We start from the raw sequence: 144179 nt of genomic DNA on the forward strand, positions 1-144179 counted from the left end.
ATCCACATGTCATTGTTGCTGCGCATACACAGTAAAGCCTGTGTTACGGAGTGTCAAAGTAGCTCTCTGCAACTCCTTATGGAAACGAATGACTAAATATCAGAAGTGCATCTCGCACTTGGCTGAAGTTGGAAAATGGTCATATGATGTCCTTTGCTCATGTGTAGCTATCTTTGTCTTGAGCAATAAATTTTTAAAAGCATTGCTAAGGATTCGATCATAGCTAAATATTCGTGACAAACAAGACTAGAAATATGATTGCTGTCCGTTTCATATGAAAATTTTCAGTTGCACTTTTTGGTTCCTACCTAACCACACAATCAAAAATCGCGACGTGTTTCGATAAATAGGTCAAATATTTCTGACAAGAAGAAATGTAAATATCGTAGCTGGTTGTTTCACTCACGCAGTTTCATCTTTCGTTTTTTAACCAGAAAATCGCGACATATGGCGAATAAACAGCAAAGTAGTCGTAACAAGAACGTCTATAAACAGGGTTGGCCCTTGTTTTACTCGCAGTAATTTAAGCTGTGCTCTTGTGTTCCTGTGTTACATGATATCACAAAATGGGTGGAACTCATTACTGAGAGAAAACGCTGTTACACATAAATAATATCGAATATTGCAAATCTTATTTATGTTACATGAATGAGAAAGGCCCAGAATGTGTTGAAAACGTGAAGATGAAAAAGAGACATATAACCATGTATCTAGCTTCAACATACTTCATTCAACTTTAGAATACCACATCTCTAACCATGTGACCACAGCGAAAACATATCCTTGATAGCGCTTTAAAAGCGTTCATTGAATATGTTATTAGGACTTCTATAGCAAATGTGTCATTAACTGACACTGAATTACAACAAGTTGCATGTAGAGTGATAACTCTTCATTGCGCCATTGCCTTAAAACGGTATACTGTCATAACATGCGCATTATAACACGGAAATAACCGAAATGTGATGGATCCAATATGGCGGCTCAAAGGAGACGAACGTGACAACTTTCTGACTTCAGCTGAGTGCGAGTCACACTTAGATTTTTGGAGGCTTCCAGCACTGATACTAATAGTTGAAACAAGGAGGCTAGTATAACCACCTTAGATGGCAACTTTGGAGGAAGAGCTATGAGTGGTCGACTTGGTTGTGGTGACAGACCTGTAGCGTAGCCTGATGTGTAGGTTAGGTTGGTTGGTAATAATTTCGTTGTGACTTGGTGACTCCAATGAATGTGGATGCCAATGAAACATTGTAGCACTAGTTTGGCCTGTAACACAACCTAATGCTTGCGGTCGCCCCATAGTTAATCGACGATTTCTGCTGCACTCCAGATGTACTGTCCTCATTTTAGTTGCTCGTAACTTGTACAATACTCATAGAGATTCTTACTCTAGGGGGCTGTGGGGGAGTGTCCCCAGGCCAATAACACATCTGGTTGCGTTGACGTTTTGGCCTGGAAATGCGGCATCATGTGACAAGATGCTGTACAACATATATACCTGGGTGCAGTGACAGATGAACTGCTGACGTGGAACTTTATGCTTGACTGGAATATGATTATACATTTGTAGCTATAAAATTCGTGTACTCTTCCTCATTTTGATCCCTAAGTTGTCTATACGCGCTATACAAATTAACGGGTATACTAAAATGGCTGACTGTTACCAAAGGTAAAAATATGGTGCTAATTACATTTCAGTTGTGCTGATGGACTTTCGTCTGACGGAAAGAAAGCGTGCATTGCTATTTTTGTAACATACAGATGTGATCCCTTGGTAGGAGACGACTCTAGATTAAAGAGTAATCAACAATTGTAACATACGTCGTCAAACTATCATTGTGGATTAAACGTTGAGATATGTATTAGGCCCCTCACACTCTAGCGATTTGGTCGCGCGACTTGTCTGCTAGGAGGAGCTGCGTCCGTCCTTTAACACGCAGTTCCCATAAGGCCTTTCACACTGGCGATTTGGCCGCACACCTGTTGTGAGCCCGCCGGTCCCCGCGACTAGTCGTGGCAATTCAGCCACATTTGACCCTTTCACATGCGGCGGTCTGCCTAGCTGGGGAGAGGGTAAACAGCTGACACCTCACCTTGCCAGTGTGATTGTTGACTTGCGTGTGGTTGTGCTACTTTTGCTACAAAAATGACTTTCGACGTGGAACTTTTCATCATTGAAGTAGAACATCGCCCTGTAAATTGGGATTCAAGAAACAAGAATTACAGTAATAAGATCGAAAAATGCTTGGGAGGAGATATGTAAGAAATTTGTCCCTGACTTCGAAAATAAAACAGTATTGGAGAAAAACGAATTTGGTGTGTATTATTCTGTTTATTTCTCATTAGAATACATCTTATATTTTTGGGAACATTTTGGGTAAACGACACTCTTTTCTTCTTACAATTTTTATAAGAAACAGTCTACAGTGCAAACTTGTTTGAGTTTTCATAAGCAGTAACAGCACCTGCTCCGCTCCACGCCAACTGTGGTATTGCCTGAAGATGATCCACCTATGGATTGAAACTAGTTGCTAATAAATTCAAAAGTTTGTGCTCTAGATTATTTTTTTTATAAAAATTAGAATACACTTTATATCTTGCTCATTTGCCAAGTAAGACCACCTTCACTGCTGACAAAATAATCAACAAATTTGTCTTGTACACTCGCAGCATAGTGGCTTCTTACAGGCGTGGTGCTCTGTAGGTCGTCCAACCCAATTATTTCTAAAATTTCATCCAGTTTGAACCCATCTCTTTTTCGAACGAAGTTTTGCAGAACGCAACATGCTTTAATTATTACTGCACAGAAGTCCTCATTCACATTTAAAGGGCGATGAAACTTTCGCCACTTGTTGGATAGGATTTCAAAAGTGCACTCAATGTAACATCGATAACCTGTAATTATAAACCTTTCTTTTCTCTGTCAAATTTTTTCCACTGTACAGACGTTGCATGTTTTCTTCAAGTGCAAATGCTTCATCCCCAACAAAGCTTTGTAAAGCTCAATGTTTTTGTAAATTTTCGAGTCCCCACTTTTGCCATATGAACCTACATCTATGAATGTAAAGTAATAATCAGCATCACAAACTGCTAGTACCACTATTGAGAAAAAGTATTTGTAATTATGGTATATAGAGCCACTGTGTTCAGGTTTAACATTTCTTACATGGTTTCCATCAACTGCACCAACAGTTCAGAAAAATCAGAATACACTTTAAATTTTTCTGCTATATTAATCCAACCTTCTTCGGATGCAGGTGGTAGCATATGCTTTGTAGATTATCCCATATCTCCTGACAAGTGTCTCACACGATTTTTGGTATAGTTAAAATGCCACATTTGAAGGAATAATGTAGCTCTGTACATGTACAGCCTGTATCAAGGTACCTGAAATCAGAGAGTTTTGTTTTTTTGCAGCAACACAGTTACAGAAGAAGTGGAAGAACATTCGTGACTGTTCACAAGAGAACTCAACAAGTGAAAACCCTCAAAAAGTGGTTCTCCTGCAGAAACCCATAAAAAATATGTATATTTCGATATGCTTAATTTCCTGTCACCTGTAACTGCCACTAAACCACCAGAGTTAGAAGAACCTGATGCACATACTGATGAGGCAAATAATTCTGATGTACAGGATAGAGCTGCCTTCAATTCCCATAAGAGACAAAAGATGACAGACGAGAGGAAATTATTTCTGGCACTTGCAACAAACATCAAGAAAAAAAACGCATCAATGGCCGAAGCAGATGACCCTGACAAACATTTTCTACAAATCATTATAACATGATTTAAAATTTGTGCCACAACATTTGAAAATGGACGCTAAATTTGAAATAATGTCAGTTTTGAGGAAGTGCAGCAGGTCTTACAGTTCACTAGACAACTATAATTTTCAGTTCACTTCACAAATACCAATTCCTGTACACTCAAATTCACCCATAACTGCACCTGCATCTAATCCAAGCCCATGTACATCAAATCGTGATGCCACACTTTCAACTGTGTTATCTGTTTCATCAGTGGTCACTGATTTATTTTCTGGGTAGCGAAATATTACAGTTTTGGCTTACTGTATTTTAATACTACACATTGGAGCAAATTACTGTTAAACCTACTTTAAAAATAAAGGTATATGTAAAATAAGCATTTTATTTGCCTTAAAGTAATCATTAGTCTTTCCTCTGGTGAAATACTGTTCCTCATTTATCTATTTTGCTTTGCGAGATTTGGCCTCAGCATAGCACATAGTTCATCAAAAGATGTCACAGACATTCTGAAATAGTTCATGAATTGTGCAGGATTTTCTCTTAATTCGTAATAAATTGTGAAAAAATGTCTGTGTCTCTCTCGGGTATTCAGTAGAGGATGCATCCAGTATTTTCTTTGACGTCGGCGGCGTCTGTATTTCCATTTCAACAACAGAGCGGAAAGCACCACTTCCTCGACAGAATCCATTTCTGAACTGGTTGGCACAAGCGCACAGACAGCTCCCACCACAGAGCTGCTGCCGCGCGGTTGAGCCGCGTGCCTGGCGATTCAGTCGCACGGTTCAGCAGCGCGATATTCGCGCATTGCAGCGATTGAATCGCGCGGCTGAATTGCGGCGACGAAATCGCCAGTGTGAAAGCAGCTTTCTGGTATTGAAGCTTTTCCCGCAAAATTAATAGAAGACTGTACCATACGCTACTGTAGGGTCATGTCTGTGTACATCACGTCTTCCTGATAATGACTCGCCCAACTTTTGTTTGCTTTTGCAATAAGACATTTATTAGGATAATGGTCACACATTTAATGTTGTAAATCACTAAAAAGCTGGTCTATATGATTCAGTCATGTATTCAATAATCCTTAGTTAGAAATACTGTTAGTGTCCAGTATAATTTCCACAGAGACTAATACAAAGCAGAAAATTTTAACAGAAGAAAGTGTAGCATGTAAGCAACTGTTTTTCACCTACGACGGTTCCTAATTTGCGAAGGATGAAACCACTTTTAATAGTTTGCTTTATGCCTGATGAGTGTGTGCTTACTAAGTCAGTTTGAGATCTAGGTCTATACTAGACGTCTGACTGAGCATAATTATTAATTCAGTCACTGAGTTTGCGATAGAATATGTAAATAGCACCAGCTTTAATATCATTTAAAATATGGGTGTCATATTAAGAAAACAATTAATAATATCTATTATGCCTCCTTCCTTTCCCACCTTAAATACGGTACGGGGTCATATTCTGGAGTAATTTGGCAGCAGCTAAGCGAGTTTTTAGAATACAGAAAAAGGTGTTTTGATTCATAGAGGATGTGGACCTAGGAACTCTTGTAAGTCTCTACGAACTGAAGTATTACACCTCTACCATGTATTTACACTATGGAGACAAGTTTTTTTAAATTAACCTAATGGACGACGAATATCACACTACTTAAACAGTGACAATCACCACCGCAGTAATTTCCTAAGAGCTAGCCACTGAAACACCGAATAACTATTGGAACCAACATCATTTCGAACCTGCTTCTGGTGTTCATCTCTTTAATACCGTAAACTATATAAAAAAGTAAATTTCAGCAGCAAATATACAACAACAAAAATAACAAAGTAAACAAGTGATATGGGAGCGGATAACCACAGCATACGTCTTAGCAACTAATGTACTTCAATGTAGGTAGAATACCTCTATGTGTACTTCGGAACACGAGCGGCCACGTGTTCTCTGTAGCGAGGTGGATAATGTCACGTGATGTCAATATCCGATAAGAAACGTCAACGCAGTGAGACCGAGACACTCCCACAGCTCAACGATGCTACGTTTTTTTAAAGATACAAAGATACTATAGTATGAATAGTCACTTGTTTCTTCGGCGCGATGGGAATTAAATGAATTGGGGTTACATGTATTGTGATTTTTTTTTAATTGTGTATATATTTGATTGTTCATCGACATGGCAGAAGATTCTTTCAAACTTGATTTGAAGCAGGTGAAACTTGACTTGCAGAAGGCAGTTGTAGAATGTTCGCTGAGAGGATTAATGCACAGCACCAAGTGGTGGGAATTGTCGAACTTGAGTTATTAAACATGTTCATATGCTTAAAGTTGGCGGTATGTAATTTTGTAACGTGTTATTTTGTAGGCTGGCAGAGCTTAATTATGCATTGATAGATGTAAACGTAGACTTGCAGGAATCTGTATCGTTCAAAGAGCAACCGGTCTCCAGTGAGGGGGATATTTATATGCTGGCTAAGAGTTACTTTGATTTAAAAGAGTATGACAGGTGAGTTTATTTGGACTGTAGTACATATAGAGAAACTATTATGGGCTTTCTCGTGTTAAATGGGTATATCGGTTCACATTGCGCGAAAACTATTTGTGCTAGTAGTATTGAGAAGTATGTCTCCCACCACCCCCATGTGAAGCAAGCAAAAGTACACCATTTGTTTTATTTTGCTAGTACTGATGGGTTTATTTGTGATTAAAAGTTTTCAATTGTGCTTTTTAACATTCAAGAAGCCAGTCATAACCCTTGTACATAGAACCACAATCAAACAAATTTTAATTCATTTCATAGCAATATACATGTTTATTTTGGATTGCCAAATAAGTTTCTGTACTATGAATATATGCTGTCAAAATGTATACATTGTGGTACCTATACATCATTGGTACTTTCCAGTTCTTTATTGCCTTTCTGAAGTACAGGTTACGAAGTCTTCAACAAAAATTGGTACTGGGCAAGAAATGAGCTTTGTTAGTTTTGGCAATGATCAACAGAGATTAATTAAGCATTAGACAACTCCTAGTCTAAGCAAATGTATTAAGGCTAAAAAGTTCTGCAATGGGTATACATTTAGATAAGTGTTTACTTGTTCAGATTGGTTCTAACTTGGTCTGTGTACATTATACAAGCTTTTGCTCTGTCTATGTGAACTGTAGCAGTAAGATTTTTTGACTCTTGAAGTGAGTACTTGAAATCTTGCTTTACAAATATGTGTAGGGCTTCAGTGTACGTTAGTGAGGCACTCACATTGTAACTCAGAAGCTACCAAGTGGGAATTTCAACATGCAGACTGTTCTAGTAGTGGAAATTTTATCCTTACCTAGCACAAACCCATGTCAGGGAAAAGCTTGCAATTGATACACACTTTCATATAAAAGGTTCAGTGAATGTCCATTCAGTGACAATTCACAACCCTGTAGCTTATAATCTTGTAAATAAAAGAACTATATTTTACATCCCACACTTAAAGGATGCACAGTTGACAATTTTGTGTAACTGCAGAATGCTAAGCAAACTTTAATATGCATTATCTGTTACGGCATTTCACTGAAACACAAGAAACTGTCACGTTTGGAAATAAGATTACATCCTCTATATTTATGAAGTTTTCGGATAATTTGTTAGAAATATGTAAGATAGTTTGGATGCACAGGGCTCAGTAGATTGTTTTCTTATAGTTAGGGGTATTCATTAAACTTTATGGTCATTAGGCATTTTTTCCCAAGCAAGAGTCCTCTTGCATATGCATCAAAAGTTATGTTACTTGACAAGTGTCTTGCTTATCTCCCATGATAAATATGGAAATGGCTGTGCCAACCTTTTGGAAATATTGTAATCTAGACAGGAACTATATTTTAAAATGTTTGTTCTTTTTGATGAAATCTTCTACCAGGTTCCATGAATGTTTTAAATTTTTCATGTAAACATAAGCCATAAACATAAATCTCAGTAGTACATGTGACTTTTTTACGGGGGTTATTTCATGTCAAATCACCCATGTCATGTCGCCCACCATCTCAGATTCTCATGAAACTTTGTATATTTGCTTGTACTTAGAACATAAGAACTCCTGGAGATTCTTTTTGGTCTCAGACTAAAACTTTTTTATACTGGATTTTCAATATAGTGATGTTCTGATTATTTGGCTGTACGAGAATGTCCATGCAGAGTGGTACTTACCTGCAGAAATACTGTAACTTAGGTGTATAAGAGGCTTTTGATTTGGAATTTTCTTCTGAAGTTAAGAGAGGCATAGAGTTAACAATAAAGCATTTATTTAAGCTGTAAAGTTAGAGAGAGAATTTAAAAAAAATGTAGGCCACTCGTTTTCTAGAAAAATTACAAACACTTGTAAAACACTTATGTGACATTTCTCCAACCTACTGGGAACCTAGTTTTGGTCTTAATTAATTCCCAAGGTTAGGTTAGGTTCTAATAAAATAGTAATATTAATGGGTTTTCTGTGAATGGTCACAAAGAAATTAAAAAAAAAAAAAAAAAATTTCACTGTGATGAAAAACGAAGGCAACGGTCTTGCCGCAGTGGTTACATCGGTTCCCGTGAGATCACCGAAGTTAAGCGCTGTCGGGCGTGGTCAGCGCGTGGATGGGAGACCATCAAGGCTGCCATGCGCTGTTGCCCTTTTTTCGGGTGCAGTCGGCCTCGTGATGCCAATTGAGGAGCTACTCGACTGAATAGTAGTGGCTTCGGTCAAGAATACCATCATAACGACCGGGAGAGCGGTGTGCTGACCCCACGCCCCTCCTTTCTGCATCCTTTCCTGAGGATGAAACGGCGGTCGGATGGTCCCGGTAGGCCACTCGTGGCCTGAAGACGGAGTGTGATGAAAAACGAGGCTTTCCAAGTAAGTTCATCTTGGCCTGACACTAACTGCTTCAGATTTTCATGTCCTTTTTTTTCGTGGTAATAACCATATATTTCATATAGTGTTTGAAAGAAAATGTGGTAAAGTTTTAAAAAATCTTACACTGTGTGGAGCTTCCCATTTGGATTGCATTACTGTGGAGGAGGAGGAGGAGGGGGGGGGTGCAGTATAGCTAATTTTCTACCAGTCACCATTTTATCCTTCCAAATATCAAAAATGAATGAAACTTAATGGGAAAAAATATTTAATAACTCTGCTTCACATCTGGAAATATAGAAAATCAACTTAAATTGTTATTGCCCAAACAATATTTTGTTAAATATTAAAAATACTTTTAGACAGTGCTGTTATTAGACCAGTTTCTTTCATTGAAACTCAAATATGGTGTGATAAAAAAAAGGGGGGGCATGGGTGTGGACAGGTACAGGCTTTTCATTTATACAGGGTGTTACAAAAATGTATGACCAAACTTTCAGGAAACATTCCTCACACACAAAGAAACAAAATATGTTATGTGGACATGTGTCCGGAAACTTTCCATGTTAGAGCTCATTTTATTACTTCTCTTCAGATCACATTAATCATGGAATGGAAACACACAGCAACAGAACGTACCAGCATGACTTCAAACACTTTGTTACAGGAAATGTTCAAAATGTCCTCCGTTAGCGAGGATACATGCATCCACCCTCCGTCGCATGGAATCCCTGATGCACTGATGCAGCCCTGGAGAATGGCGTATTGTATCACAGCCTTGCACAATACGAGCACGAAGAGTCTTTACATTTGGTACCGGGGTTGCGTAGACAAGAGCTTTCAAATGCCCCCCTAAATGAAAGTCAAGAGGGTTGAAGTCAGGAGAGTGTGGAGGCCATGGAATTGGTCCGCCTCTACCAATCCATCGGTCACCGAATCTGTTGTTGAGAAGCGTACGAACACTTTGACTGAAATGTGCAGGAGCTCCATCGTGCATGAACCACATTTTGTATTGTACTTGTAAAGGAACATGTTCTAGCAGCACTGGTAGAGTATCCCGTATAAAATCATGATAATGTGCTCCATTGAGCGTAGGTAGAACAACATGGGGCCCAATCAAGAAGTCACCAACAATGACTGCCCAAACGTTCACAGAAAATCTGTGTTGATGATGTGATTGCACAATTGCGTGTGGATTCTCGTCAGACCACACATGTTGATTGTGAAAATTTACAATTTGATCACATTGGAATGAAGCCTCATCCGTAAAGAGAACATTTGTACTGAAATGAGGATTGACACATTGTTGGATGAACCATTTGCAGAAGTGTACCGGTGGAGACCAATCAGCTGCTGATAGTGCCTGCACACGCTGTACATGGTACGGAAACAACTGGTTCCCCCGTAGCACTCTCCATACAGTGACGTGGTCAATGTTACATTGTACAGCAGCAACTTCTCTGACGCTGACATTAGGGTTATCGTCAACTGCACGACGAATTGCCTCGTCCATTGCAGGCGTCCTCGTCGTTCTAGGTCTTCCCCAGTCGCGAGTCATAGGATGGAATGTTCCGTGCTCCCTAAGACCCCGATCAATTGCTTCGAACGTCTTCCTGTCGGGACACCTTCGTTCTGGAAATCTGTCTCGATACAAACGTACCGCGCCACGGCTATTGCCCCGTGCTAATCTATACATCAAATGGGCATCTGCCAACTCCGCATTTGTAAACATTGCACTGACTGCAAAACCACGTTCGTGATGAACACTAACCTGTTGATGCTACATACTGATGTGCTTGATGCTAGTACTGTAGAGCAATGAGTCGCATGTCGACACAAGCACCGAAGTCGACATTACCTTCCTTCAATTGGGCCAACTGACGGTGAATCGAGGAAGTACAGTATGTACTGACGAAACTAAAATGATCTCTAACATGGAAATTAAGCGTTTCCGGACACATGTCCACATAACATCTTTTCTTTATTTGTGTGTGAGGAATGTTTCCTGGAAGTTTGGCCGTACCTTTTTGTAACACCCTGTATATTGAAGTATTTGTAAAATTGTTCAGAAGATCTTTTAAAGCACATTATTTAGTCTACGAAGCTTTAGTACATGTCTCATGTCTTGTTAAAATAATAAAGTACAGAGACAGAAGTTATAATTTTAACTGATATATTTTAGTTACTAATATTAACTTTATTTAGGGGTATAAATGAACATATTTAAATGCCAGTTATTCTACACAGACAAATGTTTAACCCTCGAACAGGTGCGCCATTTTTCATAACACGAGCGGGTGCGCACTTTGCACACATGTGTAGAATAGATTCATCTATGTTGCCAAGATGAGTCATGTATGATCAAAATCACAGTTTAATCTTAGTTTATTTAAACAACAAGAAAATAAACGTAGATCATATGAGATACACCACTGTTTTATTAAACAATAATGAAATAAATTTTCAGTAAAACACCCTGTTCCCAAGGACAGGTATTACAGAGACAGTAATGACCCACTCAAAGCATTAAGCAGTGCAGTGGCATCAAATCCCATCCAGCTGCTTATTCAATCACTAATTATCTCAATGTGGCATTAGGCTGCTAGCTCATAATCAGGGTGTTTTTTTTTTCTCCCTGCCTAGCTCACTTTGTATTTTATATTACTGCTGCTCACTTGGACGTATGATAGCACAAATTATCACTGTGTTATCTGAAGCAATAATGAAGGAATAGGTATAGGTCTGTAGTTGTGTAACAAAAATTAAACCATGCAAAATCATTTTATTTTTTGTTGGCGCACTTTATGCACAGGTACCTGCTCGAGGGTTAAAATGTAAATGTTCAGCAGTGAAGATCTTTGGAGTTCCCAAGTGAGTTTTAAGTGGATCTATTTTGAATCTACTGTGAGAAATTAGATTCTGTTAATTTCATATTGTTTTTATTAAAGTAATGCATTCTTCTTAATGTTCTTGACTCTGGTACACTAACAGTACATAAAATGTTTTTCAAAGGCACAAAACAAGACTTCCTTCTCAGGCCAAAAGAATGATACTCATGGTGCAGGTAGATGGAGAAAAAGTAGTTCAGCCTGTCCTTCATCACACATTCTCGACGAAGGCAAAGTACCACGTGTATCATATACAGCTGCCACAAAAGAATTTTGTTGGGGATAGCTACATGTCCATTGCGGGGCATTTTCATTGAAGGAAGAAATCATGGAAGGCTTTTCAGAACAAGTTGCTTTTCTAATTAATCACAGGAAAGCGATTTGTAATTGTGAAAATTCCTGGTGCCACTTATTGTGCGGGTTGTCAAAAATTGGAAAAAACATTAGTGAGTATTAGCCTTGCAGAAATTGCAAACACCATATACAGCTATTTGTACATCATCATCTAGTTGAAGACTAGCTTTTCCTCAAAACAAGTTTTACAGTTTCTCCCAATTCACCACACACAGATTAGCTGTGGCTAGTAACAAAAAAGGAATGATCAGTGTCAGTGGAAAAATCCTTGTTGTGTTCACAAAATTTTTTAAAGCCTTTTCTAGTGAAATAATGAGATTACTTGACTTGTGGGCAGTGTTCAGCCAATCCCTTAACCATTTCGCCCATTGTGATCCATATCATAACTTATAAAGCAGTGGTTTGCTATTGTCGATTCATTTTCCTCATTTATCGCATGAACACGAAAAGAATGGGTTGTACAACTGCTTCTTGTCCAGTGTTAACACTGGCTTTCATTCTTAATTATAAAACTGTAGTTTTCAGTAAAGTCCATTAACAGAATTGCTTTTGCCAAGATTAGATTGTCTTTCAAATTTTTCAGGGCCCTTGCCTGATGCTAAAATATAATAGTGTGGTTTAAGTGCCTGTAATTTTGTTACCAGTAGATCAGTGTATTCATCAACAGTTGCAGATTGCTTTACCAATACTGTCCAATGACCTGTGGTAATCCACTGGCTGTACTCAATTTCACCATCAGCATCTTTGTAAGAGAATTTTTCTTTCAAGAAATCTAACAATTTATCGTCACTGGGACCATTGCGCAGTGATTAAGCATGCAGTCATAGTTTCTGGGTCACATACAATAAATTTTATAAGTTCTTTGTGCGTTTCTTGAATGTGTTCCGCATCGAAAAGCAGTTTTATGTTTTGGTGGATACCACAGACACACACTGAATGAATGCCTGCACCACCAACTAAAATACGCCACTTTAATCTTGGTGAACAAAATTTAGAAAAACCTTCTCCCATTTAAAACATTAATATAGTTCCCTTATGTGGCAGAGGATGAGTCTCTTTTGCATATACACATTTTTCTGTAGCTGACTTTATTCCTGGTAACATTAGAGTATACTCATCATTTTGGTAAAAATTGGTGACAGACTTTGACTTCATTAGTGATCATTTGACCTCTTTTTGGAATAAGAATTGATAAAATATCTGTTTCTGTTTTCTGTTTCTTGCCTGTAAAACTACATCTACATACATACTCCGCAATCCACCATATGGTGTATTGCGGAGGGTACGTCGTACCACAACTAGCATCTTCTCTCCCTGTTCCACTCCCAAACAGAACGAGGGAAAAATGACTGCCTATATGCCTCTGTACGAGCCCTAATCTCTCTTATCTTATCTTTGCGGTCTTTCCGCGAAATGTAAGTTGGCGGCAGTAAAATTGTACTGCAGTCAGCCTCAAATGCTGGTTCTCCAAATTTCCTCAGTAGCGATTCACGAAAAGAACGCCTCCTTTCCTCTAGAGACTCCCACCCGAGTTCCTGAAGCATATCTGTAACACTCGCGTGATGATCAAACCTACCAGTAACAAATCTAGCAGCCCGCCTCTGAATTGCTTCTATGTCCTCCCTCAATCCGACCTTATAGGGATCCCAAACGCTCGAGCAGTACTCAAGAATAGGTCATATTAGTGTTTTATAAGCGGTCTCATTTACAGATGAACCACATCTTTCCAAAATTCTACCAATGAACCAAAGACGACTGTCCGCCTTCCCCACAACTGCCATTACATGCTTGTCCCACTTCATATTGCTCTGCAATGTTACGCCCAAATATTTAATCGACGTGACTGTGTCAAGCGATACACTACTAATGGAATATTCAAACATTACAGGATTCTTTTTCCTATTCATCTGCATTAATTACATTTATCTATATTTAGAGTTAGCTGCCATTCTTTACACCAATCACAAATCCTGTCCAAGTCATCTTGTATCCTCCTACAGTCACTCAACGATGACACCTTCCCGTACACCACAGCATTATCAGCAAACAGCTGCACATTGCTATCCACCCTATCCAAAAGATTATTTATGTAGATAGAAAACAACAGCGGACCTACCACACTTCCCTGGGACATTCCAGAGGATACCCTCACCTCCGATGAACACTCCCCATCGAGTACAACGTACTGGGTTCTATTACTTAACAAATCATACTCACTAACACTAAATTCTGTCATTATTTTTTTTTTCTTTTGACCTTTTTCTTTCATTAACAATATCATGGTATAAGAATCTTTGACTTCTTAATGATTTCATGCTACATTTCATTCTCACTAACCTTAATGTGTCATATGAAGCTTTGCTGTGATTTGGAATTGAATGAAGTTTTAAGGAGAGCACCCCAAATCATCTAAAGTTTTATGTGTGTCCTTGATACTTTGACTTTCTAACGCTGACTCATGAAGTGTCACCTCTGGGTCACTGGCATCACTGTCATTTCCACCACCAATTTCAGTTTTTTATTTACAAATCTTAAGACATGTTGTGCGAAGTCTTTTGCGTGGTTTCTGATTGATTCTTGCAGACTTAATGATTTAGACAAATCAAAAACTTATCGATCTTGTGGATTTTCCAATTCTGTGCCTGTGTATTTTGAAAGGATCACAAGGAGTTCTATGATGGCTTTCAAAAACCTTTAAGTAATAGTAACTGTTTTTTCCACATAATAGTTCTTTCTTGATCATCTGGAAAGTTTATATTGGACCGTAACACTGTCAAACCTTGTTGGTCTTCATTCAAGTCTGAACATTTTGGGAGAGTTTTTACTGATGTTTAGGTAACCAAATGACATGGTGTTGTGAGTAATTTTCCAACACTACATGAATTCACATTTTCCATTGTAAGTACCTGCGCACTACTTCAGTTTAAAACACACTACAATACTAACAGAATGATAAATGGCTGCACTACAAGTAAATGTGACCAGTCTCATGGAAGGACAAAGAGCAACTGCGGCAAAATGGACTGGTTGCATGTCACTGATGTTCAGCAATACAGACAGTGATAGTTGCACTGTTTTCATTTATGTACAGGTTTCAAACAAGCTAATACAAACAAACAGAACACTTTATTACTGTGAGCTGGTGGTTAGCTGGACAGATAAATGCAATATATTGTATTCTTTCAAAAATCAATTCATAAAATGAAATAACTTTTGCACACTTAAGATTAATTTGTCTGCCTAGAATACTTGATATTTAAATATGCTAATTTGAGACTCCTTCACCTGAGGCAGTGGGTGCCAGACCTGGCTGAACTTACTTGGAATGACTAGTTTTTCATCACAGTAAAAAGTTTTTTTATTTTCGATTTATTTTTGTGGCCATTTGCAGGAAACTCATTAATATTTTTATTTTATTAGAAAGCTTACAGTCTTAGGATTTTTTAAGACCCGTACTTCAATCTCAGCAGGTTGGAGAAATATCATTTAAGTGTTTCTCAACATGCGTGTTATTTTTCCAGAAATTGGGAAGTGACGTAAATAAATTATTTTGTAGTTTTCTTTGTAACTTCACTGATCAAATAAATGCATTCTTGTTAACCTTATGCCTCTCTTAACTTACGCCTATGGAAGAGAGAAAAAAAAAGCCAAATCAACAGCTTCCTGTACACCTAAGTTACGAGTATTTCTATAGATAAGTACCACATTGCATGGGCATTCTTGTAGAGACAAATTATCAGAACATCGCTATAATGAAAATTCAACATAAAAACGTTTTAGTCTGAGACCAAAAATAATTTCCAGAAGTTCTTATAAATGTAAGCAAATAGACAAAGTTTCATGAAAATCTGAGATGCATGATTTGACATGGAGTGGCACCACAATAAATATCATATATGATATTTTCAGGTTCAGGCCGTACCTGTACATCAGTATTTCTTCAAAAAGTCAACAATAATTATTGATTTTTTAAAATTTTGTGTGGTGGTCACCAAGTGTGCCCCATCCGTTCTCCCCTCCCTCACCCATCCTCGATGGTAGTAGGAATTACTAAAGGTTCATTGGTATTACCGAGAGTGTGCAAAAAGATATTTGTGAGTTCTGGAAATTTGAAATTTTGTGTTACAAATTTTTGTACGGCTTCAGTGTTTATCAGTACATCTTCAACAATTGTTGTTAATGAGTAGATGATAATTAACAAGTTCTTAATTTTTTTAGGGTGGATGATAAACTAACACCCTCTTTGCGAATATACATTATTGGAAATGAGTTGGTATTACAAGGGTTGTGACAAAAGATTTGCAAGACTATGATCGCATACCACTATGGCAAATTGAGCACAGTGCAGTGCAGTTTGGCCTCCAGTGGGGGGAAATTTTATGTTGTCACTGTAATCTGTGATTGCTGTTCTCATGTCAGTATACTGCAGGACTCTTTTTGAATTTCCCAGTTCTGTTTGTTTCCATCTGGCGGATATGAGAAAATGAGCCTCACAGAGCTCTTATGTTTATCCATACTATCGGCATAGTCCATATTAACAAGCAGTCTAAAAAAAACTCTTAACTTCATAGTCTTAGATGTTATTGAATTTAACATATGCAAAAATTTAGGATGGAGTAAGAAACCCGTATTTTTTGTTTTGTCAAAAAAACTTACTGGCTACCAATGATGACATTTACGGCACCATTTTGTGCATGCAATTTGTGGGAAAAACTTTAAAACATGCTATCTCTGGAACAGTTCCATGTAATTTGTTGTCTTTTTATTTGAAAGATAATGTCTTGCTCTTCATAAACTAGGGCGGCATGCACACCACCTCCTCAAAAAATTCTTCACCCTGTTCATGCCCTACTCCCGGCTTGGGCTACCACTATTCACCACCTCCACAGCAGCCTCCAGACCTCCCCCACATTTCTCCATAGCTGACAAACCCTGTCTCGCAGTCCTACTACATTTGCCCCACCCTCAAAATCTCTCACCTACCACTGTTCCTGCTTTGGAGAAATGTTTTTGCCATCAACCCTATCAATCAGATTCAACCAAAGACCAATGCTGAAACCTGCGTGACTCAGTTCACTCCTCAATCCAACTGTGACCTAACCCCACTGCCCCCAGACCCCCTGTTGTTAACTTTCCAGAATTTCTTAACCTTGATCATTGCATCACCATCATTCCCCGAATCTCTCAACATTAAAGCTAACTTTACAGCTGCAGAAAGAACCAGAATGCACTACCTAAAAACTGATCCCGACCTTGTAATCCTATCTGCTGACAAGGGCACCACCACTGTCATTGTGAAACTCAAGAATTATCTGGAGGATTCTGCCAGCTGTCTGATTCATCCACCTAAAAACCGTGCCGCAGTGACCCCACTCAAAAAATCCAGCAGGGTCTCCGGTCTCTCCTCAGATCCTTAGGCCCATCCCAGAACCTCTTCCCGGAGACCATCTCTCTCTCTCACTCCTACCCTTCCCCACATTCTACCTTCTATGTCTTTCCTAAAGTCCATAAGCCCAACCACCCAGGACATCCCATTGCAGCCAATTACTGTGGCCCCACTGAGATAATCTCTGCGCTTGTTGATCAACACCTTCAGCCTATTACCCACATCCTACCCTCCTACATAAAACATACCAAACATTTCCTCCACTGACTCTCCATATGTCCCTGTTCCTTTACCACAGGTTGCCTTGCTTGTCATTATTGATGCCACCTCCCTTTACACACCATACCTAATGCCCATGGCCTTACCACTGTTGAACACTACCTTTCCCAATGCCCAATGGATTCCAAATTGACAACCCCCTTCCTAGTCTCCATAATGAGCTGTATCATAATCCACAGTTACTTCTCCTTTGAAGGTATACCTACAAACAAATCTGTAGTATGGCAATGGGCACCCGCATGCAAACATCCTATGCCAACTTATTCATGTGCCATCTAGAGGAATGCCTTCTCACCACCCAGAATCCTAAACCTCTCGGCTGGTTCAGATTCGTTGATGACATCTACGAGATTGGGATCCAGGGGGAGGACACCCTATTCACATTCCTCCAGAACCTCGACACCTTCTTCCCCATTTGCGTCACATGGTCCTCCTCAACCCAGCAACCCATCCTCCTTGTTGTTGACCTCCACCTCAAATATTTCTGTATCAGCACCTCTTCCATATCAAAACCTATCAACACTTCAACAGCTGCCACCCATTCCATACCAAGAAGTCCCTTCCATACTGCCTGGCCTGTTGTGACAGTGCCGCGACATTTAACAGTGCCGCCACGACAGTACGCGCAAACGGCGATAGAGGCGCTCCGCAACTCGGCTGAGCGCGGGAGCGCCACATAGCTACGAACGGCATCGGCTGCATGTCACGGCACGGCAGTTGAATGAGAGATACCGAGTTGTTATCATGTAACGAGCTATTGTTTCTAAGTGAGTGTGTTTGAATATCCACGCAATTATTGGTGATTAAGGGTTATAACACTTTTTGGCGACGAGGTTGGATATTTTCACTGCGTTGTGGATTTGTGTGTTCGTGATGGGGCAGACATGGAACAGCTTATGCAAGCGCTCATTGAACAACAAACACAGCTGACGGCTGCTATTCAGGCGCTGTCGATGTCGGTTACTCATCGTCTGTCTTCCTCCTCTCCGCCTCCATTCCCTCCTTACGACGAGGCCGCTGAGGATTGGGAGGATTATGAGAAGCGTTTGCGGCAACACTTCTTGACTTTTGGCGTTGTCGACGCTCCTATGTATAAGTCGTTATTTCTATCTTGGATTTCCCCACGGATCTATCAGCTGCTATCTCAGTTAGCCCCTCTGCGGGAACCTGCCTCTCTGTCCTTCCAAGAAATGTGTGACTTATTGTCTAACTATTACCGAAAAAACACCCACGTTGTTGCCGCCCGCATGGCACTGTCACAACATAGCCACCCATGGCTGTCGCATCTGTATTGACGAGCAGGCCCTCTCAAAATATACCAAGGGTCTCACTGAGGCCATCAGACCATAATTACCCTCCCAGCCTTTTACAAAAACAGGTGCCCCCTATGCCGTCTCTCTCCAATCGCCCATCCACAGAGGAGCATTCCTCTCATGACTCATTACCACCCAGGACTGGGGCAGCTGAACCGCATTCTCTGCCAGGGTTTCAGCTACCTCTTGTTGTGCCCTGAAGTGAATGTCTAACCCACTATCCTTCCCACCCCTCCCACAGTGGTCTGCTGCCCACTGAACCTACAAAATTTCCTCATCAATCCCTACACAACCCCTTCTCCTAACCCCTAACCCCCTTGCCTCATGACTCATAGCCCTGTGACAGATCTAGCGAAAGACCTGTCCCATACATCCTTCCACCACCACCTACTCCAGTCCGGTCACAAACATCACCTATCCCATCAAAGGCAGCAGGACTACCTGCGAAAGCAGTCATGTGATCTTAAAGTTAAGTTTCAACCATTGAGCTTCATTCTATGTGGGCATCGCAACCAACACGCTATGGCCAAGAAACAGCTAGACCATCCAGTGTCTGAGGATGCCATGACGGGTTCTTTATTTCAATGACTTTTTCACAGATTGTGCCATCTGTATCCTTCCCACCAATATCAGCTATTCTGAATTCTGTATGTGGGAACTCTCCCTGCAATATATCCTATGTTCCTGTAACCCTACTGGCTTCAACCTTTGTTAGTCATTGGCGTTTACCCACCTATCCCCTTTCCTGTTCCCATTCCAGCACTGCACCGCCTTCTATTCCACCAGCACACCCACAATATCTTTACTTCTCTCGTTTTTTGCTGCCTCCCACTGTCCATCTAACCTCTCGTCTGCACCTAACTGTCCTACCTTCTCCCCATCTCATCCCTGTATGCTCCCACAAGCGTCACTTCACTGTTCCCCATCCCCATCCTTACCTGGTATCCCTTCCTGCTGCGACTTCATCCTTACTTCCACCACCCACATTGCTTCTTCCATCAGGTGCTGCTGCTCACAGTCTGGTCTTGGCAGCAAGAGACGGTGGTTTTGTGTGTGAGCAGCATTTGCACATGTGTGTGCTCGTGTGTTTTTTAATTCTGATGAAGGCCTTCTTGGCCGAAAGCCTAGCTGTTAGACAGGCTTTCTGTTGCACCTGCGACTCGGCATCTCCGCTATAAAGTGAATAGCCACTATCCTTTTCATAATATTGTGTTTAAACTTGTGTATCTCAAAAATATGCAGTTTCAATGATACAGTGCAGTAAAGATTTCATGAAGACGTGTCGTTTGCAGTATGGTTTGTTGTGCTGCAGCGGCAGGAAGTCGGATATCAGTACACAAAAATTTTACCAAGAGGGATATTTGTGGCATGTGCGTATGACTGTGACTACTGGAGTACAGAGATGATAGACTTCAGTTGCCAATTAAATGAAATATTTGTGAAATTTATGCTACTGTATGGACTGGCTACTTGATACAGGTTCCCAACGCAAGACAGCATCACCACCACCAGTGCTCACTTCCGGTTTGCAGCGTTTTAAAGATTATGAGTGCTCCAGTGCCTATGGTTCAACAAGAAGGCATCACTCAATTCAAAGGAACATATAGGTGCAGTTAAACGGATTTTTAGTTCAGTTTTAGCTTCATTCCAGTTCTAAGCAGACTGCAAAGTAGTAGTATCCTTTGGAGCCTGTAACTTTTTGGGACACTCGCATATGTTTTGGAATCAGTTAATATGTTTGAATAATGTTCCTCTTACTCACCTTTCAGAATAAATAACTCTCTTTATCAAATAAAACTAGATTTTGATTTCATGTGATCGGTAGTTATATTGAAGAAGAAGAAGAAGAAGAAGAAGAAGAAGAGGGACACAACCAAATACCTTGAACTGTTTCAGGAGTGTTTCAAAATTTTTCCCAATATTCACGTGTGTGAAATGGTACTCGAGTCGTCACCTTTGGTGGCTTGTACATTGCGCAAGAATTTTTAAAAAATAATAAATAAATAAAAATGTGGGTGCCTTACTTACTCCTAAACAGTAACGTGTTAAATTCAGTAACATTTAAGACTATGAAGGCAACTCTACTGCCTGAACTGGTGTTGATTATGCCTATAGATATGTAGTATTTTGTCAGGGGGTGAAGTTGAAATATAGTTTATTCATTTACAACTTGAGGTGTAACTGCCTAACATGGGTATTGGACAGACTTGTGGAAACTGCTTACTTTTTGTAGAATTATCTTTCTTGTTTACTGCTATGGTTGATTGTCTTTGCAACCATTGGACATTAGTTAGTTTGCCCTCAATTTCGTATGTGGAGAATGGATGTGTAACAAGCATCTTATTTAATATTCAGTTTTGGAACTTAAAAGCTTTTCCTCCTTTCACTGTTAATATTGATTCTTTTTATCTAAAAACATTTGAAAAATCTTACAAAGAAAACGCCTGACAAATTCATGATACTTTTTTCTGTTTTTGTCCAATATGTAGAATTTTATGCTATTTAATATGATACTTCTTGTGTGTTTGGTCACACTATCTGAATAATAATTTACCACTCTAGGATATTAAGGGTTTGCATTTATTTCTGCCCTTGTCTCCTGAACAACTGGAAATTCCTTCCTATATTCTTCTTTAGCTAATCTGTTTATGTACAGTACTTGGAAATGATGCAATTTACTAGTTAAAAATGAAACTCATTGGTGATAAGATATGTGATGGGCTTACAATTAAAGTGAGGTAAGGGTGGAAGTACGGCAACATACAGGTCGTGTTGACTGTTATGCTGTTTTGATAACAATCATAAGCTTTTTTTATGTGGGATCTTTCTCTGAGTCATGGTGCAAATTGTGTTCAGCTTTTTGTGTGTGTTTCATCACTACGAATTAATAATTGGAACTATCAAGTTTGGGAGAAGGATTGGAAGATACACTGAGTGAGGTTCACATATTAAAATACTTCTTCACTGAAATTAATGTAGACAGTGGTGTAAGATAATGTCAGTAAGAGTTAATCCTCTTACCTTTATCGTAGAGTGTGTACATGATATGCATCAAAGTACTTGTCAGAGACTTGTCAAACATAAGTTTTCTGAAGTTACCTCATATTTAGTTTTTATAATGATTGGGGCATTAAATATGGTCCAAATGTAGGCATGATGCTGTGCTACAAATCAGTCTGTTACCACTTTTGGCATTCACATTTGTTGCCTTCGCCAACTGTCAACAAAGTTCACCTTCCGGCCAAACCTAGAACTTGGGTTATGTTACAGGTTCTATGCTACAGATGTCCTTATCAGGTACTGTCAACTTTCTAGTAATGGTGAAGCACTGCTTGTGGATTAACAGTTCAGAAATCACAAGTGCAAACATTCTTCCTGTCACAAAGGAAAGGGGGGAGAGGGGAGTGTTACCGTTCCTAATGAGAGCATCATAATAAAAATATTTTTACATTCATTAGATAAGATTAGTATTGTTAAAGAACAATTACAATATAAAGTGAAATAATGTTCTTCCATCTCACAGATGTGCGTATTTCTCAAATTGGTGCCAAGATCCAAAAACAAGGTTTTTGCACCTATACTCTCGCTATCTGGCAGGAGAAAAGAAGAAACTTGATGATATGAGAGACAGTTTCACTGTTGATCCCAGCCAGAATCAAAATCTTCTTGAACTCGCTGCAGATTTGAAGAAGGATTATCTGAATAGAACCTTAGACGGTTATGGATTGTACCTGTATGGAATAGTTCTGAAGCGACTAGAACTGCTGAAAGAGGCGCTAGACATACTAGTTGAAGCAATTCATAAGGAGCCTTTACACTGGGGAGCATGGTTGGAACTTTCATCATTAATCACCGATAGGAACAAGGTATGGAACATTTTGTGTTTCTAAATTGATTTTTGTATGTTTTATGGAAATGAGTCAGCAGTTGTATGCATGTCTAAAACTGTTTGCTTGAGTGTGGTTTCAGTTGCCTGAGACTGCAGTCGTGTGTGTGTGTGTGTGTGTGTGTGTGTGGTGTTGTGTTGTTGTTGTTGTTGTTTTTGTTGTTGTTAACGAAGACCTTAATGGCTGAAAGCTGAATTTGTGTCAGCATTTTTGCTGTGCATATATGCGACTCAGCATCTCCACTATATGGCGAGTAGCAACTTTCCTTTTCATAACATTGTTACTCTTTGCTTGAGAGATTTTTTTTTCTAAGAATATATAGCAGAAACATTAATACTACAGACATAATTGTAAATATTGTTGTAAGATACATACATTAAACACTTCAGACTATATACATTAAACACTTAAAAACAATTGTAAATAAAAAGTAGAGTACTGAGGAACAGCACGTGTGCATCTGTCAGTACGGGCATGGCTAACAATGACAAGCACAAGAGGGGACTTAGGGGATGTATACAATTATTGATCTGTATACGACCACCCCTTTCTCTGCACATGCACTTCTCTGAACAAGAGTTGACTTTTTCTTCCCTGCAGTATCTCAGGGCGTATATGCCCCTGGACGATTGGGAAGTCACGGAAAAACCCGGGAATTCTTTCATCCAGGAAAAACACAGGAATTTTTCATTGTTTTGTTTGTGAGTTAAATTTCTGTAATTTTGAGCAGTAAGAACTGATACTCCAACAAAAAATTTTACTTTAGCCCACTACAGCAGCAATAAAACGTAAATGAGAGAATAACACCAAAATAAAACTTTAGTTGCAAAGAAAATGCACCATTTGCAACAACAAAGCACGGTGCACACACCAGTATCTGCCAACAACCAAATGTGTCAAAGGCTTTGGGACAAAGACTGTGCAATACTTCCTAACAACATACTGTTTTCAATGAGCATGACATCAGAACTGTTAACATTTCTTATAAGTCAGGGGAAAATATTATGAATGGTGATTTGAGAAGCATTACTTTCACAGTAAATTTCCTTTTATGCAAGATGATATATGTTGTGTGTTAGAATGTGCAATAACGAGATGGATGCTGGAGCATTCGTTCTGGCTTTCAAAGACGAGACATTCCCAGAGACAGTAAAAATAGTGGTCTAATGGTGTGACATAAAACCATATGCACCATCTTCTGTTAGCTATTTTAAATGTGTACACTGTGTTCACACGTTGTCAAGCTGTATGAATGACCTAATCTGTGAAGACTGTGATTAATTACTGTACGATAGTACCCTGTGTGAAAAACTACTGATCTGTGCCAACTGACAGGAGAGGTATTCTCCTTACTCACAGGCTTGCCAAAAAAAAGACAAGATTATGAAAGCTATGACATTTTAATATAATTTAAGGCTCAAGAGAAATACGAATTCTGTACAAATGATGATAAATTTTGTGCAAATACTAAACAAGATACCATCAACTGCAAAAAAGGGCTCACTACACAACTTGCCATCCAGTTGGGGGGGGGGGGGGGGAAGGGTGTTCTCCACACCAAGGCACACCACAGAGATTGTCACCCTGTGCCCTGACAAGAAAGGACTCTAGTGCAGAGAGCTGTGTCAAACCAGTCTTTGGACAGAATACGACAACAACAACATTGTGCGATATGTCTGTCACTTTAGAAAGACTCAGATTTCAGGCCTACTGTCTAATAAAAAAAATGAGTGTAAGGAAAGATTTGTAACCAGTATTGAATCCCACACTTCATCCTTACAAATATGTGAAAGTTAAACTGCATTTATTAACACTAGTCATCCTGTAAGATGTCCAGGATATATCAGAATGCAGCCATTCAATCTGATGCCGCTAGTGTTGGTGAACAACTAACAATGCACTTTGCCCCAGCCTGGGCATCTGGAAGCTACCCTCCCACATTCCATATCCCTAAAATAAGAGTTTGATTATGAATCCTCAAAATGACCTAAAACACAAATGGGCATTCTGCAATGTCTTGGCACAATGTCACGATACAGCCCCAGGTCCGAATCACGTACAGTACCCGATGCTGCGTTAACCCCTCAAGCGTGACGCTGCCCTCCACCCGACTGCACCTGCAGCGTGACATCTGTTGTGCACGTCTGTGAGTGCTGTGTTCCTCCCATACTGCAAATGCTATATCTAATGCAGTAATGGAAATAAAATTCTGCAAAAATTTAAGGTGAACACTTAAAGCTATAAGGATGAAATAGACAAAATCACTTTAGGCACAAAAAGTTTAATCATGTTATAAAATTAATTGTTTACAAGGTTTTTTGAGAGTGATAAAGTTCAAAGCATGGCACAATACATAATGCTGGGTTTGCAGGGCAGGTTTTGCATCTATACGATGTCTCTCTTCTTTGCTGTTTTGTTGCACACAGCACAGGTCTCCTTAGGCCCACTCTTCCATTTTTTGTTGCTAGATTTTCTTCTGGGAAGTGTCTACCAGTAAGTCGGTGACAGTCACTGACATCAGGTCTTCCTTGCTTCTGTTCAATGGCACTTTGGTGGTAATTAGTTATGAGCTCATCTATGAGCTTCACTCTAAATTCTAAATGGTCCCTCTTATTTCCATTCTGACAATAAAATTTGTAAGCATTTAAAACAGCCACATTCAACAAATGCTTAAAGTTTTTTGTACCAAACCTTGCTTAAGGAACGATTCCAGTAACTGGTCTTTAAAGTCCACTCCCTCCATGTTCTGGTTGTAGTCAGAAACACTGAGTGGGTATCTGGGTCACCTGCACCTTTTACTCTTCTTTGCACATCTACTGTTGATGCACCATGCTTTGTTGTTAGCATTGTAACTTCCCTTTTATCCTTCCATTTCCGAGCCACCAATTTCCCCCTTTTGTGCACCGATGATCTGTCCTTTCTGTAACTTCCTATTTACAATATGTGACAGTCATTTCCTAGAAGTTTTAATTTTTCCTGCTGCATTAGTATTCCTGTCCACAAGTCTTTGGAACAAGTCAGAACTGGAATTGAAATTGTCCATATACACACACCTACCTACATCTAGCAAATTTTCACACAAATTTAACACCACCTTTGTTGACTATAGATCATCATCTTTTGTTATTTGACAATTAAGGTCAGTATATCTTCCAGTGTACAAAATAAAGTTCCATAAATATCCATTTTTGTCACACAGTTCTAAAAATCTCATCCCAAAGTGTGCTACTTTCAAAGGTATGTACTGCTTCCAAGAGTGTCTCCCTTTTCACAGCAATAAGGATTCGTCAACGCTTTTGTTACATCCTGGCTCAGAAGATCTCTGAAATCTTGCGTTCAAGTGCTTTATTACAGGCATAATTTTATAAAGGGTTTTACTGCCATGTACATTTTGGTGTTCCGTGTTGTCCGCAAAATGTAGAAATCTTGTCCGGAGATGAAATCTTTCTTCACTCATAACATCAGGGAAGAAGGGCGTTTCTAGCATGTTCCTTCTGGTAAAATACATTTTAGCTGATCTTTTACACACAATCCCCATCAGTAAAAATAGAGCTATCTATTATTTCATTGTCAAAGAACAATTCAAAATAAGCTAATTGCCCTGCATTACCACGAATTCGGAGTTTCAGCCTACCTTCACCAATACTCTATGTAAATGCAGTAGGAGCAGAAATAGGGTCACATTCCTTCCAGTCAGGCAAGACTGCATACTGCACAGTAGATTCATCATCTGACGAATCATCAGAAGACAATGAAAACTCGTCTTCCTCAATATCACTCTCCATCAAAGTTGCAAAACTCCATCTTCCATCAGCTCAGCCATTACGCACAACCTAAGGAGAATCGTCAAGCACACAAAGACAAAAACATTCGCAACCCACATGAATCACAAATGCTGACTCCCGAACTCCATCAACATGAAGCTAAGGAACATATGGCACTGCTATCTAGTGGCCGTCATTCAAATTGCATTGGCCAGGAGGATAAACGAATGCAAAAAGCGCGGACAGCATATGACATCGCACATGCTGGACAAGCAGTCGGCGGTGGATGGCATATGTTGTCACACACGCTTGAGGGGTTAATTACCCCACTTGAACACAAACATAATGCTCTTGACCTCAGTGATGTGGGTGAATTTCCCTCAAGTGGAATGAAAATGTAATTTGTCCCAATAAGGAAAGACCCTCCTGAGATGGACACCTATCATTCTTTTTACTTGATAAATGTTTTATGCGAGTGAATTGGATGAATGATAAACAAATAACTTAATTGGATTCTCAAGACTAGAAGAATTCTGTCCAAATTCCATTGTGGCCGTCAGGAGGACCAGCCTATAAACAGCCACCTAATTTGTCTGTAATTCGTTATCAGAATGGCATTTGCTTGCCACCAACACATCGTTACCTAATGTTATATTGTTTGTGCTCTGTAAGAGTGGAGCTTTAGTGGTGTCCTTGATTTTATCTGGAATTTTTATCTCATATTGCCATTCATGTCCAAGTGTGTGTTTCCCACAGTCTTCCTCATATGCAGGAAAACTGTCTCACTTGGCTTTTGCCAAAAGGTATAAATGGACATCTAGAGATTGTGGAGTCTACAGTCTAACCTTCACCGTATGTAGATAATTTCTGCATCTGCTACATATCTTGAAATGTAAGTATCGCAGAATGCCAACTAAAAGAAAGGCATATCTTGGGCCGTCATCCATGACTTTCATTTCACTACTGCCAGAACACGTGGAATGCAGTTCTGCAGTCACAAATTGTCCATCTTTAATAGCATACGGTAGTAGAAACATATTACTAGGTTGGTACATAAGTTTGCAGTGTTTTTGTTTTGTATGTCAATTTTCCTGTTGCTTCGGTTTAGGTATTGATATTTTTCATTTGTAGTTCACTGTTGTATTTGAGTTTACACATTGTCACGTTGTCTTTTGGAAGCAGTGATTGGAGTTGTGGACACTAGAAAATGGAGTGCAAAGTGCAGAAATCGCAACATTTCAGATATATTCTTCTGTTTGAGTTCAGTGGAAGGGTGACAGCAGCAGAGGCAACCAGTAACATTTGCATCATGCCTGGGGATAATGCCATTGGACAGAGCATGGTGAGAAAATGGTTTTCTCATTTTAAGGAGGATCATTCTAACATTTTGGCTCTACACATTCAGGAAGACTTCCAGGGTTTGAAGGGTGATGAAGTGTGATCATTCCACCATTGTGCGACATTTGCATTCAGTGGGGAAGGTTCAAAAATTGGGTATATTGGTACCACATGCTCTAAACCAAAATCACAACAATCAACAGATGGCCATATATGCATCTCTGCTTGCTCGTTATCAATTGGCTAGTGAACAACACTGACCGTTCCTATACTATACCATTACTGGTGACAAGAAGTGGTGTCTTTATGCTAACATAAGGAGCAGGCAGCTGCCTATACAAAGATCTGTGTGCATCCATAAAAGAAATTCTATGCATCCAGGGGAACAGCAAATTGCTTCCCTGAGGTGTAACCATATCTGCTGACATATATCAACAATAGAGATGTCTTGCAGACCCAATCAAAGGACGACGACCAATAAGAATGTGTGAAGTGATGCTACTCAACAATAACGCCTGCCTGCATTCTGCTAGACTGACAGACACTATACAGAAGTTGAGTAGGGAAGTCATTCCATACCTACGTTATTCACCGAATCTTGCACCCTCAGATTTTCACATCCGCTCTGTATCAATCTATCTTCCAGGAATTTCTTTTCTGGATGAAAATGCACTCCAAACATGGCTCGAACAGTTCTTTGCCTCGAAACCATGTGGTTTCTACAGTTATGGGATCGAAAAGCTACCCCAGCGTTGGCAGATAGTTGTAAATCGTGAGTAGGAATATATTATTGGTGACTAAAGTCTCTGTTACCTGTGTATGTTGTGTTTATTATACTTATGAAGAAACTCTGAGCTTGTACTTCAACCTCATTTGTTGTTGGACTAGTTTCTGATGTTAAGCTAACATGACTTTTCATATGTGCCTGCTGAAACAGAAGTGTCAGACAAAATTTTGTACTACAAGCTGCCGTAGCAACTCTTCTTGGAGGCCTAATTACTCCACTCTGCAACTTAATAAAGTTGTCATAGTATCGCACTTGGTCTACAGTTACCTGGCCTATGGATCTGCGGGCCCTTCGGTGCTATGCCTTTTAGATCCAGAACATCACTGTGGGATCAGACTCTCAACTGATGCCTTTCAGAAGAACCCTGCAGATGCCTGTCCTCTGTCTAAAGGCTGTCATCCAAATTCTCCCTGTTATCTTCCTGGCCAAAAGAATACGACCACCACAAAAATTACCTCAGTATAGTGTCCTGATATTAGCCAGTCTACAATCCATGGTCTCTGAACTACACGCAGTTTTCTGAATCTCCTCTCGTGAGAAATCTCATGAACACCCCCTTGAATGGTCCCTTGCCCTCATTGCCATCTAGATCTATCATCCAGGATTTGTCTATTCTATCACAACTGTTGGGTTCAATGGTGAACGAATTCCAAAGTTCTGAAATGAATTTACACAGATGGATTTGTGTTGGTGGGCAAATGGGCCGTACCTTCATACGTATGAGAGGCAGCGAACAACACTTCTTGCCACAGGAATGTTTCTTTAGTGGTGATCTGTTAGCCATTAAGCCATGACTCTGAGCAGCTTACTAGCCATAACTCACTGCTACCACAAATATACACTGGAACTGTCATTCGAGAACTTCTCGATGAATTCCAAATCACCAGTTGGCTGATCCTACTACCCTAGAACACTAGTCACGTTGGAATTCTGTGAAATGTACATTTGGCCAAAGAGGCTATAAAAAAAAATGCCCTAGAATTAAAAAGTACTGGGCAAAGATATATGGAGAATTATCCTCCCAACTACTTCTTGCATCATGGAATTGGGAGGGTATGATGCAGTTGCCAATAACACACTGTACACCGTAAGTATATGCCTGGCTACCACAGGGCCCCAGCCTTTGCAGCATTATTTGTTTTCTGTGCTGCAGGCTTCCACTTCCTCTATACCATTCCCTCTCTGCCTCTTCATCAGATGGTTACCTTGGTGCAGATGCTGCTGCTTGGACCCAGTTTATGATTTGGAACTAGAGTTTCCAGTTCCAGCATTGTGTACAATGTTTGATTAAATAAATACATGGTCCCTGTTGTTGAATTTGATGTGCCACCAATTTTCAAATTTCTCCAGAAGTGCAGACCATGCAGGGAAGGTCACCCAATGCCATGTATGCTCCAGCACTGTGCCTTTGTGTCTTCATTTTCACCCTTCCCTTTAATAAGGTGGTACACCCAGAGCACAGAACAGTATCCATCCTGTTATGGGGAAGGGGGGGGGGGGGCGGTCGTGAAGAACCTGCTTGGTGGTAGCCCCTTGATGATGGAGGGATCACACTGTTGGTACCTGAACTGAAAACTCCCCATGTGTGCCAAGGAGTATGTGCCAGTCATGACTGAGGCACAGGGACTCGGAGCAATGGATTACTGGCCAGATAGCTGTTGCTGAGGCTGGGTGGCGCCCACAAGGAGAGCCCACATTTGGAGGGGATGACACCATGGCTGGTGGCCATATGACTCTTATCAGCATCTATGGAAGGAAAGTTCCCCCAGTGGGCTTACCACCCTTTGGTGAGTTTGTGCTTGGTTACCACGGGGCATCAGCCTTTGTAGCACCTTTTCCCTTCCATGCTGCATGTCTGTCCTTGTGTTATTCGTTTTTCCCCTCCCTTGGGGAACATGTATGGGATATTTTTGGGATGTGTTCTTAATTTTCAGTAGCCTGACAGCAGAACAATACCTCAATTGTTTTTCCCTTCTTTCTTCATTCTCCATCTCTTATTCTTCCTCTGCTGTGGTGTCTAAGGTTCCTCTTTGTTTTTCGTCCCTGTGAGCTCCTGAAGGCTGGCACATGTGACTGACATGTAAAAGGTGACTGAGTAAGGTGTAACTCCCAACTCCAGGCCAACAGGTAGGGTTTGCAGGTACCCCATGGTACAGGCCTGGACCAGGGAGGGGTGATTGCTTGAGCTGTTATCTTGACCTGATGCCAGAACAGTCATGTAAGGTGGGTGAGCCCCTATCTGAGGTGCCCCCCCCCCTCCCCCTCCCAGTGGGAATGAGCCCACCATTGGAGATGGTGGCAATCACGAGAAATTTTCTCGCAGTGTACCATCACCATCTCGGTCTACATCTATGAAACGCAAATGGAATGAGACTGAAGATTCCAAGACTCACCCAGCTGCACCTCGTTTCCTTGTGATATCACGTACTGGATGAGGTCAGTCTTTTGCTGTGGTTAATCCATTTATTATTCAGAAAAGTGCTGATGCAGTTGTCAACCCTGTAAAATCCTACTCTCATTTGAGCAATGGAACTTTGCTTTTGAAGACTAATTGTGGTTCTCAAGCACAACTATTGCTTGCAGCTTCATTCCTCCACAGGTATCCTGTTGGTGTTGTGGCCCGTCAAACACTGAATTCTTTGTGGGGTCCTAGGCTACTTGATAGTTTGACTGAGTGGAAATCCAAAACTACCGCTCTCATCAGGGCATCACTGCAGTCCATGGGTAAGCCCAGCCAAATGCATTACATGGTAGGGATGCTCAGGAGAGTGCTTGTCCACCTCCCTGTCCCCACTGTATCAGTTGCAGCGGCGACTATGCAGCCTCATCCTGAGAATGTCCCATGTATCTTGATAAATGGGCCGTCCAGGAGATCCAGGTGAAGAAAAAGTGCCCTACGCTGTTTTTTTTTTTTTTTTTTTGGCTAGGCGGAAACCCTCCATTTTAAAATCTGTCACTTACAGTACCATTCTCGCTACACCTTGCTCCAAGAAGGTCACAGCCATGGAGACTTGTGAACTCAAATTGAGCATCATGGTTGTAAAATGGCCCAGTGTCATGGTTGCATCCCCATTTTCTCCTCCAGCCGTGCAACAGGCCATCAAAGTTTCACCTCCGGCAGGAAAATTACATGCTACACAACTGGCAGACTGGAAAGAACAGAAGGAATACTCCCACAAAGACTTTATATCCCCCCGGCCAACCAAAACCTGAATCTTCCTATGCCAACTACAAAGGCTCAAAAAAACTGAACAAAGGCAAACAGTCTTCTCCTTTGTGGACTCGGAGATATTCTTCCATGTTGTTACCATGTTGTATCCTCACCTGGCAATCACAGTTTTGCCAGAGCGCACTGCCAACCGTTTCTCTGCCCTGGAATCTGCTGGCCAACCCAGTGCAAGGACCTCTTCCATGGATTGACCCAGTACCACACTAGATTGAAACTCTTTCAGTATTAGTATTAAAGATCTGCTGGAGGTGTGATCCCATTAAGTGTTGAATCCTCTTAGAAAAGCTTGTAGGGACATGTCTGCTCAGGTGCCTTATTATCTTGAGCCTGGTGTAAGATGTGCATTAGTTCTTCAAGGTTGAAGGCCTTAGAAAGTCTGGGGTTTGCATTCTCCATCTTCTTTATATGATCAGGGATACAAGTGAGTCATGTTGGAATTTGTATAGCAAGGGCAACTGCAAGTTTTACAGGCATTCAAAGTAGTCACCAGCGTTATGTATAACCCGTTGCCAGTGATGTGGAAGTTGTAGAATATTCTTAGCAGTGCCTGTTCTGTTGATAATTCAAATGGAGCACTCTGTTGCCTGATGAATCTCTGTAACAGTTCTGAAGTAAATCCCGTGAAGTGCTTCCTTCAATTTAGGATTCAAGCTGAAGTCACAAGGACTGAACCTCATGAAGTAAAGTGAGTCGTATAGCACTTCCCAGACCTTCATGTAGAGCAAGCATGAGAACTTCCTGGACAATGTGATTACTGGGTATGGGTCATGGGTCTTTCACTAGGATGACTCCTGGGTCTTTCACTATGATCCAGAGTTGAAGAGGCAGAGTATGGATGGTACAAAACGTCATTGCCGTGCCTGAAGGTGGCTCGCATGAGCAAGTCCCGGATGAAGTCTATGCGCGTTGGTTTTTTAATGCAAATGGGTTAGTGCACCACGAGTTCGTATCCCCTGACCAGACCGTCAGTGCTGTTTTATGTGGCAGTGCTCCAGAGACTGAATCATAAGGTCACCTGCATCTGAAAGGAGACTGATACCATGTGTATTGTCATGGCCTTCTGGACCTGTATTGGTGTGTCAATGGTGCTGCAGCTGCCCTATGGTCCTGACTTGGTCCCAGTGGGCTTTTTTTAGTTTCTTCTGCTGAGAAGGATCATTAAAGGAAAGCATCTAGAGTCTGTGGACAATGTGCAAGCTACTTAGATGGCTTCCATGAAGAGAATCCCGATTGAGGAGGTCCAGAAAGCTTATGATGCATGGAAATGCCACTGGTAAGTGTATTGATGCAGAAGGGTCATACTGTGAAGAATTTTGTTTTTAAACCTATCCAAGCAATAAATTAAAAAAATACATTGCTTTCCAGACAAAACCTTTAGATGAAGACTGACTGTAATGGCTACAATGGTGCCAAACATCCACAAACTAGTTTGTGAGTAATTTGTTGTAATCTTGCACAATAAAGTCTGACTGTGATAGAAAGATGAACATTTTCTTGATCCTCAGCATAAAGACGTTTCCTTCAAAAACAAACAAGAAAACTGCTGCATCATTCATAGTTACAGACCTTGGAAATGCAGTTGATATTGTCAATTACAAAACATTCAGAATTCCCTCGCTGTCACAATAGTTAGTATAGACTTCTTAGTGGTTGACATGGTAGCCAGGTTGCAAAGTAACCATTTAATGCAAGTTTCGTTTTGAATCCCACTTGGACAAATTTGTGTTATTGCATTTATCTGAAGAGGAAAAAAATTGACAGCAGAAATAGCTATTGGTCTTGATCGGATAATTTCGTCCCTCAAAATGGAATAGCATGTGAATCCTTTACCATTTAATATCCTGTCCAAAGGTATCCGATGTCAAAGAACATCGGTATTGTGTCAGGAAGGGTATCTATGAGGCAGGTAATAAATCTCATATTGTATACCAACCACCTCCTCCCAGCCATCTATGGGGATCTTCCAAGGGCATCATGGATTCTGGGTGCGTGGACAGGTGTGTATTCTTGTGTGCTCAGTTTTGGTGTCTTTCCATGTATTTTCAGGATGAGGTGAGATGAGAAATGTAATTGGGTTCTGCAGAAGCCTCCTGCTCTATTTCTGAGACTTATATTGGAGACTGAGCTTGCTGGAAACATAGTAATGCTTCAGCATATCATTGTCACATTGAGAGAAAATAATATTACTTGTAAAATATGTATACTTCACAACATAAAGTTGACCATGTATCCTGTGTAGCACTCAGTCCATAGGAACACATACGGTCCCAAATTGTCATGGTAACACAATCACTGTGAGATGTCTCACAGATATATTTGGATATGAAACTGACTCATTGCAGTTTATAAATAGGGTGAAGCACCTGACTTTTACATCTCAAATAACGATTGACTCATTTTGATATTTGTAATAACTTTTCAGTTAATCACTGGCCAGGTTTCATGGAACAGATAGACACATTTTCACAACTTCATTAGTCACCTAGATACAGGTATAAAATTGTGTATTTTTAAACAGGGCAATTTTTTGCTTTATGATATGAGGTCTGTATGTGATAGATTCGGTGATATAACACTTTTGTAGGTCTGACTGGACATTACAGAGTAAAAATGCCTCGAGTATGGTGATTTTTGTGCTGTTGTTGCAGTTATTTCAGTGGTGCACCACTCAGAAACTTGCACCACTCTGCACAAAAATTAGCACCACCAAGGCAAGTGCTACATGATGGTTATGCTGCTCTCGATGGAGTGGAGTAAATTTCGACATTGTGCACCATTCAGACTGTCGCAACAATAGCAGAATTTTTCCATGTAACTATTTGTTACACCTACAAAAGAGTTTTCGCTGGGTTTGTCTCGTACGGATCTGCTGTTCTTTTGCAGAAAGGCCCATTTAAAAAATACAAAATTTATGACTGTGTCTAAATGGTTATTGATCTACAGATCTGTTTTGATTTTTGTTTTATGAACCCCTGATTACTATTCACTCCTGTGAGAAGAGGTTAGAAACAACTTTCACAAGTCACAGATTTATTAGACGTTTAAAAGTAAACTACCTCATCCCATACTCATACTATACCATCATTCACTGAGGTAAATTCAGATTCATCAGGAAACATTACATTCTGCCAGTCAGGATTGATATTGTCCTCAGCAAACACTAGTCTCTAGTTAGTGACCTTCACAAAGCTTCTCCATGATGCTGTCAGTTTGCTTTGTAAACCAGGCTCGTGAAGCCATAAGATACTACTATTCTGCATTTTGTGAAGCATACAGATTTTACGTTTATGTGCATTTAAAACAAGTTCCCAGTCTTTGCACCACATGGAAATCTTATGAAGATCTGGTGGATATTTATACAGCTTTTTTGAGTACTTCATTATTGATAAAATCATCTGTAAAAAGTCCTTTAATATTTTCTGCTATGTGTCAATATAAAAAACGAACAGCAAGGGTCCATTAGACTTCCATGGTGCATGCCTGAAGTTACTTCTACTACTGTTCATGACTATCCATTCAAGATAAGATGCTCAGAATAAAGTCTAGGATTCTATAACAGACTGATATCATTGAGAGTGGATGGCAGTTTCTCGGGTTGTTTCTTATACTTCCTCTGAAAGGTGTGATCTGCCCTTTGTAGCGATTTCAGTATCTCTACCACTCATCTCTGCAATGGTGTGAGAATTAGACTGGAGCAAGGAGAGAGGGAAGAAGGGCTGAAGAGAGATGTTAGGCAATGGAACTTTGACAGCTGTTTATATGTATGACCAAGGAAATAACTTCAATTTATTATTAAATACTTTGAGGTGCTTGCAACATCTCAGAAGTGATAGTTCAGTATATACACCTTCATTTGATTTTACCGAGCAGGTTGGTGACGTGGTTCTTTACAATAGAATGTAGCTGGTTTGCTACCCCAAGCCAATCTTACGCTTCATCTCATTTTCAATTGGATGTAAAACTATGATCATTCTTTTTCTGATTCTGTACTACTTTGTTTCCCTTCTCCTCTCTCTCCTGCAAAGCAACAGTTCTGTCATATTTGTTACTTATTTCTCTTTTCTCAGTTTTAGGAATTGGAACAATATGAGCATCTGAAACAAAAAATTTCTCTTATTCACTAATTGGAATTGCACAAGACTGTTATTTAGTTTCTGCTTGTTTTGATAGATAACTATGTAGATGGAGTCAGTATTTATGTTGAAATTTCTTTTCTTGATCTTCCCATTTTTAGGTCAGATTCTCTGTAGAATGTGTATTTACTGGCAATTATTATTAATGTAAAAATAATTTTGGTTTCAGTTTATTTTGCTGTATAAATTAGCTTTTGTATTGAAATGACATTCTGAATTACAGTTGGACTCCCTTGTGCTACCAAGCCACTGGATCAAACATTTTTTTCTTGGACACACCTACTTAGATCAACAGCTTAATGATGAAGCACTTAAGATCTATAGTGTTCTGCGAACTAATGGATTTGAGAACTGCAATTACATCTTAGCACAGACAGCAATTGCACATCACAATAGGAGAGGTAAATGAAAAATCTCTTAATTTTGTGTGTGTGGCATGAAGTGAGTGCGCACTCTCGCCTGCATACTCAGTCATACATGCAGATTGCTAATACCTTCCATTTCATGCTAAGGAATATATTTGTCATGTGGTTTTGTTTTATGTGGTGAATTTTGCTTCAGAAGAATGTTCAGTTTGACTTTTCATGTCTCTTCTTATGTGTTGTTGGCATCCTGTTACCGCCAGGAAGTAAATGTACACCAGAGCAAACATTTTTGTGAATTTTGTATTAGTGGTATGTGGGATGTGTCAGTATAATATTTTGCACCTGCATGGTTCCAGTAGTCTCTTCGGAAGGAAAGGATTACTATGATCGGAAGAGATATATATTCCAACAATGTTTCCTTCCCGGCTATGGCGTGGGAGGAACATGGGGCAAAGAGACGAGAGATTTACTCTCCACAATACATAGCTTGCTCTACGACAAATGAGGATTTCTCTTTGGCTACAGCTGTTATTCTTTATTGTACACATTGAGGACAGGTTTTGGGGAAGTAGCAGCAATTTTGAAAAGGAAAAGTGGTTCAGTTCTGATTAAAATGGCATCCACTGCACAGCTGCAGGTTCTGCGCACCTGTGACAAACTGGGTTACATTCCTGTAATGGTCACCCCCACCCCCATCATCATCCTCAATGTAGTACAGGGTATCTTCTACCACTGCAGCCTTTCTCAGACCAATGACGAGTTACATGCTGAAACTTCCTGGCAGATTAAAACTGTGTGCTGGACCAAGACTCGAACTCGGGACCTTTGCCTTTCGCGGGAAAGTGCTTTGATAGAGCACTTGCCCATGAAAGGCAAAGGTCCTGAGTTCGAGTCTCGGTCCGGCACACAGTTTTAATCTGCCAGGAAGTTTCGTATCAGTGCACACTCCACTGCAGAGTGAAAATCTTATTCTGGAGTTACATGCTAATTTGAAGCAACAGGCTGTACATTTTGTCCATCATGTTAAGCAGGGACCAGAGGCCAATACGGTTGATACTGGGGCCTTCATCTTGGATGCTGATGATGACTCATTGCCTGAAAAGGTCAAGGTGGTGATGTATCAGTGTGATGTGAGACCCCCTCCCATGTGGTGCTTCAGATGCGCAAGATTCGTGTACACGTTGTAATGCCAGCCCTGTCTGTTGGAATTGTGGATGTCAGTTGCACAAGAAGCTCATTGTGACGCTCCCTGTGTCTATCAGCTGCAGGAAGCACCATTCTCCCTTTCTACCAGACGATACCATCTCCGAAAGAGAAAAGGAAATACAAGATTCTTGACTGACTGGCATATCAGGAGGGCAACAAAAAATGATTGAATCCTGTACATATGATGATGTTTGCTACAAATACAATGATGTCATCCTCTCTAGTGATGCTTCTTGAATGCACCTGCTACCTTGGTGTTTGCTCCCCTTCTTGCACCTCTGTCCTACTGCCTCCCCCCCCCCCCCCCCCCCCACACACACACACACACACACACACACACACACACACACACTGTGAATGTTGATTCTCCATCCACCAGGGACATTGATCTGCAGCCAAGAAGCAACACCCTCTTCCAGCATCTCTCACCAGGAAAGGGACTCTCAGGACGCTCCCCTTCCATGATTATGTTGATGTGCAACCAGATACCAGCCAGTGGATGGAGGAGCCACAAGTTGCCGATTGTAGGGTGTCGCATTCCTCCTCTGTCCCAGAAACTAGGGCAGACAGGCCTCGTGAACGTCAAAATAATCCAAGGAGAAAAGGGACAAAAAGATGTCTCCCAAGGTGAAGGAGGTTCCAGTGGTCCTCATGCCACCAGACTTCACATGTGGTGACTCTCTACCTTAGGTGGTGTACCTGATGAAGTATCTTCACTAGCAGAATAGAAATGTGGAAAACACTAGCCCAAAAACAATTTATACGACTCACCAAAACGAAACAATAACGCAATCTCCAGAAGAACCAAAGACCCAGTCTCAACTGCAGATCGTCACAAATATAAAATAACAAATAATACTAGAAAAGACATGACTTTTCCTGGGGAGAGATCACAATAAAACAATTCTACAACGTCAAGATGTCCGTCAACTATACCAGGTCCATCTGCAAGAGATATGCCTGCTAGAAGAGGCGTCTGGCCATGGCTGCCGGGGTGACAGCTCTGTATACTTCCAAGCAGTGCATCAAACTGCCCTTGCCGGCAGTGCGCTGCGCTATAAAGCCCGTATCAAAGTAGTTCCTGGGCTAGCTGCGACCTCTGGTGAAGCTGTTCTGCAGGCTACACGAATGGGTAGCGGTCCCTAGCGGCCTTTGGTGGAGACCTGGTGTTGTGTTGCATTGTGTTGTGGCCACCGGTAAATATTTGTGGTGACAGAAACATGGTACTTAGGGAAAGCAGGGAAGGCGTGGACGGGGCGTAATCAGTTACCATTGGTTGCACAGAAACCACAAACACTTTTATTTTTAAAAAACAAAACTCTCATTAACATCATTTTTAAAAGATTTTACTACACTGGCAGCTGAACACCTTATTAGAAGAATTGCAAGTTATTGTTGGCTGCAGGCCACAAGCAATGTTACACACAATAAACGGCTGAAGGCCTGATTAAGAAGGTTCAAAATTATTCGTGGGCTTGAGGCCAGAAGCAATTTCAAAAATACACAATGGCTGAAGGCCTGTATTACCAATAAGGTGAACAATTACACGTTAAAAATACCAAAAACCCTTTTAACAGTCTTAATAACTGTAACAAGTTATAGTGACAGCTGAAGGCCTTATCAAGACAAAACTGAAACTATTTGTCGGCTGAATGCCGCAAGCAATGTTACAAACAATTAACGGCTGAAGGCCTGAATTACAAGTGAGGAAGGCAGTTACACATTAACAAATACTAAGATATTTTCTTCTTAACAATCAGCATGGTGACAAGCTATAGTAACGACTGAAGGCCTGATTAAGAAAAAATTGCAAATTATTGATCAGCTGAAGGCCACAAACAATGTTACAAACAATTTACAGCTGAAGGCCTGATTACGAAAGGATTCCAAATTATTGGGAGCTGAAGGCCACAAGCAATTTTCAGAATACTCAACGGCTGAAGGTGTGAATTACAAGTAAGGAAGGCAGTTGCATGTTAAAATACTAAAACCTTTTTAAAACAATCTTAATAAACAGTAACAGGCTATAGTGATGGCTGCAGGCCTTATTAAGAGAAAATTGAAAATAATTTGTCGGCTGAAGGCCACAAGCAGTGTTACAAACAATTAATGGCTAAAGGCTGGAATTACAAGCGGGGAAGGCAATAACATTTTAAAACTTTAGGGTAAATTTTAAACAATTATGACGACTTGTCCAAATAAGACGGAGTGATACAAAGACAGTGCTCCCTGAATCGACCTGAGGAAGGTGACTACGGCTGTGTAAGCGGTGAGACAGGCAGCCAAGAGTTGTACTCACGAAACGAGATGGCAACTCACATTAGGGGTAGTTTAAGCGCTGACTGACCGACTAACCAATTTGCCCAACGTCCGATCACCGGTACAACAATGGAATATTTTTAGGCAAGGGCGAAGAGACGGACAGCACTACATGTTCAGAAACACACCCAAGGCCGAAGGAAACACGAACCAATGTAGACCTCCGAAAAATCATAAGCACAGTGCAATTCAACAGGCTGTCGAACTACATGCCGTGTCGGACAGCACCAGCATGATGAGGAAAGGTACACTGCCGGAAAAGTACGCTAACTTCCAGGGCAGGTAACTGGGGCAATAGCGGCCACAAGGCAGAAAATACTGCTGGTTGCACTTCACTAATAAGAATAATACAAAATCCAAACTAAAATCAAGGCGTAGGAGCGGCTAATAGCTTCCGCCAACCTGACAGACTTCACTTGTTGCGGTTGGTCTCACCGACCCTGGGAGCAGCAACACGCAAACAACAGCGAGAACTCAAACGGTGGAGGTTTCAGTACTGGACACAGTTCACTCAACTTCAGACGTCCTGGGTTTGGTTGTCGGCTACAGCCCCTCGGTCCGACAGTGCCTGCACGCAGCCATCAGTCCCGGCAGACCTCTTCGCTGCTCCGTCCAAAGCCGAACTGATGTCCATTCTCCACTTTCCAAATCCAGTATGCAGACAACATTAAGATAACTGCTCATTCAAAACCACAAGATACACACGGATCTGGGAAAACAATTCCACCACCAACTCACAATACTAAAACCAGTCACTGTGAAACAACACAGATGAATTATAAATCGGCACAAACACAGATAAGCCAGAAGCGGTCAGAAAACCACATGCACTTCATCCGCTGCGATGACCGACCGAACGACCAACAAACAGTCGTCCCCACTCAAGTCGGGCACGGGAAAGATCCCAGTATAATTCATCAACTGTCAACAGCTTATTGCCATGAGGTCACTTGGTGGACACACACGCAAGTGAAAGCTGCACTACTTGAATATCATGGTCCATTCAACTGAAACTCGCTGAATCCGGTCCTTGATGTGGTCTTGCACTCTTGCGACCACATCCTTCCATCGGACAGTGCATGCGTCGCCAGCGGTTGGGCAAGTACTGGCTGTCCAGAGCTCACTGCTGCTCCATCCTACCTCACTGCTGCTCCGACCCAACTCACTAGCAGGACACACGACGACCCGGAAATACTAGAGGCTGCTCCAAAGATGGTACCACAGTATGCGCTATCGATAAGCGCTGCTGCTGCCACTCACGGGCAGAGAAGGTGAGCAAATGTAGTTTTGCCAGTGAACACACTAAGAAAACGTGACGCAACTATCGCTATTACAAGATGCCAAGCTATGAACGGCATCAACGTGACCCGCACACAGCTCAGTGCCAACACAGATGACATAGGTCTTCCTAGTGAATATACGCCCTGTGATGCAGGCATCCTGTGTTGGTTGGACATGAAGTGGGATGATGATGCAGTAGGTGCTATGATGTCTGAAGTGGCCGGCCAGAACAGACATGCCCCCTCTGGGGTGAGTGGAACACTCATGTCGACATTGGGCCCCAAGGCCATCAGTTACAGGATACCGGGAGCAGTTGCAGGCACGGGATCCATCTCTATGGGCATAGGGACCTCTGACAGCGTGTCCGCCTGGTGTGTGACTGGCGACAATGGCAGAGACGGCGGTCGGGTGGGGGGAGAGGAGCACAGTCATCCCCGAGGGCTGACAGCCATGGAGACTGCAGAGGAGCCGGCTGCAGATTACACCTTGGGCGAAGCTGGTTGGTGTCCTTCCTGCTCACCGTACCGTTGTCAAGGGTGACTGCCAGCATAGCACAACTGAAGAGCGATGAGGCCCTGACGGGGACCCTTCCGAGATGATTCCGGGTGAAAACCATCGTCCACACCGCATCCTGCAAAGTAAAATGAGGCCTTGCCGAACGCGGAGGAGTTGGGCGGGGAGAAGATGGAAACAGGAGTAACAAAAAGGACCGATTAGGGTGGCTGTGAAGTTTTTCAGTTGGGGATGACCCATCTTGTACAGTGGACTGGTAGGAGGAAAGAAAGATGGTAAGGGTGTTGTCCAGGGAGTGTTGGGGACACAATTTCGACATCTGGACTTTGAATGTACAGACAAACCATTTGGCTTATCCGTTAGGTGCAGGATGAATTGGAGCAGTATGAATCAACTGGGTGCCCAGGGTGGTGCAGGAGGTGGTAAATCCAGCAGATGTAAATTGAGGGCCATTGTCGGTCACCAATGTCTCTGGAAGATGCAGGAAAGAACTTGGGTGGTATGGGCGGATGTCGTGATGGACGTGCAGGAGACATAAGGGAACCCAGTGCCTGTGTCCACAAGAATAATCCAGGAGGGGCTGAGGAACGGGCCCGTGAAATCCAAGTGCAAGTGGGACCAAGAAGAAGCATGAGGCCACAGGAACAAGGGTCTAAGGGGTGCCGACTGGTGCTGTTGACAAGAGGGACATGCCGCCACCACCATGCGGGTGATGGCAGCATCCATCCCCCTCCAGAGGACATGCTGGTGGGCAACGTGCAGGTGCTCCAAAGCCCACTGATGGAGGGAGGGCAGCAGCGCAACCCGCCACCTTCCTCCCTCAGAAACAAGTGGAGGAGACTCATTTATATCCATCTCCTCTCAGAATCGTGAGTGCTACAATACTGCCTTTACCATATGGGAACGTGACAAGCTCTCACCTCATCCTGATCTGCTGCCCCAGGGACGGACAACGTTTACATTCAGATGTTGCAGCATCTTACTTTTGCAGGCAAGCACTTTCTTCTTCATACATACAATCACATTTGAGCAGATGACACGTTTACGCTAGCATGAAGTTACTATCATACCCATACCTAAGCCTTGTAAGGACAAACACCTTCCTTCTAGCTACCAACCCATTTCTCTCACCAGCTGTGTTTGCAAGGTGATGGAATGTATGATCTATCGCCAGCTGGTATGGTGGTAGAGTCTCGCAGTCTACTTATCACTTCACAACGTGGATTTCGTGTGCGCCATTCTGCAGTTGACCATTTTGTCACTGTGTCAACCCATATTATGGTCAGTATCCTGCGGAAATTGAGGGCCATTGTCGGTCACAAACGTCTCCGTAAGGTGCGGGAAAGAACTTGCATGGGACTGTGACTGTGTTTTATGATTTGAAGAAAGCTTGTGACACCTGCTGTAGGACTGGTATCCTCTATACTCTATACACGTGGGGCTTCCAAGGCTGCCTGCCCCATTTCCTTTAGGAATTTTTTAAAAACGGAGTTTTCAGGGACCGTGTGGGTTTGGCCTTGACGGACCCGTTTATCCAGGGTGCCTCGAGGTCCGTCATGAGTGTAGGCATTGACCCTAATATAGACTGTCTCCGAGCAGGCATCTTTTTCTCCCTTTTTGTCAATGATTTTGTGATCTGTTGCATTTCTCCACGGACTTTTCTCTCTGAGTGACGTATTCAGTGATCTCTCAATAGTCTTGACTTGTGGGGCATTGACAACCACTTTTAGCTTTCCTCTGACAGAACCATTCCTATGAATTTCTGGTGGGTCAGTGGATTTTTTTCACCTTCTTTACATGTTGGGCCTGTTGCTATTCTGTTCAGTGAAACTATGAAATTCCTGGGGCTCATGCCTGATTAAAAACTTCCTTGGTCCTCCCACATGTCCTATCTGGCTGCATGCTGTACCCGGTCCCTCATTGTCATGTGTGTCCTAAGCGGCATTTCCTGGGGAGCAGATTATACCACCCTCCTCTGTTTGTACCAATCCTTTGTCCATTCAAAACTAGACTATAGGTTTTTCATACATGCATCTGCACATCCATCCATCTTACACCATCTTAACACAATCCACATTGTGCAATACATTTGGCCGCTGTTGCCTTTTACACTAGGATGGTTGAGAATCTGTACGGCGAAGCTGCCGAACTACTTCTGTCATATCGGCATGATGTCCTCCTTAGTGGATATGCGTGCCATTTGTATGCCATACCTGCCCACTTGTTGTATGCCTCCTTTTTTTGATGATTCTTGTGACCTCCAGTATGAGGTGCGCCATTCTTCTGTTACCTCCCGGAATTTGCTTTTGGCTACTTCTCTGGCAGCTTAACTTAATACTACCTGCCATGTTCCAGAATGGTGTGGACCCTTCACTGCCTTAGCTTCGTGTGGTGGCCCATGTTGATCTTGGACTTCATTCGCTTCCCAGGGGCACTACTCCAGATTTGATCTATCACTGCAAGTTTTTTGACCTTCACACACAACTTAGCGATACCACTTTCGTGTACACTAATGGCTGTAAGACCGACCATGATGTCGAGTGTGCCTTCCATCATGGCATCGACCAAATTCAACATGTTTATGTTTGATTTTCACAGCAGAGCTCCTCACCCTCTATCAGGACACCCAGTACATCCGGCGACAAAGGCTTTTTGATTGTGTTGTATGCTCCGATTGTTTCAGTGCCCTTCAGAGCCTCTGTGTGCTGTACACAGAACGTCTTCTAGTGTGACAGGTCCAAGAAAGCTTCCACTTCCTTGCTGTTGAGGGAGCCAATGTTATGTTCATGTGGGTTTCTGATCAAGTCAGTCTGATAAGAAATGAGGCTGCTGATGCTACTGCCAAGGCTGCAGTCCTTCTAACTCAGCCTGCTATCTCTTCCATTCCTTTGGGTGAGCTCTGTTGCTGTCTGTTGGCAGGCGGTGTCACTTTGGCGTCACCACTGCTCTTCTCTTCACGGGAACAAAGTTGGGGGAATTAAACCTCTCCCAGAGGTGTGGCTGACCTCCTCTCGGCACTCTTGCTGTGACATGATCATTTTACCTAGGTTGCGTATTGTGCCCTGTCTTTTTGGCTATAGCCGTTTAAGTGGTGATCCTCCACTACTTTGTGCTCATTGTCATCAACCTTTGGTGGTTTGCCATTTCCCAACCAAATGCCTTTTCTTTAACCACTTGTGTTCCAGTGTATGTTTGCCATCTGAGTTATCAGCCGTTTCAGTGAATGATGCACAGGATGTCTACTGAGTTTTACTTTTTATCCATCTTAGTGATATGGCAAAGGACATTTAATCTCCAGTGTGTCTACAATGTATTTTGTGGATCTAAGGTTATGACATGGGCACTTATGACCTCGGTTGTTTTTGCGGCTGAGAGAGAGAGAGAGAGAGAGAGCACAAACATGTCCCACTCAATATGCCTTTGGAGGGTGTGGCTGTCCATGTGAGCACTTCTCTGGATTTTACTATCTGGTCTGTAATGTGTATCTCCCTCTTGATGGTGAAATGTTTCAGAAGGCATTGTCTGCACTGATTTCTCAACTCCCTGACCCTTCCTCATGTTGGGTGACTTCAGTGCTCACAACCCTTCGTGGGGTGGAACTAGGACCATTGGCTGCAGTGGCACTATTGAAACTTTGCTCACAGAGCTTGATCTTTGTCTCTTGAATAAAAGTTTCCCCACCCACCTCAATGTGGTATCCAAACCAGATATGGAACTTGATTTTTCTGTTGCAGCCCTGGTCTTCTCCCCTCCATCTATTGGAGAGTCAGTGACAACCTGTGTGACAGTGATCATTTGTCAATCATCCTGATCCTTCCTTAACATCACTTGCCTGGGTCTCCACCCAGATGGCCTCTCAACAATGCTACCTTGAATGCTTTTTGCCTCTGCCATCACCCTTAGCACCTCATCAGGTGACGGTAACAGTATTGCTGTCCAGAGCACAACCTCACTCGTTCTGTTGGCAGCAGATTTTGTGATCACCATTGGAAGATAGTACCTTGGAGGGCTTCAGAAATCACCATATACCTCCAGGGGGCTTACCTTCTTTGAAGGGTTTGTGCTTGGCTGCACAGGGACCCAGCCTTTGCAGCATGTTTCCCCTTCCGTGCTGCATGTCTGTCCTCTTGATTTCTTTTCCCTCTCTCTTGGAGAACATGTCTGGGATGTTTTTGGAAATGTGTTCTGTGTATTCAGTAGCCAATACCAGAACAGTCTCTCCAATGTTTTTTGTTCCTTTTTTTCCTTTCTTCTTATCCGTTCTTCTATCCTTCCTCCGCTTTGACTTTTGAGGCTCCTTGCTTTCCTCTTCCTTCCTGTGTGCACCGGGAGGCCAGCCCACACAGCTGATGTGCAATAGGCAACTGGGTAATGCATAATGCCCAGTCCTGTGTTTACAGGTAGGGTTCACACCTACCACCTGGCACAGGCCAGGCCCAGGGAGGGGTGATTGTCTGAGCTGCAATCTTCCCAAATTGCTACCGCCTCTGTCAGGTGTTTGGGAGGTGTGACCTGAGGTGTGAACAATCCCCTAAGGCAGATGGGCTTGCTTCTGAGGAAGAATCCCAAGTTGGAAGTAGTGTGCCACTGTGGATGCTGGCAATCGTGGGGGATTTTCTCACAGTGAGCCAATCGTCAACTTCACAGTCAACGTCTACCAAACTTAAACGGAATGAGGCTAATGCTCCTCCACAGCTATCCAGTTCATGTTGAGGCCCATCAAACGCTGAATTCTTCCTGTGGTGTTATTTCACTGGGCTGCTTGATGGTCTGACGGAGGCAGAAATCCAAATGTACCTCTGATCAGGGTGTCATTGCAGTCCACTGGGTGATGAATAAGGTAGATGCATCCTTAGCGCCCACATGCACTCTTTCTCCCACTTTTGATAGTGTGGGGCTTCCATCAAAGATCAAAGCAAGCTATGAAATTGACAGTCCGACCGTACGTTCAGAACCCGACGCTTGCCAGTTGTTGGCTAATCAGAAAATCGGAAACCCTGCATTCTATTGTCTGGCACTTACAGTACTGTTCTTGCCACATCTTGTTCCATGAAGGACATGGCCTTGCAGACATGTGACCTCAAATTCAGCACTGCAGTTGTGAAATCGCCCAATGTCATGGTGACATCCCTGTCTTCTTCTCCAGCTGTGCAACAAGCCCCCAAACTATCGCCTCACAGATTGAATACACCTGCTACACAACTACCAGACCCGAAAGGACAGAAGAAATACTCCCGCGAAGACTTCCTATGTCCCTCCAGCCAACAAATATCTTAGGTTTCCTCTGTCAACCAGAAAGGCTCCAAGAAATCAAACAAAGGCAAACAGTCTTCTCCTTCGCCGACTCAGAGATCCTCTTCGACAGTGTCATCATGCAATACCCTTGCTTGGCTGATCTCCTTGTCACTGGTGCACGCCACCAACAGTTTTTCTGCCTTGGACTCCACAGAGTAACAGAGGGAGAATGCCGACACCTCTGCAGATCTCTTGGAGCAGGATCATCCAGCCTCTGCGCCCTGTAAGAGTGAGTCTTTGAAGGCTAGCGCTCAGCAGCTGCCGAGGTGACACTCCTTCATTTTTTCCCTCCACCCCTTTCCTTATTATGACTCTGCTCCAGTGGAGCGTTAAATGGCCTTCAATCCCACAAAGATGGCTGCTATTAAAATTGCAGCATCCACTTGTTCTCTGCCTCCAGAAAACAAAATTGTGTCCTCATGACCGCTTTGAGCTCTCAAATTTCTTCCCAATCTGCTTTGACATTTGCCCCAAGGACAGCATCTCATCTCAGGAGTGAGTCCATGCTGCTGCTCATCCAGGATGACTTTCATAGTCAACCATCTCCCTGACTACCTGGTTTCAGGCTGTTGCAGTCCACATTTTTCTTCCTCGCTTTACCTTTGTCCTTTGTACTGTTTACACCCCTCCATCATTGTGTCACCAGGGCAGACTTCCTCCAGCATATTGGGGAACTCCCTCATCCCTTTCTGCTGCTCTGTGACTTTAATGCTCACCATCCCCTTTGGAGCTCATCCAGAACGTGTCAGAGAGGTCCCCTCTTGGCTGGCCTTCTCAATCACCTCAACGTCATCTGTCTTAACATGGGAACACCCACATTCCTTTCAGACTGAACGCACACCAGTTCCCATTTGGTCGTCTCCTTCTGCACTGCCCAGCTTGCCGATCATCTTGAGTGGTCAGTTCTCTCTAACACATACTCGAGTGACCATTTCCTGTGTGCTATCCGATGGCTGACTCCTGACCCACCAAAGTGCACATCCAACAGTGGACAGAGGTGTGCTGCTACGCAATTTGCATGCGTAAACATGCTCTCCATATTTTTAACCATCATCCTACAATGGCCAACAGTATTAATTACTAACAGTTGCTTGCATGGTGTTATGTTCTTCGGGATAGCATAAAAGTTAGCTGGATATAATTTACTAGTTCTTTTCACAGTTCCACACCATTTTCAGTCATGTTGGCCAACCTATCATGGCTGTCTGGGACCAAGGTCCATACTCAAATTTCCATCCTGACTGTAGAATATGAGGTCTTAGGAACCCTACTGCTATCTTCAACACCTTGGGCCACCATTTTGCAGAGATGTAGAGCTCCTGCCTCCATCAGAAATGAGTGGAGGCGGATCGGACGATACCCTTCTCGTCTCAGAATCATGAGTGTTACAATGCTGCCTTTACTATTAGGGAGCTAAATCATGCTCCCACTTCATCTCGATCCTCCGCCCAAGGGCCGGACAATGTTCACATTCAGAATCTTTCTCCTGAGGGCAAGCACTTTCCCCATCATACTTACAATCACATCTGGACAGGAGGGATGTTTCCCAGACGCTGGCGTGAAGCCACTGTCATATTGGTACCTAAGCCAAGCAAAGACAAATGCCTTCCTTCTAGTTAACGCCCCATTTCTCTCACCAGCTACTTTTGCAAGGTGGTGGAATGTATGATTCCTGCCCGGCTGTTATGATGGGTTGAGTCTCGCAATTTACTAACCACTGCACAGTGTGGATTTTGAGTACCCCATTCTGCAGTTGACCATGTCGTCACTTTGTCAACCCATGTCATGAACAGTTTTCTGCAGAAATCCCAAATTGTGGCCAGGTTTTTCAACTTGGAGAAAGCCTAAGACACCTGCTGGAGGATTGGTATCCTCCATACTCTCTACACGTGGGGCTTCCATGGCTACATGCCCTGTTTCCTTCAGGAGTTCTTAAAAGACAGAGTTTTCAAGGTAAGTGTGGGGATCTGCCTCGTTGGACACCAGTATCCAGGAAAATGGTGTGCCTCAGGGTTCCGTCCCGAGTGTCGTCCTCTTTGCTATTGCCATTAACCCTATTATGGCCAGCTCCCTTTTTGTTGACTATTTTTCCACCTGTTGCAGTTCTCCACACACTTGTCTCCTTGAGCGGCGTCTTCGACATCTGTTGTCTTCACTCATGGAGCATCAACAATGGCTTCCACTTTTCTACTGACAAAACTGTTTGTATGAATTTCTGGCAGCACATTTGGTTTCTTCCACTGTTCTTCTTCCATTCATTGAAACTACGATATTTCTGGGACTCACGTTCAATAGAAAATTTTTTTACTCCTCCCACACATCTGACCTGGACGCCCATTGTAGGGGTTCTGTCAATGTCCTATGTGGTATCAGCGATACTTCCTGGGGAGCAGATTGGGCCGCCCTCCTCTATTTGTATCAGTCCCTTGCCCATTCAAAACTAGTAAATAGGTGTTTCATTTATGCAGCTGCACATCTGTCCCTCGCTCTTATACTATCCACAATGGTGGGATCCATTTGGCCATAGGTGCCTTTTACACTTAACCGAACTACTGCTGTCATAGTGCTGTGACTTTCTCCTCGGCAGATTGGCATGCTGTTTGTCTGCTATGCCTGGCCACCCATCCTGTGCTGCCTCCTTTGATGGATCTTTTGATCACCAGTATGGGGCGCATCCCTCTTCTCTGTTACCACCTGGAGTTTGCTTTCGGCTATTGCTCTGGCAGCTTAACCTCACACTGCTTGCCGCTTTCCTGGTGGGTGTGAACCCGTCACCACCTTGGCTTCATGTGGCGGCCTGTGTTCATGTTGGCCTTCATTCACTTCCTAAAGAAACCACTCCAGCCTCGCTCTATTGCTATAAATTTCACGACCTTTGCACGGAACTTGGTTGTAGTACCTTTGTCTACACTGATGACTCTAGGACTGACTGTGGTGTCGGGTGAGCCTTCATCAATGGCACTGACATTTTTCAGTATTGTTTGCAGATTTTGGGCAAAGATTCTACCCCCCTGTGGTCACCACTCCTCCACACGTGTACTAGATGTCTACACTTACCCATATGCTGTTGTCAATTGTTTTGTTCTGTATTATGGTCAAGCCTCTGCATCTGAGAATTTTCAGCCTGCGTTTTGTGTCATGAAACAGTGGGTGGAGTGAATTCTCTTACCTTCCACTACACATTACCTGGAGACATATAATGCTCCGTTCATTGAGTGAGAATTCTTCAGTGCCTTTGCCTTTTTCCTTGCATGGCTTCAGGGCCCCGCTGTACCACAACGAAATGCTCAAACACCCATTGTTGGATTCTCAGCGTCACACAATTGCCAGTTTCTACTGTAACTGGAGTGAAGATGAGCTCATATCTCGGTGGCAAGAAAGTGTGATCATCCTGGTACTGATACCAGGCAAACACTCCCTTGAGATGGATAGATATTGTCCAATTTGTCTAACTAATGTTCTGTACAAGTTGCTTGAACATATGGTGAGCCAGCAGCGTGTTGGTACGTTGAGTTTCAGGTTATCTTTGCTCTATCTTAGGGCTGTCTTCGCCAAGGTCGTTCTAGTGCTGACAATTTGGTCTGCCTAGAGACTGCTATCCAGTCAGCTTTTGCCTGGTGTCAACACCTTAGCACTTCTTCTTTGACTTGCAAAAGGCTTATGACACCACTTGTCATCACCATAGCCCCTTTTTCCTATATGAAGCCTGCTATAGAGTTTTGTTCGGAGTTCTTGTTACATGGTTCTTTCCAGATTCACATTGGTGCTTACCACAGAACCTCACATATGCAAGAGAATGGTGTCTCGCAGGTCTCTGTATTGAGTGTACTCCTTTTTATACTATCTCCCAATAGTACAGCTACATCTATGGGGATATTAGTGATACCCTCCCTATACGATGATGATCTTTCATGTACTATGGCTCCTCAACTGTGGGTATTGCTGAACACTTACTGCAAGACACCATACGAAAGCTGTAGTTGTGGGCTCATCCATGGTTTCTGGTTTTCAGCCACCAAGACATACATTGTGCACTTGTTTTGTCATCTTACCATCCCTCCACAACCAGAACTCTTCCTCAAAAGACCAATTTCTCAGTGTGATGAAGTCTGATCGCTTTCTAGGACTCGTCTTAGATACCTGGTTGGCATGGCTTTCCTGCCTTTGCAAACTCGATGGTCATCTTAATACTCTTTGCTGCGTCAGTAACACCAGCTGCGGCACAGGCGGCTCTACACTTTTGCAGCTTTACAAAGCTCTGATCCTGTCCTGTTGTGATTATGGGAGTCTTAGAATATGGTGTGTCTTTGCTTTCAGCATTGTGGATGCCTGAACTAGTACACCATTGTGGTGTCAGACTCGCAACAGGTGCCTTCCAACCAGCCCTGTGAACAACCTTCTCATGGAGGCTGGGTTCCACCCCCAAAGATCAAGCACCAGCAACTGCTTCTGAACTATGTGATACATATTTGCTGCTCTCCTGAGTGTCTGAACTATCATGCCCTTTTTCCTGATGGAGATCCATCTCTCACAACAGCGACAGAGTCCCGTAGTCACGATTGCAGTTCACATGCAGTCTCTCTGCTTCAAACTCCCAACCACCCCCATTGTCGCCTCTTATCAGGAAGAATCACATATGCCCCTGTGGTGTGTATCCCATCCTGGATCTGTCTGCACCTATCCTTTGGATCAAAAGGCTCTGTTAATCCCATGATTTTTCGCCACCTTTTTCTGGCTGTCCACGATGTGATTTCCAGGTTCAAAAGTGGTATGTATACACTGATGGTTATACAGTCGACTGACAAACCAGATTTCCCTGCACACGTGCACAGTGCAGCGAACTAGGCGCTGTACCAAGTGGGTGCAGTGTATTCAGTGCTGAGTTAGTGGCCATCACTCGAGCCCCCTGTCATGTTTGTTCTTGCACCAATGAAATGTTATTAATTGGTAGTAACTCCCTAAGTTGGCTTCAGGCTATTGCCCAGACTTTACACTTGTTGGATGCGACTATCCAGGATCTCCATTCTGACCTCCATCAAGCTGGATGGTCAGTCATCTTTGTCTGGACCCCAGGTCACATAGGGATCCCAGGGAAGAAACATACAGCCTGGTTAGCCTAGTTGCCTACCAGGATGCCAGCTTTGGGGATGGAGTTATTGGAACTGGAGCTTCAGTTGACTCTACATCATCAATTTTTGGATCCTTGGAACACTGATTTGTGTGCTCTGGTTTCTCCAAAGAAACTGTGAGCGGTAAAGGGGGCCATGATCATGTGGCAGTCTGCCCCCGTGCTTTTTTCAGGTAATCTACTGTTCTGTCGGCTTTGCGCTGGCCATATTTGGCTGACACATACCACATCTTATGATATGAGGATCCACCTCACTGCCAGTGTTGTACCAATCTGATGGTGATCACTCGTACTGGGCTCCCTCAATTTGGCCACCTTACGGCGAAATCTTAAACTTGCTGACATGCTGTCTCTGGTGCTTGCAGTTGACACCAGAGTGGCTGATTTGGTTTTATGTTTAGCCTGTGAAAGTGTTTTTTATTCCTCATCATGGGTTTGTGAGGTAGTACACATTGGCTTTGTCAGCTGCTTGAGGGACTGGGATAGGTGTCTCATCAATTGCTCCAACCCAGGGGGCCCATGGGTGCCCGTGCTCAGTGGTCCAGCCTGGCTCCTGCCCTTTCCACATTTTTAATTCTTCTTATTCTTTTACATCTGTCATTGGTTTTCTGTATTTTCATTGTTCTCTTTCCTGAAGTTTTATTGAGTTGTTTGCATTGTTAATTTTCTTTGATAAGGAAACAGCATTTGCATGCGTAGCATGTCCTGGGTGCCTCCAGCTGCTTTCTGGGCAGAGTAACTCACCTGCCTTCACTCTCTTGCCCCCCCCCCCCCCCCTCTCTTCTACTTGCTTCTATCGCTTGGTCTTATTCTTTTTTGGTTACAGTCAGATTTCTGACGATTTGTCTCCTGTGTCCTTCCTTTCTGAGGACTTTAATGGCTTAATGTATACAGAATAGGGACTGATGACCCCATAGTGTGATCCCCTTAACATTGTTAATCCAATCCAATCACAGTTATTGGGATGACAGACAGAATTAACATGTCTGTTTTTGCTTTTTGTTAAAATATGGCACTGGCTTTTGTTTTGATGATACTATTCATCATTTGGAAACAGTAAAAGCAATTATCACACATGGGACTTCCTTTGTAAATGTTGTATAGTTCTACTCATGGCACACACAAAAGGTGCAGACACAAATGTCAGTTACATCTAATGCCAAAAATGAATACTAAGAAAAAAAATCATAGTAAATTTTAATACTAGAACAACGGAGAATGTGAAGTTCCTAGAACAGTGACAGGAGGTTGTTTGACCCTGTGTAAAAATTTGCACTGGTTTTACTACTTATTTTCTGTACACAATTTTTTTCTATTTATGTATACATGTTATTCATTTTCAGTACTGTTACTTTTGAAATGATTTTAAATCATCATTTCTCTAAACTAAATTTTCTTCTTATTATACTCTGTTCAAAATATCTTTAGGATTGACGCTTTGGCACATTAGCATGTGGAACTTTGGAACTGAGGTGCCACCTCCTGCACAAAACACTTATGCCATCTCATTTTTGTTTTATTCATTGCAACAAATTACTAAGGTGGTATGGGAAGGTTTAAAATATGCATTACCTTGTGAAATTTCTGAATTTTCAAGGTGTGAGAAACTTAATTGTTACTGAATTTAGATCAATGCATTATTGGAATGAAACTTTGAGAATACATTATATTGTCATCTGCTAGTACCCGGAACATAATGAAACGAGTCATAGTCAATTGAGGCAAAATTATAATTTGCTTAGATGTGGTCTCTTTGTTCACAAAAGTACCTGTTGAAGACACATTAAAGTCATAAGCAGACAGATTCACTCCGGAACTACCAAACCGTTCTGCCATACCTTGATAAGCATCTATTTCGTGCATAGTGAGAAATTTTATAAAATGACTCACAGAATACCCATGGGTTCTCCATTGTTTTTGTCAGTGGTTCTTCATGTAGCATTTCAAAGCACGTTTGTTAATTTCATTTCTCTTTGTTTATGTAGCTTCATTTGTTATGCTAACACCACTATGATCTGGCCACATGGGATGTGACCTGTTCACCTGTTCATTAACCATGTGAATAGTATGCACACTATTATCAAATTAACTGCCGAGATGGAGAGAGAAGATAAATTACTATTTTTAGGTGTTATGCTCGAACAGAGATGAACTCACCCACTCTCTGTTTGCTAGAAGACAACCCATGCTAACCTATACCTCAGTGTGCAAGGGTATAATCATTCTGCCCAAAAGAATACAATATTAAAAAGACTGATCCATACAGCCAAAACTGTTTCTGCCAAGTATCACCTAGATTCTAAGATCAGATATCTGAAAAAGTTGTTCTGGGAGAACAGTTATTAGTGAAAGATAGATAAAGAAACAAAAACACAGATGCTTAATCATCACAAGATTATCATTGTAGGGCACTTCTTCCTTTCTTCAGATCTACAGCAAATGAAATAGACAGTCGGTAGGAATGATTTCAGAGTGGTGCACATAGTACGGATGTCATACGTACTGACATCATATTAAATACCACTATTTTGTAAAATCTGCTGCTGCCAAACACTGCCTCATGAACAAACAGAAATCTTATGCCATGCATTTACCTATTCTTTTTTTGTCATAAAAGAAGCCATTGAGTGCAAGCAATGCAATAACTATTTTCACTGAGACATCAGCTGCACCCTTAGTGGTATCCACAGTCTAAGGAAACCAGCTTTGCTACCAATGTTCCTCAATCATAGACGTCAATATAATGTCTGATAGGATATCAGTGCTCTGTGTAATGATTTCTCCATTACATAATGTGGCAAATTAAATTAAGTACTACATAGCTGCAGATAACTCCTGATGACAACAGAGAAAGTTGTTGAAAGCTTGATCTGGTATGACAAACAATGAAAAATTTTTCCAAGGACTCACAGCCTTCTTATTAACGATGAATATTTAGGAAAAAATAATTTTCCTACTCGGTTACTTAAATTGTGCAATCCAAACATTCAGCTGAATTTGCTTTTTTGTGATAAGAGTGAAAAAACTGCTGCCATTACACACATCACAGTCACATATGCATGAAGTGATACTGTCATTGGATAATAATGTGATCATTTCCTCTGCTGAATTTTCAAAAATGACTTTATTCGACCATGCTTTTTCCATAATGAGCTGTGTATGGTTGATGGCTTTCTTCTGGTCTTTGGTTGTGGAGTGCTCTGGCTGCAGAAAGAGTGCTTTTTGTTATTTCTGGCAACATAACCTGCAATCTTCCGTGTTTTTTCATTCAACTGCAGCACCACTTTCTCTCCATAAACAACTTACAGCTGCAAAAGATCCATAGTGTAATGTACTTTATACAGAACTCTTAAACAGGTATGTGCTACTGCGTGGATAAGGATCTGCTACCTTAAGAGTGACAAATAATTTGCTGAGTGTCAGATGTTCCTTTCTGTGATGATGATCCTAAACATGGCATCCTGAGCAAATGAACCTGTCGTAGTAATTCATTTATCCATATAACATTTTCCCCCTGATGTTCTAGCTTTCTTTCTTTCTTTGACATTTTCTGCCAGTCTTCACAGAAATGCTTTCATTAACATTAAAACCTGCATCAGCTATTTTGTTCAACTTGATAAGTGAGCCACCATTAAGTTTCTGTTTCTCAAAGTAGGTCCACAATGCAGTAACCACTTTATTGATTAACCTCAGATCAAAGTCTGCTACAGTTGGGTCACTCTAAGAAGATCCCTGGCAGTTGCAGTGGGCTGGGCATAGCAGCTCCACGTGCCTACAATGTTGTCAGCTGTCAGGGATCAACTTACTCAGACTCGACTGTAGCTGGGTGAGTGACATAGAACATTTCCACTGAATTTCCATTCACTGTGCTACACATAACATCCACTCCCTCCCCCCACCCCTCCCCTCCCCAGCACCACCACCACCACCACCACCACCACCACCACCACAATCAGATGATGTCATCTGTAGGCAGGGATGAAAAGCTGGGTTTGTAATGAAAATCAACCCTACTACAGTGTAATAGCCTGAAATTTTTTAATAATTGTGATGTTTCTGGTCATGAAAACATGCATTTCATGATGTAGCCATACTGATTGGTTTTAGTAGAAGCAAATGTTAATGTGTTGTACCTGAGCAGGGGTGAGGATGGCTTCTTTAATTCTGAATATACTAAAATCTAGATAAGATATGACCTTAAGTTAAGAGAAAAATGGCAGGGGAGCATGATAATAAGGAAGTATGCTCTTTTGTCTTCATTGATCTTGAATTCTGGGTGTCCTTTTTACTTACACACACACACACAATTTGGGCAAGTTTAAATTTAGGGATAGAGAATGGCAAGAAATGTTTAAGATGTGCACTGTATAGTGCGACTTGTGGAGTATATGCATTTAGATGAAATGAGCATATTGTGCACTTCTGCCATCCAGTACTCAGAAAATATGTGCAGTAATTAGTGCCAAATCTGTTGGATTATCACAGGATATCGTTGTTTTGTGGAAATCCATGCCACATTGTTCTGTGAGTGAAATGGAGGTGTAAGATTACTTTCAGAGAATAATAGACTTTAAATAAATCCTACAGCAAATATTGTTCATCACTCTCTAGACTCTTCGGCACTGTATATTACCAATGCCTTCTTCAAAAGTCACTCCATTTGGAAGTGTCATCGTAAGTAAAACTCATGTCTCTTGTTTTTGTTTAAAAGTGTATTGATGTAGCACACTAATGAATAAGTGTTGCTTCATAATCTGTCTTATTAAGAATAGAATTAGTCTAGTAATGTTTTGTAATTCAGCAATACTTATCAGTAAGAGTCACTTAATTTTTACAGATGTGGATATGGCAATCAACACTTTTCGTCGTGTGCAGAAGGCAGATCCACACCGCTTAGACAATTTGGACACATATTCAAATTTACTGTATGTTAAGGAATTGAAAGTAGAATTGGCTCACTTGGCACACCACGCTTGTGAAATTGATAAATACAGAGTGGAAACCTGCTGTGTCATAGGTAACACATACTTCATTTTTTAAGTGATTCATTGAACTGTAAGTTTGCACAGTCTCTTTCATTTTGCCTGTCTGCAAGTCAGCACCTCTTCGGTATGGTGAACAGCAGTCTGTCCTTTCCATATTGTTATTGTAAAGTGTTATAAATATTTATAAAATATTTTTTGCTTTTTTATGAAATGAGGGGATATAAGTGGAATGTATGAAGCAGATTGTGATTATCCTTAGGGTGTAAGGTATTTAAAAATATTTTACCATTAGTTTTTGGCTTTTCTCCACATAAAAAATTACAGAAGTTTTCTGTTTCTAATTTTATTGCCTTGGTTGTAAATATTTTGAACTTACAGAGATACTTTATATTTTATACTGCACTTCATGGCAGTAGCAAATATAAGATAACATAAGATACTATTTATACTGGGGAGGCTATCAGAATAAACACAAGAGAGTAGGCATTGTCAAAGTACTCTTTTCTTTTTCAGGAAATTATTACAGTTTGAGGTCCGAACACCAAAAAGCAGTACTGTACTTCCAGAGGGCCTTAAAACTTAATCCACAGTACCTGGCAGCATGGACCTTAATGGGTCACGAGTTCATGGAAATGAAAAATACTAATGCTGCAATACAGTGCTACAGACAAGCTATAGGTATGTAAATATGTGGCTTGAGCACTAAATCACATCTCTCTTCATATTCTTCTTCACTCCAGCTTGACTTTTGAGGATTTAAATATTTAATTATTCTGCTATTCCAGTGAGATATTTAGTATGTAACACTTACTTCAAAATTATCTCAAAAGCTGCAGGAATAAGTCAAACTGTATGCTTTACTTGAAGTAATTTTGTGACTGGCATTTCAGTCGGGTAAAATGTGGACCTGCTGTTATTCAGCTATAGCTTTTCTTCACTCTCCCATGTACTCCTTACGATGCCTGCTTTGCGGTAATACATACAAGAAGGTATGAAGGAGTGAATGGGAGGGATTTGAGGAGGGAGGCTGTTACGCATGTGTGGGATTTTGGAAAAAGATAATGCAATGAAGGCAGAACAACACAGTAACTTTGTGCTTTATAATTTATTCCACTTGTTAAGGGAACAAGTTCAATCAGTGAAAAAATGAAACTCCCTGGCAAATTAAAACTGTGTGCCAGACCAAGACTCAAAACCCAGAACCTTTGGCTTACATGAGCAAGTGCTCTACTGATTGGGCTACCCAAGCGTGACTCACAACCTGTCCTCACAGCGTTACTTCTGCCAGCACCTCATTTCTTACCTTCCAAACACCACAGAATTTTTCCTGTGGAATTTTTGCTACTACAGCTTCTGGACGAAAGGATATTGCAGAGACACAGCTTAGCCACTGTGTGGGGGATTGTTTCCACTCTCTGTAGTGGAGTGTGTACTGATTTGAAGCTTCCTGGCAGATTAAAGGTTCATTCTGGAAAAGTTCCACACGGCTGTGGCTAAGCTGTGTCTCTGCAATATCCTTTCTTCCCGGAGTGCGGAAGAGTGCATCGTCCTGCAAGTTACGCAGAACTTCCATGACGTTTGGAAGGTAGGAGATGAGTTACTGGCGGAATTAAAGCTGTAGGGACAGTTTGTGACTCATGCTTGGGTAGATCAGTTGATCGAGCACTTACCCACAAAAGGGAAAGGTCCTGAGTTAGTCCCAATCTAGCACATGGTTTTAATCTGTCAGAAAGTTTCAAATTGGTGCACATTCTGCTGCAGAGAGGTGGATTCATTCTGGAGGCAGTGAAAAAATGTTTGCTTGATGAGCAAATAAGAAATACAAGAACCATTTTCCATCTAACTACTCACACCCTTGACTATCCCATAGAATGTAGCCCTGTGCTTCAGAATATGCTTTATAGACCAATGAAAAGTGATACACGCTTGATGTGTTCTCATGGTCATATCTACGAAGATATTTTGGCAGTTTTATGAAAAGGGTAGATTGCTACTCGCCATACAGAGTAGATGTTGAGTCGCAGGCAGGCACAGTGAAAAGACTGCTAACATGTAAGCTTTTGGCCAAAAGGCCTCTTCCCAAAGCAGACCACACACACACACACACACACACACACACACACACACACAGTGTCTCTAGCTGCTGAGGCCAGCCCAGCATCTAGAGACAATTGGGCAATGGTTTGTTTGTGTGTGTGTGTGTGTGTGTGTGTGTGTGTGTGTGTGTGAGTTTACGTAGAAGAAGCCTTAAGGCCAAAAGCTCACATGTTAGCAGTCTTTGTCATATCTGTCTGCAACCCAACAGCTCTCTATGGTGAGTAGCTAATTATCCTTTACATTATATTTTCATTATTCCATCCTGGATTTTCCAAGGTGTTTTGGTTAAAATGTATGATAAGTTATACATACCAGTTAAATGAAAACCTAGATATATAACCATGTCCAGTTGATAAATTTGTTTCTTCATTAGATATTCTATGATTGAATACATGCTGTTTGCTTTTCATTCCGTATTGGTATCAACTAAAAGCTGTGGAAAAGCAAAGTCTCTGCTTGATCTGTTTACATAAAGGTGCATTTCTCTATATCAAGGGCGTGCCTTTGCAAAATTTGGAATAAATTGAGAGAAGGTAGGGGCCAAGTTGAAGTTTTGAGTTGATCCATGAGGCTTAGTGGCTCAGTTGATAAGACATTGCTTGTAAAAAGTAGATATACAGATTAATTTCTGAAACAAAGTTGTGGAAAAACTCGTGCTCTACTGCATGAGCATGGTAGTACCTAAAAAAATTAAATTCCAGTACCATTTTGTGTTACTTTTTGGAATGCTCCATCTTAATGTTAGAGGAGCAAGTTTATTAAAAAGAAGAAATAGAAGCAGTTTCAGTGTAGTTTGTTAGGTTTTCCATAGAGAATTTTGACCATAGGAAAAAATTTTTGCTGACAAAAGCCTTTTGTAATTAGAAGGGTGGTAATCATTCTAACTGATATTCAAGCCCAGGCTTGTTTCCATCAACTATTAGTAGGAAAAGATACAACCTATCAACACTAGAGGAGAAACTGAAACGAGGAGAAATCCAGTTTGTCAGTTGCTGTGATACGTACAGTCAAGCTGTGTGACACAAAATAGATGGGGGTCTATTAATCTTTCAAACACACACAAATGTTTGACAGGAAAATGGTTACAGAAGACAATAAAAAATCAAGAAGCTGTAGTTTATCGGTAAAAAATCTAAAATGGGATGGTCAGTTATCACAATACGTTACTGAATTCAGTTGACTCAATGTGTAAAACTGTGAAACGGTGCATATCCTTCACTTTCCACATTCTAGTCATTTGTTTTTTAATTTCCAATAATCTATGAGGGCTTATATGTCAATAGTAGTATTTCATCTCTGGTTAGAGAATGTGTAGAAACTTGTGTGACAGAATGAGGAAAAGCTGACAAAGGAAGACATTTTGAATAAAATGCTTACTGGTTATGGTTTTTTTGGAATGTTTTTGTAAAGGCACTGTTCATGAAAGGAGTGCTAATGTGTAAATGTGCAGCTTGCTTGAAAGAGAAGTGTGAAGATGCAACAACTTGTTTTATGATTTACCGTATGAAGAAAAAACAACATGGGAAAGAGAAAGTAATAGATAACTCATGAAAAATTATTTTAAAAACCCAAGATGAAATATGAAAGAAATGAAACTATGTTTGTAACTTTTCCAAAGACAGTCTAAACTGGAGAACAAAGAGGTGTGAAAAATCCATGTAGCTTCTCACGAAATTTCAATCACCAGCTTTCTCCTCCAAATGTGAGAATATTTTGTTGACACTGCCCTACATAGGGAGAAGTCGTTGTCATTTTCATCATCATCAGCATAAAATAACGGAAATCAGAGCTCACACAGAAAGATATAGGTGTTCATTTTTTCTGCGTGCTGTTAGAGTGTGAAATAATAGAATTATTGTGAAGGTTGTTCGATGAATACTCTGCAGGCACTTGAGTGTGATGTGCAGGGTATCGATGTAGGTGTAACTATTTCACCAGCACTTAAAGCTTCTGATTTCAAACTTTCTCTCCAAATGACTTACTGCACTGACATGTGGAGCGTTCCATACATTATATTATATATTTCATATGTGGAATAAAAAATAGCTTAAAGAATAGTGTAGATTCTATCAGAAGCAAACATAACAATTACATGTCTCTCGTCACACACAACTTTTGTGCAAGTGCAATAATTGTTGTGGTACATAGACATTTTGACCTAGATGCTTCTCGAAGGCTGGCAGATTTGAACTCTACCAGTTTATTTCGTGAATTATGTAAAATATAAAATATTAACTACTACTGACATCACCCCTAAATGTTCAGCATAGGGCTCATTTGCCTTTTAAGATAACTGCAGGCTGACTCCTTTTTTTGGTTTGGTTATTCGTATCCCAAGAAAATTGTAACAGGCTAATACACAAGATGGCGAAAGTTGTACTCATGGCACACAATTTGCAAAGTATACATGCAATAAGATGACAACAGTTGTGGGATAACAACATTCTCATATACAGATGGTGGTGCTATTACATGCACAAGGTAAAAATGGCCAGTGCGTTGACAGAGTTGTTATTTGTACTCCTGTGAAAATGCTTCCAATGTGATTATGGACACACAATGGGAATTGACAGACAGTGAACGCTGAATGGTGGTAGGAGCTAGATGCATGAGACACATGTCATTTCAGAAATTGTTAAGAAATTTGGTATTCAGAGATCCATGTCGTCAGTGTGTGCCAAGAATATCAGATTTGATCTGTCATTGCCAGTCACGACAGACAATGCAGTGACTGATGACCTTCACTTAATGACTGATAACAGCAGCGTTTGTGTGGAGTTTTCAATGCTAACATGGAAGGCAAGACTGCATGAAATAACCACAGAAATCAACCATGCAGTGAAATTTGGTGTTAATAGATGATGGCAGCAGACAACTGATGCAAGTGCCTTTGCACGCGATGAGTCCATGGAGTCAAGTTGTCGACAAGACACTGTGCAAGCTGGTGGTGGCTCCATAATGGTTTGGGTTGTGTTTACGTGGAATGGACTGGATCCTCAGGTCCTGCGGAACCAGTCATTGACTGAAAATGGCTATGTTTGGCTGCTCGGAGATTGTTTGCAACCATTCATGGACTTCATGTTCCCAAACAGTGCACTGGGCCACAATTGTTCGTGATTGGTTTGTAGAACATTCTGGACAATTCGAGTGAATGATTTGGCCACCAAAATCGCCTGACATGAATCGCATTGAAAATTTATGGGATGTAATCGAAACTTCAGTTCATGCACAAAATTCTACACTGGCAACACAGTTATGGATGGCTATAGAGGCAGCACAGTTCAGTATGTCTGCAAGGGACTTCTGATGACTTGTTGAGTCCAAGCCTCATTGACTTGCTGCACTATGCTGGCTGAAAGGAGGTCCGATGTGATATTAGGAGGTATCCCCTGACTTTAGTCACCTCATTGTGCTAAAGATAATGTATGCATGCTCTTCCTGTAACATAACTGCCCCACATGCAACAGTTTAAGGAACATCTTGTGCAAGTCACTACCAAATGGGCCTCATATGAAATGGATTCAACCAAACTGGATTGAAATATTTATGCTGTGGGTAAACAAACGCCAAAATAATGGAGTAGTATCACACTCAGTCATTATCTTGTACACCTTATTACAGAAGTGGATGCTTTGCAGTACTGAAACACACTGAAATAAACCATCATAAGGGTGCTACCTGTCCCTACAGACCACGTAACAAACAGTATAATTTGCACCCATCAAACAGTAACTTAAGATGAATAAACTTAAACTATTAACTTAACTGTTAAGATTTATTGAGTGAATATAGTGAGGAATAAGTGGAGAACAGTGAGTTTTGTGATCAGGTAGCACAGTATGATCCTGAATAACTACAGTGATTAAGAAGTGGTCCCTATTTTGTTAAAGGCTACTAAATGGTATGCCATAAACAGCCACTAAAGATGTAATTCTTAATTGAGAAAGTAATTTTAATGTCTCTCTGAATTTGCTAATACAGTGAATCATTTTCTGGAGAAGCTACAAGTCAGAAAAGAATTGCATTAACAATTTTTGTATTTATTTTATTTTTGGTGGTGACAAAACTTGAATAACAAGAGTCATTACTGTTAGGGCTCAAGCAACACTGAGCACAGGGTGGGGTGTGCTAAGTGTGTAAGTCAGCAGCACCTGGTAGTAGCTTGAATGCAATGAAACTTTTTTGTGTTGTTGTGGAAACTTTAATATAATCCATTAACAATGATAGGTGAAAGCCTTTGACTAAAAGCAATGTATTTGTTTATAAAGAAACTTTTTCTGCTACCAGTCACTTTTTCTTCTGTTTATTTCTTGCACAACATGTTTTGGTAAGTGATTCCCATTTTCAAGTGCACTTTTCGTGTCCTGTGCATTTTGATGTGGGAGATGGTGCATTATTCTGATGCCTATACCATTATATACTCTGGTGTGCGAAACTTCAATATGAAAGGAACTCTCACAAGACTTTTCAGTGCCAAGTAACATAACTCTGTGAAACTTGAAACATACATAGAAAAAACAGATGCTATAGCAGGGAAAATAACCGAAAGAAATAAGCAATGAAACTTTCATTTAAGTACAATAATTATACTGAAGTCACCATGATTTCTGATGGTCTCCAGGGCAATACAGAGATGGGACATGGTTCTTAGTAGAGTGTCTGATCACCACAGGCAGAAACAAATATGCTCTGCAACACAATCCCGTGATGACCACAGGATTGGTGTGGTAGGACATTCTGTTCCTTGACCACCACGGTTAACAACTGCTGGATGGTCGTTGGTGCATGTGATCTTCATGGGATTTAAGTCAAGGGAACAAGCAGACCAGTCCATTCATCAAATGACCTCTCATACCAGTAGCTCATGTGGGTTTCTTGGATGTGATCTCAATTTTCTTGAAGGATACTTGTAATTTTATTTTTAAGGTGATTTAAAAAAAAAAGAAAAGAAAAGAAAAAGAAAGAAAGAAAAAAAGTGACCTGGGCATGAACGTCTCCATATGAGCCCCCTGTGGATCCGGGGGTTAGAATAGGCCCGAGGTATTCCTGCCTGTCGTAAGAGACAACTAAAAGGAGTCTCACAAGTTTCGGCCTTTATGTGATGGTCCCTTGTAGGGTTTGACCTCCATTTTCCAAAATTTTTGCAAAGAACGAGCCAGTTAGGGAAGGGTGCCTTGCATGGTGCATAGTGTCCATCATGTGCTGAGACCTCTTGCATCCTTCGTCAATGTGGATCTGCACTTCCACTCATTCTCCAGCTGTAGAGTGAAGTCACCCTCCTCGATATGTTTTCCTCTATCCTCTGTGCAGTATTGCTTTCTGCGTTGTTGATGGACTTCTTAGCTCGTTTGTACCTGATATCCATCATGGTAGCCAGTCCGTTGTGGTGTGGCCGCCATGTACCCTGTGGTTGTAGCCCTTGACCACACAGGGAATGCTCTGCTAATCCCTGCGCTGTTAACTCCCCATGTGTGCCAAGTAGTAGATGCCCGTCACCCTGGGGCATCGGGACTCCCGGAAATGGCCATCCTGACAGGTGGCTTGTGCTGCAGCTGGGTGGTGCCTGTAGGAAGGCCCCCTGGTCAGAGTGGGTGGCATCAGGGCGGATGACACGCCACAAAGTGTAGTACGTTATCTCTTGCTGGTGGGCAAACACCAGCAGTCTCTAAGCAGTCAAGGTCTAACTTCAATGCTAAGAAATACAACTCTAAATCATTCCCTTCCCTGGCCAAACCATGGGGGGGAACAGCAGGCTAAGGATGGCAGCGAAGCTTATTCACCCCGGTACGTCGTATGTACAAGAGTTGATGGGGAATCTTTCTTGTCAATGAAACCTCAGTTTTTTGTGGAGCATTTAGAGGACAAGTTTGGGGAGCTGGAGGGCTTGTCCAAAGTGCGGTCAAAACAGCATCCTCTTCCCAGTCACAAGCACTACTCGCCCGTGAGAAGCTGGGGGATATTTCTGTTTCCATCATGCCCCATAAGAACTTAAATATGGTCCAGGGTATCATATTTCACAGAGACCTTCTTTTGCAGCCTGGCGATGAGCTGTATGCCAATTTAGAGCGGCGAGGTGTCTATTTCGTCTGGCGTGTCCACCGGAGTCTGAGGGATAATCACATTGCCACCATTGCCTTTGAGGGTGACACATACCCGAGAAGGTCAACTGCTGGTCTACTGCTGTGACGTAAAGCCATATATCCCTCCCCCGATGCTGTGCTTTAAGTGTGGGACGTTCAGCCATATGTCTTCCACTGTAATTCCAGCGTCACCTGTTGGGATTGTGGGCATCCTTCACATCCCAACACTCCCTCTGCCCCACCTCCCATCTGTGTCAGCTGTGGAGAGCACCATTCGCCTTTCTCACCAGACTGCAGGATTCTCCAGAGAAAGAAAAATAATGGAATACAAGACCTTGGACCGACTGGCCTACACTGAGGCTAAGAGAAAATATGAGAGGCTACATCCTGTGCGTATGACATCAACCTACGCCGCCGCTATGACAATGGTTCTACCATCTTCTGATCTGCTGCATAGGGTTGGCTCTCAGAACCGTCAGACTCCACCTGCCCTCTTGATGTTGGGGGGCACTTCTCTCCCTGTTGCTCCTGCACAACCTACTTCAGCAGCAACACTCCCCCAATTATCAAGGACATCAGTCCCCACTTCCCAGCCAGAGAAGCGTAAGTCTTTTTCGGTCCTCTCGCCAGGAAGAGATACCTTGTGTCACTCCCTTCCCATGTTCCTACCATTGGCAAAGCTGCACACGCTAGTGGCTGAAGCAACCACAGGTAGCTGGTCGTAGGGCTTCACGGTCTTCTTCAGTCCCTGAGACTGAATCACTGAAGCTCTCCCAAGAAGGCAAACCTAAGAAGCAGTGAGAGAAACCAAAAAAGAAAATGACCCCCAAGAACCAAGGCACTGCGGTGGCAACCACACCCCACTTCCTACAAGCTTTGGGTATGAGGATGAGGTGGAGATTCTGGCATCCGCTAAGGACCTAGATTTCGCTGGGCCCTCAGACATGGTGGATGTCGATCGCACAGATACTCATCTGGTGGCAGCAGGTGACACTGAGGCGTAGACTGCCTCACTGAGTGTTTCACACCTTCCCAGTCTCACGATCACGTAATCCTCCAGTGGAATTGTGGTGGTTTTTTCTACCACCTGTCTGAGCTACGGCAACTCTTAAGCTTTACGCCTGCTTTTTGCATTGCCCTCCAGGAAACCTGGTTCCCGGCAATGCGGAGCCCTGTCCTCTACGACTATAAGGGATATTACAGGAACTCTAGTGACTATAATAGTGTGTCAGGTGGAGTTTGCATCTATGCCCTGAAGTAAGTATGTAGTGAACCTGTGCCCCTTCAAACCCCTCCTGAAGCTATGGCTGTCAGGATAAGGATGACGTAGGAAATAACTGTCTGCAATGTAGATCTTCCTCCAGTGGTGCAGTACCCCTGCATGTATGGGCTGCACTGATTGATCAATTCCCTAAACCTTTCCTGCTTTGGGAGATTTTAATGCACATAACCACCCCTGCCTCTTAAATACAGGTGCTCCCACACGTTTCAGTGTGGCACATGGCACATATTCAGCCACTGATCTCTCGGTTTGCAGTCCTGACCTTCTCCCATCTGTCCACTGGAGGGCACTCCTCCGGTGTTGTGTCCACCGACGCCTACCCAGATGAGCTTTAAACAGGGCAGATTGGGAAGCATTCACCTCTGCTGTCACCATTAAATCTCCCCCACATGGTGTCATCGATGTTGTCATTGAGCAGGTCACTACAACGATCATTTCTGCAGCAGAAAACATGATCCCTCGTTCTTTTGGGTGCCCCTGGTGAAAGACAGTCCCTTGGTGGTCGCCGGAAATCACTGCGACAATTAAGGAGCATTGGTGAGCTCTACAGTGACATAAGTGGCACCCTTCTCTAGAGCACCTAATAAACTTTAAGTGGCCCCCTGCCTGCGTTAGCCAGCTTATAAAATGACGGAAACAGGAGTGTTGGGAGAGGTATGTGTCGACCATTGGGTGCCATACATCACCTTCCCAAGTTTGGATGAATATCAGACATCTTTTTGGGTACCAGTCTCCAACAGGTCTCCATGGCATTAACATCAATGGCATGTTATCTACTGACGCAAATGCTATTGCCGAACACTGCTGAGCACTATGCTAGAGCCTCTACATTGGAGAACTACCCCCGAGCCTTTTGCATCCTCAAACAGTGGATGGAAAGGAAAGTCCTCTTGTTCACTACATGCTACAGTGAACCCTATAATGCCACATTTACAGAGTGGAAGCTCCTCAGCACTCTTGCACATTGCCCTGACACAGCTCCTGGGCCAGATCAGATAAACAGTCAGATGATAAAACATCTCTCATCTGACTACAATCGACATCTCCTTCTCATCGTCAACTGGATATGATGTGATGGTGTCTTTTCATCGCAGTAGCGGGAAAGCACCATCATTCCAGTGCTCAAAACCTGCTTGATGTGGATAGCTACTTTCCCATCAGCCTCATAAACTTTCTTTGTTAGCTGCTGGAACATATGGTGTGTTAGCGGTTGCGTTGGGTCCTGGAGGCCCGTAGTATACTGGCTCCATGTCAGGGCAGCTTCCTCCAGGGTTGCTCTACCACTGATAATCTTGTGTCCCTCGAGTCCGCCGTCCAAACAGCATTTTCCAGGTGCCAACATCTGGTTGCCGTCTTTTTCGACTTCTGTAAAGCGTACGACATGACCTGGCGACATCATATCCTTGCCACATTGTGTGAGTGGGGTCCCCGGGTCCCGCTCCCGATTTTTATCCAAAATTTTGTGTTGCTCCATACATTCCGCGTCTAAGTTGGTGCCTCCCAGAGTGTGTGTGTGTGTGTGTGTGTGTGTGTGTGTGTGTGTGTGTGTGTGTGTGTGTGTCCCTCCCTATTCAGGAGAATGGCATTCCGCTGGACTCTGTATTCAGTGTCTCTCTATTTTTAGTGGCTATTAATGGGCTAGCAGCAGCTGTAGGGCCATAGGTCTCACCTTCTCTGTTGGTGGATGACTTCTGCATTTCGTACTGCTCCTCCAGTACTGGTGTTGCTGAGCGGCGCCTACAGGGAGTCAGTCACAAAGCGCAGTCATTGGCTCTGGCCCACGGTTTCCAGTTTTCAGCCGCTAAGTCGTGTGTTACGCATTTTTGTTCGCATCACACCGTTCATCCAGAACCAGAACTTTACCTTAATGACAATCCATTCACTGTAGTGGAGACATATTGGTTCTTAGGACTGGTTTTCGATGCCCAATTGACTTGGCTACTTCACCTTCGTCAGCTTAAGCGGAAGTGATGGCAACACCTCAATGCCCTTCGCTGCCTGAGCACCATCTGGGGTGCAGACGCTCTACGCTGCTGCATCTCTACAGAGTCCTTCTTCAATCCTGCCTTGCCTATGAGAGTCTGGTTTACGGTTTGGCGGAACCCTCAGTGTTGCATTTACTCGACCCCCGGCACCATTCCGTCGTTCGCCTAGCGAGAGGAGCCTTTAGAAGGATTCCAGTGACCGGTATCCTGGTGGAGGCCGGAGTCCCTCCATTGAAGGTTAGGCATGCACAACTGCTCGCCAGTTACGTTGCACATGTTCGTAGTTCACCTGTGCATTCGAATTACCGTCTCCTTTTCCCGACCACAGTGGTCCGTCTCCCGCATCGGCAGTCCAGGTCAGGGCTTACAATGGTGTTCGTGTCCGGCCCCTTATGTCTGAACTGGAGTCCTTCCCGGTACCACCTCTCCTTGAGGTCCATTCATGTACACTTCCATGTTGTACACCTAGGCCGCAGATCCTACTGGACCTTTCACATGTCCCTAAGGACTCCGTTAACCCTACGGCTCTCTTTTCACTTCCTCTCGATTCTTGACATGTACCGGGGCCATGAAGTGGTGTACACTGTCAGCTCAATGGCTGATGGTCACCTGGGCTTCTGTTTGTTCATGGAGGACATATTGAACAGCACTCCTTGCCAAATGGCTATAGTGTTTTCACTGCAGAGCTGGTGGCCATATCTTGTGCTCTTGAGCACATCCTCTCATGCCCTGGCGAGTCATTTCTCCTGTGTACTGACTCCTTGAGCATCTTACAAGCTATCGACCAGTGCTACCCTCACCATCCTTTGGTAGCGTCCGTTCAGGAGTCCATCTATGCCCTGGAACGGTCACTTCATTGGTGTTTGTTTGGATCCCAGGACATGTCGGAATTCCAAGTAATGAATTTGCTGACAGGCTGGCCAAAGAGGCTACATGGAAAGCGCCTCTGGAGATGGGCATCTCTGAAACTGACCTGCGTTCTTTCTTACGCAGCAGGGTTTTTCGGCTTTGGGAGACAGAATGGCATAACAGTACGCACAACAAACTGTGTGTCATTAAGGAGACTACGAATGTGTGGAAGTGTTCCATACAGTCCTCTCGCAGGGAATCAGTTGTCCTCTGCTGGCTCCGCATTGGCCATACATGGCTAACACATGGTTACCTCCTCTGTCGCGAGGAGCAACCTTGGTGTTGCTGTGGTTCACAAATGACGGTCGTCCACCTTTTGCTGGACTGCCCACTTTTAGCCGCTCTGCGGCGGACTTTTAACTTTCCCAGCACCCTACCTTCGGTGTTGGCGACAATGCCTCAACAGCAGCTTTAGTTTTACATTTTATTCGTGAGGGTGGGTCTTATCATTTGAACTAAGTTTTAGTGTATGTCCTTTGTCCCTCTTTGTCCTCCACCCTAGTGCTTTTAGGGTGCAGAGTGGCTGGCTTCTCCTTTTCATTCTCATGGTCAGCCAGCCATGGTAATATACTCTCTTGTTTTGATCTCTTCTACATGTTTCTTTCGTCTCTCTGTAGTTTTCTTGTCCAGTTTTGTCCATTTTAGTGTTTAACCTTCTGTCATTCTTATGGTTATCTCTGTTCTTCCAGCTGTTTTTTGAATGTCTTGATTATTTTACTCCTGCTCTTGTGGAATTATTTTAATCAGAACGAGGGACCGATGAGCTAGCAGTTTGGTCCCTACTCCCCACCCCTCTCTCTTTTAAACCACCAAACCTACCTTCCATATGAAGAATTAAGAGAGCTAAATCATCCATATGCAGATGGGCGTTTGTAGCTGTCTACAGACTTATGAGAAAGGATGGTGGCAAGGCCAAACTGAGATGTGTTCATCACTAACACAAGGTGCTGGCACAATGGTTTAATACCAGCAAGCGATACTTCAGAACTCAAATAAATAATGGATGGTTGAAAAAAAGTGTGTCTTGTCCAGATTGCACTTGAACCCTGCAGGCTGTAGAATAGGTAATACAGCAAGAAGGTTTTGCAAATGTTCCTCTGTAGAGGCACCAGACACTACTATATCATCAAAATAGTTGGTGCAGCCTGGAACTTATGCAATAAGTTGCTCTAAAAAGTGTTGAAAATTAGCTGGTGAGCTTGCCACACCAAAAGGCAAACACTGGTATTGATAAAGCCCAAATGGGGCATTGATAACTAGAAGGCATTTAGATTCCTTGTCGAGCAGCATGTGTAAATATCTCTCTGCCCTGTCCATCTTTGAAAAATAAAGACTTCTTCATAATTTCGCAAGCAGCTCATGCAGGTGCGGCAAAGGGTATGTATCAATGATTAACGGAGTATTAATAGATTTTTAAAAGTCAGTATGGTTTTTGACTGTTGCCAGTGGTGCTGACCATGAAGTGGAAGAAATAGGTCAAATAACTTCTAGGTATGAAGACAACCTAATGTTGCTTCTATTTGATCCCATAAGGTTACAGGTACTGGGCAGGCTAGGAAAAACGAGGCCGGACAGACTGTTTCATTGTAATATGAACCTGAAATTCTGTTGCACAACCCAGCCCTGGAGAAAACAGATAGCATCTAACTATTGATAAGCAACTTGATCAGAAACCAAATGCACTTCATCATCAATGGAGAATCCAAACAGTTTAAAAGTATTCAAACCAAACAGATTTTCAGTGTAAGCATTGTCCACAACTAGGAGTGTTTATCACTGAACCACAGCCTTGCGAGTCACAGGTGCAGGAAACTTTTACTGTCAAAGAATGGAAATCTGTTGTTTATTTTAACTCACCAGTCTCCGCGACACTGTAGTCAGGAGGAGAGAACCCAAGTCCACTTAAGTCTGAGAATTCACCAACATTACTGCTGCACCCATGTCTACCTACATTCTCAATGATTTGTTAAACATGCCCATTTTAGTGTATAACTTGCTTTGAGACAATTCCACTGCTGACACACTGTTCACATTCATGTTTGTTTTGTCCTCACTCAGGTTTGGAAAGGAGTTGCATACAAAAGCAATATGTCCTTTCTTATGGGACCTATGACACGTTGCCGAGCACTTGGAACATGCAGCCTGTTCGTGTTGAATGGTGTAATATGAGCATGAAAGCAGTGGAGCACAGGGCTGTTGGTGTTGTGACACAGACCGTCGTTGTCGTCAATACCAGTTACCTTTACAACACTGAGATCTCTGCTGGACTGCTGCAATAGTGTCTTCATTCCCTTGTGAACTGAGTGAAAACTGAGAGGGGTGAGAGGAACTGATTTCTGAAACTTCGGACCAAGCTTCTATCTGATTATCTGCAGCCCATGAAACTACAGATGACTGACCTATGTTCAATACTTCTGTAAGCGTAGGATTCTCACACTGTAGAGCTTGCCCTAAAACTTCCCTATCAGGAGCGAAACATATGATGGCATCACAAAGCGGTTGACCGGCGCTGGATTCCTTATGAACATTTCTCACAAAATTACGATGGCAGTTAAGTTTATGTAGTCCTGCTGCCCATACCCAGTTTGATTGTTTTGGCTGCTTTTGGCAGTGGAAAAACACTACATGAACATTAGTAATGTATGTTTACAGTGGTAGGTAAAATGTAACTCGCACATCTAATCGAAAGAAAGACTTGGAGGTTCGTATAAGAGGGCAAGCTGACACAACTGATAACTGCAGGGTGAAATCCACAACATAGTTTACGTTTGTTACCTCAAATGCCTGGAAATGTTGCTGCAGGCATTTTTCATAAACGTCCCAGTCTTCTGTTACATCATCGTACACAGCGAAAGGCAGCGTATATGTTGTTGGCAGGGTAGCATGTCGTGCCAATGTAGTCGTTCAACTGGAAATAACAATTGTCAGCACCAGCTGTAGCTCAGGAATAGATGGAAGCACCGCTTCTACAGAAATTAACCTAAAAGGACTGAAGTGGAACATGTGGAGACAAATATTGTACATTGCCAAAAAGTTTTCTAATCCAAGGATGCTGTAATTTATTGCTCAAATAGTACAGATACAAGGAAGACCAAGATAAAATACAATTAGCTGTACACAAGTATCCAGCAGAGCCGTCCGCTCATATATTCTTTAGTTCCAACAGGGGCACAGCTAGCAGGCTGTGCACTCACCTACTGTCATACTAGGCTGGTTGGCCTCTAGTATCCAAATCAAGCACAGACTTCATGTGCGAACTATGAAGCAGCACACACACAAAACTGGTAGTTACAGCAATCATATGATTGAGAACTTTTAAGAGTGTGGGTCTATGGGTAGTGTTGCTGGCATGCAACCAGCAATGTTTCACAAGGCACTGCACGTAATGTACAAAACACGCAACACAGCAAGCACATGGCACTTGAGAAACAGCTAAGATGGGATTTTGGCTGCCCCGTAGCACTTGACTCCTTGAAATGTCAGTCATAAAGTAATTATAATTGGAGTATACAAAGGCACACAAAAGGAGTACACTAGTTACAATGAAAGAAAAGGTGTGCATAAACAAAACACATGAATTCTTTGAAGCTAGTAATATTCACCCCATAAAAAAGACTGAACAAAACAATTCCAAAGTAAAATTAAGGAGCATTTAAAGAACGCACATCTTCTCTTGAGTGATCCTAAAGATGCCATGTTTAAGAGCGCAGCTAAAAATTCACAAAGAAGGAAATCCAATAAGAGCAGTAGTTTACTTCATAAATAGCCCAGCATACAAACTATCACAGAAACTAATAAAATACTGATGAAAAATTATACATATGGAACAACATAATCCGTAAACAAAACTGCATAGCTGGTGAACTAAAAGCCACAGAACTCAATCAGGATGCTCATTTTTTATCACCAGACATTGCCTGCCTTTGCTCAAACACAGCTATACAAGAAACTGTAGCAGTGATCCTGAAGAGCCTAATGAAACATAACAATGTGAAATGTGGAGCTTGTTGAATTCATGGAACTCTTCCAGCTGACTTAAAACTACTTTACATTTAATGGCAACAGTTATAAGCAGCCAGATGGCGGATCATGTATACATGGTAGTATAACCAAGCGAGGTGGCGCAGTGGTTAGCACACTGGGCTCGCATTCGGGAGGACAATGGTTCAAACCCGCGTCCGGCCATCCTGATTTAGGTTTTCCATGATTTCCTTAAATCACTCCAGGCAAATGCCAGGATGGTTCCTGTGAAAGGACACGGCCAATTTCCTTCCCTACTCCGATGGGACCAGTGACCTTCCTGCTTTCCTCCTCCCCCAAACCAACCAAATAGATTAGTGATGCAAAGGGTCCAAATAAAATATCTTTGAACCAAGAAAACATGCAACAGGAAATACACAGTGAAACAGATTGCAATTTCCAGGGAGTATGCAGCTCTCATTGTGACTCAGCACTGAGCAAAGTAAAAGATCCAGGTTCACACAACATTACAGATGAAAAATATAAAAGCAAATGTATGTATAGCATCCTGCACATTGACAATATCTCACAAAGGATTGCAAATATCTTAAAAACATGAGGCAAAGATGTAACTATCAATGGAAACCAATACGTAATACATAGTGTAATCATGACCAATATTCAAATTCTGGGATATTCAAAATAACATGCCAGGAATGCTCCATGTTCGACCTTGGGCATACAGGTGGAGATTACCACACCAGGTATACAGAGCACATTAGAATCTACTTATACAGCAGACAAAGATAATCAGCAATAGCTATACACACACAAATCACCCATTGGAAATGTAGAGCAAAATTTGATAGTACTCCACTGACTAAATAAAAGTCATAAGATTCATCTGAAGATAGAACTGTAGATATCCATTCCACAAACAAATAACAAGACAGCATATTGAATGAGAAACTGGAAAGTAATTCACTGCATTTCTTCAGATGTTTCGATAGCATCCTTAATAAATAGGCAAGTAAAATAGTCATTCATAGCAATAAGTACCTTTATAAATAAAATGTAAATAAATAATGATTTAGATTAAAAATGAAAATACTTTTTGCACGAAAGAAAAGGATACAAACTCTGTTAATGGTCTATTGCGTTATCTCTGTTCACGACTTGTAAAAATGGCTTTGTGGCTGTTTGCTGTTGTACTTTTGCTGTTTTCAACATGTGCTATAAATTGTGTGGAGAATGTTTAATATATGTGAGCTTCTGCATAAGTAAGCTACGAGAAAACTATAAGTAAAAGTTTTTGTCCCAATTCGATTTAACTGTATATAAAAATCCATCATTAATTACAAAATTGCATATGTGTATATTACAGTAAAGGTGTCAGAATAATTCAGCACCTCACACATTGAAAATGTCTCAGAAATTTTGCCTTAGTACACAAAAAATGCACTTGAAAATGGGAGTCACATCCCAAAATACATTGAGCAAGAAGAAAATTAAATAAAACATAAAGGTGACTGGCTGCAGAAAGTTATTTTACAAACAAACCCATTGTTATGGTAACTTCCTAATTCAATAGCCTCCGATTCAGAAAGGTGATAATACCAAGTGTACCATGCCATAAAAGATCAGATCATAGCTGCTCTCACTTTCTCAGTTATTAGAATTTCCTGTTTCCACATACTTTTACCTTTTCAGCTATTCCGCTATTCTTCAGTACTGCTCTGCTAACTATAGGCTGCTAGTGTAAATCTACTCCCAAAACAATGAAATAATCTGGTCCATTTTTTATTTAAAGTTGTAGGTGTTCAAGTAAATGTGTGGCCTGTGTTCTTCTAATAATTCATGCAGAAATGTGTGGCCCGTGTTCTTCTAATAACTTGTGCAGACAACAGCTTAGGAGTTCATACAACAGTGTCTGTCTGGGTCGCATTACAGAAACTAGGGGAGGACACGAGCCGGAAGGGCAGGGGGGGAAGACTTCATTCAGACAGTAATATCCTCAGCCAGTCTGTGGCTGTTGACCGTACAGACAATGTGCTATATGTAAACTGCCTCACACCACTTACATCTCTTTGCTGTTAAATTTGTTCATAGTAAACAAAATTTTGCTGCAGTAAGAATCTGAACTCATTATTTTACAATTGTGAACAGGTCTGTTTCTCAGCAACTGTATACACAGTTTTCAAACATAGCAATTATACAGCCAGCAGGTTGCAAATAACTGTTTGGTACAATTGGAATAGGTTTCGACACCTAAGGGTGTCTTCATCAAAATGAAAATTTGAGAAACCGTAAAATCACATTGTGAGAAAGCAAGGGTCAGAATGTAGAGCAGGTATGCTCAACTCAAGCCTTGTCATGTTTGCATAGCTGGGAACAACATCTGACACCATTTTACAACCCTAAAGTTACTGATCTTGCTAAATGTGCATAATCAGAATTTCTTCCCCAGGGGAAAAGTTGTAGGCTACTCGCCACTTCATATGTGTGCTACAAACTGGGATTTAAACGAGAAACAAGAGGAGAAAACTCTTGTTATCCATTGGTTGTGGTAGAGGATGAGGAGTAGAGTAAGGCTGCAGAAATGTAGGATGAGCTGAAGATAGTTCCCATACCTGTCCCAAAACATCCTTGCACCCCCCCCCCCCCCTCCCCCCATAAGATGGTAATTTTATTTTTCTATTGGAAAAGATTGTAAGTAGAAAAGAGATAGCACAAACAAAACACCAATAAATAAAAACAAGACTTAAGGTACGGGAAATATGATGATCTCTTACTGCAACTACTTGGTATGTTGGAGATAGGTAATGGGATGCTGGATGAAAGACATTTGTAACAAAAAGCATGAACGTACTGTAGAATGATAATATTAAAAAATTAAGAAAATGTTGTATGTCAGAGCTATGATATTCATAATTCTAGTGAAGCAAATATGTGTTTGGGTTTGGTTGTTTCGTGAAGTTTCCTCCTCAGGTAACTGGATTAATTGAGTAAAAATGTTTTGCTACCTCAGAAAGTAAATTTGATACTGTGGAAGTTACGGGAACATCTTAGATAATGTGTACTTTCATAAAGTTTTCCTAAAAATTAAAATATGATATGAAATGAACTTAGTTTTCTGAACAACTGACAATATTAGGCTTACAATTTCTTTGAAAAATTGTTCCTATAATCATCCACTAGCAAACAACTCAATACGGACACACAGTTTTTATACATTACTAAATTATTGGCAGGTTGTAAGTAGGTAAATTAATTCTCAGTTTTATAATGTTGGCACATCGTTCTTGCATCAGACAGGTTGAATATTACTCAAAAATATTGTACATTGCTGCATCTTAAATCACTTTTATAATGTGTGTCTGTTTTATTCCTTCCTTTTGCCATTTTATTCTCCTGAAGAACAAGCTTAAGTTTCAAAAGTCAAGAGTTTTTTTTCTGGTTGTTTATATGTTTTTCCAAGCATGTCTTTTAAATGTGCAGTAGACTGAAAAAGGAATATTCATATATTTTTTGTATTAAATGTTTTGAGAGCTGAAAAAATTGTGAGTTAAATGATGGTGTGTATGTTTAAACCTTAGCATTTGCAAGTTATTGCTTTTTTTTATATACACTTTTGTTGTTTTCTATGCTCTTAGAAGTTAACAGAAGAGATTACCGAGCATGGTACGGTCTTGGTCAAACATACGAAATCCTGAAGATGGCATATTACTGCATTTATTATTACAAACGGGCACAACAACTCAGGCCAAATGACAGCCGTATGCTGACTGCACTCGGAGAAACTTATGAAAAACTGGAGAAACACAAGGACGCTGTGAAATGCTACTATAGAGCACATAGTGTTGGAGACAGTGAAGGAACAGCTCTTCTGAGAGTGGCCAAGTAATGACACATATTTTAAGAGAATATTATGTAGTAATTAGAGGATTTCAGCATTATCACGATTACTTTTTAGTGATTTGTGATATTCGTCATTCCAGACTGTTTACTTGCCATCTGAAAAGTGAAAAAAGAAATATGAACACATCTCGAGGGAAAAACCCAGCTCTTAAGTAACATGTGTAGAAATGGTCACATTTATAGATGTCCTGACAGGCTAATGATTTCATTTTTTGCATAATACTTCACTAACTGCTATTGTCTTCATCATCAGGCACTGTGAGTGATGTCCCCGGCCTCACTATATGAATTCTAACCAGCTTATAAGGTATTGTTGACAACATACTGCTGTGCTGTTCCTGCAGCGACTATGGCCTTTCTATTCTCTCATATTCTCATGCTCTTTCTGCAGTATTTCATATTGTTAACATTTGTGAAGGTCCTCCCTCACAGCAGTTGATGAAGGCGACTGGGCAGTCATAGAAATATTGCGGTAAAATTGAAATTGTTAACTTCTGAATAATGGCCAGAAAGCCCAAAAAATCACCAGTGTAGAAATATTTGTTCAGATCAGTTTACTGCTTTGAAAGCGTGAAAGTTAATATACTTCTGTTATTAACAATGGTGGTACTACTCTTGTATGTTTCAGGTTATTTGAAAAGCTCAATGAAAGTGAACATGCTGCAAATGCTTACACACAGTTTGTGAAAGAGACTGATAATCGCCAAATTGCTGACAAGAGTGAATTGTTTCAGGCATACAAATATTTAGCAAACTTTCATATAAAGCATAATAAATTGGATGATGCCTATCGATTTGCGCAGAAGTGTTTGGACTATGAAGAAGTAAGCCGACAGAAATGTTCATATTTTGTCTTATTAGTTGCCAGTGCAAACAGTAGCACTATATTACTTGTAGAGAGCTTTGTTTGACCATTCATTTATCAATTACATATAATTTATAAACTAAGAAATAAATTTTGATACATTTAGTAGAAAGCATTTTTTTGGTAACGAGTGTTTTCTCTTGGAATACTTTTTTGATCATATTCTGTACTGGATATAATTTCATCGCTTGATTTTGTTGTTATTATTTGTGGAGATTGATTTATTTTCATATGGTTGTCCAGTAATTTCCTTTTTATTTTCAGACAAAAGAGGAAGGGAAGGCTTTGTTAAGGACAATAGCACAGAAAAGAAATCAGGAAGAATCTGATATAAGTGTATGTTCTGATTTTGTAATATTACTTATTCTGTTTTAATTGAAACTGAATAGTACTATTTGTATGTAGTTTTTTTCTAACAAAATACTGAATTAATGTAGATGGAGGAAAGTTCACTAAGTGGAAGCAGGCCAAGACCAAGACTCAGTGATGGAAGTTCTCTACAACCATCGCCCATGAACCTTAGTTTCAATTAGTATTCATGATGGATGGACTTGGTAAGTAAATTAATTTTCATATGAGTCATCTAAGACATTAAAGCAGTAGTCATCAAGTCACTAGCTTTTTTTCTAATTATGGGAAAGAAAAACATAGGAAAAGAAATAAAAAACACAGGGACAAAGTGGCCAGTGAAAAATTATCTAATTTAGAGACTGAAACATTATGATCATCAAAATTCTGGAGTGGAAACATGCAGAAATGTGGACAGATAACCTTTGATCTACAGACGAGTGATAGGTGGGGGGGTTAGGGTGTTAGGATATTTTGTGTGTTCACTTTGACACCCATTAGCATCCAAACGGTGATGATAATGTTGAGCTGTTTACCAAACTACAGCTGTCAGAATTACCATTGTGATAGCCGCAAAGAACGACTTGATTGTTTCTTGTAGCTTCGTTCATTTTTCAAGGTTCCTCATAGGTAGAAATCAAGAGGTGTAAGGTCTGGGAACTGTGGTGGGTACTCGACAGTTCCTCTTCGACCTATCTGTTGTCTATGTAGATTTTCATCCAAGTAGGCTCTGACATCTCTTTGGTAGTGAGGCAGAATGCCCTCTTATTGTAGGTAAAATCTTTCATTTCCAAACACCTTTTGGATGGCAGGTAAAAGCAATGTTCACGGCATATGAAGATAAGCCACCAGTTATGGTTCGTCAAAGAAGAATGAACCAATCAAAATGCACAGTGACAGACCACACCACACATTAATACCCGGTAGGTTCATATGTTTGCCCACATGGATGTGAGGATTTTTAGGAGCCCAATACATGCAGTTGTGGTAGTTTACAATACCATTTAGTTTGAATTGTGTCTCATCAGACCAGATAACCATCCCTGGAAACTGTTCATTCTTGTGAAGCATGCCTTCAAACTATTCACAGTACTCTATCCTTCAATCTGGGTTGTCCTCATTCACAGTGTGCAGTGATCTTGGAATGTACACTTTACACTTTGAAGCCTTCAGAATTTGTTGTACACTTGATCAGATGTTGTACACTTGATCAGCTTACCCCATTTTCACGTGCACCCTGCATGACAGATTTTTGAGGCGACATAGTAAAATCTTGCAATACAGCAGTACTGGAAGCTGGACATGGTGATGTTTCTGGTCAGCCAGACCTTTCCGTATGCACATCCCAAACAGTATTGTCAGCTTCAAATTTATCTCAAATACAATAAATTGTTGGATGTGTTGGTGGCTGAGTTCCAGACACATTGTGCCATTACCATTGTACCTCCATCATACTTTAGTACTTCCATTACCACTTCAGTACTGCCTTGCATCTCTCAAATGACAATCTTACTTCATTCATTGCTGCACTGTCATCTGCTGAAAAATGTTCACCAAGGTGTGTTGAGAAAACAGTGGACTAAGCTACCACACAGAACTGCAACGATATGTCATTTCATTCTGAAAATACTATCAGAGTTAACTGCATTTTTCGGGACCCCTCTGCATTGTGCCCACCTGACAGTGGCATCCGGCAGTTCACTCGTGAATTCTTTAGATATGAAGTATGCAGGGAGAAGCTGAAGAATTAAGTAGACACGCCCCTGAATGGCTGCATTTTTAGCATTATCTTCACCCTCATAGTGCAACTGATCTATAAATGAGAGATAGCTCAAAATTTGTACACACAATTAGGGTCATTAATCAAAGCATTTCCAAAAAATTCATTGAGATATTTATTATATTTTGGTACTGACAACAATATTTATAAAGAGTTGAACACTGTTTCAGTGCAGCACCATTTTCGTTGGAACCACTGACTGCACAGTGTGGAAAAAGAGTCAGAGTTCAGACAACATTCACATAAGTGTTTTATGCCTCCAGTTTCCCTCCATGATGCTGATCTGTAAAAAAAACACAATTTATTTTACTACAGCAAAAATATTTAAAAATGTAGCTCAAATATCACCGATGTTATCATCATGTCATAAATTTTTCAGGAAATAGTAGGCAAGCGAGGTAACAGAGGTCATTCTAAATATCTGTACCAATTTTTATGAGTTTAACTTCAGTCGTTTAGGAGAAAAATGTACCTGAATGATGAAAATTCAAGTTATCGGTAAATCGCAAAACTTTACAGATTTATTAACTTACTACTGTGCCCGTTTCGAACATTCCAGCACATATTCCAGTTGTCGTCCTGTTTCCTTATCCTCCATACTTTTTCTCTTCATTCTTTTCTTTATCCTTGACTCCTTGGTAGCAGCTTCTGCAGTTGTCTCTGATTCAGTTACCTGTCGCTTATCAATATCAGTTAGAGCTGCAGCCATATTCCTTCGTGTCTGGATGTTCAGTTTCTTCATAACATCGATCCTTGAAATTGCACCTTCATTCAATGTTGTTATTGCATCCATTACACCAATCTTCAGCTTTGTCAGCCCATCAAATACAGTTTTGGGTATTCTCTCCCATATACAGCTGTTGAAGCTTTCATTTGCATTCTGAGAGAGAACATGATAAATTTCCTACGTAGATTTTTATTTGCCAGATCCCTATATATAGGCCTAATTGTGTCCATTACAGCAAGTTGTAAGGAATGCTTTTGGGTATTTATATGCCTGTAGCATTGCTCAACCAGTACTTGTATCATGAATTTTCCCCATTTGGACACAAACCATGCTGTGGGGTCTCATCTGTTGACACTCTGTGAAACCATGTTGCCCAAACAGCTCGTCTCATGTTCTTCAAATCTCCTATGTTTCTCCTTCTTGCTAGTCCATAATATTGAGTCAAAGAACCAATTTCACTTTTTGTAAGATGACCTGGACCACCTATGTGTTTTCTGTTGGTTAATTTTTTTTCCACTGAAGTCTACACAATTTTCTCACCTGAGCTAACATTCTTTTTTGTATATGCCCAACACATTCAAGCTTTTCTATCCGAGTGTCCCCATATGGTCTGTCATTAACAACAGTAGTGTGTCCTTTATAGTCTCCATCCCCAAGGTAGCCTACATACCTCACACCACGACTGACCCGTGATCTTCTAAAAAAGAATGACCTCTCTTTTGCCAAGATCCATCAAACGCTGCTACATTGTCTGTATTCTCAGACAAGGCTACTGTTTCTTTTGCTGCTCTTTTCATTGAATGTTCACTTACACCACATAAAGCATTTTGTATTAATTTATTGTATCTGTCAAACCTCAGTAGAAGTGGAGGCAAATCCATCACCGCACAAAAAGCCTGGGCAGCTCCCCTTCCCCTTCCAATACATTGCATTGCATAAGCAAGCTGAATATTTACACTGTAATGTCGACTATCAGATACTGCTGATGTCATAGTATCATTGTGCATCTTACACGAGTTACAGGCATTCACTAACTGACTTGAAAGACCCTTTCTTGCCGAAATGTTCTCAGAAACGTCAATACTATCTTCACAATTGCAGTACTTACATTTCACAGCGCTCTTCAAGTCGTGACAGCATATTTAGGTTCAGAATAACATTTCTGTCAATATTGTTGCTCACAATACTTCTAGGCTTGTTCTTATTACATTCAGAAAGTGAAGAACTGCCTGTAGACACATTTTCCATGGGCGACTTTTGAAGCAACTGATTTGTGTTATTCGGTTGTGTTTGGAACTGGTTGCTGCAAAACTTTCGTTTGGGGCTAAATTTCTTTACTCTCGGCATTTTTAGCACACACACACACACACACACACACACACACACACACACACAGAGAGAGAGAGAGAGAGAGAGAGAGAGAGAGAGAGAGAGAGAGAGAGAGAACAATACACAGCAAATACAAAACCAGACGCATATTATGAAATTCTGAAATCATATATTCTCAGATCTTTGTTTACATTCGAACCATAGCCTTCTAGACATGCCTGTACTTTGGTTCTGGGAGTCAGTGCCTTCTAGAATACATCTGTGTTAACGATCCGTTAACTAACAATGGAAAAAACGGAAGAACAAAATAATGCATCACGTATTCTGACGCACTTCAAACTGACAGTCTGTTCAACCTCAATTTTAGTACAAACGGAAGATGATAATGCCCATAAACTATACATTTTTGAAATTAGCATGAAATGCTCTGTTCTATAGACCAAGAAATTTTTTTCAAATTTTTGGTCATTTTCACGAGCATGTCCCCTTAAGAGATTGTTATTCTTTAAGTCAGATAATGTGGCTAGTAACAAAAAAAAAGATGGAGTGAAGGGAAGCATTTATGGCCATTTATCTTATAAGGATTAGGATATTTTATTGAATGCAATTGCAAATGATGCATTTCCACGTGAATACTCCCGACGTTTTCCAATTTCCTTCTCAGATTCTCACTTTCCATACTTTTCATACTGTCTCAGTTTATATTCAGTGTTCACACTTTGAGTACCATCCCTGTAATATTACATTGTCTTCAACATTGGAAAGAATGCCATTCCTGTAGGCCTAATATTATGGGCACATCATCTTGGTGAAGACTGGCATGCTCGTGATAGTACAGGCATGGCACTCCTCTCTAAGATGTTGTGCCCAAAGTATTACGGGAATGGCTTTCTTTCCAAAACTGGAGACAGTGTAATATTATGGGCAAGGCACTCAGTATTAATGAAGATAAATGAAGAGATAATAGTAACGAGATTGCTGGATTTAGTTCAACTTGTAACAAAACTGAAACTGTGGCACAATCTTGAGCCCTTGTGGTTTAATTATTCCTTGTAATGGGAAGGAGGATACATAAGTTCATGTTTTAAGAGCACATGTTTGCAAGCGCACTCACCCTCCCTGTGTGCTCCTGAAGGCCAGCCCAGGCATCTGAAGAGTAACAGATGACTTGGTTCTCAGCCCCAGGTTGACTGGTAGGGGTTTCACATACTCCCCTGGTACAGACCAAGCCCAGGGAGGAGTGATTGCCTGTGCTGCCACCTTTCCAAATTCCCGATTGATCCCTCCGTCAAGTGTTCAGGAGGTGTGAACAATCACCTAAAGCAGGTGTGCCCCTTCTGAAACGGCCCCCCAGTTAGGAGGAGTGCGCCATCAGGCACTGGCAATCGAGGGGAATTTTCTTGCAGTGAGCCAATCTTCTCATTCAATGTCTGCGAAACTTAAACGGAATGAGGCTATCAATTCAAAGACTCTCCCAAATGCACCGAGGTTCCTCATGGTTTCCTGTACTGAAGACGGTCAGTCCTTCGCAATGGTCAATCTCTCTATTATTCAGAAAGGTGTTGATGCCATTGCTGGCCCTGTGAAACCTGCTCTCATTTACACAGTGGTACTTTGCTCTTGGAGACTACTTCTGATTGTCAAGCACAACAATTGCTTGCAGCTATGCTCATCCATGGCTATCCTGTTGGTGTCGAGGTCCATAGAACACTGAATTATTCCCATGGTGTTATTTACACTAGGCTGCTCGATGGTCTGACCGAGGCAGAAATCCAAACATACCTCTCTGGTCAGGGTGTCATTGCCGTCCATTGAATGATGAAAAAAGTAGATGGCTCCTTAGTGCTCACACGCACTCTCTTTCTCACTTCTGATAGAATGGTTCTTCTGTAAAAGATCAAAGCAGGTTATGAAGTTATCACAGTCAGACCATATATTCCGAACCCGATGCACTGCTATCAGCTTCGTCATTACAACCACAGTAGAGTCCTGTTGACACCCAGCCAAATGTGAAACCTGTGGCAGGGATACTCAAAAGGGTGATTTTCCAACTCCTCCTCGCTGCTACATCAACTGCAATGGCGACAATGCCACATCCTCCTGCGATTGTCCTGTGTATTCAATGAGTGCGCCCTCTAGGAGATCCTGGTGAAGGAAAAAGTGTCTTACCCTGTCGCTTGTAAGTTGTAGGCTAGTCGGGAACCCTGTGTTCTATCATCTGGCATGTACAGTACATGGCCATGCAGACATGTGACCCCAGATTTAGCCCTGAGGTTGTGAAATCTCACATCAATATGGTAGTGTCCCCGTCTCCTCCTCCAGCTGTGCAATACACCACCAAACTTATACCTCATGGGGTGAAGTCACCAGCTACGCAACCGGCAGGCCAGGAAGGACAGAAGGAATACCCTCGTGAAGACTTCCTACGTCCCTCCAGCCACCCAGCGTCTGAGTCTTCCTCTGCTAACCAGAAAGTCTCCAAGAAATTAAAGGCAAACGGTCTTCTTCTTAGTCGACTCAAAGATCCTCTTCGATGTTGTTGCCACATATTACTCTTGCCTGGCTAACCTTCATGTCGCCGGTGCGCACCCCCAACCATTTTGGTGCGCTGGACTCTGCAGGCCCACAGCAGAATATTGCCAATGCTCCGGCAAACCTCATAGAACAGGATCTTCTTGCCTCTGTTCCCTGTAGCAGCAAGTCTTTGAATGCTGCACTTGGCAGCCACCAATGTGGCACTCCTTTATATTTTCCTTGTCATGACTCTCCTCCAATGGAACGTTGGTGGCCTTTGATCCAACAAAGAGGATTTATGGCTGCTCCTAGAATTGCAGCGTCCACTTGTTCTCTGCAATCGAAATTGCATCCTCATGACTGTTTTGAGTTCTCACATTTCTTCCCGGTCCGTATTGATCTTTCCCTGAGGTCGGCATTCCATCTCATGGGGGGAGTCTTGCTGCTCATAAGGGATGACATTCATAGTCAACCGATCACCCTGACTACCCAAAAGTCTTCAAACTGTTGCAGTTTACCTTTTTCTTCCTCACTTGACCTTTTCTCTTTGTACCGTTTACATCCCTCTGTCATTCAATGCCACCAGAGCAGACTTACTCCAGCTTATTGGCCAGCTGCCTCACCCCTTTTTTCTGTTTGACTTTAATGCGCACCATGCCGTATGGTGTTCTCCCAGAACCTGTCAGAGAGATGCCCTCTAGGCTGACCTCAACCAACATCACCTCCTGTGCCTTGACACAGGAGCACCCACGTTCCTTTCACACTCAACACACACCTATTCCCATTTGAACTTATCCTTCTGCATTGCCAAGCTTGCCCATCGTCTTGAGTGGTCCATTCTCTCTGATGCACACTCAAGCGACCATTTCCCGTGTGCTGTCCGTTTGCTGACTCGCATCCCACCTATGTGCACATCCAAATGGCACCTTACTCAGGCCAACAGGAGGCTTTACTCCTCTCTGGCAACCTTTGACAAACATTTCCGCAGTTGTGATGACCAGGTGGAATATCTTACAAATGTTGTGTTTACCAATGCAGAACATTCCATTCCTCACACTTCCTCTTTACAATACTATGTCCCGGTCCCATGGTTGACTGAGGTGTAACGCGATGTAATTAGTGCACAGAGATGTGCCCTTCGTGTTTTTAACTGCCGTTCTACAATGGCTAACTGCATTCACTATAAACAGATGCGTGCAAAGTGTCATCGTGTTCTTCAGGATAGCAAAAAAGCTAGCTGGATTTCATTCACTAGTTCTTTTAACAGCTCCACCCTTTCCTCTGCCATGTGGACCAACCTCCAACAGATCTCTGGGACCAAGATCCATTCGCCAATTTCCGGCCTGACAGTAGCAGACAGTGTCGTTGGGGAACCTATTGCTATCTTCAACACCTTGGGCCGCCATTTGGCAGAGATTTTGAGCTCCACCCACTATCTCCCTGCCTTCCTCCATCAGAAACGAGCAGAGGCAGGTTGGGGGCGGTACCTTTCTCTTCTCAGATTCGTGAGTGTTACAGTGCCAGCTTTACTATGAGGGAGCTAGATCTTGCTCTTACTTCATCCCGATCCTCCGTCCCAGGGCCAGATGCTGCTCACATTCAGATGTTGCAGCACCTTTCTCTTGTGGGCAAGCATTTTCTGCTTAATAGTACAACTGCATCTGGGCAGAGGGCACATTTCCCAGATGCTGGCGTGAAGCCACTGTCATACCCATACCCATACCCATACCCAAGCCCAGTAGGGACAAACACCATCCTTCTAACTACTGCCCATTTCTCTCACCAGCTGTGTTTGCAAGGTGACGGAACGTATGATTCGTGCCCAGCTGCTATGGTGGCTCGATTCTCACAATTTACTAACCACTGCACAGTGTGGATTTCGAGCATGCTGTGCTGCAGTTGACCACCTTGTCACTTTGTCCACCCATTTCATGAATGGTTTTCTGCAGAAATCCCCGACTGTGGCTGTGTTTATCAATTTGGAGGACTGGTATCCTCTGTACTCTCTACAAGTGGGTTTCCATGGCTGCCTGCCCCAATTTCTTGAGGAATTTTTAAAAGACCGAGTCCTCAAGGCGAATGTGTGTTCTGCCTTGTCGGACATATTTATCCAGGAAAATGGTGTGCCTCAGGGTTCCGTTCTGAGGGTCATCCTCTTTGCTATTGCCGTTTACCATACAACATGCTCCTGCTGGGCATCTCCAGCTCCCTTTTTGTTGATGATTTTGCCATCTGTTGCAGTTCTGCACGGACCTGTCTCATTGAGCGGCATCTTCAGCAATGTCTCAATCATCTTCACTCATGGAACATCGACATGGGCTTTCATTTTTCACTGACAAAACCGTTTATATGAATTTCTGGTGGCACAGTTAGTTTCTCCCACCATATCTACATCTTGGGCCTGTTGCTCTTTCACTCGTTGAAAGTATGAAATTCCTGGGGCTCATGCTCGATAGGAAACAACTCTTGGTCCTCCCACATGTCTTGCGTGGCAGCCCCCTGTATGTGATCCCTCAATGTCCTGTCTCTTCAATGGTACTCCTTGGGAGGGAGATCGAACCAGCCTCCTCCGTCTGTACCGGCCCCTTGTGTCTATTCGAAACTAGACTATGGGTGCTTCATTTATGCATCTGCACATCCGTCCCTCTTATGCCATCTCAATACGATCCACCATCGTGGCATCTGTTTGGTCACTGGCGCATTTTACATAGCCCAGTTGAGAGTGTATGCAGAAACTGCTGAACTACTGCTATCCTACCGCCGTGTTTTTCTCCTCAGCAGATAGGCATGCTGTTTGTCTGCCACGCGTGGCCACCCATTCTATGCCTCCTTCTTCAATGACTCCTTTGATCACCAGTAATTGTGCTTCCCTTTTCTCTGCTACCTCCTTTTATTAGCTTTTGGCTATTGCTCCAGCAGCTTAACTTCACACTACCTGCAACTTTCACAGTGGGTGTGAACCTTCACCATCTGGGCTTCATTCGGCAGCCTGTGTTCACTTTCATTCCCTAGGGAAACTACTCCAGCTTCGCTCAATCGCCTTAAGTTTCATGACCTTCCCATGGAATTTCACAATAGTACCTTTGTGCACACTGATGGCTCTCGGACTGACTATGGTGCCGGGTGTACCTTCACCATTGGCACCGATGTTTTTTCGTACCGGCTTCCGGAGCACTGGTCAGTATTTACAGCAGAGCTCTTTGCCCTGTATCAAGCCACACAGTACATCTGGCGACACAGGCTTTTCAATTGCATCATTTGCTCTGACTCTCTGTGCCCTTCAAAGCCTCTGTGTGCCACACATTGTCCATCCCGTAGTGCAACGGATCCAGAAAAGCTGTCACTTGCTCACTCTTGATGGAGTCAGTGTCATTTTTATGTGTGTTCCTGGTCACATCAGTCTGACAGGAAACAAGGCCACTGTTGCTGCTGCCAATGCTGCAATCCTCATACCTCAGCCTGCTAGTTCTTATATTACCTCTGATGATATCTGTGTTGCCATTTGTCAGCAGTTGGTGTCACTTTGGCATCACCACTGGTCCTCCCTTCATGGGAACAAGCTCCGGGCTATTAAGCGTCTCCCAGCAGCTTGAACGACCTCCTCTTGGCCTTCTTGTCACTAGGAGATCATTTTAACTAGCTTGCGTATTGGGCACTGTCTCTTTAGCCATCTCCATTTGTTAAGCTGTGCCCGTTGCACATTCCCTGACAGAATGCCCTTTTCTTTAACTGCTTGCATTCCTGTTTGTGTTTGCTGTGTGATTCATCAGACGTTTTAGCGAACAACACTCGGGATGTTGGCCACGTTTTTACTTTTTATCTGTTGTAGCAATGTGGCGAACGACATTTAATTTTTAGCTCTGGACCTCCGTTCTCTATGGCAAATTTTACTGACCTTTCTCCACATCCCTGTTTTTAGCCGTCTTGTCTTCCATATTTTGTTGGTTTATAAATATTATCAACACTCTTATAAAGCCCAAAGAAATCCCGTCAGTTTTAAGACTGTCCGTTGCACCAGTGTCTAAGCACTGTGAATAACACAAACTGAAATTGAGGGTAGGAAAACAAAATTGGAAATGCTGAACTACCCCCCCCCCCTCCCCCCCCCCCCCCCCCCCCACACACACACACACACACACACACACACACACAAATAAGTTGATTGGTGCAGACATTGGTGCTAGTGGTATTCGGAAGCAGCTGAAATTGATAATATTTAATTTCATGTAAAAGCTGACTTGCACTTTTCAAACAGTGGAAAATCCAGGATGGAATGTAACAGTATTATGAAAAAGAGAGTTGCTACTCACCATATAGTAGAGATGCTGAGTTGCAGATAGGCAGAACAAAAAGACTGGCACAAATAGAACTTTCAGCCAGTAAAGCCTTCATCAAAAATAGATCTCTCTCTCTCTCTCTCTCTCTCTCTCTCTCTCTCTCTTCTCTCTCTCTCTGCAGTCTCAGGCATCTGAAACAACACGTGTGTGTGTGTGTGTGTGTGTGTGTGTGTGTGTGTGTGTGTGTCATTTATTTTTGACAGTCTTTCAGTCTTTTTGTGTTGCCTATCTGCGACTCGGCATCTCCACTATATGGCGAGTAGCAACTTTCCTTTTCATAATATTGTGATTTACACTTTTCTCACACAACATCCTGACAGTTGTGGATCAGTGTAGTCAGTTCATACCAAATTTGTGACTAGACTGTCCTCTTGGATGGATTGTCATCCTTAGATGTAGAAGCAACCTAATGTGTACCCAAGGTGTGCTTTTTATTGGTATTAATGAAATGACAGACAATATTAATAGGAACCCTAGACTTTTTGCAAATGTTGCAGTTATAATACTTTGCAATCTGAAAAAGCTGTCAGTTCCTGATGAGTTTTTAATGTGGTGCGAAGATTGGCCATGTGTTTAAATCTTCAGTAATGTAAAATGTAAAATTTGTGCTCACCATGAAACGAAAAACATATGAGGGCTGATCAACAAATACTGATTTTTTTTTTCCATAAATGTTGACTCCTCCATTTCAGTGTTCACATTATCTTTTTCAAAGTACTCTTCTCCGACTCGATACACTTTTTATGATGTCTCTGCCAGTCCTCAAACACATGGTGCAGGCCATTTTTTGTTAGGTCCTTGAGAATCACCTCACTTTTCTTGAGAACTTCTTAAGAGTTCTCAAATCTAATGCCCCGTGATTTGCCTTTACTTATGGGAATAAAAAAAAGGACAAGATGAGAGATCGGGGCTATAAGGCAGATACGGTACTCAGTTAATGTTTATGTGAACCAGAAACTGTACAATTTGATTTGTATTGTCCTGATGAAGTCATAACCCAGTCCGAGAAAGGTCTGGTCATTTCCTTACAGTTTGCTTCCTCAGTTTAGCCAATGCTGATGTGTAGTGTGCTGCTGTAGTAGTAGTGTGAAGGGGAACTGCATGCTAGTAAATCTTTCCATGGCAGTCAAAAAATGGGATCACCGTGAGTTTTCCTGCAAATGAAATGTCTTTTGTCTTTTTTAGTGTTGAATAACGTGGCAATTTCCACAGTTTGCCGACTCATTTTCCTTCAGGATCATAATGATGCAGCCATGACTCTTCACCATTTATAATAGATTCCACAAACATAACCCCTCCATGAGCAAAGGGACACAGCACCTCACAACTTGTCTCCATTCACTCAGCCATTTTTTTGGTAGTTAACAGATGTGGTACCCAATAGGCACAGACATGTGTCACATGGAGATGATCATGCTTAATCATAAAGACACTGTCACATGGAAACCTCAACACTTCACTGAAGTTAGATAATGTTACCCGCCAATCCTTGTGAACTACCACAGCATCTTTGTTGATGTTGACTTCATTCTCAGCAGAAGCCGAAACACCAGGCCCACCCTCCTTAACATACAGAAGTTGGCATTGTTTGAAGTCCCTGAGCCACCTATCACTGTTGCACAAGGTAGTGCATCTTCGCCATATGCTTTCTGCAGCTTTTTGTAAATTTCAGTGGCTTTATGGTGTAAACAAATACAGAATTTTGTTGTGCCATACTGCTCTTATCGCATCATCTTCATTGTTTGGTATACCAAGTGGAAAGAGTGTCTACAAAATGGAGCATTACTACCAACCTACCGCTATGATGATGATGATGATGATGATGATGATGGTGCCACCTATGGACATTATACATAAAAACCCACCCACTCTTTTCAAATATTCATGGTACAGTAAAAGAAATTATCTTGGAAGATACAGGAAAAAAATCGGTCTCCATCTTTGTTGAACAGCCCTGATAAATTTTTCAATTTCACTAGTGCTGCCAGAAGGTGAGTAAATCTGTACTACTTGCAAAATATTCATTTGTCTCAAAGTGTTGCCAGGGTCAAGCTGCCCCTAGATGCGAAGTATTACAAAAGGCTTGGATCCACCAATAAATAAGTTCCGTAAGCACATGCTGAGATTTACAGTAGAACAAAAACTTACTCAAGTTTACTTCTTCAGGTCACTGGAGCAAATTCATTTGAGGAACTTGCTGCACAGAAGTACAGTTATTCTTAAAAACCAGAGCATCGCCACTGTTGTTCCTTTATTATCAATGAATAAAAATCGTGATGAAACATAAAAATAAAACAAAAAAACAGAAAAAATATTAGAGAAGTGCATATTGATATTACCAAGAAACACTATTCAATTAATTAAAATCGGAGGACTTCACTTAGATTAAAAACTTTGGGGATGTCATATGCAAATTTCAAACATCTCGTCTGTTGTGTAATCAAGTATTCAATAACAGGAAACAAAAATGCGACACAGTATCCCGCCAAGAGACTGCCTCTTAATTTCTCTTTGATTTTTGGAAGAAGTATTTACTACTTTTATCAAAAATATAATGCATTTATGTTTACGGTAACATTAAAAAAATCAGCTAAAATGTTAAGTCATCTGTATTGCCATTCTACTTTGCCTTGCGGTGGAACAAACTGGTTGGTAAACTCGTTCTGCTGTTCCTTGACTGATGGTGCCAATTGCGTGTTTAGAGGTTGCAATGGTACATTTGTTTCACCCCATCTGTCTTTGTGCCACTCTCCTTTTCAACAATGATACTTTCGCACTGGTACTGAATACACACAACTTCTGTAAGTCTAAGAAGAACTTCTACAAAAAGAGTATACACTGCTTTCAAACTTTCTAACAAATTAAAACTGTGAGCCGGGCTGAGACTTGAACACACAGTTTTAATTTGTCAGGAAGTTTCATGCAAGAAACTCTTTACACTAACTTGCAAATCAGGGTTGCAGATATGGTCATTCGTAATATTCCAACCGATTCTGTGACTGTATGGGTAATGTGCCATACCACAGCAGGAAGTTCAACAGAATGCCTAATAAATGTGGTTTCAGGATTACGATGTTAGAGTGGTTTCAAAATGGGCAAATAAACTGCAACACCTCAGTGAGGAAGACAGAACTGTTAGCTACAATAAAGGAAACAAACCAACCATGAAAGTGTACATCATGACTAGAACTGCTGAGGGTAGAGGCAACAAAGTAGTGTGTTTACTGCCCTATGACTGTGATCTAAATCCGATAGAATTGACATAGTTCAAAATAAAACACAATTTCAGGGAAAACAATGTCAATGGTGACATGTTGAATGAAGGACTGCAGTATCTTCTTAATGCTGCTTTCCTTTCAATTAAGGCAAAGGGCTGGCAAGATTACTGCAGGAATGTGCAGCAGCTGGAGCACGAGTACTGGACACGAGATGGAATAATGGAAATGGCCATCAATGAAGTTATCTATACCATGCCCTGAAGTGGTGGTGGTGGTCTTGGAACAAACACAAATGGCAGTGATCTGTAGTGAACATCATTTTGACAGTTCTTTCATGCACAGTTAATAACACTTTTTAAACATTGCTGCTGTCTGCATTTAATAAATGCTATGTGCAAACAGATTTCAAAAATCAGTTTTTTACTTTTGATTGATAGTGTTAAGTCGTATACTCATCTACATTCATTTTTCACTGTTTTTGATGTATGAATAATACGTAAGTTACAAGTAAAACTCTAGAGCATGAATTTGTAAACAAATTAGGTGATTTCCGATCCGACAAAAGTGTCACTTTAGTGGGCAAGGCTTTTACGAGTACCGCCTATGATTTCATGTTAAGTGCAAAACATGGGTAGTGTTGCCAGCACGTTGCAAGCAGCCGACGCTGCCTTCCCCTCACTGCTCCTTTCCCTTTGTCAGATATTATGTGGGGACACAGCCGTTCCCGACAGCCACAGTGCCAATCATCAAATTATTGTGGACAAACGGTCGTACCCTATGACAAAAATGTCAGTGTGTCACAACTGGCGTAAGTTATCTTGTAGAAATTTGTGGGGATGCAAAATCGATTCATCACATAGGCTCAGTTTTTGATAAAGGCAGTGGGAGGCTTAATTTCATTAGAACTGTATTGGTAAAATGCAGTCAGTCTGGTAAGAAGATTGCCTTCAAACCACTTGTGCAGCCGTATAATAATGCTCAAGTGTGTGTGTGTGTGTGTGTGTGTGTGTGTGTGTGTGTGTGTGGACTGTACCAGATAGGACAAAAAAAATAAATAAATAAAAAATAAAAAAAAATAAATGTTGAAAGTCAACAAAGTATAGCACAAATAGTCACATGAAGGTTTGTTTCAGACATGGGGAGTACAAAAGAAATTCCAGAACAACTGCACTGATAGACATTTGATGATGACCCCAATATCCTGCTTCTGCTGAATCTACTATAAGAAAAGTAAAACTGAGCCAGAAAAGTTTAGGTAATCAATTTGTTGAGGTATGCAGGGTGTCCTCATAGACTTATTAGAAAAAGTAATAATGATCACTGATAATAATACAGTGAGATACTGGACTGGTTTGGATTTGGAGAGTGTGTGACCTTTATTTTTAGAACTAACTTCAATATTGTCAACCACCTTGCACATCGCAACATGCTAGCACATTAGTTTCGAATTTTAGTTGCAAAACCATATGTACTGCCACTACACTCCCCTCTATTCGCCCAACTTGGGCCCCATGATTCTTCTTCCCAAACATGAAGAAAACAGCTTACAGGTTAGAAATTATGCTGAAGTAAGGTGATTGGTGAGACACCTATAATTACATCTATGTGATTACTTTGCAGACCACATTAGTGTGTTGGGCAGAGGGTTCATAGAACCACTTTGACTACTTCTAGACTGCTCCAGTCATGAACCACATATAGGGGAAATTGCTTGCTGTTACTTACTTTCAGGTGCTGAAATGCTTAGTACTGTTGATACACGTATAAAAGTAAAAGTGACAACACAGTCCTAGCTTTTGCTAGTGTTAGTTCTTTCCTTGAGGAGGAGAGAAGGATAGGCTGGGAAAATTTAAAAGTAAGGGCAGGTCATTCAAATGAGAGGAACCCATCTGTAGCGAGGCTGAAAATATACAAAGATGAAGGTGAGGTGTCAGAAAAAATTGCAGGTCTACCCTCCATCTTTGATTACTCCCAATACATTCATTCTAATCCAATTTTTACATACAACATGTCAAATTATGTTAATGTGAATTATTATGATGATAATTGTATGGATGGGTTTTCCTGTACTCTGAATATTGAATTAATTTTACAGTATCTGTTATACAATTTTTCTTTATTTCTGTTTGCGTATACTACTGCTGCTTACAGATCTGGTTGTTACATATACACTGCTCAGCTCTAACTTTGTACTCACTACAGGTGGCTTCCTCTCACCTAGGCTTCTTGTTTAGCCTTTCCCATTTGTCCCTCTCCCCTCTCCAAGGAAAGAATTAATAGTTCCAAAAGATAGGATTGTGTCATTGCTTTTACTATCAGCAGCAACAAACATTTTGTTTTTTTGGAGATAATACTGGTCAGTATTCTGATAATACGTTGTGAACTTTTTGCATTGTCATGAGTGGTCTTTATCTACCTTAGGATGTTAATGGAAATAAGTAATTGTCTGTGGACATAATCATTTTCAGCAAAGTGTTTTTACTGTTGCTGTTTATTCAAATAATGCTGAAATGTGAATCAGTTTATGTTCATAGGATTTAATTGTCATTTATTTGATAAGAAACATCTGAACTGTACTAAAGTTCAATATTTTCATTCTTTGCTATCTTGAGTAAATAAATGACATTTACATTGTCATGTAGTGAGTTAGTTTTTCAGTTAATATAACTAACTTTGAAAATTTTTAAGAGTAGTTAATCTGTTTGGTGTATAATTTACTGATTTTTTTATTACGAGTGTAATCTTGTTTAGAAGTATGACAAATCTGAATAGAAAAATAATTTATTTGAATTTTCTTTTTCACAGATATTAATGAGAAAGTTCTTACATTGAGAGATACTGAATGGCAGTATCGGGGCGAAGGCAATGCCAATCTAGTGCTGTCACTGCCTCAGCAACGATGTGTGTTGAGATTACGCAAGCACGATTCTGATCATTATGTCAACCATACAGATTCAACCACAGATGTGCATATTGATATTGCTTCAAGAGAAGCATTGTTTTGTCGAATGGTGATGGTACCTTTGCTGGGTGAAGCCTATATTCAGCCACCAGCAGTAGTTGTGTTGGATCAAAGAGAAGTTGAACAACTTGAGGGGGCATTACATTCTCACCGACCCTCACACCGTAATCACAAAGGCATATACAGCCATCCTTGTCTGACGTATGGAATGTTGTTTCCCGATTATGCACTGCTTCCTCCAACTTTATCCCCTGTTTCAATGCCTCATTGTACTCCCACTTTCTGCCTTGAGGTAAAACCGAAACAAGGGTGGGTACCGGAAGCAGATCGCCATCTTCCACGTTGCACTTTTTGCCTTAACCAGTTCCTGAAACTCCGAAAGGGCACTATTCAGAAACTCAGCCACTATTGCCCACTGGATCTGTTTTCTGGGGATGCAGGCCGAGCACATCATGCTCTTGAATCACTTCTGGCTTCCCCACAGAACAATCTGAAGATCTTCCGTGATGGTGTATTGGTGTATGGTGATGGAGATGAAGGTACAGACCGCCTCGAGCTGGTCTTGAGAGAATGGGTTGGTGATAGAGATGGGAAGAATTCTGTCAAATGGTTAGTGAAAAAAATGTGCGCACTTGTTTGGGACGTATTAACATGCAGCCTTGAAGTATCAAAACGACCTATGGCTAATCCCTTACTTGGTGAACTAGAACCACTCCAGAACAAAGGAGAACGTGTACCATCAGCACTGATGGCAGCTGTCACTTCACTGCTGCCACCAAAATCTTGTGATTGGTCTGCAGTGCCTTTACCAGAAAATAGCATCCTGGCTCGTGTCCTTAATGTTCAACAACTGGAACAGATTGGGGCAGACTGTGTCTACTGGGACTATATCACCAACAAGCACCATGGAGAGTACGACTACCTGCAAGAATTAGTAGGGGGAAATATTTGTGGTCGAACACCACTCCAGCGTTACCTACTAGCGACTACTGCCAAAGATTGTTCAATTATGCTTGCATTTCAGCGGTTTGAGGGAAATTTGAATGGTGTACCTTTGCTTCCTACAAAGCATGTGATAAGTGATCTTGATTTACAGAAGTATATTTTTAATGTCGGTGTGTCTGATTTGGACCCAAAGCCTGCATCTTGTGTAGAGAAACACAGGAAACGGGACTGTGAAGTTCTGACAGCGTGTCTTGAAATCTTACAGTGTGGCAGTTTTGGAGTGTCAGTGTAATTCTTATCCTTTTAAGAGATTACACTGTCTGGTGTGAATGAAAAATATGTATAGTCATGAATTATTCATGCAGACTGTCTACAGTGAACATTAGACGATTCTGCTCTCTTACAAACTTAAGTGCTACTTGTGCATATAAATGTATTTATAATTGCTCTGATTTTGTCAATTGTTTGTAAACACATCATTGTTTTTGTATGTAATATAAAGAAGCAATTATCTTTCATAAATTACTCAATTAACTGTGTAATTGTGACAATTGATTTTATTAGAAACTTATGGTCAACAAATACATAATTGTTTTTTATCTTTTATTTTGTGTTCATAATTATATTTTTGTAATAAAATAGTTACCAGACCTGATAAGACCGTTTTTTTAATGGGACGTAAACTGTTCAACAACATTTATGATTATAATTAGTTTTTGACCTCCACTTTTGCAGATATAATAATGAAAAAACAAGAAAAAGGAACTAAGTATACAATTAAAAAGTTAATAAACTTGACATGTGTATTAGATAAGTTAACTAATTAAGTAGAACCCATGTGCAGTGGGTGCATTTCAGCCACATGAGTGTCTTCTGTGCTAGACAAATCTTTTAAACACTGTCAGTTTCTTGTGACCGTGAATTTTATGGTAATTGATGCCCACCGATTTCATTTTGTGTGCACTGGGAGACAATTACAAATATTCATTTTAAAAGTTAAGCTTACATATGTTTTGATTATGAGTGAAAACTGTTTCGTTAAACGAGATGTACACACACTACTTTAGTGTAAAATAAATGGCATCCTCATCAACTGTTTTATAAATAAATTTATCAGATAAATGATTCATTGATAATTTGGGACATGAGTGCTTGTTGTTGCACATATAATCACTTCTCTGTCCTGGAAAAGTGTGGTTTGTATTTACGCAAAAGTTTGGTGTTTGGCTTAGACATCTAAACGTGTCAGTGTACCATGATCTTCATGGTGATATGTATCCTTTCTTGCAAAAAATGTATTTAATTTAAACCAATAAATAAATGTGTAACTTTTTACTTGTTTAGTAGCTGTATGTGTATTGTATTCTAAATAGGAAATGTGAAAAATCTGGCTGAGATTTTGTTAGAATATATTGCGAACTGTTTCTGCTTTCAAAATCTTTGTTTTGTCTAGTACTCAGAAAATATGTACCTCCAGTTCTGAGGTATCACTTACTGTAAGGTCACGGATAAATCAGTTACAGAACATGCCATAGCCAAAAGCAATCCATTCCACAAGTGTCTGTGTGCATAAGTAGAAACAGTGATTACATAACATTCTTTATCATCATGTTAAGTCTTTAGCAGTTATGGAAAAGAAGTAGTAAGCCAGCAAAGGATAAATTCATTCAGAGTGTAGCGAGAATGCTATACTTCACTAGTATTCCAAAATATTGACTATTAAATTGATTTTGTGTGGCTTAACTGCATCTGCAAAATTCTGAGGGTGGTGAATTGAATGCTTGTTACAAATATCTGTTATTTCAGATTACCGCATTCTAAATATGATGTGAACTAAGACTATTTACATCATAAAAGCAGCCTATTTCTCATAGACAGGAACACTTTTGGGGAGTGTCCCTTGCTAAGGGGCTACTGATGTGTTGATAACATAACTTGCTACGTGACAGTTTCCCATCGTCTTCGTTTTCTTCGCTCATATGGGCATTAGTGGCTGGTTAAGCATGTCCACCTCATTTAGGTTTTAAACAAACCGAAGGAAAACCAGGAAAATACTAACACACAGTTAAATCCACAGGCAGATACGCGACAGTTGAATCTAACTATTAGTCATCCCCTATAATAGAATGTTCACAGTGGGACATAAGAGGAATATATCATATTTTATATCTGTACAATTTGCCATATGCCTCAGTGCTCCCGTAAGGAATTCGTCCCTCCACCAAATTGGATGCTGGTCCCACACCTGAAGTTGGTCTCATGGGTGTTGTGACTCTCTCCCAAAAACCATTTTAGTAAAAGTGCTTGTACTTTTACTTATCAATTTTCAAATTTTACAGGTTAATTTAAAGAATAAAGTAACATGAAAACTGTCCTGAAAATGGATAGGAGTTCTTGAAAAATTACAAACTATATTTAACACAGGATACTTTAGAGTCTCTTGCTTGCGTGATTGGGCTTACCGCCTGCAGAGAATGTTCATGTCAGGAATTCCCATTCATAGGTTGACCATATCGACTACTAACAACAAATACAACACAGGTCACAAGTCCACAAGCAGAACTGACAAACCACAGGGATTCACACAAGGCAAGTCAGAGAAGGAAAGACTCCATGCTAAGGGAAAGGTATGAGAGCTATTCGGAAAGTAAGATCCACTAGGTCGCAAAATGGAGATGACAAAATCAGGTGAAGCTTTCCACAGATGTTGGGCAGTGTCCCTAGTACACGTTGATCTCGTCATGTCACCCTTTTCAGTTGTGAGCATTTAAAGATGCTTAGAACAGTAGTGTCTCCTGCCAATTATTCACACTTGTTGCAAGGTTTCATCTGATTTCATGCGATCCCACATAACGTACCTGTCGTGCATTTCCTTCTTCACGACAATTCTCGTCCACACACTGCAAGGGCTATGAGGATGCCCCTGCAGTGTTTTTCCTCATTGCCCCTGCAGTGTTTTTCCTCATTGCCCCTGCAGTGTTTTCCATTGAGAAGTGTTTGATCACCCACCACACAGCTTGGACTTGGTTCCCTCTGATGTTCATATCTGCTCGCATGAACCGCTTTCTATGAAGACAACATTTTGGCACAGATAACAAACTGCTGATCAGCATAGAGAAGTGGCAGAAAGTGCAGGAGTCTGCCTTCTATTTTGCAGGTATTGGAAAGTTGGTGCAATGCTACAACAAATGTGTAAGTCATTGTGGCAACTATGCAGAGACGTAGCTGGGTGTTGTAGCAAACTGTTGGAAATAAAACATTTTTGATTTTCACTATGGTTTCCATTTTGTGACCATTTGAACTATACTTTCCGAATAATCCCCGTATAACACAAAGGCTGGAAAAAAAAGAGCAGTTCTCATTTTCAACTTTGCATAGCTGTAGTCTGGAGTCCTATAGTCACAGCCGTAGTACTAAGTGCAGCATTAGTTATATTATGTAAATTTTGACATAAAAGTTGAGGTAATGTTGCTGTTATAGTTCTTAAATCATTTGAATGACATGTACTTCTCAAATTATCAGATAATGCTTTTCAAATACTGTATTTCTTTAACTGCAATTTCGTGGAAGTTTTGTTAAAGGGGTATACTAACTACTGATGTAAACAATCTTGAAACATTATACATTTTGTTGTTGTTGTGGCACATTAAAAGTGGGGGTTGTAGCTGCCACTCCTTCCAACTTGCATTGAAGCTAGAAGAAATGGTCCTGCTGTGGCTCACTGCGTCAGACGTGGTAACATTACAAATTGTAGTTTTTGAAAGGTAGCATGTGGAAGACTACATTGACCAATCTGTGAGGGAGCATTCTAGCAATTTTCATCTGATTCTTCCAAAGTTCATCAGGAGAAGGATTGCTTACCTTATCTCACTTGTTACTCACAGAAATTTTTGAGTTGTTGATGGTCTTTTCTGCTGAGATGGTGCATTTAATCAGTGCCAGTTTGTAATTCATAAAGCTTTGTGAACTTCCAAATTAGTTTTGCAGGGCATATATAGCATACTTAAGAAGATTAATCCACTGTGATAAATGTGCTAATACGAGCTGTGTTAATTTCTGAAACATTATATAGTGAAGTCAGATCAGCTGCTCTAAAGTTAACACCAATCTTTGGATTGCATGAGGTATCCATGGCAGCCAAAGGAACCTCCAAGATGGCCCACAAATAGTGACCTCTAGCTGTGCACACACATCTTCCCTCAGTCCTTTCCCTTAACACTCAACAGAAACAGTTAACTCTACAATCACAGGATGACACAGTGATGCAGTTACGCTGCTTTTCTAAACATAGGTAGGGCACCAAGCCAATCCACGAGTACGTCATATGCAGCATCAACTTCTTCTGAACCGGAACCTGGTTAAAGGCTCCTCCCAAGATTACCTTTCAGTACTTTTTGGTTTTAACCACATCCTTGCCAGAAAGAGTAGTGTGTCACTACTGTTGTGGGAGCAGTTATTTGTGTAGTGTGTGCTAGTATGCAGTTAGAAACAGATCAATGGCTCAAGTTAATTCTATTTAAATTACATAGAAACCAGCATCAGGAGCACCACAGGAGCTAACGATGGAGCTCTTGGTAAACTCAAAAGGCCATCACGTTCCAGATACAGTGGTTCCCTGGTATCTTCGGAGAACGGACAGATTTGTGCAATTTGGTTTTGTAAGGCCCTTTTATTAAATATTATTATTGCAACCACAACGGAGGGGTATCTCTTGAGAGGCCAGACAAACGTGTGGTTCCTGAAGAGGGGCAGCAGCCTTTTCAGTAGTTGCAGGGGCAACAGTCTGGATGATTGACTATTGACTGATCTGGCCTACTAACACTAACCAAAACGGCCTTGCTGTGCTGGTACTGCGAACGGCTGAAAGCAAGGGGAAACTACAGCTGTAATTTTTCCCAAGGGCATGCAGCTTTACTGTATGGTTAAACGATGATGGCGTCCTCTTGGGTAAAATATTCCGGAGGTAAAATAGTCCCCCATCTGGATCTCCGGGCGGGGACTACTCAGGAGGACGTTATCAGGAGAAAGAAACCTGGCGTTCTACGGATCGGAGCGTGGAATGTCAGATCTCTTAATCGGGCAGGTAAGTTAGAAAATTTAAAAAGAGAAATGGATAGGTTAGAGTTAGATATAGTGGGAATTAGCAAAGTTCGGTGGCAGGAGGAACAAGACTTTTGGTCAGGTGAATACAGGGTTATAAATACAAAATCAAATAGGGGTAATGCAGGAGTAGGTTTAATAATGAATAAAAAGATAGTACGGGTTAGATACTACAAACAGCATAGTGAACGCATTATTTTGGCCAAGTTAGACACGAAGCCCACGCCTACTACAGTAGTACAAGTTTATATGCCAATTAGCTCTGCAGATGATGAAAAAATTGATGAAATGTATGATGAGATAAAAGAAATTATTCAGGTAATGAAGGGAGACGAAAATGTTATAGTCATGGGTGACTGGAATTCGACAGTAGGAAAAGGAAGAGAAGGAAATGTAGTAGGTAAATATGGATTGGGGCTAAGAAATGAAAGAGGAAGCCACCTGGTAGAATTTTGCACAGAGCATAACTTAATCATAGCTAACACTTGGTTCAAGAATCGTGAAAGAAGGTTGTATACATGGAAGAACCCTGGAGATACTAAAAGGTTTCTGATAGATTATATAATGGTAAGACTGAGATTCAGAAACCAGGTTCTAAATTGTAAGACATTTCCAGGGGCAGATGTGGACTCTGACCACAGTCTATAGGTTATGAACTGTAGATTAAAACTGAAGAAACTGCAAAAAGGTGGGAATTTAAGGAGATGGGACCTGGATAAACTGAAAGAACCAGAGGTTGTACAGAGTTTCAGGGAGAGCATAAGGGGACAATTGACAGGAATGAGGGAAAGAAATACAGTAGAAGAAGAATGGGTAGCTAAGAGGGATGAAATAGTGAAGGCAACAGAGGCTCAAGTAGGTAAAAAGACGAGGGTTAGTAGAAATCCTTGGGTAACAGAAGAGATATTGAATTTATTTGATGAAAGGAGAAAATACAAAAATCCAGTAAGCGAAGCGGGCAAAAAGGAATACAAATGTCTCAAAAATGAGATCGACAGGAAGTGCAAAATGGCTAAGCAGGGATGGCTAGAGGACAAATGTAAGGATGTAGAGGCTTATCTCGCGAGGGGTAAGATAGATACTGCCTACATGAAAATTAAGGAGACCTTTGGAGAAAAGAGAACCACTTGCATGAATATCAAGAGCTCAGATGGAAACCCAGTTCTAAGCAAAGAAGGGAAAGCATAAAGGTGGAAGGAGTATATAGAGGGTCTATACAAGGGCGATGTACTTTCGAACAATATTATGGAAATGGAAGAGGATGTAAATGAAGATATGATACTGCGTGAAGAGTTTGACAGATCACTGAAAGACCTAAGTCGGAACAAGGCCCCGGGAGTAGACAACATTCCATTAGAACTACTGACAGCCTTGGGAGAGCCAGGCCTAACAAAACTCTACCATTCGGTGAGCAAGATGTACGAGACAGGCGAAATTCCCTCACACTTCAAGAATAATTTAGTAATTCCAGTTCCAAAGAAAGCAGGTGTTGACAGATGTGAAAACTACTGAACTATCAGTTTAATAAGTGACAGCTGCAAAATACTAACGTGAATTCTTTACAGACGAATGGAAAAACTAGTAGAAGCCAACCTCGGGGAAGATAAGTTTGGATTCCGTAGAAAAGTTGAACACGTGAGGTAATACTGACCCTACGACTTATCTTAGAAGAAAGATTAAGGAAAGGCAAAGCTACGTTTCTAGCATTTGTAGACTTAGAGAAAGCTTTTGACAATGTTAACTGGAATACTCTTTCAAATTCTGAAGGTGGCAGGGGTAAAATACAGGGAGCGAAAGGTTATTTACAATTTGTACAGAAACCAGATGGCAGTTATAAGAGTCGAGGGACATCAAAGGGAAGCCGTGGTTGGGAAGGGAGTGAGACAGGGTTGTAGCCTCTCCCCGATGCTGTATATTGATCAGTAAAGGAAACAAAAGAAAAGTTCAGAGTAGGTATTAAAATCCATGGAGAAGAAATCAAAACTTTGAGGTTCGCCGATGACAGTGTAATTCTGTCAGAGACAGCAAAGGACTCGGAAGAGCAGTTGTACGGAATGGATAGTGTCTTGAAAGGAGGATATAAGATGAACATCAACAAAAGCAAAACGAGGATAATGGAATGTAGTCGAATTAAATCAGGTGATGCTGAGGGAATTAGATTAGGAAATGAGACACTTAAAGTAGTAAAGGAGTTTTGCTATTTGGGGAGCAAAATAACTGATGATGGTCAAAGTAGAGAGGATATAAAATGTAGACTGGCAATGGCAAGGAAAGCGTTTCTGAAGAAGAGAAATTTGTTAACATTGAGTATTGATTTAAGTGTCAGGAAGTCGTTTCTGAAAGTATTTGTATGGAGTGTAACCATGTATGGAAGTGAAATATGAATGATAAATAGTTTAGAGAAGAAGAGAATAGAAGCTTTCGAAATGTGCTACAGAAGAATGCTGAAGATTAGATGGGTAGATCAAATAACAGATTGAATAGAATTGGGGAGAAGAGGAGTTTGTGGCACAACTTGACTAGAAGAAGGGATCAGTTGGTAGGACATGTTCTGAGGCATCAAGGGATCACCAATTTGGTATTGGAGGGTAAAAATCGTAGAGGGAGACCAAGAGATGAATACACTAAGCAGATTCAGAAGGATGTAGGCTGGGAGATGAAGCAGCTTGCACAGGATAGAGTAGCATGGAGAGCTGCATCAAACCAGTCTCAGGACTGAAGACAACAACAACAACAACACTTATTGCATGTAAAATGTTGTGTTAATGATTCAGGACTGAGAGTACACATAGAAACATTTATACTATCTGTACAAATAAATGAGAGCCCTCCAATTGCTCTGAGGGCAACTAGGAAGTGCCTGGCTGCCAGTTCGCTTTTGCCATCCTGATCTTGTCAGGTAAGTATAATTCTCTGTAGCTCTGAGTAATTTCCAATACCATTCCAGATATTTATGTTGATAATCACTGTACTACCAGTTCCATTTTTTAGCCTTTTGTGGCTTCGGTCCACCATTTGTCTGACGTTCTTACTAATATTCAGTATCTTCTTTTCTCTTACTGTACAACCTGAATGTGCAGTCATTTGAAGAAGTCGAGAATTTTAACTAATTACACCACATAGAGCGATTATCAGATCGTGACACGCAATTTACATTCTCAAAAATTCCATAGGTCCACATCTTTAGTTACGCAGCTCCCAACATCAATCTGGGACAATTAGAACATGCATTATTTCCCTGGTTTTGGGCATTTATTTAGTGTGCAGAGGTGGAAGCCAAGTCACAGGTTTCCAAGCCTCCCACCCTTCCAATTCAAACCAGTTAATTACAATTGTTAGAATGTTCCCCTCAAAGATGGGTTTTCCTCGTGCATCAAATAAAGGATAGTAACAAGTTGCATGCCGGTAATAGTATGTCCCAGGGCACAAAATACTTTTGGTCCAGACACTTTAGCAACGCCTGTGTTCTCACTGTAGGATAATGTTAGACTGATATTGGAAGGCGTTCCTTTCGAAGTTATGGATGAACTTTGCAAAGAATTTGAGGGGTTACTGGTAATCCCGAACCCCCAGATCTTTAAAGAATCTGACTTCCATTGTGAAACAGCATGTGAATAGCTTGTTGAAAGTCGCCAAGTGCCCTCATTACCAAATGCTCGATGAATATAGTGTAGGTGATTTGTGCTCTGTTTTAAATAAACTAGTTTTTCAAGAATCTCAATATTTATTAGGTAATATCTCCTGTGTGTCACGCAATGATATAATTTTGCAGGTGAAATGTATTCGCAGTTGTGAATATGGACAACCATGAGCCTGTTCCTTCGGACTTGCATGCATGTCTTAAGCAACATTGCATCATAATCCAGAATAACATGGGGATTGCAATATTGTAAACTTTATCCTTTCATTACTTTGTCGGGGGTGAGCAAGAAAAAGTTTCAAAAAAGGTTGGAACTTTTGTGTAAAGTTTATTGGAAGTTACAAAGTGCGCACCCCCACCCCCATGCTCGTATTGTCTGTGTAATTTGTCGGCCGTACTGCCTCACAACATATAGTTTCTAACTTTAATACTTATTGAGTTACACTTTTAATGTAAGATTATATCTCTTAATGAGTAAATTATGACAGCATTTTAAATTCAGTCAATAATTATGTGAAATACTGAGTCATTTCTTTTCCTGGAAGCCGTGACATAGGTAACCTGCAATGAGACATACGTGACCATTTTAGCAATTTAGTAATATGGATTTGCATCAAATTTAGGTAAGGTGCATTTATTTGAAGTACACACAAAATTGCTACAATCCACTTCGCCAGTGTTATTCTGAACCTGCCTGGTCCCACAACTGATTCAGGAGGAAGTAGTGTGAACTATACAGGCTGCAGGGGTTAGATGTTATTGAAACAGTAACTGCTAGGCCGTCTCCTAAGCCATTGGTGGTCATTAAGAAAAGTGATGGAAAACTCCACTACTGTGGTGATTTTTGAGGCCACAGTTAACTCTTAAGTTACGGATTCCTATCCACTGCTACTGTCAGAGCATGTGTTTGTCAAACTAAAAAATGGTGAATGTTTTTCTCAAGTAAACTTGTGGGGTGCATACCTCAATTGCCACATGATCTCTGTGGCTCTTTTGCCATGGCCAATTGCTACTGAACCTTGGCACATAGATTTTGCATCCCCATCCCTAGATAACGTGACTGGTTGCAGCCGAACCCTTCTCCAAATTTCCTTTTGTGCTTGTGATTCAATGTGTAAACTTTTCTCCACTATGGAACTTCTGCAAACAGTAGTCTTTCACAGTGGCTGATAATTCACAGCTCAACCTTTCAGTCCTTCTGTGCCTAGAATATAATTAAAAGCTGGCTGACTGCACAATTTCATCCACAGTCTAATGCAGAAGCTGAGAACATGGTTAGGATCTCTAACGAACATATGTGCATGGCAGTTGCCCACTCATCAGCTGAGAAAGTCTGAACCATGTTTCTGGGTACTTATAGAGTAATGCCAATGGGCTGAAAATGGGAGTAGGTGCCTTTTTGGCAGCCACACACTTTACTCCATCACCTCAGACTGACACCCAGAGTGCCCACTTGCCATCAATCAGGAGGTGCTATGGAGGAATACCATCATGGTCTCATACCATTGGTCAAAACCCGTGCTCTCAGGGAGTGGAGGTCACTCAAACATCTCATCACCAAGACAAATAGCGGCTCTTGGAAACACCACCAAAGCCAGCTTCAGCCATGCCATACTTTGGGTTGTGCAGAGTCACTGCCATACTACTTTTGCCTTTTGGTCTTAATTTGCCACTACCACTGCAACTGCCACTGCCAGTCCTGCAGCCACTTATGCCTTCAGACCTAAACCAGTAACAGTCTTTACAGCTGCTATGTAACCACAACTGACATACCTGCATTGTCACTCTCTTTTTGAACTATGGAGGTATGACCCACCTTTGATGACGGTGCCCGAAAATTTTGGCAATCCTAGGGGAAGTGCTGCTGGATCCGTGATGTGTTTTTCTCCTCCTCACAAGAGCTGGTAAAAATTGGTTCACTGTCACCCTCACTCATACACTTTCAGCGGGAGGCATGCTGTATCCAGTGACAATTATGCCACAAAAGAACTGACAGTCAAGACTGCAGAGCGGTGCCGCATCTGCCATGACGTGCAAGGAGTGAGGTGCTGCAGGCATTAATGGAATTTGTTGAGTACTTTGTCATTGTGTTTTTTCTGAGTTCAGTAAATTCAACCTATGCTGAAATAATGCTTACCACGTGATTTGTAGAATAAATACTTTTTTGCCCTTAACCACTTCGTCCCAAATCTTTTGATTATGACATATAACAGCACTGAATGAATGTATGCTAGCAATCCTGTATGCAAATCATCACATTGAGAGAGATTTACAAGTATAAAGCAGGCAGAACTGAGCTGTGGTTAATTTTTTGATGTTCTGATGTCACTTCAGTTTATTATCGATTTGGGTGCTTAGGAACTTTACACGTGGTGCCTTATCCGCAGTGTTTCCATTGACCTCTACATATTGGACCTATGCATCATTTTGATTTGATTGGAATTGCATAATATTAGTCTTAGTAACATTAAGCATTTAGCTGTTAGTGTGGCTGTCAACTGTTTCCAAGTCTCCTAATACAGTTTAGTTTGAGTGTGTTTGGGTTCTTTATCAGTGTAAGTTGTCATCAGCAGACCCAACTTAAAAGACCTCCATTGTTCCAGGTAGATAATTTATGTAGTCCTACAACAGGAACAGGCAAAGTACCGAATTTTGTAGGGTAATGTATTTAATGTTTCCCCAATGTGAAATTAGTTTTATTCCTGTCATGTCATTTGTTCCTTAAAGTAACCTTCTTTTTCTATTGTTAAGATATGACACAATCAACACAGGAAAATGCTTTTAATCCACACCATTTTAGTAGGAATTTTATGATCTGCCCAATTGAAGACCTTGGCAACATCACAGAAAATGCCAAAAGGACAGTTTTTCTTGATTAGTGTAATAGGAACTGAGTTTATGAGATTTTATACCATTTTCACTGTAGAGAAAACTTTATAAAAGCCACACTGAGCTGCCATTACAAAATTATCAGAAGGAATGTACATTATTAGGTTGCAAGCTGCTTCTTCAAAACAGATATTGAGAATATGAAAAGAAGACAAATGGGTCTATAATTAGAGGTCAGTACCTTATTTCCACTTTCATAAATGGGTGCTACCTTCTGGCAATACACCTTGATTGGTTACGAAGGTAACTCAAAGGGGAATCTACAAAGTCAGCACAATATCTAAGTCTTTTGATTGAAATGCAATCATAGCCAGAAGAGTACTGATTTTTAGTGACCCAATGATTTTTGTGGGATCTCTAGCAGGTGGTCTGGCTAAAAGATGTCTTGCTGGAGTATACAGCGCCCCTCTAAGTAAATATAATGGATCTGCCTTTGAAGGACAGCTTTTTGTCTTTGTATTTTCTTCTTACTGTTAGGATGAATTCAGTGCATGTTGTAAGTCAATCATTTTATTTTAATACCATTTCTCCCACTGTTTCTGTTACCAGAGAATTGAATATCATTTGATTTTCATAGTTTATTCATTTCAAGCCTAATAATGCTCCAAATTGTTCTTGCTTTGTTCTTAGAATTTTGATTTTTTTGTGCATAGTAGTGCAATGTTTTGGTATTTTTGAAGAGAAGGTGGGGAATTTTGCAATACTGCATGTAGTTCCCCTATAATTCTTGATTAAAGCTAGCCCCTGCATGAAATAAAGCTCTATCCTCCATACACAAGGTGCTTTTATTCCAGCTGTTAGCCACCATTTCTTTCAGCTTTCTCTGTAAATGTTTCTCACTCATTGTAATGGAAATCTAGTTCCATAGAGTCTTAAGAATACTTTTCAGAAATTATGTATGAAACTGAGCAGAATCAAGGACAAGTGAAGGATAACTCTTGAAATTTTAAAGTATCTTGTGCTAGGGGAAAAGAGCTGTACCCACTTCAGAGCGTGCACTGTAATCAAGAGCTGGAACTCCAACAACACAGTTTCATAAGATACTGCAGTCTTTTATTAAAATAGTGAAACTCATGTTCTATGCTCAAAAAGTACAACACTCCAATAGAGCAAAAACAATTTGAACACTTAAACAAGAAACAAACAAAAATAGCAATGTGTTGTACTCTACCTTTCAGCTATAATCCATGGTCAAGCAAACAGAAAACTGTTGCCGCATTCTTATGTAAGAAGCTGTAAAGAGTCCATACTGTCAAGACAGAAGTCTCTGCTCTGATGACAGAGCAAGATTAGGTACCACTCTTCCAGCCCCCATTGCTGCTAGTGATGCTGGAACAATGTTGACACATCATAGTACAGTAGTGTCACAGTAGTGGCTTGGATTACACCATGTCCAAGCCTGGCATTGCGCTGTTGCCAGGACATACAAAATCAGAAATGGTATCCTGTCACAACAGGGTGGGGTCAAGGAACCACAAATATAGCCTGCCCCAGCCATGCAGTATTTGTCATTGTCCGCAGACAGCTCTGAGAGGTACTTCAGCCTTCTGCTACTAGAAACAGCCTCTGCTACCTGTGGGACTATGGACTGTGTCTACTACTGATGCTACCAGGAGCTAACCAGCATACCTACCTGGAGGTCCATGGTCTGCACTTGCATCTGACTTGCTATCAAGCCATTGCCTGCCCTGCATGCATGCACTTGCTACTGCAGACTTGTATCCACAGACTACTAATAATGTTTCCTACGCTACAGTTCTTGGTTTGCCTCCATGCGCAAGTGCTCCCCACACCTCAGACTGTTCACTTGTCATGTATCTGCGCCGTCGAGCATGACTGACTTACTATGGAGTCTGTTGTTGTTGTGTGCTTGCCGACTGCCTGGGCTGACACAGTCCTGCATTCACCGATGTGCTGACATCACTTTGTCACTGGTGCCACCAACTCGGCTTGCCAACTCCACAAACCAGCCACCTCCTCGGGCCACATGCTGAGCTAAGCACACATCGCTGTCCAGGGCCGCCGTGCACCAATTGCTGCAAGATTATATTTCGACTGCTGTGATGCTTGTGATGAATAAATGGAATACTGTTTTCTCACTGCTTCTATGACCTTCCGACAGTCATCTCCTTGGCTGTGTGTACCTGCTGACCCGCCAAACACCCTGTATTGTCATTGCAACCTGTGACAAGTTTATGCAGTTTCAATACGATTGCAGAACTGTACAGACTCTTACATTCAATGGCCATTATCCCACCCTTCCCCTACTAGATTACAAGGCTATTTGTGTGTGTGTTGGGGAGAGAGGGAGTCGGTCATCAGTCTTCTAACCTGTTTCATGTGATGCGCCATGAATTTCTCTTCATCTAAGAGTATAACTTGCACCCTACGTTTTCAGTTACTTGCTGGATGTACTCCAATCTTGTCCTTCTATAGTATCAACAAAAAGTGGACAGAAATGTGGAACACTATTGCCCATGAGGAACATCAGACCATCCAAAGACCTGACACAAGGCTAGCTGGTATGGAACTAACGCGACTTGCCTGGAAAACAATTAACTGGATCCACACAGGTCCTAGCAACTGTGCTGAAAACCTCTACCGATGAGGAAGGGCTTCATCTTCTCAGTGTGACTGTGGAAATGAACACCAGACGATCCATCACATTGTAACAAGCTGTAGCAGAAGTGACAGAGGCAGCCCGTAACTGGATTGACAAATCAGATATGAATTTATAGACTTATTTTTTAAATTATAAATTATGAAATTAATATATTTTTGTAAAATTTTGTAAAACTATGTAAGCCACAACTGCTAGTCGCTGTTCATATGTAATGCCATATGCTAAATAAATAAATCCCTCTAGTACCATGGAAGTTATTCCTTGGTATCTTGACACATTCCCTACCATCCTATCCCTTCCTCTTGTCACTGTTTTCCATGTGTTCCTACCTTCACCAATTCTGTGGAGAACCTCATCATTCCTTAACTTTTCAGTCCACCTATTTTTCTAACATTCTTCTGTAGCACCACATTTCAAATGCTTTGATTCTCTCTTCTCTTCTGGTTTTTCTACTGTCCATGATTCACTACCACACAATTCTGTGCTCCAGAGGTACAGTTGCAGAAATTCTTTTTCTCAGATTAAGACTTTTCTTGGCCAGGAATGCTCTCTTTGCCTGTACTAGTCTGCTTTTTATGTCTCCCACATGTTGTTCGTCGTGGGTTATTTTGCTCCCAAGGTAGCAGAATTCCCTAACTTCACCTACTTCATGATCATCAATTTTGATATTAAGTTTCTTGCTCTTCTCATTACTTTTATCTTTTTACAGTTTACTCCTAATGCGTATTCAGTGTTCATTAGATTGTTCACTCCATTCAACAGGTCCTATAATTCTTCAGCACTTTTGCTGAGGATAGCAATGTTGTTAGCAAGTCTTATCACTGGTATCTTTTCACCCAAAGTTTTAATCCTCCTTTTGAACATTTCTTTTATTTCTGTCTTAGCTTCTTCAGTGTGTAGATCAAACAGTAGGGGCAAAAGACTTCATTCCTGTCTTACACCGCTTTTAAACTGAGCCCTTCATTGTTGGTCTTCCATTCTTATTGTTCCCTCTGGGTTCTTATAAATATTGCTCATTACCCATCTTTCCCAATAGCTTACTCCTATTTTCCTCAGAGTTTTGATCATCTTGCGCCATTTTACATTGTCAAATGCTTTTTCTAGATCAACAAATTAGACTTGGCCTCTGTTTCTATGTTTCGATACAGTGTATCGATACGTGGAACTGTTTCGGTGTTTCAGAACGGCTGCGGTTCACTGTTTCGAAACAGTGGTGTTTCATTCCGTCCCTGTCTCAGAAAACCTGACCAGATCCGATCTCGAGCCAGCCACAGAAACTGTATCGTTGTTTCAAAATAAGGCTGTTTCATTCCACCTGTGCTTGGAACAGACTAATTGTATCGAAACAGTGTTTCATTCCGCTCTGTGTCGGACGAGATTCGGGCTCGGCACAGGTACTGAAACACAACATACCACTTCATGAAACACTTTCAAGAGTGTCGAAATCTTTTTGACAAGCAATAGCATGAAGCTTAAGATATTTGAAAATAAAGCTTCGTTTCTAGCTGACTGTCCTATTTCGAAATGGCGTAACATCTGCTTTATAAACACTGTTTGTTGTTGTTGTTGTGGTCTTCAGTCCTGAGACTGGTTTGATGCAGCTCTCCATGCTACTCTATCCTGTGCAAGCTTCTTCATCTCCCAGTACCTACTGCAACCTACATCCTTCTGAATCTGCTTAGTGTATTCATCTCTTGGTCTCCCTCTACGATTTTTACCCTCCACGCTGCCCTCCAATACTAAATTGGTGATCCCTTGATGCCTCAGAACATATCCTACCAACCAATCCCTTCTTCTGGTCAAGTTGTGCCACAAATTTCTCTTCTCTCCAATCCTATTCAATACTTCCTCATTAGTTATGTGATCTACCCATCTAATCTTCAGCATTCTTCTGTAGCACCACATTTCAAAAGCTTCTATTCTCTTCTTGTCCAAACTATTTATCGTCCATGTTTCACTTCCATACATGGCTACACTCCATACAAATACTTTCAGAAATGACTTCCTGACACTTAAATCTATACTCGATACTAACAAATTTCTCTTCTTCAGAAACGCTTTCCTTGCCATTGCCAGTCTACATTTTATATCCTCTCTACTTCGACCTTTATCAGTTATTTTGCTCCCCAAATAGCAAAACTCCTTTACTGCTTTAAGTGTCTCATTTCCTAATCTAATTCCCTCAGCATCATCCGACTTAATTCCACTACATTCCATTATCCTCGTTTTGCTTTTGTTGATGTTCATCTTATACCCTCCTTTCAAGACACTATCCATTCCATTCAACTGCTCTTCCAAGTCCTTTGCTGTCTCTGACAGAATTACAATGTCATCGGCGAACCTCGAAGTTTTTATTTCTTCTCCATGGATTTTAATACCTACTCCGAATTTTTCTTTTGTTTCCTTTACTGCTTGCTCAATATACAGATTGAATAACATGGGGGAGAGGCTACAACCCTGTCTTACTCCCTTCCCAACCACTGCTTCCCTTTCAAGCCCCTCGACTCTTATAACTGCCATCTGGTTTCTGTACAAATTGTAAATAGCCTTTCGCTCCCTGTATTTTACCCCTGCCACCTTTAGAATTTGAAAGAGAGTATTCCAGTCACATTGTCAAAAGCTTTCTCTAAGTCTACAAATGTTAGAAACGTAGGTTTGCCTTATAAACACTAACCAAACAATAAAACAATGCATACCATTCACATTCAAAATAATAAATATATGAAAATCATTCAGTTAAACAACACTTTTTTTATAACATACGCTTCTCTGTTCCTGTACAGTAATCATATTAATAAACGCAAGTAAGCCTACAACATTTTGAATGAAAAAAGGTGTAGAGTGACAGTTATTAGACATATGCATAAATTTGATGTAGGTTTAATTGCAAGCAATCTGTTTGACATATCACTGACAGTGTAATGGTGAACGGGAAGGGCTGGGAAGCATGGTGAATTTATAGTAACGGTTCGAAACACCTTGAAAGACAAAATTTTTTCTGTTACATTTTGTTATTTATTCGAATTATTTGGCATTATATGTGAGTCTATAGTCACTGTGCCTATTATCCACAATGATTCCCTTTGTGTGCGTGGAAATTAGCAGGATGGGTATATTACCAATGCTAACGGAATGTGGGAATTCCAGTAGCATATCCATTGTTTCTGCAGTTTGCTCCCACCTCCAGTTCCATTCGTGGTGGTTCTTCTGTCTTCAACTATGGCTGTCCTCAGCCAATTGAAAAGTCACACGACACGAAAGCAGCGCATTTGCTGCAGGGAATATGAAACTGCCAAGACGCCTAAGTGATAGTTTCATACTTACTGCGATATGATTATCGCTCTCGCACCTCATTTTTGTTTATATGGACATACTTATACAGTAGACATTCAAGATGATAAAATGTGTAGGTTTATTAGATTACAAAATATACACTGTTTCACTGTTTCGAAACAGCGTGTCGAAACATTACATTCTACCGTTTCATTTGTTTCGAAACAGTTACGTGTTTCAGTTTGCCCATCTCTACAACAAATCCTATGAGCATGTCTTGATTCTTATTCAGTATTGCTTCCATTATCAAGCAGTATTGCTTCCATTATCAAGCACAACATAAGGACTGCCTCTCTTATGCCTTTACCTTTCCTAAAGCCAAACTGATCATCATGTAACATAGTCCCAATTTTTCTTTCTATTCTTCTGCATATTATTGTAAGCAGCTTGCTTGCATGAGCTGTTACGCTGATTGTGTTACAGATATCACACTTATCTGCTCGTGCTCTCTTGGGAATTGTGTAGATGATATTTTTCCAAACATCAGGTGGTATGTCATCAGTTCTCATAGATTCTACACACTATCTCGAATAGTTGTCTAGTCACAACTTTCCTCAATGATTTTAGTAAGTTTGATGGAATGATATCTGTTCCTTCTGCCTTATTTGATCCCAAGCCTTCCAAAGCTCGTACAAAAGCTGATTCTATAGTGAGATCCCTTCAGTCTATCACATCAAACAAGTCCTCCCCTCCCCCTCCCCCTCCCCCTCCCCCTCACAGAGGCCATCAATGTATTCTTCCCACCCTTCCGCTCTCTCCTTTGCACTCAACAGGGAAATTCACATTGAGACTGCAATGTTACCACCCTTGCTTTTAATTTCAGCTGAGGTCGTTCTGACGACTTTTCTATATGCTGAGTCAATCATTTCTTTTTTGACTTCTTCGCACTTTTCCGGCCACCATTTTGCCTTGGCTTCCTTGCACTTTCTATTTATTTATTTTCTAAGTGATTTATATTGCTGTATAACAGCCATTCCCTGAACATTTTTGTACTTCCTTCTTTTGTCAATTGGTTCAAGTATTCCTTCTGTTACCCAACATTTCTTCGCAGTTACTTTCCTTGTATCTGTGTTTGCCTGTCCAACATCTGTGATTGCCCTTTGTAGAGATGTCCATTCCTCTTCACCTGACTTGCCCACTGCAGTATTCCTTATCACAGTATCCACATCCTTAGCCAACTTCAAATGCGTCTCATTTTTCCTCAGTACTTCAGTATCCTGCTTCCTTCCACAATGATTACTACAGAAGTCTTAAACTCAGGGATTTGGGACGTCCATACCATATCAATCAGTACTTTCTGTTTTTCCTTTGATGCAATGTATTTCATACAGTATGCCAACCGATGTTTTGGGTCATTATCCTGTTGTAAGGTGAATCTTTTCCCTACTAAGCGCAATCCACTTCGTATTGCATGATACTGAAGTATGTGGTGGTACTGCTTCTGATCCGTACATCCTTCTATTTTCACAACATCGCCAACTCTTATCCAGCAAAACACCCCCAAACCACAATAGAACCTCCACCATATTTAACTGTAGGTAGAACACACTGCTTGGCTACCCTTTCTCCTACAAATCGCTGAACAAATATTCTCCTTCTGGTTCCAAAAATCTCAAACTTCGATTCATCGGTGAATAACACCTTCGTTCCCTCTTCTGATATCCAATTATGATGTTTCCTAACCCATTCAAGTCTCTTCTATTTATCTGTGGGCCTCAGAAGGGGTTTTCTTGCTGTGACACATCCTTTCAAGCCGGCTTCAGTCAGTCCCCTTTTCACTGTTGCGACAGATATTGTTGTCAAGTTCATTTCTACCAATTCTGTACAAATTTAGGGTGCCATTTTGAATATATTTCTTTAACTGGTAATTCTGATATATTTATCATCACTTTTAGTTGTTTTACAAGGTCGTCTGCCTTCTAGCGGTGAAGAGTTTATTGCACTTCCCATATAGACACACTACACTGTTTCGCAATTTGGCGAAACCTGCTTGGCTAAGTGCTACAATTGCTGCACATTTTTCTATGGATATCTCCACTCGTGGAGCCATACTAGCGATGTGCACACTTCAATGTCACAAAGGAACTAACGTGCAGGAACCACATGTTATGTATGGTAGCAATGCTTGCCATTTGCTGTGGACATCATGTCACTACGGGGAACAACACAAGACACCAAATGCTGCATCCATTGGCAAATAGGTAAACAAACATATCAGATAGGTACATAACGTTTATGTACACAACATTGTTTGTTGGATACTATTGTATTTTGATGATCACAGACAAAAATCATGACGTGCACAGCTGTTGTATTATTGCTGTGCTTTCTCAACCATACCCACGGTATTAGACCTTATCTACAGAGAACTAGATCTCATTTATTGGGTGTATTGAAATTAATGAGTGGTAGTGTACCTATCAACTGACAGACTGTGATGAAACAAATAGGATCATTCTGCAGGAAGTGGGACACATGACCTTAGACACATTTCCAAGGGGACTGCCACCAAATACATCAAGAAGGGTACGTGCAGAATTTCCAAAGGACTTCGCTGACACCATAGGTGTTGCTGTGGTAATGGAGGAAATAGATACAGTAATAAGAGTTCATGATAGAAGAAATGTCTTCTTTATTGACATGAAAGGCTATCAGTGTAGAAGTTCTGGTCACATAGGAAGAGATTAATCGACAATCACACAGCAAGAGATGTGGGAAAGTATGGAATGTAAACAACTCTAAAAAACAAAGGGAGCTCCAAGCCCATTGAACAGCACTCCCCATAAAATCTAATGTGATGTTAAATTTCCAGTTTGGAGCAAAGTGATTCCAGGAAAATATGGAAATTTTGTCCCAATACTGGGCAATCCTAGAGATAGATTTCCTGTATAAATATTCTGCTAAAATTGACCGTGGACAACACATGGTAGAACTTGAAGCAACATTGTTCCCTCTGGAGAAACTTGTTGTCAGTGTACACTGTTGCAAAGCTTGTCTCTTGTGAAAGACAAACCAGTCAAACTATGTACAAAACTATTATGGATAAGTTTGTGTGATCAGGTACTGCAAGGTACAGGGAAACTATTTTGAATGAATGTGGGAGCAGAACTATCTGTAAATGTGCTATACGTGGTGGAACCACTGGAAGTAAACAATAAGCTAGCTAAAGTATGGTATTTTGCATGTGGGTGTATTGTATACATAATAGAAATAGATAATGAATGAGTAGTACCAGTCATTGTTGATAATTTTAGGACATGAGACATAAATTCATTAAGTGGCTATTGGTTGCCAATTTAGATGATCTAAACTGGACAAGTGCTTACCTTCGCCATGAGCAAACTGCCAGTTTAATTGCATTACGTACGAAAGTGGAGCATTTCAAAGGAATGAAACAAACAGCAATGGAGAAGTAACTGTTGGAATTAGAAGACTAAGCCATACTCTGTGTCCCATCACTTGCAATCGGTAATCGAGGAATTCAGTAACCTACAATTACATGGTGATATCAGTGAGAAAAGTCCCAGTCCATGGGGTCCACCTGTGATGATAGTTCCAAAGAAGGGTTCGAATTGTACGAAGAAGGATCTGTTCTGCTGTGATTATAGATACCTCAACAGTCATATAATTACAGACATGTTTACTATGTAATGTGATTGAATGCATTGGTAATGGTCTTGGGAAGGTTGGGAAAAATTGCACCAGAAGAAATGAATTACTTCACACATGTAACTAGCCAAGATGTAGTGCAAACAAATTAAAGATCAATGATCTTTGTAAGAAGTTTCCCAAAACCTCAAACAAGCAAAGAATTACTGTCATTTTTGGAGCTGATAAATTACTATAGGAAATTTGTAATGGTGTTTTCAGATATAGCACAACTTCTGGCACACTTGTTAAAGAAGGATGTGGAGTTCCATTGGACAGTGGAGTGCGAAAATGTGTCTGAAAACTTAAATGAACAACTAAACCTTTTTAGTTTTTCTGGAATATAAGAAAGAATTCATGTTATAATTTGACACTAGCAAACATGAAGTAGGGTGTGTTTCAAGTCTGAAAGTGCAGAGTAAGGAACAGCCAATTGCTTATGCAGCACAGCAGTTGAACAAATCAGAAAAGAACTATTGTACTATTGAAAAGGAAACGTTAAGCCTGATACATTGCGTGACATACTGTCGTTGCTATTTGCATGGGAGGAAATTTAAGAGTATTAACAGATCACACATTGGTATGGTTACTTGGATTAAAGGCTCCATCAAGTAGACATACACAATGGGTCTTAAAATAGAGTGAGTTGTTTTAGTAATAGTTTACAAACAAGGTAATGCAGATGGACTTACCAAAAAAAATTGGTGTTGTGTGAACAGTAGATCATAGCATTGCAAAGTGGCAAAGAGCACAGGCTGCTGATGTGGACTGGGAACTGTTCACAATGCAACTGCTGTTCACTATTCACAATTCTGTACTGTACAATACGACAAAGCTTGGGCTCATGAAGTGGTCCCCGTTGTGTTGCAAGTAGTGGTATTGAAGCAACCACATTACACAGTTATGGAGGATATAAAACTAACGGACTCAAGAGCAGTCAAACATTACTGATGGAGAACGTGTATACAAAAAGTAGAACAGTACGTGCAAAATTGGGTGCCATGGGCTCAATGTGCAGAATTAAGTCATAAATGTGTGCTGCTAGAGCTGTTTGCAGATGCTACTAAACCTTTCAAAATGAGTGAGATGGACATCTTAGGTCCTTTTATGCAGACACTGCTACATTCTGACTGCTAAAGATCATTTCTCACACTATGTTGGTATGATTGTTATCCCAAAATATCAGGCAGACACTGTATAGCACCTGCAGTGGTAAATAATTGGTTACTAAATTTTGTTGTTCCAGAAATGATAATCATGGATCAAGGCACCAACTTTATGTCAAAATTAATGAAGCAGTTATGTCACTTGTTACATATTTGCTAACTTTGAACTAGCCTATTACATCCACAGGCTGACAGAAGAACAGAATGTGTACAACAAGCAATAGGTAAACTTCTAAGCCATTATGTGAATAGCCATCACACGACTGTGATACTCTTTTGCTTTATGTTGTAGTGGCATAAATCAATGAGAGTCTACACCTTATGAAGCGGTGTATGATCTCAAAATGTCTTCACCATTTGAAATAATCAAACCAGAGGTAGAGAAAAACAGTGAACCAGTACAAAATTTGACAAGAACACTGAAAGAGTGGAAACAAGTACAAAGAGCTAATACCAATGCCCTTGAGCTTCAATAAAAATTGGAAGAATTCAATCCAGAATTATCAGAATGTTGTATAGGTCAACGGTTGATGCTGGCAAACCTATATGCTCGAAATGTAACAACAAAAAGTTCATCACTTGATGCGTTACCAGTGGATGTCAAACCACAGTTATCAACCCATGTGACCATGTGCATGTCGTGCATACCCGTCCTTTCAGATACATTACAGATTTGTTGCCACTCATAATGGTGGCACTCACTCAAAAGGGGGTAGGGGTAAAAGGAAAGAGAGGGAACCAGACTCATGCAAAATTCTGTATGTGTTAAGACCATGAAAGGAATCACAGTATATGTTTTTATCTGCAGTTAAGGTGTCACGATAATTCGGGGGTGGTTAGATATTGGAGACAGATTGCTGTAAACAGTATTTGGAACCATAAACATTGATGACATACGGGAACTCAATGACACTCTAGTAGAAGTCCAGAGGGAGGCAGAAAGTACTAAAGCTCTAACGAAATAACAGACAATGAACTAATGAATCTAGAGCAGTGGGCGTCAAACTTTTTTGCTCAAGAGCCCATATTGACATGGGGGGGGGGGGGGGGGGGAGGGGGCGACACCTCAAGCCACATAAGCATGGAGCAAGGAGGGGGTGGGGCTAAAGTGGTCACTCAAAGGGAAATTGCATTTTCACCAAACCAAGGGTGTTGATAGAGGATTACCACTTACACATGTTGAATCTTCATATTAAAAGGTATCACACAAAATAGTTTCCCCCCAGGGTGCTCACCACTGTTTGGTGAATTTGTGCTTGGCCACCATGGGACCCCAGCCTTTGCAGCACCTTTTCCCTTCTGTGCTGCATGTCTATCCTTCTGCTGTTCTTTTTCACCTCCCTTGGGGAACACATCTGTGATATTTTTGGGAATATGATCTGAATTTTCAGTAGCCTGACATCAGTACAGTCCCTCCACTGTTCTTTATTTCTTTCTTTCTTCATTCCCCTTCTCTTACCGTTCCGCCACTTGCAGCACTTGGGGTTCCTGTTTTTCTTCTTCCTCTCTGTATGCTCCTGAAGATTGGCCCATGCTTCTGGCATGTAATAGGTGACTGAGTAAGCTTAATTCCCAGCTCCAGGTGGACACATAGGGTTTGCATGTACCCCCTCAGTACAGGCCAGGCCCAGGGATGGATGACTGACCGAGCTGTTACCTTCCCAAATTCCGAATTGGCCCCTTTGTCAGGAATTCAGGAGATATGACCAGAAGTGTGAACAATCACCTAAGGCAAGTGGGCCCTCCTCTGAGGGGGGCAATTGGAAGGAGCGCACCATCAGAGATGTTGGGACTCATGGGGGATTTTCTCGTAATGAGCCAATCATCTTCATGTCACTCTACGTATACTGAATATAAATGGAATGAGGCTAACAATTCAAAGACTCTCCCAGCTGCACTTTGGTTCCTTGTGGTTCCACGTACTGGAGATGGTAAGACCTTTGCTATGGTTAATCTGTTTTATTATAAAGAAAGGTGTTGATGCAATTGCAGCCCTGTGAATTTCTGCTCTCATTTACACAACTGAACTTTGCTTTTGGAGACTGATTGTGATTCTCAAGCACAACAACTGCTTGCAGTTTTGCTCCTCCACAGCTATCCTGTTTGTTTTGAGGCCCATCGAACGCTGAATTCTTCATGTGGTGTTACTTGAACTAGGCTGACCAAGGGAGAAATGCAAACTTACCTCTCTGAACAAGGAGTCACTGCAGTCCATTGGATAATGAAAAAGGTTGATGCATCTTTAGTGCATGTACACACTCTTTTTCTCACGTTTGATAGAGGAGGCTATGAAGTCATCACAATCTGACCATACATTCCAAACAGTATGCGCTACTACTGGTGTCAACAGCCACACTTGAATGTCCTGTCAAAACCCTGCCAAATGTATTACTTATGGTACTTGTCATAGGGATGCTTACGAGGGCAATTGCCTGCCTCCATCTCCCTGCTGTATCAATTGCAATGGCGACCATGTAGCCTCCTCATGAGAATGTTCATGTATCACAAAGACTAGGCCATCCAGAAGATCTGGATAAAGGAAAATGTGTCTAACCCTGTCGCTCACAAGTGGTTGGGTAGTTGAAAGCCTTGCTTTTTACCATCTGGCACTTACTTCTTGCCACACTTCGCTCCACAAAGGATACGGCGAAGCAGACTTGTAACCTCAAATTCAGCACCACGATTGTAAAATTGCCCAGCCGTGGTAGCATCCCCATCTTCTTCTCTCCAACTGTGCAACAAGCCACCACCTTTTTGGCTCCTGCTACACAACCAGCAGGCCGGAAAGGGCAGAAGGAAAATTCCCATGAAGACTTTTTACATCCCTCTAGCCAACAAGCATCTGAATCTTCATCTGCCAACAGCAAAGGCTCCGAGAAGTCAAACAAAGGCAAACAGTCTTCTCCTTCGCTGACTCGGAGATCCTCTTCAACAGTGTCGCTGCATGATACCCTCACCCAGCAGACCTCCATTTTGCCAGTGCACAGTGCCAACTGTTTTTCTGCCCTGGAATCTTCTGACCGACTGAAGGAGAATGTTGATGCCTCTGTAGATCTTGTGCAGCAGGATCCCCCAGCCTCTGCACTCAGCAGCCAACGAGGTGACACCCCTTCATTTTGTCCCTCTTCATCTTTCCCACTCATGACTCTCCTCCAGTGGAATGTTTGCAGAATTAAATCTAACAAGGAGAAATTATGACTGCTCTTGAAATAGCAGCATCCACTTGTTCTCTGTCTCTAGGAAAAAAAATTATGTCCTCACAACTGCACTGACCTCTCACATGGGGGAGTTATGCAGCTCATTCAGGACAACACTGATAGTAAAACCATCTCACTGTGCACCTGGCTGCAAGCTGTTGCAGTCCACATTTTCCTTCCTCACTTCACCTTTTCTCTTTGTACCATCTACATCCCTCCGTGACTCAGTGTCACCACAGTAGACTTTCTCCTGCTTATTGGGCAGCTACCTCACCCCTTTCTGCTGCTTGGTGACTGTAATGTGCACCATCCCCTTTGGGGCTCTCCTAGAATCTGTCCAAGAGGTGCCCTCTTGGCTGACCTGCTCAATTAACTGAACCTCATCTGCATTAACACTGGAGCACCCATGTTTCTTTCAGACTCCACACACACCTTTTCCCATTTGGACCTCTCCTCCTGCAATACCCAGTTTGCCCATCATCTCGACTGGTCTGTTCTCTCTGACATGTACCTGAGCGACCATTTCCTGCACGCTATTCGTTTGCTGGCTCCTACCTCACCTATGTGTAAACCCAACTGGCAGCTTCCTAAGGCTGACTGAAGGCTTTACTTGTCCCTGGCAACCTTTGATGAACAACATTTCCACATTGTGATGACCAGGTAGAATACATTAAAAACGATATCCTTACTGCCACAAAATGTTCCATTCCTCGCACTTCACCCTTACCGCGACATGTCCCAGTCCCTTGGTAGACTGAGGCATGCTGCAATGCAATTCGCATCCACAGATGTGCTCTCTGCATTTTAACCATCATCCTGTGATGACAAACTGCATTCAATACAAACAATTTAAGGCACAGTGTTGTCACATTCTTTGGAATAGTAAAAGAGCTAGCTGGATTTCATTTACTAGGTCTTTTAACAGTTCCACTCCATCTTCTATTGTGTGGGTCAACCTCTGACAGTTCTCTGGGACCAAGGTCCATTCCCCAGTTCCTATTCAGACCAAAGTAGATGATGTCATTGTGGACTCCATTCCTATCTCCAACACCATGGGCCGCTATTTTGTGAAGTTTCCAAGCTCCATCCACTATCACCCTCCCTTCCTCCATTGGAAACAAGTGGAGGATGCTCAGGTAATACCCTTCTTCTCTCAGAATCGTTAATGTTACAATGTCACCTTTACCGCACAGGAGCTACATCACGATCTCACTTCCTCCCAGGGCCGGACAATGTTCACATTCAGATGTTGCAGCATCTTTCTCTTGCAGGCAAGTACTTTCTGTTTCATATGTAGAATTGCACCTGGGTGGATGGCACATTTCCCAGATGCTGGCGTGAAGCCATTGTCATACTCATGCCTAAGCCTGTTAAGGACAAACACCTTCCTTCTAGTACTGCCCCATTTCTCTCACCAGCTGTTTTTGCAAGATGGTGGAACATATGATTTATGGCTGGCTGGTATGATGGTTCGAGTCTCGCAATCTACTAACCTCAGCACAGTGTGGATTTTGAGTGCGTCACTTTGCAATTGATCATCTTGTCACATTGTCAATCCACATCATCAAAGGTTTTCTGTGAAAATAACGGTCTGTGGCCGTATTTCTTGATACTTGCTGGAGGACTTGTATCCTCCATACTCTCTACATGTGGGGCTTCTGTGGTTGGCTGCCCCATTTCCTTCAGGAATTTTTAAAAGAGAGAGTTTTCAAGGTACTGTGGTCGGCCGTCCCATTTCCTTCAGGAATTTTTAAAAGAGAGAGTTTTCAAGGTACATGTGGGTTCTGCCTTGTCAGACACCTTTATACAATGAAAACAGTGTGCCTCAGGGTTCCATCCTGAGTGTCGTCATCCTTGCTATCATGATTAACCCCAATATGGCATGTCTTCTGACAGGACAAAACAGTTTGTATGAATTTCTGGCAGCGCAATGGGCTTCCTCCACTGTCCTCTCGTCTTGGGCCTGTTGCTCTTCTGTTCACTGAGACTACAAAATTCCTGGGGCCACTTGATAGGAAACTTTCTTGGTCCTTCCACGTGTCCTACCCAGCCATCCACTATACTTGGTCCGTCAGTGTCCTACTTGTCCTCAGCAGTACTTCCTGGGGAGCAGATTAGACCACCCTCCTCTGTTTGTACCAGTCCTTGTCCATTTGACGGGTGTTTCGTTTCTATGACCGCATGTCTGTTCATCTTATGCTGTCTAAATACAATCCACCAATGTGGGATCCATTTGGCCACTGGCGCCTTTTACACTAGCACAGCTGAGAGACTGTGTGCAGAAGTTGCTGAACTACCACTGGTGTGAAGTACTCCTAAGTAGATAGGCATGCCATTTGTGTGCCATGTCTGGCTGCCCATCCTGTCTCCTTCTTCGATGACTCCTTTGGCCACCAGTATGGAGTGCATCCCTCTTCTCTGTCACCTCCTGGAGTTTGCCTTTGACTATTGCTCCGGCAGCTTAACTTCATGCTACCTGCCACTTTCCCAGTGAATGTGAACGCTTGACCATCTTGGCTTCGTTCGGCGGCCTGTGTTCAGCTTGGACTTCATTTGCTTCCTAAGGACACTACTCCAGGTTTCTCGACCTTTGCACAGAACTTAGCGATAGTACCTTTGTGTACACCAAAGGCTCTTGTACTGACCGTGGTGTCAGGTGTGCCTTTGTCATAGGCACCGATCATTTTCGTTATCAGCTTCTACAACACTGCTCAGTATTTACAGAAGAGATCTTCGCCCTGAATCAGGCCATGCAGTACATCCACTCTGATTCTCTCAGTACTAATCAGAGCTTCTGTGTGTGTACACAGTCCATCCCTTGGTGCAATGTGTCCAAGAAAGCTTCCACTTACCAACGCTTGATGGAGCCACAGTGATGTTTATGTGGGTCCATGATCATGTTGGTCTGATGGAAAACGAGGCTGCTGATGCCTGTGCCAAGGCTGCAGTCCTCATACCTCAGCCCACTACTTCTTCCATTCCTTCTGATGATCTCTGTGTTGCCTTCTGTTAGCAGGTAGTGTCCCTTTGGCATCACCACCGGTCTTGCCTTCTTGGGAACAAGCTCCAAAGAATTAAACCTCTCCCGTCTGCTTATCTGACCTCCTCTCAGCCCTCTCGCCACGAGAAGATCATTTTCCACAAGATCATCATTTTAGATAGGTTGCTTATTTGGCACTGGGCACTGGTGTTTTAGTCATTGCCATTTGTTAAGCCCCACCACTTTGTGCTCATTGCCACCAATCTTTGATGGTTCACCATTTCCTGACTGAATGCCTGTTTTTAAACCACTCATGTTCTCATTTATGTTTGGTGTCTGAGTTATCAGCCTTTTTAGTGAACGACGCACAGGATGTTGACTGTGTTTTATCTTTTGTAGCAATATCGCGAAGGACCTCCATTGTCTCTAGGCCTTATTTAGTGGATCTTTCTCTAAGAGGAAATCCTTGTCTTTAGCTGTTTTTCCTTCCATCAATTGGGCTTAACATGTAATTGCTTTTAACTCCTTTTTCACCTTATTCTTGTAAGGTTCTGACATGGGCACGTATGACCATAGCTGTTTGTGTGCCCTAAAAAATAATAAAAAAACGAATATTTAAGTGAAAAAGAAAACAATGTGTAGGAATTACATCCATTTTTTAAGGCTCACATAGTGGCCACTTCCCACACCCAAGTGGGTAATGTAGCCAGTGCCATCCCAAAAAAGAACCGATGTTTGTTTTTCTGATTTCTGTACATATTTTCCAGGCATCTTCAGGTCCTTGTACCTGAAAGAATACCAAGCGGCTGCAATAGACCATTTTCGATAGGTCTTTTGCTAGGCCAAACTCACCACTGTAAAAAACCAAAGGGTAACTATTTGTAATGAACTATCACTTTGGAATTCTCATGGATACGAAATGAAGCATTCAGTTCCTGTACAACTACAATTGGTGTTGCCCACTGGCTACAGGTGATGGCTTCGATAAACTCATTCTGTTGAAGATGGTTGAATTTCTGCTTTATTTTATCTTTCAACACAAAAAGAAAGTTCTGTGCTTTGCAAAATTTTGGTACTGCATTTGTCTTTAGCATAATGTGTGCCTCGTAACCTTTGGTACTGCTTGCTGTTTCAGAGAGAATATCATATTTTTGCAACAGCTGATTTAAAATTCCATTTGGAATGTCAGTTTGAATTTGATTCATACCCTCATGAATTGTGAAGCCCAAAGCATTGAAGAGATCCAGTCCTAGTAAATTTGTTGCTTTATTTGAATTTACACCTATGAATGTAGCCTGTTTTGTAAATTTTTCATTATGTTACATCGGTTGAAAACTCTCCTTTCACTAGAATGTCCTGATTGACATTGCTGAATAGTGAACTTTGATTGTCTGTTAACTTTAGCTTTCCTATCTTTTGGTACACCTGTCGGTTAATGAAAGAAACTGATCAGACTGTATCAATTTGAAAATTGAGTGGCACTTTGTTAACTGAGACTTAACAGCTAAGGTTTTGTCATTGCCAGCAAAGGTGGCACTCGTGTAACATTTTGTCCATCCAAGATTCTGAATTTACACCTGTTCATTATGAATGGTACTTGACTTTTTGCTATTAACTACTGCTGTATGCTTGTGTGTTTGTTATTTGTTGGTTGTAGTTCATTTTGCACACCTCAGTCCTATGCCCAGTTTTTTTTACAATAATTACAATGTGCACTATGATAGAAACAGTTGTCTCTTTTGTGGTTTATGCCACAGTGTGAAGAAGATTGTAAGTTAGAATTTCTGTACTTGCTTACTGACTATTTCAGCTGAATAGTGTGTTCATCCCATGATTTCCAGGTCTGGCTGAGCTGTCTCCTTGGCTGTCCCAGTTGTTGTGAAATGAATATGTAAGCATAATAGCACCAAGGTCCATGAGAAAGACAGGGTGTGGTGTTTGCTTTACGACATGTGGCACTATAAGTCTTATGAGTGCCAGCAGCCGTCTCTGGCGGTGAGTGACTAACTATTTCAGAAGAGTTTAATAATTCTTGACTGTACATTTAAACGCAAGTAAGGTCTCGATAGACATGACAAAGTTAAAACGTGTAATGAGTACCTTTTCAACTGCCTATTGATTTCCCATGTACCCTGCATGAAGCCAAGCATTCACAAAGTGTGGCAAACAAGCCAACTTATGTGATCTCAGAAGTCTGTTGTAGGGCCCATATTTCTCGTAGGCACTGTGTCATGCTGTATTGCATCAGTAGATACGTGTATTTGTTCATATGCCTAAATCAGTGGCAAACAATCTTATAAAGAAAGTTTTTGCTAGACAATTCATGTCCTTTTTTTAATTTATTGTTGGAGGAGTGGATGATAAGCATGCCATGAACTAGTGAGTCTCTTTAAGATTTCTTACATTGGTTGTTTTCACAATGAAATTTACATTCCCAAGTCAGGTCCTGTAACTGAGCAATCCACTCTTTATAGCTCTGATGTGACTTCTTGAAGCATTGAAAAATCTGTGTCTGACAGCATCGGCGTGAACTTGCAGGTCAAAATATGTCACCAGCCTTTATTTAATGTCAGTAGATGAGAGAGTCACTTGTTCACAAGTAGGTGGCAATTTTTGAAGAAGCTTAAATTCAGTGGGACCTGCATATACCAATAAAAATGATTTTCATTCCACTTCATCTGATGTCTGATGTGTGAGGCAATGTTGCTCAAGTCACTGGATGTAGTTGTTACCGGACTTCACTTTCTAATTGAATTCTTGAACTGCAGTAGTTGTTGCTGTTGGTCATCAGTCTGGCTTCCTTCAAGTTGGGCCAAGGGCACCACCAAGAGCTCCTGGTTGCTGACAGTTGTTGTAATAAGGATAACACCAATAGCAAGCTTCTGGATGTTCAGCTGAGTTGTTGTTTCCATTTTCTGTGCAATATTTTGATGACCGACCCAACTGTCTCCTTCAGGTGCTACAGTTTATACTATTATTATTTGCTGGTAGGAGATCACAAGGGCAGCACTGGTTGTAGGTTGTATTCCGGTCAAGCCCTGTCTGAAAAATATGCTCAGAACAGTTTACAAAATTCACAAATATCTTACTGGAATCCTAGAATCGAAGTCATAGAATGAAGCCATGAAGTGTTCCCACAAAAATCAAAGGATCATTCACTCAAAGAAAGAAAAGAAAATGTCCTGCTTAGTGATTTTTCTCTTTGTTCCAATATTTTTATTTGCACTCATCGCTCAGTTTTGACGAGAATTCTGTATGTTTGCACTGATCAACCAATTTACAGTTTTTTTTCCCCCTCTCGGTGTCAAATACTGAGTATTGGCATAAAATTGTCAGGTCTTTAAAGTTTGTCTTTCATTTCCTCAAAATGTTGGCTGGCAAAAATTGCTATCACTTCTTTAAATTTTAACCCTTCACCAAAATGTGGTGCAGCAAGAACTGTTATCAAGAATGTGTAAGCTTGTCCTTATTGCCAAAATCCTGTGAATGTAGTAACTGAATCCTACAATTAATTCCATCGAAACATCCACAGTAGCAGAAAACAGTTGTCCTGCAATGGTTCCTTAATGGTGGCGGATGTGCACGGTTGCAAATAAACACTTGTTTGATAAGGCAGCACTGACACAAAGATGTGGCAACACAGTAAAAAATAACATTTATTCAAAGTATGTTGCAAAATAGTTCTTAACTTTGGCACTGTTAAATGCATGGTGTTTGATGTCATAAACCCAATACAGTTAAAACTAAATAACTTTGCGGTCTCTTGGCAGTCTTTGATACGGCAAGTATATCTGATAGTAATGTCCATCATAGTTGACAAAAACAGTCATTGCTATATTGGAAGGTAGTTTTCAGGGTACTGTAATGAACTAACTGCAGGCACTTAAGTGAACTGCCTGACTGCTACTTTGTTACTGTCTGAGAGTCCGCAGCGCATCACATTTTCGAGCCTGTCGGAGGAAGGATCCCCTTGACTGCCAAGACAAGGCAGAAGTGAAGTAATCTGAAGTTGACAGCATTCCCTATGGCAGCTGTCCACTCTATCAGTGGGGATTCATAATGTGCTAGAGGAAGTGGCATGGAAACAGGAAGAGGTCTGTGTTTGTGAGCGTCATCTGGAGGCTGCTGCGTGGAGCTGAAAGATGCCTGGCGAGTGGTGATGGTGACGTGTTGTGGTATTTATTACATATCTGTTGTTCGGAACACAGCAGTAAGTGTACTGTATGAAGGTTTTCATTGGAAAGGTTCTTCAAGTTATGCTCAGACTTATTTGTTTTTCCTGATGTATAAGATGAGTGTGATTTCTCAAAAGTTGATGTTCTCACTGCTTTGAAGACACCAACTGTGGGAAGAGAACATTACACCTTCAAGCCAAACCCATTTCCATATTGACTGATTTCTTTGATTAATCAATTAGCTAATTTTATGTTACCCCTGCTTTTTACAATTATAAATTGTGTTGTAAAAATGATAGTTGTGTGTTTAAAATAAAGAATTTTATTTAATATAAATTCACTTAGTTGGAAACTTTAAACAATGTTTTATATGTGATGTTTGTGTAGGGAAGACAGTGATACATAAAGGTCTGTCCCTTTCCACCTTTACGAGGGTGTAAGCAGTAGATGTCCATGAAAAGGGAGAGCAGATTTTTACTTCTCATGTAGCCAACGTAAGTAGTGTTACACACTATAAAAACATTACCTTCAGCACAGAAGTTATTTATTGTACAAAAAAAAAAAAAAAAAAAAAAAAAAAAAAAAAAAAAAAAAAAAAAAAAAAAAAAAAAAAACTGTCACTATTCTCTCCAGTTTACAGTATTTGCTGCTGATAGTAAAAATCAGTTTCAGCTGAAGAATTTTGCTAGGGAAAATGAAACGGTGTGACAGTAAAGGTCTTTCCCTCACATAGATGGAGTCATAGCAATAGAAAACTGAGGGAAACGTTACCAAATGATACAACAGAAATAAGATAAAATTCAGAATGAGGAAAAATAAATACAGTGAGCTGCAAAGTTTCATGATTGCCCCACCCCTGTTCTTGGTCTATAGAAATGATTTACTGGGGACATTGGAGGACTCTTCAGAAATGTTTGCCACACATCCATACCACAGACAGCCAGGAGAATAATGGAACAGACTTACAAAGGTTTCCAGAATGAGATTTTCACTCTGCAGCGGAGTGTGCGCTGATATGAAACTTCCTGGCAGATTAAAACTGTGTGCCCGACCGAGACTCGAACTCGGGACCTTTGCCTTTCGCGGGCAAGTGCAGCAAGTTTCAGACTTACAAAGGATCCACAGCAAAACAAATAAATAAATAAAATACTTAAGAGGCCCTAGAAGTAGAGATGAGAGAGCATACACTAGATGGGGCACAATGTGTGAAATTCCTAATTCCTGTGTGTCCAGATGGATAATAAACTGAGGTGGCAACAGCATGTGAACAAATAAACCAAAGTACTCAGTTATGCATGCTTTACACTCATTGCTAGAAATCCTCTCACTGTGTTGTCCTGCAGACAAGAATGATAGCATACTTAAACTCAGCTCTCTCCTATGACAATCTTCTGGAGCATTGCAGCTAAGATGAAAAAGTGTCTTACTCTACAGACATGTGGAATATGAGTATCATGTAAAAGTTGATGATTGCACATCTTGCAGAAGCTTCTTCGGTGTCTTAGAGATTCCTACATTTACATACTAATACATGTACTCCCAATGACATTTGTGCTTGCTAACAAGAGTTAATTTAGGATGATGTCCAGTTCTCAACCATGGTACTAGAAGTAGAAATAATTTCCATACAAGTTATACACCCCTCACTACATTACAGAATGGAGCTTTATATTCTGCTGCAAAAGTCTACAATTATATAATAGCTTATATATCCTGCCTAACTCTAATATTTGTATCAGACAGATCCTGACTTTGCCAGTATACAGACAGCAAATAGTGGTCTGTGTAAAGTTACAATGCTTTGTTGGAAGTATTAGGTAATAACAGCAGCTGTGTAGTATAGGAGGAGCAGCAGTGCTGCTTTTTAAAACTATCTGTTTTTCTCCTAACATACATGTAAGTAATCTAGATATAATTTTCATAATTTTCAATTTGAGTAGATTAGCACTAGTCATTTTATTTTACAAACAACCAGCAGCACTTGCTTCAGCCTGTTAATATGTAGCTTCATTCATTCCACATCCCTGAAGGCTCTCCTTCATGATGAAATTCACAGAACATGATATGTGAATGAAAGAGAGAAAAATGTTTTTACTGTGGATGATACCTACTTTTTAAGCGTAGTTACCCTGTCAGTTCAAAGACTTATGAGACTCGATTAATGAAAAAAAGAGAAAGTTAAGTTGGTGGTTTTAATGCTTAAGGTGTTTTACATAGTCCTTTCCCAATTTAGTACAACGCACAGAACATTCATATAATCACCTAAAAAAAATTTGAATTTCAGTCAAATTGTGGCAGGTGTCTACCCGTCGTCGTTTCTGTTTGGGAGACAGGGTGAATCTCACAACACTGACACACTACGACTGCGCATCCACTACCTAACACTGCTTGATCACTGTTGACTGTTTGAATGTGCATCTGTTGTTTACAGTTGTCAGTACAAGCTGCCACAATAATTGCTACTCTGAAATCGCTTACACACCAGGAATAAAATCAGTTTTGGAACGTTCTGGATGGATGGTGTATTTATTCTAGTGCAAAAGTATTTGAAGAGATCCCATCCAACATAATACAAGAAACTGAGAATCCCAAAAAATTAAACATTTACCACTTGAGACACTCATACTACAAATCCCTATTAGCTGTAGGGCAAGTAGTAGTGTCCTTATCAAGTTACAAGTACTAGAATATTGTAAACAGGCTTGTATTGTTACAAATATAGATAGCTATTTTATTTGAGAAACCTCAATGTGTTCAGGGACATACTAAGGTACTGACAAAAATAAATAACAGCTATTTAATACAACTATGCAAATAGCAGCTTTTCTCCAAAAAGGTGTCTCTAATTGAATTTACCTAGCGTATACAAAAAATTTTAAGCAGTACAGTAATGATTTATTGTTGAACAGATTCTGTTTTTTGTTAATCTATAGGTACCTTGGGTCATTCCACATCCCTGAAGATTCTTGCTCTTGATGGGATCTATGGAACATGATGAATGAGATGAATGAATTAATGGCAGATGACTCACAACGAATGGCGGCACATGCCCACACTCAGTACCGTACCAACTCTTCCTAACAAAAGTACCATTGTAAAAGGTATCTAGGTGGGGAGGATGAAGCATGTTATCTTGGATGGAGAGTCATTGACAGATGTAGAAGTAACATTAGGTGTACCCCCAGGAAATGTGCAGAAGTCCTTGCCATCTGTGTTTCATATCGATGACCTGACAGATTAAAAGTAACATCAAACATTTTGCAGATGATGCAGTTATCCATAATGAAGTACTATCTGAAAAGTGTTGCACAAATATTCCGTCATACCTCTATAAGATTTCAAAATGGTACTAAGGCTGCGAACGTGCGTTAAACATTCACAATTACTGGAGAAATGCAATCAATCTACAAAGAAGATTGCTAACAAAACACTTGTGTGACCCAACCTAGAATGTTGCATAAGTGTATGGGGACCATACCAAATCAGTCAAACAGAGGATGTTCAATGTTTACAACCAAGTAAATTGCAAATGGTCATAGGTGTGTTTGGCCCATTGGGTGGCGTGACTGGGATGCTGAAAAATCTGAGCTGATCGACCCTTGAACAGAAAGGTCAGCTATCCTATGAAGGCCTATTTACAAAGTTTCAAGAACCAGTATTAGGTATAGATCTAGGAATATACTACAGTCCTCACTGTATTGCTCCTGTAGGGGCTGTGAAGGCAAGAGTAGACTAATTATAGTCATCATTTTGTTGTATTCTCCACACACAAATGGAACAGGAAGAAACATAAAATATGCTACAATGGGAAGTACCCTCAGCCCTGCACTTCATAATGGTTTACAGAGTACAGATATAGCTACAGAGAGCTTTGTAATTTCATCCAGGACACTGGCAGTATGTCTGGCGATTATGTGTTTTGCACCACCACACCTCTCATGCTCTGGTTGGCCAAATTCTGCAGACAGAAAGAGCTTCCACTACTAGCAGGCCTATTTGAATTGTCTCCTTCTGAATCAGTACCATAAGGAATGTAAAGCCCACATATTTGCTACATATTCATATATCCCACAATTAATTAATTGAGTGAAATATTAATACCCTTCTCTGGAGCATGCCTGAAATTTCTTCTGCATCTGTCAATGACTCTCCACCCCTGATAACATGATGCATTCTCTTTGTTAAGAAACCCTAAACCAAGAAACAAATTTTGTTTGGCACCTCACATTATCATAATTTTGCTAATAATGGAGTAGTATCATTTAAATGCTTTTTGGAAGTTAAGAAAAGCTCCATCAGCCTGATCACCTTGATCCATGGCTTTCAGGATATCACGTGAGAAATGTGCAAGTCAACTTATGTATGGTTGATGTTTTCAGAATTAAACTTTGATTGACATGGAGGGGGTTATTCTGTTTGAGGTACCTCATCATGTTTGAGTTCAGATTAAGTTTCAGGATTCCACAATTGGTGGATGGCAATGAAACAGGATGGTAGTTTTGTGGACCATTTCTGCTACCCTTCTTGTTTATAGGCATGGCCTGTGTTATCTTCCTATCGCTGTACACATCTTTTTGTTCAAGGAATCTACTATATATTATGGTTATGCCTGCCTGGCTAGCTGTGCGGTCTAACGCACTGCTTCCCGACCAGGAAGGCATGCCAGTACATGGCACAAATCCGCCCAGCGGATTAGTGTCGAGGTCCAGTGTGCGGGCCAGCCTGTGGATTGTTTTTAAGGCAGTTTTCCATCTGCCTCAGCGAATGCAGACTGATTCCCCTTATTCTGCCCCAGTTACACTATGTCGGCGATTGTTGGGCAAACATCACGCAAGCATTGGGGTTACACTCACCTGGAATGAGACGTTCCCGGGAGGGGGGGGGGGGGGGGCCCTCCACTGGGGGCCAAACCGCACAATAACCCTGGGTTTGATGTGGGGCGGCGGTGGGGTGAGTGGACTGCTGTAGCCTGTTGTGGGGGTGTGTACCACTGAGGGCTACGGCGGGAATGAAGCCTCTCCAACGTTTCTAGGTCACAAGCTCAATACATGCATATATACATACATATATCATGGTTTATGAATCTAACTCCTCTGCAGATTCTGAGAGGTATTCCATTGGGCACTGGATCTTCATTTTTAGGTAATTTAGCTCTATCTCAGCACCACTGACACTAATATTATCATTCACCTTTGCCGTGTTGTGGGAAGTATACGTGGGCACGACTTCTGTATATTTCTTAATGAAGGAACATTTGAAAATGGAACTTTCATTTTTGCAGAGGTGCAATACGTAAACTGGGCAGTACTTCTATATCTTTCTTCATAAAAGAGCATTTTAAAACGGAATCATCATTTTTTTAAAGTGGTGTGAGAAGTAAAATGAGGCAGTAGTTTTTGTAAGCTGCTTGAATTTCTGGAATACTGTGTTGCAAATGTGTGTTACTTTGTTCTGTTCCAATGGAATGAAAGGTGCTGAATTACGTGTGCATAGTTTTTTTTTTTAAGATGATCTATTTCCCTTTTTATGTGCTGTACGCAGATGTATTCCTCGCTTAATTACGTGATTGCATGTTTTGGTGCAAAAACAGCAACTGAAAAAGTGCACATAACATCTCCTTTCTGAAGCTAACAGATATTCTATCAGTATATGATGACATTTACAACACTTTATGAGAAAAGCCCTCACTATGCAGGCATAAAACTGCTGAATTGCTTCCATTCTAATATCTCCAAATTGCCCATTACAAAACTAAAAATGAAATTAAAATTATGGCTCCTAAACAATCCTGTATATTCAATAGATGAGTTTCTAGATTTAGTACACTCATATGATGGAAGACCATGTATCTAAAAATATATGTAATCTCAGATCTTAGACTGTGTCACAAACTGTAAATATTTGAATGTCGGGTATGAATACTGTGTTACAAAGTGTAGATTCCTTTATCTAAGTATGGCAATAACAATTTTTTTATGTATAGTCCATATATGTAACTCTGTTCTCTCAACTAAATTTAGAAAAAGTTGTGTAGATAAAAGTGCCAGCCAACAATATGTAACCCTAGTAAGGCTCTGACTTATCCAGAAGACTCGAACAAAAAAAACCTTTTTTTGTAATCAGTTGATGTTGGATCAAAATAAATAAATAAATAAAGGTATTCGTGATTTTCCCCTACTAACACACACACACACACACACACACACACACACACACACACACACACACACACCTCCCCCTTCTCTGAAATCTTGGTTGTGGTGACAGACTCATCTGTAGTGTAGCACAGCCACGTGTCTAGTTAAAGTTGAATGATGACAATTTTGTTTGAGTTGACGAAACCAACGAACGTGAAAGCCAAATGGAGGTTGTGGTACCAAATTGCCCTGTAGCGCTGATAATGTTTATGTATCCTTGCTAGTGTGGCAAGACAAAAACTTTTATTACACTGTGTCTTAACATTTGTATTTCATCCTTACCTTAAAGTAACCACCGGTAAATAAAACTTAACGCTAGGTCAGTATGTTGTACACACTTTTCCGTCTGTTAGGGAGAGTTTCTACTATTCTCTAGCTTCATTTACCGTTTTTGGCATTCTTACAGTTTTCGGTACATCCAGTCATGTTACGCGCTCATCACTGCTCCACTTTTCAAGAATTGAGTGCCGGTAACAATTGTCACAATCCTCGTGATGACTGGGTGTTGTGTAATGTCCTTACGTTAGTTAGGTTTAAGTAGTTCTAAGTTCTAGGGGACTGATGACCATAGATGTTAAGTCCCATAGTGCTCAGAGCCATTTTTTGAATTGTCACAATAGAAGACGTGAATGTTGTTCACTAAAAAAACAAAGACACTTGGTGTTATCCTAATGGATTTTCCGCAACAAAAAATTGCCGAAATGATTGTTTTGAACTTAATTTCTGTTGTATATCCATTTGGCAACACCATCATCCGACACGATTTTGTTAATCTGTGTCGCAGTTTTAAACTCATCTCAGCATCCAAGCATTGCGACCATATTTAGGCGCGTGAAAGTGTTTTTATTTGTCCTAAACCTAAAGTTCTCTGCCATGTTTTGGTACGTTAGCTGGTGCTATGAAAACGCTGTTTCTACTATGTAACTATATTTTCATTTGCTTCAAATGGATGTTATAATGCACGCTGATGAATTTTCAGTTATTCGCACCGTTCTTCGTCGCCAAAACGTGGTACCGGTAGCTAACATCCTGTTTTCAAAGCAGGGCGATACTCTTGATTCTGTGCCTGAGGGTCGTGAACATTTCATTTGCGACAAACCAAAGAGTATTCGTGTGAAACAGGGAGTACAGAGTAAAGGGGGAAAAACAATTGTTTCACGAATGACATGGCAGCTCTTTGAACTTGTTTAATCACGATTGACTTCGGTGTGGTCCACTGAGATAAATGCTGTTGCATATGCCATTAGCATTATATTTGACATTAACTGACGTGAGCCTGCTGAGTTAGATCTGTGTCATATACCACACATCTTGGACAAACGTCACTCGGACATACCTTCAAGTGACGCGAGGATCCTCTTATCACATCTGTCTTTCGGTAAGTAAAACAACAGCAACATGATATTCCCGCGTTTATCTTTGTTGAACAATCTATTTTTTAGTTTTCATCAGCTGCATTGTTATCTCTAGATGAATTTTACACAACTTGAACACGATAACAGCACTGAAACAATAATTTTCATTGTTTACCAACCTAAGTATGTACACATCTGTTTGTTTTCCGATAGTCAAACGCAAATCCACAAATTTAGGACAAATGTAAGCGAAATATTTTGAGGGCAACGAACTTCATTATCACCCATTTTCTGTAATTGTGTATGAGGGAAGGGGCAACCAAATACTTCCTAGTTTGGAGATGAAGCAGAATGGATGTGGACCCCGTCTCTATTTAGTATTGTAGTTAAATATAGCATATTTTCTTCTGGGATCCTTGTGCACTTTGAAGTGCCTTATTCCTGCACACGCAATATTGAAACGAATGATTCCCAGCTACTATGGACAATATCATACGTGGATTTTCCAAAAATTGGCAGACCTAAATAATTATACATCAGTTTTTTGCGTTATGATATATCATGGTCATGAACAAAGACCTCATATTGACTGCTATACTTCCTTAATACCTTAATAAATTTAATTTTCGCTATTGTGATCAAAAGCTGCAGCAACATATTTTCATTCTCTGATTACAGAAAAAAACTTAGATGTAACTAAAGTTACACCCCTTTGTGGAAGTTTCTATTTAGCTGTTTTACAAGTTTTGGGCTTCGGAATTTTTTTCTGTAGAACTCAGGTGGATACACAAAGGCGTCTTTTTATTGTCTGCTTCACTCTTGTTGCCGCGGTACTGTCAGCTCGCATGCTATCCTTGGCAAACGCAGAGTAATCGCAAAGTTCGACATATGTATTGCAGGTTCGATGCACAAGAATTTGTTGCTATCATGTTTTGGGATGCTCGGGGTCGAAGCCTGCAGCGTCTCTACTTAACGTTTCCGAAATAGTGTAGATAAATTAATTTGAATTTATACTTCGTAAATAAGAAAATCGAATGCTGGAAAGTACCCACTGTTCTCAATACAGATACAAACTCCTTCCTTAACTATTTTCTGGCCTCGAGTCGAGAGGTCCTTTGCCTACAAACATTACAGCAGTTCTGTGATAACGTCAGGTTTGCGTTCTATATGAAAGAAACAAGAGTTTCCCATCCAGGAACTAGTTTACCCCAATCAGTCCATTTACTCATTCCACATTCTTGTTCGTAATAGCAGAGCTAGGACGGCCATATGATGCTGATCTCCATAATCAGTATCTTATTTTCATTGTCGGGATATTTCTCGATATTCTTAACGCCGTTTGCAGTCATACACTGATCAGCATACGTATGAGACAGTTTTTTTTACTAAGACCATCGTACAGTTGGTATGCGCGAAGTAACACCATTCTGTACAACCTTTGTGGTACTGATATTAGCAAAACTTGCTCCTGTTCTCCATCCCCCTTTACTCTCTCAAATGATTATAGCTTCTGCAAAAAAGCCCTCTCTATGTTTACATTGAGGCATGCATTTGTCCTGCGCTGTCGTGCGACTCGAAGGCCAAGCGCAGTGTTGAGGACATTCCCCACACTTTGTTCGTACATGTTTCATCTAATTTATCAAACTCATGAACATGTCCTTTTTCTAAAACGTAACTTGCTTGCAGTTTTAGTACACAGTTTGTTTTGGGTCCTGTCAGTTATTAGGTGCAGAGCGCATTTGTGTTGGTGTTCATTACTGAGAACGGAAGGTCACGATTTGTCATCGCACAAATTCTATTCATATATAGCGTAGTTAATAGATTAACAAAATATACAATACCACAAAAATTGTAGTTGCTTTTGACTATTAGATAGTCGTCAAAATCGCGATAAGAATATTGTAAGTATGAATGATTTATTACTCAACTGAATTATTTGAGATGGGTAGTCAATAATATGATATGAAACACCCTACTACAGAGTTTACTTGCTTGACTACACTATCGGAGGCAAAAAGTAAGCAAGTTAGCAATAACAACATAGTCAATGCACAGACAGTTCTCGCAATGCGCACATATGATGAAAGCAAACTGGTCACATTTCTCATGGAAACACTTTCCTTTATTCCTTCTTCGAAGCAGTACTTCAAGGGTGTTTGAAATGCAGTGGGGAAGTCTTTAGTCTAGCTGCACTGAAAAAATGCAAACTTGATTAAGTTGGAGAATCGTGCCGCCGACAATGGAAATATGCAAACGATTGAAGGCAAAAGAAGTGGCTTCTGTACCATATATTGAAGTCGTTGTCAGAAGATACCATAACTGTATCTGTGATAAATTTCACAAAAGTTCTATGTGGACGGAAGATGTCGGCAGGTTGCACAATGCCTTTGCACTTTGCTGGAATCGGCTTGTTGATGAATTCAACGCCTTCAGGAATCGTAGAGTTGTATAATTCGTCATCTCTATTGGCTGTACAGGAGTGCACAAAGAGAAAGGCTTTTTCTTGTATGCCTGACCACATTCCTTGTTCGAGGAAGACGTTTAAATCCCTCTTCATCGTATTAGGAGATTGCTAGCAAACGCCTTGATTTTCGGTAAATTTATGTTCATATTTGCAGGAAAATGGCCAGTAGGTTTCCATACAAGGACATACAAATGTGGTAGTAGTGTACCATCCATCACAATCGGTTGCCGCTATGGATTCAACCGCACCAAAGACATGCTTACTTCCATTCACAGAGAGAACCTGTCGGGACGGTAACTATTCATCAAATCTTGATTGATCGGCGTTAATTACTTGATCTGGTAACACACCTTTTGCCTTGATGAGAGACTGATTTCTGTCAGGAACTGATAAACTTTTTGCTGAATATCGGTATTCCCTTCAACCAACTACTTGGTTATTTTGCTGCATATCCTCCAGAATTTTTGGGTTTGACGAACGACTTTTGTTTTAGCTTGTAACACACTCTTGCTCTTTATTTCCCTTTTCTGTGCTAACACTGTTGTAATTTTCAGGCGCGGTGTCATCTCAGTTGCTAATCCAGGACGACACAGACAGGGATGATCAACATTTCCATCCTTTTCCCTTGGTTGTTTTGTCCATATCTCGTACACAACTTCCAGGTATCCTTTTGGAAATTTAGCTCGTTTTCTTGGTGGTGATGGCTTAAAAGATAACCCGCTGCTTCTCTGAAATCCGCCACATTGCTTCATTCCTCACTGCCACGGCACTATCATTTTCTTCGTCTGATGTCTATTCATCTATTGAAAGTGTAGTATCCTCTGCTATTGCAGCATCTTCTCCTGTGATTTGTTGCTTTATTTTTTCATAAATAACACGTTCTTCTCCTGTAGGTACATCTTCTGCAAGACCAAAGCACTCCACCAACAGTTTCACAATTACTACTTGTCTCATTGCCCCAGGGTGAAACACTAACTCTGTAAACACACTTCCATGCCACAAAGATAATCTGATCTACTCTAACTGCAAACACAAACCCATGTGGCGTATTGCGACCCAAGCGCTGCTTGCAGGACGATACGTAAATGGAGGGCTTTAGTAGAGAGGGGAAACGTATTGCCGCCCCATCCATACCTCCCTCTTCTGTCAGTACAGTTGCAGCATAACATTTGGAACCTTACGAAGAGTTTTTCTTTCTAGCCAGCAACAAAAAATAGTTTTGTTCTATTCTCCGTGACAACTACCGTGACCTTCCCTTGTGAGAACGTTGGCAACAGTAAGCGACGTCTATTCTCTGTGCGGAACAGAAAACGGATTACTCACTCATTTTGATATGTTATAAAAAAAAAAAAAAAAAAAGAAACAAGGTGGAAAGTACAGACAACTCCACTCATTTCGCTTTGGCAAGAAAATTGAGTAGTATGTCCACATATCTACATCTACATCCATACTCCGCAAGCCACCTGACGGTGTGTGGCGGAGGGTACCTTGAGTACCTCTATCGGTTCTCCCTTCTATTCCAGTCTCGTATTGTTCGTGGAAAGAACGATTGTCGGTATGCCTCTGTGTGGGCTCTAATCTCTCTGATTTTATCCTCATGGTCTCTTCGCGAGATATAGGTAGGAGGGAGCAATATACTGCTTGACTCCTCGGTGAAGGTATGTTCTCAAAACTTCAACGAAAGCCCGTACCGAGCTACTGAGCGTCTCTCCTGCAGAATCTTCCACTGGAGTTTATCTATCATCTCCGTAACGTTTTCGCGATTACTAAATGATCCTGTAACGAAGCGCGCTGCTCTCCGTTGGATCTTTTATCTCTTCTATCAACCCTATTTGGTACGGATCCCACACTGCTGAGCAGTATTCAAGCAGTGGGCGAACAAGCGTACTGTAACCTACTTCCTATGTTTTCTGATTGAATTTCCTTAGGATTCTTCCAATGAATCTCAGTCTGGCATCTGCTTTACCGACGATCAACTTTATATGATCATTTCATTTTAAATCACTCCTAATGCGTACTCCCAGATAATTTATGGAATTAACTGCTTCCAGTTGCTGACCTGCTATATTGAAGCTAAATGAAAAGGGATCTTTCTTTCTATGTATATAGCTATTAGTGTTCTGTCACATCGTCGTGAGTACACGTGTTCGAACGAAAAAGTTCATCTACTGCAAACGATTCCTTCTTATAAGAGAAACCCCTAGTTTTATTCCGATAGGTGATTGTATACGATAGTACAATCACCACACTGTACCACAAATTTACACAAGAAGACGAAAGGAATATTTTTTTAAGAGCAGTCCTGAAACATTTCTGGAGACGGAATCGTGTGTATCCACCGTACTTGGCTAAAACCAACGTACTGTGTAAACAGTTCAGTATCAACATTTGCGTTAGATTTATCCTAACGTTTTATCAAGTTTTGGTGTGCATCTTAATTGCAAACAGTACAAAAAGTAACTCACCTAAGTTTATGTATAATCGCCATTGGCATGTTTCTGATAAGAGACGTATCCTGTGCCGATCAAAGTCCTAAATTTGGAATTACATGACATTGTAGCGGGATGGTATGGGGTTCCAAAGAGTTTCTGGGCGTATGCTTTGTACAAGACGTGAAAAAATGTAGAAAAAGTTCTCAGCCAAACATATTTTTTCGATGTGTGTTGACAGGAGAATACAGCGCTGAATCCTATTTTGTGAATATTCTTTTGGCATCGCTACTCATCTAGGGCTGAGCTTGCAATTTACAAACACCAAGCGAAGTGCGTAATGGTAAAGGCTCCGGAGTTGTAGTGATGGTGGTAGTAGTAGAAGCAATAGTAAGCATCTATGGATTACTTATATAATGATAATGGACATATTGTGGTTTTGCAGTTTCAGAACAAATAATTCATATATCCAACCATTTAAATATTTACTGGTCTAGATAAGTGATGTCGGTACAGTTAGTAGGAAACATCCTCGCATTTGAATTAGTTTAGAAAAAACCACGGAAAATCTAAATCACGATGGCCGGATAGAGATCAGAGCCTCTATCTTCCCGAATTCAAGCCTAGTCTGTTTAAAACAGCGCAACCTCATTAGGTTTATCTCTTGTGCAGCACTCCTGAGAGGTGGATTTCAAACCTTGCTCGACAATCCTGATTCAGATTTCCCGCGGTTTATGCCATGGCCGAGATGGATTCATAGACAGACCACGTAAGATTCCTTTCGACTCACTTACACCAGTGGTCGTCAAACTGTGGCCCGAATCTTGTATTCGTGCGGTCCGCGGTTCTCAGCCGCATTTCACAGAAGTTTTAAATGGACGGAAGTACAAAACATCGGCAGGTTGCACAATGCCTGTTCGCTTCCCTGGGATGAGCTTCTTGATGAATTCAAATGCTTCAGGAACTGTAGAGTTGTATAATTCGCCATCTAGCTGTACAGATGTGCACCAAAAGAAGGGCTTTAGCTTTTCTTGTATATCTGGCCACATTACTTGTTCTAGGATGACATTTAAATTCCTCTTCGTCATATTAGCAGATTTGCCAGCAAATGCCTTGATACTCGGTAAATTTATATTCATATTTGCAGGAAAATGGCCGGTAGGCTCCTGTGGGTAGGAGGTACCACCCATCACAATTCCAGGCATTATCATATAAGAGTGTGTGGTTACCACTGTGGATCCAACAGCACCAGAGGCATGCTTACTTCCCTTCAGTGCGAGAGCCCGTCTAGATCGTCACTCTCCATCAAATCTTGATTGATCGGCGTTAATTACTTGATCTGGAAACATACGTTTTTCCTCAACGAGAGACCTGATTTTTCTCACGAAGGGATAAGCTTTTTGTTGAATATCGGCATCCCCTTCAACCAACCGCTTCCTAACTTTGTGGGTTATTTTGCGACAGACAATCGTATTCTTACGTTTAAATTTCTTCACTTTCGATCTGGAAGCTTTGAACTGCAGTGAATTGTTAGTCAGCATTTTATAACGTTATACCTCTAGCTACTAGCAGCCATATACAAACACGTCAACTAAAGTTAAGAGTTATTTATCTTTTGGATCTGCAGCTCTTGTCCTTTCTTTCCGCATTTGCAGTTACATCACAGGATATGGCTTCCGCCTTTTTGCAAAACACTGTTTTTTCTTTTTACCCAAACATGTTTCAGCATCTCTGTGCCATCATCAGTGGGTTTTTGTTTATTGAAAACGTGATTTTGTTTTGACAGTAACATAGTGCTCACCGTGTTTTGCGAAGTAAAAAGCCGTTTATAAAGATAGGAAATACACAAAGTATGTTACACTGAAGCGCCAAAGAAACAACTACAGGCATCCGTATTCAAATACAGAGACATGTAAACAGTCAGAATACGGCGCTGGGGTCGGCAACGCCTGTATAAGTGTTTGGCGCAGTTTTTAGATCTGTTACAGCTGCTACAATGGCAGGTTACCAAGATTTAAATGAGTTTGAACGTGGTGTCACAGTCGGCGCACGAGCGATGCGACATAGCATCTCCGAGGTAGCGATGAAATGGAGATTTTCCCGTACGACCATTCACGAGTGTACAGTGAACATCAGGATTCCGGTAAAACATCAAATTTCCGACATCGCTGCTGCCGGAAAAAGATCCTGCAAAAACGGCACCAACGACGGCTGAAGAGAACCGTTCAACGTGGCAGAAGTGCAACCCTTCCGCAAATTACTGCAGATTTCAGTGCTGGGCCATCAACAAGTGTTAGCGTGCAAACCATTCAACGAAACATCAACGATATGGGCTTTCGGAGCCGAAGGCCCACTCGTCTACTCTTGATGATTGCACGACACAAAGCTTTACGCCCCACCTGCGCCCGTCAACACTGACATTGGACCGTTGGTGAGCGGAAACGTGTTGCCTGGTCGGACGAGTCTCGTTTCAAATTGTGTCGAGCGGATGGAGACAACCGCGTAAGTCCATGGATCCTGCTTGTCAGCAGGGGACTGTTCAAGCTGGTGAAGACTCTGTAATGGTGTGGGGCGTGTGCAGTTGGAGTGATGTGGGACCCATGCTACATCTAGATACGACTTTGACATGTGACACGTATG

The 144179-nt window shown here is 41.2% G+C and overlaps 2 protein-coding genes across 4 annotated transcripts; both read left to right on the forward strand.

The window, feature by feature from the left end:
• The first annotated feature begins 5828 nt into the window (after positions 1 to 5828).
• On the forward strand, positions 5829 to 95369 carry LOC126456829 (cell division cycle protein 23 homolog). Of its 3 annotated transcripts, none has more exons than XM_050092632.1 (11): positions 5829 to 6046; positions 6132 to 6272; positions 22381 to 22723; positions 36219 to 36396; positions 56940 to 57119; positions 57601 to 57765; positions 77054 to 77300; positions 77947 to 78142; positions 78448 to 78519; positions 78621 to 78737; positions 95242 to 95369. In XM_050092632.1, the coding sequence occupies exons 1-10, from the start codon at positions 5943 to 5945 to the stop codon at positions 78714 to 78716; spliced, it is 1722 nt and encodes a 573-aa protein (XP_049948589.1). In that variant the 5' UTR covers positions 5829 to 5942; the 3' UTR covers positions 78717 to 78737; positions 95242 to 95369. The 3 variants fall into 3 exon arrangements, with proteins under 3 accessions (XP_049948589.1, XP_049948590.1, XP_049948591.1); XM_050092633.1 differs by having other exon boundaries at positions 5891 to 6100; positions 6173 to 6272; XM_050092634.1 differs by lacking the exon at positions 6132 to 6272 and having other exon boundaries at positions 5893 to 6100.
• On the forward strand, positions 78725 to 96635 carry LOC126455775 (inositol-pentakisphosphate 2-kinase-like). Its single transcript, XM_050091539.1, has 2 exons — positions 78725 to 78737; positions 95242 to 96635. Exons 1-2 carry the CDS (start codon positions 78725 to 78727, stop codon positions 96633 to 96635), a joined length of 1407 nt encoding a protein of 468 aa, XP_049947496.1.
• The last annotated feature ends 47544 nt before the right edge of the window (positions 96636 to 144179 follow it).

Source organism: Schistocerca serialis, chromosome 2 (genome assembly GCF_023864345.2).
Source record: "Schistocerca serialis cubense isolate TAMUIC-IGC-003099 chromosome 2, iqSchSeri2.2, whole genome shotgun sequence".
Lineage (NCBI taxonomy): Eukaryota > Metazoa > Arthropoda > Insecta > Orthoptera > Acrididae > Schistocerca > Schistocerca serialis.

Excerpts from the sequence above, each read along its gene's own strand:
- LOC126456829 (XM_050092632.1), top strand. The coding sequence starts at position 5,943 with ATGGCAGAAGATTCTTTCAAACTTGATTTGAAGCAGGTGAAACTTGAC. Across the intron at positions 36,397-56,939 it reads TGCACATCACAATAGGAGAG|ATGTGGATATGGCAATCAAC; the intron begins GTAAATGAAAAA and ends TAATTTTTACAG. Across the intron at positions 78,143-78,447 it reads AGTGTTTGGACTATGAAGAA|ACAAAAGAGGAAGGGAAGGC; the intron begins GTAAGCCGACAG and ends TTTTATTTTCAG.